A 144,179-nucleotide genomic window follows, 5' to 3' on the forward strand; every position below is an offset into this window, starting at 1 on the left:
TGAGTGATGTTACATAAAAAGTGAATTTAAAATGTAAAAAAATCTGGCAGAAATTTTTAGAACCAATCCAAGTGTTACCACTTTACTCCACAAACAACGATTATAAAATAATGCATCTATTATTTAAATTAGATAGAAAAAGATGTGCTGTGATGTTTTATATGTTTCGAAAATGTAGCTTTATATCAGACCGTACATTTTATCTAAAACAAATAACACATTTCACAGTGACCATATTTTAAATAACATAAACTACGACATTATAATATTGAATTAGAATATAGGCCACCTATAGGACATAGTAGTATTAGAAGACTCCCTATTCCACCATGGACGGGTGGCATCAGAAGAAGCTGGATGGTGAAAGCTCAGAAATGGATGTAATGTTATGTCCACAAACTGAAGAAAGAATAAACTGAAAAATAAACTAAGAAATAGTTATGTTTCTTCCACGAAACTAGATAGATAGTCTTTATTTCCTTCAAATATGTATTTTTGCAATCAGTCTATTGAAAAATTATGATAATTCAGTTTATGTTTAATTATTTTTATTTATGATTACAAAGATAGTATTATAAAAACAGTCAATAAAATTGATTTTTTTTTAATTAATTAAAATACTATAGCTAAATACATTGAAGCGGCTCATTAAAGTTTTTAATTACGATAATAGGTACACTTATAAACCTTGGATACTTACCTACTTATATAATATACACTTATAACCTTTAGATTGTTTACAATGTATATATGTACAGCGATCATTTTCTTTTATGGACGCATCACAAAAAAAATCTTTCCTCATTGGTATTCTGATAACACGTAACTCTGTTCGCTTCCTCTGCTCAAAGAACGCCCGCCCACCTTCACTGCCCGCGAACCCCAGCGAAAGGCGGGGAAATTTACAAAACAACCCTTATAATAAATATTTTCAAAAAATCATAACATATCTCTAAAGATAAAGAATTATAATTATTATTGTAGTGGAAATCTGTAATTCTTGTCACTTAAAACGTCTTGTAAAGTAAGTAACGATGCAAGACCTGATAAAAACTGTTTATATAAAAATGTGCATAGGCAAAAGTTTACAAACAAATATATAATATATATCGATCGTCCAGTTCATTGGTCAGACAACTCCGAAAAATGGAAATTTGAGTTAAATGTGCAATTTTATGTAAAATTCTACACTCTACCTGGTTCAGTAGACAGATTGCCACCAAAAATGCTAATGCTAATAAACTTCTAAAGAATTAAACGAAATGTCTGGTTGATTAAAAGAATATTTCTAAATATGATATTTACAAATGAACCAGACATTTTGTCATCTGGTGATATTTTGTGGAACTAATTCAAAATGTTGTCATCATCTCTCAGTGGTTGGCTGTTATGTTCAGAAGTGTTTTGTTGATTAAATCTGCGGAATGTTTTAAACATAGTACTATATAGGTTAGTTGAACGTAGAATAGTTGACAGAAAGTTGAGTAGAAACACAGATTTTTATAGATTTGTACTATGCTAAGGAAGAATTCGAAGTCAGAAGCAGTAATGGGGTGTTAGTTAGTTATTAGATCATGGGGTAGAAAATTTCTGCATTTCTTTTCTGACATTTACCGACGGGGAAAACATTGCATGTATCTGGGAGATGTATCACAGGAGACACTTTACAGCGAAAACTTGCTAACCGACTGGGAATGTGTAGCATCATTTAAGTAAATGTGAAATGTCTGGGATTCGCGATTGTATCTGGTAAAAGCCGAATGCCGCATCATTCACACATGTGTTCTGAAGGTGTTGCTTTATGGTAGTGAGTCATGGCATCTTATGAAAACTCAGAGCAACCATATGTTGAGTAGCGGATACTGATTGGTATGACTTTAGTAGTAACAAAACTATAAGAGAGCGAACAAACATTGACAACACAATCACTGCTGACCTTTTAATTACTTTTTAATTACCACATTTAAATAACACGTTAATTATATCTAATGGCCAAGTACTCCAAACGCGCCAGTCGCGGTGTTGGCACTAAGTGAATGAAGAAGCGACATTGGATCTGAAAAAGGGTATTTCAACCACCCCTGCATGTTATTCAAGCCAACCGAATTCCGGCGTCTTGAAGAACGCTAATCTACAATTAGTATACGGTGGAGCTACGGGATGCTGGCCTCGGAAGGCCCGATAAAACTAGTGAGCAACAGGGTTTCTTGGAAGCGCTTTATGGTTTCTATATACTCACTAAATAGCGGACATTGTCAAAGAAGAATAATAGAACCTCGATATGACACATAACATTATTGCATAATATATATATATATATTGCAGGGATATTTTCTTATGTCGATATGTTTTATCTATACTGGTATATGAGTATGAATATAAATTGAATAAAAGAGAAAGAGAAGTTGTGAATTTCGGAGATTTAAACTGATGCATATTTTTCCTTTACATTCGCCCAGTGATCTCTTTATAGAGTAAAAGAATAGTTTGACGATGAATTCAATGAAGACGACCAAAACTTGTAATTTGCATGACGTGTGGAAAATTGAGTTTCTTTTTGTAACGGTGAATGAAAAGTATTACTGTAACACCTCAGTATATTCAGATAAATATAATGCATTAATAATAATTGTTCATGAATGACAATGGGAGAATGTAGTAAATCACTGCCCGTTTTGATACTGGATATAAAGAAGTTTTACATGCCTGACCTATATTAACAAAAATATACGACATAAAAAATATCACCGTAATAGTCTAAAATGTATAATATTTCTTTATGCCTACTATATTATTGTATTGTTGATACTTGGTTTTATTTTAAGCATGACAGTGTAATTTAAAACAACTAAAACGCAAAAGTGACATTATAATCACATACTTTCAATATCAAGATATCAATTGCATTTCTCACGTCTAACACATCGACACATTTCGATTAGAATTGATTTCTCAAACAGTGGTGACGAGACATTTAGTTCACAAGCATCCGAAGAGAAATGCACAGCAGTTAATAAATACTTAACATTAATCGCGATGCATGCTGGCAAAAACAATTGCAGTGGAACAAACACCATCTGCAAGCGTGCACACATGCATCATTTGAATTTTTTTACACAATTTATACACTATTTTCTTTCTAGGGCAGCACACTTTGTTAAAGACTGACAAGGTAAGTAGACCAGAAATCTCTACTCATTTGAAGTAACATATGATATGCTTATAATGTTAGCATTTAATTAGATATTACGATCGAAACAATCGTGTTCCGGCTTTCGTTTAATTGTTCAACAAGTGAAACGTAATCGCTGCAATAGAGAAATCTTCTTATATCGAACAATGTCAATTGGATTTAGTATGAGATTTATGAAAAAGTGATACTTTTTATTAATGCATAATATAACGTCATCGATAAAATTTCCACGTGTATTTGACATGTTTATTTACATCATCATCTATATCAGTGCCCTAAAATCTAAGGCGGGTTCTAGCTTCCTCCTTTCTTCATCACCCCTATCCTGAGCCAGAGTCTTACAGATATATGCGCGGGCCGCTATATCATCTTTCTTTACATCGTCCAACCACCAAAGTTTGGGTCTGTTAGTTGACCTCCGACCATGGTCCCCACATGCTGAAGCGGGCCCTCAGGCTAGGATCTTTGGCGGGCCCCCCTATCTATCGCTAAGGATAAAGGCAGTGTGATACTCTACGGTAGCGTTTTCCAACTGGTGTACGCGGTAAAATTAATATGTAGGTACCTATGTTTTAATACATCCATTTAATTCGTGAAGTTGTTGAGTATTGATACGCAATTAAAAGTTGTATCGCACAACCACATAATTAATAATAATAATAGTATTGAAAGAAAATAGCGCCGCAGGCGACTTTTTTTTACTAGTGAAGCAAATTTGTGAACTGTGTTTATCTTATTTATCTGGTCGTCTCGCCTCGCCGGTCCCCTCCTGAGCCCAGGCACCCAGGCGAGTTCCCTGTTCCCTACCCCCCTTGTGGGGGCCATGCCTCTGACCATCCAGTCTGGTATCCAAGATTCCCATCCAATTATCCATTCATACTAGAAGATTAAATAATACTGAGATAAATAAAATTATTCTTGAAAGAGGTTATAGAGCTCCAGGTTATGTATAATACACCATACTTTATGGGCCTATATATAGGTAGGTACTACGCAGTACTTTTTTCTCGAATATATAGTGTGCACACTCATCGGCATTCGTGAGAGTCCAACCAATAGATCAGTATTACTCAGAACCTACGCGCACACTGAAACTGCATTCCCATTATTATATTACTATGACAACATATATTATTGCAGGAGCTAAATCTCGTGTCACCAGTGTTTATGATTGTAAGAATAAGGCTACATAATGTTCTAAATCTTTTCCCAATTTCATAACATCAACACTATTCAATACTGCTGTATCATCCAGTCTGAATGTTTCCACTTAATTTTATCAAATATAACTAATAATGTGTAGTTTATTGACTAATTCGATATACCTATCAATTAATGTATTATTAATTTAAGCTAAATCAGTAATTCATGCATTCATTTTATTATTAGATAATAACTAACATAAAAACTACTATGATTTGAATTGAAAATAGTTTACTACCATTTTCATTATATTATCTCTTTAGAAAGACATTGAAATAGTAGTGTAGTAGTAGTAGTAGTAGTAAAATGATCACAGAAATACACTTAATTCAATAAAATCACATATACGCTGACTTCACCGAGAATCAAACACGGCGTCTCCTGATTAGAAGCCAGTTCCTCACGTATTGATTTTATACCATACTTCACTCCATACTCCATTTTGTGACATAATTCTACCAAATAATCTATATAATATAATAATAAATGAGTTTCACAGCCTTATATGATAGTTTTCACGTTTTTTCGTGTTTCGGGTCAAACGCCACTGCGTGGTGTAGATAAAGCCCGGCAAAACGCTCGTCCAATACGTGAGCACGGCTTAGAAATGAAATTGATGAACTTTCCTCGCAGCAATAATGGGTTTGGCACGTACCAACATAATTCCCAGCAAAAGTTGTTGCCGGTAGATAGAGAAACGAGAAAAAATAAGGGAAGAATTTTCCGCGCTTGCAGCCTACCACTGCCACCCGAACACGAAACCATAAAATAATTTGCTACAGTATCAATAAAGTCATTTATTTTTTCGCCGGATTTTATCAGACATCTCTCTTTCTGTGCTATATAATAATTATTATTATGACTATAGTATAGTTTACTGAGGCTACAAATTTATTATAGTGGTTCAAAGTTGTAAAAATGTAATATATCTTAATTATAGTTTTAATTCTTAATTCTATATTATATTATAATAATTCAAATGCTTGAAGAGCTTTTCGATAACACTATTAATTAAATTTGATTAAATAATATAATTTAAATATACAAGTGCTTCTTTATATTGCAATGTGCATCTTTATATTTTCATAAAAATCATAGATTTTTAAATTAAATAAAATACAATTATAGCTATGTATGACTATCATAATTCTTCTCTATGCCTTATAGAAAACTTATCAATCTAGATTTCAATAAAACAAAATTTAAAATTGTAAGGTCTTTAAATTTAAAAATACATATTATTATTTGTTCATCTTATTATTTTGAGATACGTACTTAAAATAAATAAAACACTTTTTAATGTAAATTGTATTGAATTGCATGTTTCGTAATTCCGTCAGTACAAAGGAGAATATTTATTAAATGGTCGTAGTTATCTAATTCAATAAAATATAAATGTATATTATATATCCTCATACTTTTTCAAGATATTATTTACATTTAGAGCTGTATTTTCTCAGTTGGTTGTACATTTTACTCATCACATTTATTTATTGGTTAATAGCAACAAATAAATAGATGCAACCGTTTAATTATGTGATATCATTTCTCAAATGTGTAGTTTTCTAATGTCTTACGAGAAATCAGAGTATGAGTATCTAAATCTTTGTTTAAGTAACAATGTATGTAATATATTTATGCTATGTCTAAAGATGGGACGTTCAAAATTCATAAGATATCCTCGCACACGCTGTAATTTATGTATATTAAATTGCCTCCAGGAAGCGGAGAAACGATCTTTTTTATCAGCGGTCAAGGCGAGAAACATACAGAGAAAATTATACTTGTTCAAGACAACGAGTACCCATTCCGCAGCTTAATCCCCTGTATAATAAGATAGCCTTCCTTTTCTTCAGATATTATCATCAGAATCCGCAAGTATCGAAGCGGAAACATTCGGAAAGACAGAGTGGGTAGTTTTGGCCCAAGATCCTGCTATACTGGCAGGCGGAGGGTGGCCGGGTTCGTTAGTTAGAAATGACCCCAACAGTCCGGTCATTATTACAGATGGGTTTCCATTTCAGGCTGCGGAAAAGGCTTTTCCACGTTGCGAAGGCTCTCTCGCTCCGACGTCCCGGGGCACCGGGCGTCCATTTCACTCGGCGGCGAGAGAAAAGTTATAACTATATCGCAGAGAAGAGGGGGGTCTTATAATGTAATGTGCTAGCCCCCATCTGTCTGAGAAACTTCTTTAACTCGATATGCCTGCCTGGCTATGGTAAATTGTAGCATAACGTTTATTTTACAAATGAAATACAACAATGCTCTACTTCGTACCTACGTTTATACAAAATAGTCAGTTGTTTTATTAAATCTTTTGTTCACCTTATCATACGAATAATATATTGTGTAAAGTGCCTAAAGGATACTACTCTATCATATACCCACTTATTTTTATTATATTTATAATTTTATGAATATTTCATTACAAATTATCATCGATCGTTAACAACAGGTTAAACTTACTATAAAATTGGGAAAACAAGCATTACATTTTTAGCTATTAATTGTACCAATTTAAATATTATTAATGTGTTATTATACGCAGCCTATATTATAAATTATTTAATAACAATGAGAAAAATAGTGACATTTAATAAATGTAATTTGATTATCATTTTAATTTTAAGCTCCACCAACAAGACTATTCACAGTGATTTAACATTCATGCACATATATATTTCAAAATATTACTTAAATAAAATCATATAATTAAGAGGAAACGTACGCAATGCTACTAGCCGTGTCTAACGACAGAATACGAATGATGCAGTTTATTAATCGAAATGGATCTAAAAAGGTTATATTTGATAGAAAATCAATATTTTTTATTTCAAAATTTTAGTTATAATTTTTAAAATGATCGTTTAAAGTGTGCGTTCATTTAATTGCCTCCCATTTGTATTTTTATTTGTATTTTTCAATAATAAGATGGACATTATTTTTTTAAAAATACAGTTTTACGAATTACCAGTTGTTATTTTAATGTGTTAATGGACACAAAATATTATTTAAATAAAAAATCTATTACAGTAGCAGTATTATAAACTATAGAGAAATAATAAAAGAAAAGTATACGTACCTAAGTACTTCTAAAATGAAAATCTGAAATTCCAACACTCACGAATTTTGAATCCAAATAATATAACATGGCCGCAGGTGTTTGTACACATCGCCTGTTCATTTATGAACTCTATTTCGACAAAAGGGCTAATACACGATCGTTCTTTCCCGTTATTGCTATAGTTGGAGCCACGTCGGCTATTTATCTCACGAAGATTTTCCCTCGCACCATCTTCTTGTTAGGGAATCATTTTCTCCCAAGTTATAGCAATACCGGGTATATAAATAAGAATTAAGGATGCCATTAGATAGTAAAGAAAATTAGTTTGTATTAAAAAATGTTTATATATATGGCAATGTTTTCATTAAAGAATTCGTATTTATATATTTTAGTCGTATATTTATTTGTGTGCATATAATATCTATGATGTCCGAAGTTCAATAATTCAAGTATTATTCATTTTCTTTTCCGTAACCGTTCAAACTAACGTTCAAAGTGTACTTATGCCTCTTCAAGCAAACTCCTCACTTTTTCTTATACAATCGACCACTTTTAGCGCTTGCAAGTTTTTTCCTAGCCCATTAAGCTACCAAATTTGTGGTTTCTCGCACTCTATTTTCCCTGAAAACCATTAAACGTGAGATACGTTGTTGGTGCATGTTCATGCATAAATGTCACGGTGGTTTTGATAATATTGACGACGTCAGGATCTTCACATACTCGTAAACCTCAAGACTAAAGCAACGTTAAAAATTCCATCCTCGCAGATAGGGCGAAAAACCTTTCACAAGATACCTTACTTCCACACGTTACATCCTACCCTAATTACGACGACTGGCTTTTGCGATTCAAATCAAATACCAATAGTAATATACTTACCTTGATTCCTAGTCAGCGTCAGGTAAACCACACTGGTCGAAATCCGATGGATGTTGATTCGCGTTCTGCCTGGTACCATATTTTTTTCAATATTTTTCTAATATTATGTATGTTTAATAAAGAATGTCACATCTTTAGAAGTATCGAGTGATTTTTTTAATGAAAAATTTATTTAATAAGCTATTGTCGATTTGGTTAGAATTTAGTTGACATAATAATTTTATTAAATTGTACACATTTTTATACCATGTCCTAAGAAGATCATATGGGCATCCACGATATGGAGGCTGTAACAATTTTTTTTGTATTTACGAGAATTGGATGTTGGCCATTTTCACAACCTATTAGATCTATACTATGAGTCCAACACATACATTGAAAAACAACATGTGAATTACAGGCCGACACGTTTCCCGCTCGACTATCGTGGCTTAAATAGTATATGACTAAAGACCGATAATAGTAAAAACAGCAAGACAAAGACTTCATCTAGCAGTAGATCGAGAGTGACAGATGCTGATGATGGCTAGTGTTTTATAGTAAAATTCTACTCTAAGTATTTATTATATAGTATAGAAAAAATATGATATTAATAAAATCATTATTTTTAGTGAGAAATTCCATTCAAGAATCTAATCCTTACAAGTTTAGTGTTGACCGCCGATCATATGAAAATTTAATTCAAGAAAGTATTGCGCGCTACAAAGTTTGGTTTGTATTACACCTCGAATTCTTAGCAAGCTTCTGAAAATATAAAATGATTTCCACTCAATAGGGCAAAAATGTAAAAGCAGCTTGCTTATGCTTTGACCATTTAGTGTAAGTCATGCGTGTTAACCTAGCCTTACCTTTGACACGCGTGGCCTGAAAGTTTTCTTACAAGATCGAAAAGGTTTTGTAAATTTAGACACTCCAGCAATGGTTCATCTGTGATGTGAGCCAAAGTCTCTAATATAATATAATATATATATATATATATATATATATATATATATATATATATATATATATATATATATTATAATATGATAATCATATTTTATGGTTTTTATATATCTATATTAACAAAGCATATAATAATCAAACTGGTCTTTAAAAACTAACGTAGAATTATTTAAAAAAAAAACTTCAAAAACTGTCAAGTATATAAATATTTTCTACCATTTCATTTATTCAAGTTACATATTATTATACTAACTGTTTATAAAAATAGTGGTAATTATTATTGAGCATGTATATTTTTGTGTACAGAAGATTTTTGACATATTAAGGATCGTATCGCGAGCCACATTAATTTATGCAACATACTTAATCCTTTATTTAACAATTATTATGAAAATTATTTTACGCTACATATTAAACTGTATCAAAATCTTTCTAATAAATTAATACAATATAATACATGTATATAAGGCTTTGTCCAGATGGCGCGATTTGACTCATTCCGTGCGCATGGTACATGTGACCTCATTGAGCCGTCCACAATATTTACTCACCGCGTGACATCTCTCGCGTGCAGTCGAGGTACATGTGACCCCATTGAGCTAACCACATGCACTCGTGGCGTATCTCGAGCTCCAATGAACACCACGTGATAGGTATATTTGACAAACTAGTTAATAAAGTAAATCACTTTGTTCGCTTCTAAGCAAATCAGATGGGATCCAAAGAGTGAGGATTATATGAATATACTTTTTACCAGAAATAGTTGTTATTCACCCAATACATTGGGTGGAGATTATATTATTACTAAGTGTAATAATGTCATGGCACTGGATCAAATATACATTGAAAAAACAGCATATTTTTTTTTCCAGCCGTAGGATTGAACCCACGGTTTCGTATCTATACAACGACGGTCGATCTACCAACGTGGATAAAATATTCTAATTAAGCCATCTATTTATCTATATATATGTCTCAGAATAATACATTTTACTGCCATAAATAAATTGATATTTTTTTTAATTTGAATTAAACTTATTCCACATGTACTTATATGTAGATATTATGGTTTTATTCAGATGATTTTCCAGCAATGTTTTGTATGTGTGCTAAAAACCACTTATCCACTATAATTATTCTTTCACTATTTTGTACCGATTTTTTTAAACTTTTGCTTTTTCAAGTCTCATATTATTACCATATTAAATGTACATGTTTTTTGTTTCTTTTAATGTTACTATTGTAATAAAAATGTTTAGCTTTCGTTTTAAATATACTTCGAGACGAATAGAACGTGTGAAAGCGCTACATAAAAAGAGAAATTTATTTGAATGCGTATAAAATTATCCAAGTTAACAATACTATTACGACCACACTCATATTATGATCGAAGTACGTCGTTAATACATGTACGTGATGATGAGTGACGATGAGAGAAAACCGTTTTATTGTAACACATCCGCATAATATAAATATCTATAATCTATTAACTAGTTGTATGCAGAAAATTGCAATAGGTTTTTTCTTTCTTTCAGTGAGTCATTAAGGTCATTACAATATAAATGTATCATTTACAATATACCTACTTTCAGTGATAGCCAATGGCAAGAATTATATTAATTACATATTAAATGTATTATATTATTTTTAATTGGAATGAAATCTACGTGTTAATATTATGTTGATAGATAGTTTTGTTTTTAAACAAAACATTCTTTAAGCTAGCATGATATACAACAGTCGCCGGTAACACTCCGAGAAAAGTGGTGTCGTATGCCGCTGTCGTATGTCACGGTCACCGACTTCGAAAAGCTAGCTTTAGGATCCATTTTTTAATGATTACACTGATGACAGTATTTACATACTTTAACCAAGAGCTGTTCTGTATAATATAATAGTTATTATCTATACTTTCTTGCATGTTAATATAATAATCAAGAATAATTATATACATGTTAAAATACTACTACTTCGCCCTGTCACATTCCCAGTTTCGGAGTGTGAGGCAAGCACAATGTCATGCCGTTTCCGATCCAGCATCACTCGCACTTTCGAGAACATTTAAAATATTAATCTCAGGCGTAGTTTCGTGATCATCTCCGTCACCAAGGCTTGAGGCGTCTGCTAATGAACTCGCGTTTGTGGTACGATAGTACAAGTGTACTCCAATGATTCAGCTGAGACAGCAATTTTCGAATGTCGAGACCCTTGGTTATAATATGCTAAGTAAAATACCACAAAACAACATTATCCTAGACACGTAGGTATAAGTAACCTGTATAAGTGATAAAAGCTTAAGAAACACTTTCATTATTTTTGAGTATTATGTCAAATATATTGTTTATTCTTCAAAAACTTAAAGCTTTCAAAATGTGCATAGTTACGAACATCAAGGTGGTGACGAGGATGAAAAAGTTCAAAGAAAATCTTAAGTCGCATGATACGATATCACGAGAAGTATCATCTTCTTGATGATATCGTCGAAGAAAAGATTTTCAATAAGCACGGCCCTAGCTGAAAAAGAAATACTTGGCTTAAAAATCTCATAAACTGGTTTGAACTCAGTACTCCATCATTCAGAATAGCAACAAATAGGGAAAAAATGCTAAAATCATCACGATTAAAATCGTCCGATAAAGAACATGACAAAAAAGAAGAAGATATTCAATTGGAAAATCATCATTCATTTTGCATGCCTCCACAGAGTGCAGGTTTGTATTAACAGAAATGGATGGAAATTTTTACGAGATATTGATGTTAGTCACTTGCTCAACTTATTAGGTCCATACTCTGACTCCAAACAAAAATTGAAAAACAGTATTCGAACCTGGGACCCACAACATTATAAGCTGATGCGTAAACTGTTCAGCCATCGTTGGCGTATTGCATGCGTAGGCGTGGGCAATTGGAAAATAGTATATTTTTTCATTGAAATATTTAGTCAACCAACTTCTATATAAACAGCATTAAAAACACGATCAACATTAACTCTCTATAAATAAACGAAACATAATCATTAGCCCAACTGCATCCAAATTCTTGACAATAATAAGTATGTTATTATAGCATATCACGGATAATTCATATCACAACTAAGAGGAAAATTCGTCATTCGAATCAAACCTTAGGGGTTCTGGCTTCATTGTCTTCTTGCCCAGACGTAAATCTCCTGCCCCACTCCTACCCGTCTACCACCCTCCAACTCACACCTCCGTCACTAATTTGTTAAAGTTAAACGGACACGAACGGCGGACCGTGGAAATTGGTCATTTCACTTTGGATGTTTGACATGACGTCGATTAAAAGGGGTGATTTAAGCCATCTCATACTGACAATCTTAATTTGATATTTATAATTACCTATGAAAAATTTACTTTCCAAAAATAATGACAATGGTAAATGTAGCGTAGTTTAATCACCAAAAATATTTTTATATTTATGTATCCTCTACATAGATAGGTACTTATTTATACGTACATGAAAACAATCGTATTAATATTATGTTAATCATTAAAAAAAATTAAAAAATAAGTTTGTAATAAAAATTGTAATGATTCGGTATAATTTGTGTTTAATGTTGTGCTACTCGAGATATCTAGTGACGAAAATACAATGTTTTAAATTACATACAATCTCTTTAAATTTGACCTCTAAGACAGTAATTGCAACAGTATGAGCCATTATTTTTAACTTAGGTATTTCAGTTCATCAACAAAAAAATTATACTATTTTATCTATCCTTTATAAACAGTGCTTTATGTTACTTAAATTTTCAACAAATCTATCGTGCCTCAATAGGTAAAATATATCGAAAACTAAATTACATTTGTACCTATAGTATAATTATTCAGAATTCCACGTTAAATGGGTGTACATGGCAGCAAAAAACTAAGGACCGAGAAGAGTAGAGGTTGTTTAGTTGAACGATTGTAGTTTATATCTTTTTTTTTCATAAAAAAAATAGAAATGCAGTTTAATAATTTGTTTTGAAAATCTCAAAAGTAAATTTTGAATTTTAATTTGTGAATAAACAATTTTTATTTAGAAAATATGAATGTGTTTAACTTGAAATCCTTTTTATGTATATCTAATTGAACTATCATAATATAAAAACAATAACACAGTGCAAATGTAGATTTTAGAATGTAGAATACTGTTTCACGTTATCACTATTTTTTTAAATAGAATATGCAATATGTATACAATATTATTTACAATAATACTGACTACCTAAATATAGGATTATAAATATTAATTTTAGTCTATTCATCTAAAGACATAATTACATATTGCTGAAATATTTTGCATTCCATATAATATCTACATTAATACAATTAATTCATCGTAGTACTGTTAAGTCTGAATGTTTATTAAAGTGGTGCTATTAATAGGTACATATTCCAAAACAAGTAAAAGTTTCAAAATGTAGAATATTTTTAATTAAAAGCTCTGTGATGCGTTGAAAGCTTCTTGCGCCAGGAACATAACCCTAACCAATAATGTATAAATTGAATACAAAGCCAGCGACTAACATAGCAGTGAAATAATCACTGTAATCTGCATCGTTCCGTACATCAAAGGCTCTCTCTCGAGTCTCGGTTATATTATCAAATGTTCACCTCAAATGATTCCTCATTGAGAATGCAGAATAATGGCAATAATGATGCGCATCCCTCATGATAAACCGTTATATATTATTGCTACTCGGTGCATTGGAAATGTGCTCTATGTCCCTTTAATATTATATACGAATTGTATTGGAATGTTCTTACCTACACCTATTTGAATTAATATTCCAGATTTTTTTTCATGTATAAAAAATTTATCGCGTTTGAAACTAATAGATATAGTGCTCACGAAATATGTTATAAGTTAGTGGATCGTGGAAACGAATAAATAATTCATTCTAAACCTATTTACTCTTGTCAGGATCATAGACTGAGAGCCTATCTGAAAAGATTCAACCTAGACTGTTATTCATGTGATGGCAATACCTCTGAAACACCGTGACATATCATTAACGACTGTCCAACACTAAAAAAGAAGCGATGGGCTCTCAGAGCTTTGTATATAAAACACAAACTAAATTTACCCCTATAAACCTGACGAAATACTAAATAACAAAATAACAAAAAAACACCACACAAAATATATAATTCTGGCCATTGAAAAAATTAAAGAAATAAATGGAAGAACATAATAATGACATGGTACTCACTACAGATTCTAAATCTAAAATTCGTAAGGTAAATATACTACCTACTCTAAATGTTTAATATCTTCCACTTACCAAACATTATAACTATTTTTCCATCTCTCAAAAATGTAATTATGTAATTAACTTATCTGTGGGTAATAAATAACAGAAACACATTTTATGAAAAAGTAAGGGTATTCATAGTACATTTTTTCAAATCACATTGTTTTCTTATTTAGTTTATGGATATTAAGTACTAAAAATAAATTGATACTTGAGCACAGATATCATACATTGGTTGAACACTTTACTGGTATATTTCCCTGCCTATCTATGTCCATTATTTACGTGTGCGGTGTGGTTTCCTTTACAGGCTATAGCTGCATTTGTATAAAAATGTGAACGCTTTGGTTCCAGTGTAATTAAAAAATGGATCGTATTTGTAATGATTAATGTATGTACTAATCAATGACATTATTAATGGACAACGCACTCAATACAGTAGCTAGCAAGTAAATTCGCGCATAGCTACATTTGCACATGTATAGGTAGACGTCACGCAATTTCCACTATGCGATATCACGCATCGGGAATTTATAGCAATATCACCTTTATTGTAATGGCGTTAGAACAATGTTTCTAGTATCAATGTCCATTTGAGCGAACTCGTTCGAACCGAACCATTCGGCAGACCCGACAAAAAGCATCGGGAATTTATAGCAATATCACCTTTATTGTAATGGCGTTAGAACAGATTATGGCATTCGGCAGACCCGACAAAAAAGTGAGTGTCATTTTTTTTCCAGATGCTTCGTCCATATTAATGTCATTGGTACTAATTAATAAAACCATACCATAATAAAATCAAATTGTAGGGTTTATCTTGTCAATATTATTTATACATTTAATAGTTTATGGAATTGGCAACACTAAAATTTTACAGATTTATTTTCGATCTTTTAAAAGACGTAGGTAATAACAATGTGTATTATATGACTACAAATAAATCTGTAAGTTGAAATTTTTCACAATTAAATCAATACAATAGTCTTAGTATCCTTTTTAAGATTTACGTACATATGTATCAGAGAAGGTTTTATCCAACGTATTTATAAATTACCAATATAATATTATGCATTTTTTTATTTAACGGTCTTGCGTTGATATAACCTGTGGAAATGTTTTATTCAAAGGGCTGGAGCCAGGTGAGGCAGGCGGCATGACTATAGTTGAAGGGTGGGCAGGAGAAAACTAATAAAGCCTCCTGTGGGCGGCCTACAAGCACCAACTACTATCTCTGCTTTCAATATGCATATTGATAGAAAACACAATACCGATACAAGCATTATACATTCTCTTGTTTTGATCCGTCGTTCCAATATCGAAGCAAAGCCCCCAAAGGCAATTATATATAACAACACCACAGTGTGGAAAGATTTGTTCTTATGCTTAACCCTAAACGATTTTATTATTGAGAAGAAAAAATATTAAATACAGCTAAAATGCACATTCTCTTATTTATTTATTTTTGCAACAATGTTAAAAATAATATGAAAATCCAGGACGATGAAGACAGGCTCGCAGATAACCTCTAATAAACAACTGAAAACATTGAATGTTTTTATTAATATTAAATCTAGCTTCGGCATTACAGAAAGACAAGCTATGTAATGTGTTCAATAACGAATATTAGATTCTCGAATCGTGTGAATTATTAATAATTAGCACGTGCAAATACGTTAATATTAAACTTTTGAGAGATCTTTACATCAGCTAGGAATCAAGATAAGTACCTATTATTGGTACCTTTATTCAAACCACAAAAGCCGATTGCCAACATCAACCAATTTGTGATGCGGGATGTAAGAATACTAGTAATTTCGTCGTTATTAGGTAGAACGCAGATGGTTCAATTAATAATTCACGATGGTTGGAATCCGATGGATGCTTGTTCGAGTCCCGCCCGGTATTTTTTTTTACAATTTTTGGTAGTGTATTTTTTTTCAATTTTTTAGATTTGTGTTGATTAATTAAAATATTGTTTAATGTAGAGTATAAGTAAATTTATTGATTTGCATGTTTCCTAATTCACATTTAAATAAATATTTACAACAAACCGATCACTTAAATGACAACTTCAGTAATAAAATATCGGTACTGTTCGGTTAAAGCGGATACAGCGGAAAACGCATTTTGAAAATAGCCGATAAACTAGATTATTTGTTAGGTTAACCTAATCAAACCTAACCTAACCTAACCCAACCTAAACTAACCCGAACTAACAAATAATCCAGTTTATCGGCTATTTTCAAAATGCGTTTTCCGCTGTATCCGCTTTAACCGAACAGTACCAAAATATCTAATTATTTTGTTTGTACCAGACTTACCTAAGCAACATAACAATATAAATAGATAACACATTGTCCCGCAAATGTAAATTCTAAAGAGTTTGTATTAATGTTTACATTATTTTTTCTTAATATGACGCGAGAATATTGCCGGTTAATATGCAAAACTGTTTGGTGTCTATCAAAAATGTTTTTAACATATAAAACTAAGGTGGTAATAATGATTTTATCTTGTAACTAGATACCTGTTGACAGATTGAATCTATTCGAGTGTCAACTATCATTTTCCCGTGGTCCGTCTCTGCCTTCAGTGTATAGCCTGTATTCGCACATATATCGTCATTCTGTGATAAGCTCCGCACAGGAAATTACAGCGCCAGCGCTAAGCCATAGTGCTGCGCACACATTTTAATGAAATTTGCCCCAGATCAAGTTTGCTGAAACGTGAACGGCCATACTCTGCCAGTATGCCGTGGTTATGGATGAAAATCTGCTTAAAAGTCGCCAAAAACAATTAATGTAGAATATGTAGGGGGCCAACCCCACTACAGTAAACTGAATTGCATGTAAATGCGTTGGTATCAAAAGCTACGTAAATTGTAAAGTAAAAAATACGATAAAATAGGAAACCTCTTGACAGCTTAATATTATCACATATAAAATTAATGCCATCTAATGGTACTTGAATTTGATGGAATTTGAATTTAAATTCTAATTGATTTTTTCTTTTCCATTTGAGTCATATTTTGTGGCCCGGAATTCGCCGTTTGGTATTTTCCTCTACGTAAACTCACCAATGGAAAATGCACACTTACAACGTATACAGTTGATTTTTGGGTACTGTTCGGTTATCAGGAATACAGCGGAAAACACATTTTGAAAATAGCCGATAAACTCGATTATTTGTTAGGTTAACCTAACCTAACCTAACCTAACCTAACCTTGCCTAACCTAAACTAACCCAAACTAACAAATAATCCAGTATATCGGGTATTTTCAAAATGTGTTTTTCGCTGTATTCCTGATAACCGAACCCTTGCATTACTACTAATTTAGTGGTGTAGCAACCTCAACGCAAGAATATGCAGAGTATTGGAGCCCTGGAGTGTGATAGTGTTTGGATAAGTCTGATTTATTTTATATAATTATTTAGATTAAAAATAAATTCACGGATATCTGATAAAAACTGGAAGGAGAGTCAAAAAAGCTTTTAACATTGATTTTGTGCGGATTTTTTTAAAATACTAAAGAAGGCATTTAATGATTTTTTGATAAGGGCCCTTAATTCCCACTGCTATTATGCTACACCACTGCTTCTTTTAATCAGAATCGAACAATACCCTTATTAGCATTGGCTCAAAATAACAAAATAACATTATATGTACCTACCTATAACAGGGGATATAAAAACACGTAATATATATTATATATAAAAAAATATGTATTTGCCGAATATTATATTCCATTTTAGTAAAACTGTTGCTTTTCGATCTGTGTCTACGATCCGTAGAGCCGTAGACCCGTGTGATATTTATTATTTTGTTGCGTGTACATAATATATGTGTCATGATTTCTCTGTCTGTAACGCAGTGCAACACACCACATACACATTGAGCGCATCGACAAGAATGTTGAGGTAGCACTGCCACCTGGTAGTTTTTCTAGTATCTTATATACCTATTAAGTTGCCTAAAAGTTAAATAAATATATTTATAAATAATTCTTTTGATAAATAATTGTACCAAAATTGAATAACACCTGGCAATACAAAAATAATAATCTATTTTTTTATGTACTATATTATACACTCACTACAGTACAATGTAAAAGTGTTATAGTACCTACCCACTAATCAATACTTTTGATAATGGGTCAAAGAGTATGAATATCGAAGAGCACGATATGAGTTCACTGAAAATACTTGATATGAATTATTTTTTATTTCTTTGAAGAGAGTTCTTTGTTGTTTCTAAAATTGTACTTAATTTAGTATTTTAATCGATTAATGATCATTTTGGCGTTAGTTCAATATGAGGGTAATGAATGAATGCGATATTATCAAGGCCCGTGTGGTAGAGGTGACCACTCATTATGTTTGCATTCTGTCTGCCTCCATTCAGGTGATTACTGATTATCATCCAGCATGATACAACACCGCCGCCCCCGTCCACCACGGTCAGGAGCAAAGCGCCCTGTCCAATACACCTCCCCCATCGGTAACACCGCAACCTGTATTACCGGCTGAGAGCTACGTATATTTGTCTATGCAAAGAGGGAGGCGTCCTCGCAGCTGGGACCCTATATTAGCAATGGCATATAGCCACCAGAGCATGGTTCGAACTTAACTTGTACCCACATATATCCGCATTATAAACACAAACTACGAGCAATCAAACGCCAATACTTTACGACGGCGACTCTCAAAGCGTTTCAAATGAACCATGGAAGTTTGATCAGTATACACCCATTATAACACATCTAATAACAAATACATGAATACCTACCAAATATGTTGAATAAAAGCTTTTTTATGCAGATAGAACTTTCATGTATAATAATTATAGAGATACCATTTTTTTTTTATTTTATTGTCTATACTGTGTGCTCTAAATTTGTGTCACCAGGACTCCAAAATAATATAATCTATTAGACAAAGCTAGTGATGCAGTCTCAAACTTTCAATATATGGAGCTTATGCTCAATATTTTCATATATTTATATATATGAAAATATTGAGAATTTTGCACTTCATTCCACAAATCAAATAATTTCAGTGGAAATATAATGTACTTATTGAAAAATCCAAAATTTATAAAATGAACTGTTTCTTTACAATGAGTGTAATTTTCTCTTCTTCCGAACTTCCGAAACGCTAAGTCAAGAATATTATGTTTGACAATTCTCCCAATTACCACAATAGTATTCAATTAAGGCTCTACGATACTTGGATCTGCAGTTTCTTGTAACCGAAATTATTAGCCGGAAATGATGAATACATGTATTGCTGTTAACTCTTTACGACAGGTTGAGCATCCCGTTTAAATATTCTTGCATCGATATAGTAATATGTTGGTACCCATGGTCTCAGAGGGTTCACCTCGATGCATAATATTGAGAATCGTTTATAGTGATACAGCCTTATTAGTCACGCGTTCGAGAATTACCCAAACATTTGCACGTAATTCATGCTCGAATTGTTTATATTATAATTGATGAATACTAAAAACTAAATTTATATTCCAAGTTCTAATGTCATAAGTTATCAAATCAGTGATCTTTATAGATAATTTTTTGTTGATTTTTAATAGTCACATACAGGACTTATTGGTATTATTCTATTTCATGAATAATAAATATTATTTCTTTTTTTAAACGAATATAATAAACTGTAACAAAAATTCTCACGGTATTACACTAAACATTCTAAAATGGTTATATATTAATTTAGCAAATGCTAAATTATTAAATATAATCATTAAAATTATTCAATATACTTTGAAAACACTTCAGACACACTCAGACTCGCCAACTAGAAAAGATTTAAAAAATATACGACGCCTGACGAGAGTTGAACCAGTAACCAGTGCTTTACCAATTAAGCTATACGCGTCCTATCTTATTACGACGAAATTAACTAGAAGTTACTAAGTGAAATGATTATCAAATTACGTAATCTTTCTTTATCGGTTTTTGTGTTTTAAATCAAGGGTATCAATTAAGTGCCCTAATTACTAATCGACTACTGGATCACTTCAAATTTAGTTATAACGTACTTGTACTTGCTTATAATTGAATAAACTATTTATTTTATCTGTAAACTGTAATATAAATCCGTTAGCATATTATAATAATTATGTAATTTTGAATATTTGCACAGATGTTTTGAATTAACAAGGAAACGAATTTTCCCACCTACCCCATTAAATCGACAGTAGTCAACTGTATATCTGAAATAATTGCCACAGCGTTTCACTAACATGCAACACTACCAACTACAAACTGTCAATAACTTATTATATTAGTTTTATTACCATCCCGAAAAAAACTAATTCAAACGAAATAAGTACCTACTTATAACATCTTATTTGGTACCTACGTATAAAAAAATAGACTAAACTGATGCTGCAGTCATTTTATGGATGGCTTATTAAATGTGCCATATCTATAAGGCATCACAAATTAATGCCTGTACTTACATCTTAAGTCTGATATTCATTTTATCTATATCAATTAAAACTGACCAAATAGATATTATATTATGTTATTTCACAAACACTCTTTCTAGTTGTTGATTATTAATGTCAGGCGTGTTTTACTACGAGATAAGTAATTTATTAGAATCTGATAGAATAGTGTAGTATTGCGTTATTGTAAAGTAACTAAGTAAATCAAATTCAAGACTTACATACTATCGACGAGTAAACTATAGGGATATTTATATATTTAACTATATTGCCTACCAAAGTAATAAATTTATTCTAATATCGTAAATAATATCGTATCAAATAGATACAATATAGGTAGGATTATTAGCCTAGCCATTATCAATAGTGCCGGAAGCCATGAAGCTTTTAACCGTAACCCATCATCCCTATTAATATTTTCTCTTGATAATGGCCTCTGCAACGAGCCCTAAACGTCGAGGAAAGATGGATGAAGTACACACGGTGGAAACCCAAAAATCTATTACGATAAAAAAAAACAACCGTGAAGCCCCAAACATAATAATGTAGAAGATTTGGAGTAGATAGTTTAAGGCTATACCGCAGTTGTGGCATGGTCTAAAAAGATTGTGGCTAGGCGATGCGCGGATTGCGGGTCGCGGGTGCAAATGACGCATGCCGAACGAAATATAATTTGTCATGTAAATCCAACATGCGTCCATTTAATGTTCTGTTTGTTGTTCTATTAGTAACAATAATAAAATAATCATTGACATGTTTTCTTTTTCAAGTAAATGGGTAACGTTTTTAGTCATCTTTACACGATTTAAGAATTAATACCCCCGTCGCCATCACGAAACAAATTGACGTATTGACACCTCGACGTTCGCTCTCCGAATGCCAGTGAGTCCAAAATTTCGTCGCGCCTATAGTTGAAAATTATTTACCGTTTCGCTGATGTATCGTCTTACCATTCGCATATAGAGTTGGTTAAAACTGAATTATTGATAACTATGTAGGTACTTGATACTAAATTTCACCAATTCCATTCATTGAAGGTTTTAATTTGGTTTTAGATCTTTTCCATAATTCAATTTCAATAATTTCCATTATTCTGCATATAAATTAATTATGTAATATCTCTAGCTTTTAATCTACTACTGTGATATGAAACTAGACAGTTCTTTATTTGAAAATACTAGACAGCAGTGTTTCCATGTCGAACGAAATCCAATTCTTTTTGTTTTTCGCAAGCAGGAGGTTTCCCAAGTTGCAATGTGCCTTCGGCTTTATCATTCATTCGTTCGCATTTTCTGTGGAAATTAAATCGCGCAAGAAGAGTGTACGTGATTCGAATGAATCGCTCCGCCCTCCGTGGCTTTCAGCCCTGCACAATTTCAGCACTAACTACATTATCTCTCTTATATCCTACAATACGGATGAGCGTATTTTATCTCGCAATGGCAACCCTTTCTATCGTTTCTCATACTCAAACTCCGGCATTGTTCGTGTCAGAGCTGGATTGAAAAAGCACTTGAGAGCCATAAATAAAATTCCGAGCACACATCAAAACTTTCTCAATAAATCAGCTGCCTACTGAATCTGCCATAAATCGTCGACCTATTCAAAGTTTACATGTTATCATAAATGGAATTTTCTTTCTCTTTTTGCTTTCTGTATCAAATTCATATTATGAAACAAACGCATACGTTTTTCCTAACATTTAATCTAGGTACCTATTTATAACACAACAACGTGTTATTGTATTAACATATATTATAATATCTATAAGAATATTATTTTTTGTTTGTTTTAAGTTAATTATTACAGACGGAGTATTTCAACCACATATTCTTGTCCGATACGTACCTACATACATATAAAAAAACAAAAATAATTATTATTAACAATACTATTCATATAAGTGTGTACCTAATTGGTACATACTTTAATATGTATCCAATACCAATTTCTACAAAGCTGTTCTAAACACAAGGCGGCTATCGACGATAGTTTATCATATTTATGCATTGACGCGCTTAATTTTTACAATAATCTAACCGTGTAAAACTCTAAAAGTACTATATTTTAACAGTTCTTCTCTCTTGTTAACTATTAGAGTAAGATAAACAGCTTTGGCAGTTTATACGGTTAACTGATTTTAACAATATTATGCGCCTCAATACATAAATATGATAAAGTGATAATATGTATCACTTTAGCCATCGATAGCCGCCTTGTGTATAGAATAAACCCACTAGGCAGCTAGTATGCTACAATATAATACATAGGTTCGTGGAAATTTTAGGTGCTGACTTGTTTGACGTCTATTTACGAAATCGCATCATAAGTATTTGAGATTGAAGATATAAATTAATTAAGATTATCTGTCTTATTTTATATAATATATATTTGTTAAAGTGACTACACTATGTTCATCATTTGTTTATATCCATCTACCGATACGCCCCTTTAGAAATGTAGTTTATGGAAATAAATCGGTTATGTTAGGTAAGCGCGTAGATTTCCACAAATTTTCTTATGCAGTGCCGCCGCGTGGTAGATTTGTACACACAAATGCGAAATTCCTAAAGCAAAGCACGTATCCACCAAAATAACACACAGTTATTCGTCAAATTAAGCTTGTTAGTTTCCACCCCGAGCTCATTCGCGCACGCCTTTCCCTCCCGCAAACGAGAAATGCGAGACTTTACTGATAATATGCAAATACTTGTTTTGAATAGGAAACAAAAAGTTTATGCATTGATTTCGACGGTTTTACCATACCACCATTACCATAAAGCTAAATTGAAGGCGTTTATCAACCTTATCACGTTAATATTACGTATATAGGTATATTATAATATATAAGACACTATAGGTACTGCAAAACCATGGCTAATCAATAGGCATGTTATACCTATTATAAAACAACGTGTTCCAAAGAAGCTTGTAAGATATAACTATCAAAATAATATATTTTTAATAAGAAACATATTATATTTTAATATAAATTGAAATTAAACACGAAATCGTCATTTCTTCATGTTTATTTTTTTCTTTTTTTTAAAGATACATATTATTTTAAAACCTACTATTTTGACAGTGGCATCGGATACCTATATTATTTACCTACAATATTTTCAATAAAAGACAATTTCTACTTTTGTAACGATTGTAATCGTTTTGTGAAAGGTATACGTCATACGTATATCATTAAATTATAAATTTGGCACATGTTTTGAAGTGTAATGTAACTTTTGGACAATTAAATATTCCCAAACAGCATGATCTCGCAGTTTTCGTATAAATTCGATTGTATTATGTACTATTGATTCAATTAGATACTTTAACTAGATCTATACATTTAGTTTTCGTCCTTTAATGATACATCATCTTGATTCTTTTTCTTTCTTTCTTTTTAGTAGAAGTTAACAGGATTACAGCCAGTGTTAGCTGAAATTAATAATGATTTGACTGTAGCATCTAGTTAATTTGTAAGCAGTGATTGGTTACTTAAGTACATATATAGCAATGTACCTATCTGTTTTGTTATTTATAAAGGAATTATCTGAGATTATAAAATAAATACTTCATAGAATTATTTCTTTTTATTTTTATATACTTACAGACATAAATAATAATATACAACAGAAATAAATAAATTAATTAATCTAGGTTACAGCAATTGAGTAGGAAGCAGTCGAGAGTATCGATTTTCAAAATCGATAGCACCAAAATCGATCAATACGACGTAGAGCTCTTCAATCATAACCAATCAAAGTCCATAGGGCTCATTCATCACGCAGGCTGAGAACGATCCGTCTCCTGGATGCGGGGTGCTTATTATTCGGCGGTGGTGGACATGGACTGGTCGTAGTAATATCTGTAGGGATCCACTGTCGATTGCCTGGCGGGACGGACGACATAGTAGTTTCGTCTGGAAAAAAAACAAATAATTTTATTAATCGAAAGAATTAACGAAATGCCGGCATAAATGTATGACTGTGTTATACAAATACACATTTCTAATCGGTAATTATTGTGCATCTTCTTGTTTCACAACGGATAATGATGTCGTGTGACATATTGTGTAGACTTTTTTAGACACCTCAGAGGAAACTCAAAAACCTGATAAAGAGCCGTTATTATACTCGTAAATCCCACACGTCTTCAAATATCTAATAGAGCGGAAGGTGCTCGATATTACAAGTAATTGAAGAGTGACGAATATGTAGCACATTGGTTCGGCTCATCTTCACACCTTGCTTAATGCAATTAACAAACCATCCAGATATAAAACGCTTTTATAGTTTTATTTTCGATTAACGGTATCTGCCATGATAATCATTATGCTTTTATCCAAACAATAATGTTTATAAATAGATTTATTTTACATCTAGATTTTTTTCAATTTGAAAAACACTAGATATCCATTATAGACAAGAATTTAGTATTTTCGATATTAAAAAATGACAAATTAGCAATCAAATTATACAACGAATTCAAATTAACCAAATTTTGTTTGTAAAATGTATCGAAGATTTTTTTCTGAACGATTGGCCATACTTTCTTTAATATAATAATTTTCACCTGTTGTGACCATCAGCATGAACTTGGAAAGTGGTCTCCCCGTGTCCACCGTCGTGACTGAAGAGTTTCTTCAGAGCAATGATACCAGCAATTGTCAGGGCTACTTTACTGGCGATGAGGGCCTTTCCGGCAATGGCAGCCAAGGTCTTCAGAGCAATACCTCCAACAACGCTCACAGTGGTGAAGACTCCAAGGAGCAAGTATGGGAGGACTTTCTTTCCTATTAAAACAAAAATTTAATTATTAATTATTTGCCTAAAACCTGATTATAAATTCAATAATTTAACAGAACTGTTACCGAATAGCCTAACTATTGTATTAGCGTTCACTTGAGAACTTAAAATTAATATATTTATAATAAACCTAATTCATGTTTAACACTCGAACAATAAAACGTTATATTTTTTTATGAAAATAGCTGCCTATACTCATGTTATAGTATAACACATTTAAAAAGATTGAGAGTATTTAAATATAAAAATAGACAAATCCGTCGATAATTATATTTTACATGGAAAATAATATGAACTCAACAAATAATATTATTGTGTTCAAAAATATCTTTTGCTTCAGCAAAAACTTTTCCCTCGATAACTGATTTATTTCGTTTTTTCTACCTTTTCCTCGTCCTTCGCTGGCAAGGTCCATGGTAAGAGTGTGCGTGTCAAAGAGCTGCTGGAACTTATTCTTCAGCTGAAAGTCCATTTTTTCTTCTGAAGACATTCCGGCGAATCCACGAGACTGCTCGGCAGGAACCGCATGAGAACCGTTTTGTTTCACCAGAATCAGGCCATCGGCAAGCTGGATCGATTCCTACATTTCAAAAGAAAAAATCAAAACTTTTATTAATGAAAATAACAATCATTCTATGTTAATAATGAATGAAGTCAAATTGTTTATCTGAAGAAGAAAAATCAGAATCGAAAATAACCGTTAATATGATTTTTCAAATCGTTTTAAATATTTATTAGTAAAGAATAAATTAATCAAAGTTTAAAATTTTTAATTCACAAATTATACATTTTTAATTCATAGATAAATTATTGCTACTGACTGTACTTAAGGGAATTAAAATACTAAAATAAATGCTTAAATTTATTATTTTAATTGCATACATACAACGAACTTTTTAATTCTTATGAAAATGGAATACTTTTTGTGAATGTTCAACGGTTACAATACATCCGATTTCTTAATAATACAGCTTTAGCACGATTATCGTTGCAAACAATCACCTGATCGACAGCCCTGCTGAGAGCATTGAGGGCTTTAGACTTCAGGCAAGTGGTGATCTCGCGATGCGAACTGCAGTCGTCGTAGACCTTTTGCAAGACGGCGAACTCTGCGGATGGCCACCACGAATCTTCGTCACCTCTTGCACTCTCTACTTCATTTGAAAAAATGTTATCACTATCCATTTTGCGGGATCTCCTCGCCGCGTTCACAGAATTCGCGGCATTTTCTCCTAGTTGGTTCTTCTTGGGATGTCCTTGAACTTGATGGGCATCCACAAGCACCAAGACGCAGAGCACTGAAGCGACAGTAATCCGAACTAAAGAGCACATTGTTAGATATTCTTATTGACACCACTCTTTAATAACTAATAAGTGTTTATGATCGAAGCTAAACTGCAACTGATCTTAGAATCGAGGCGAAGCGGTATATAAGCGAAGTCACAGCGGCTAGGTGAGGATGTACGATCGCGGTTTACATCCGGTATTCCGCACCAATTGTTTCATATTTACTCTTACATAACTGAACTTGAATTCATTAACGAGCAGATACGATTTTCTATCGTGGTTTTCTCTTATAGAATGCATAGGAAAAATGCGCCTTCGTGTATGCAATTAATTTATTAATAACAGAATATACGCGCGTGTTTATGCCTTCATGTGTGAAAAAGTGCAATTATTTTATTTTTATCGCGTGTAAATGATGGGTCGAAATAAATATTGCGTTTAAATGCATTTCGTGATAGGCCAACATAGTCAAGAATAATGGTGGTCACGGTTAATTGTAATTTGGCTTAATGAAACATAATGACTTTTTGGTGTCAGGTGCTTGAGAAAATATCATTATTTTCATAACAAAACTAGAGCCGGTGAGTAACGCAGACGTAACGACTGCGATAATATGTCCCAAGTACCTATGTACCTACCACACGTTCAAATTATTAGCGCGCCGTTTGGATTTTGAGTGTTCACGTTTTTTCGGTAAAATCGTTTTCTACTTTATCCCTACCCTACTGTCGTATTTGATATTTTGACAACCGTACGCGAAAGTCGAATAAAATATTGTGTTTATGTTTTTGACATTGGCTGTTTTTTTGTTAACCATTGATTTTACTGAACATTCACTGAAAGCAAGAGGTAAGTTAATAATTTAATCGATAATATTACATGTTTAGTTTATTATTATTTACCTAAAACCAATAATGTATTAACTTGTAAGACAAGTACCTAACCTTAAATTTTAAAATTATCAAAACTTTTGTATCAAATAATATGTAATGTATCTTCCAAGTATACAAATTTATTCAAAATTCTTCTGGTTTATATACTCGGATCGTTAGTTTCATGACGTGATTAAAATCAAGATCCTGAACTGTCTTATAATTTATTTGCAAGTAGGAACATAATAATGATTAGAAAAATGCTTGTTCCTGTCAGTCTACTTTTTTCTATATACCAGAGATCAGCTATAAATTTTCATCATCAAACTTACAATATCAGTGCTACAGCCATTATAATGCTATGCCTCATCACCATCTGCCAGGTCAATCCGCTGCTGGATGACAAACTCCCCTAGCCCTTTCCACTCTTCTGCACCTTTCCATGCCACATTGCACTACTAATAAGTTTTAGATTTCTCTTACATTAAGTTTCCATTTTCACACTCATATGTGAGCACTGGTAGCACACATTAGTTGAATTCTTTATGCTAGACACAATGGGAGGTCACTTTTTTATTTTTAAAGTAAAAATCGAGGATTCCAGTAATTTGTAGTGAAGGTCACCCCACATACCATGCACTCTCAATTTTATTTCTCTCAAAGCTTTTAAAATTAGCATGAAAATAGTAATAGCACAGAAATGATTTATTACTATACTATTTATTGTCTACTGTGTGTTTATTGGCCTGCCCGATAGCTTTGGACAAGGATATTATGTTAAAATAGTAATCCCATCGAAATTTGCGACACTAATACACCGTGTCTGGAAATTTGTTTGTATGCAGTTCGCCGTATCACACTACAACGTTTTACAGTGAAGTATATGGTCGTATATTAAAGACCGTCCAACTTCTTTGAGTTGTATTAATACTGAGATAAAATTCATGTCTAAATAAAACATGGTCTGCAAAACTGTGTGCCACAAAAAGTCTCAGGGTGTGCCGCGAAGGAAGAAGCCTCAAAACTATTTTTTTTTAAATAATGCATATTAATTTAAATTTTCTTCAATTTTAAATAAATTCAACATCTACACAGGTATTCAAATAAATATTCGTCACGTTTGTACATAGTGGTCGACGCGTCATAGGGATACAGTGACGCTGGTATATACACAGCGTAGTGAGTGTGAGAGTGTCACATTTTCTGAGCTAGAGTTGTCAGCATTTTGGATATCGCTTTGGAGTCAATATCCTCGATTGACTACAACAGCAATTAAATCTCTGTTGCCGTTGGGATCGTCGTATCTTTGTGAATTTGGTTTTCAGCGCCTGTGGAAATGAAATCAAAAAAAACGAGAGCGCTTACAAATAATGGTAGATGAGGAGTTACGTATTTGTTTATCTAATTAAGAGCCGCGTTTTGACAAAATTCTTTCTAAAAATCAATTGCATCCTTCTTACTAATAAAATTATTACCACCTATGTACATATAATATGTTGATACAATATTAAAACATTGAAAAAATTTGTTACCTACACTATGATTTCCTTTATTCATATTAACAAAGCCGCGTTGACACGGTCCAAGTACGATCCAAGTACACTTGGATCGAGTGCCATCCAAGTGACAGCTTCATACAATTTTTTCCTATCCAAGTTAACTTGGATGAGTAGAACGCGGTCGAAGTAGCTTGGATAGGAATAATCAATATGAAGATGTCTCATGCGAGTGCACTTGGATGCACCTACATTTCCTTTTTAAGGCATTTTTATTTGGTGCAAACAAAATTTGAAAATAGCCAATATACTGGATTATTTGTTAGGTTAGGTTTCCGTTCTTGAATTCATGAATTTTGCCAAAATCAGAGATGACCATCATAGTATACGGTCATTTCTTTCCGGTATGAAACCTCAAGGCGAACTGTGCTACGGTGAAATGTAATACATAAAATTTCTATTTAACTCTAATACACTGTTTGTTTTGAGACTAAATTAAAAAAACAATGCGTTTCAAAAATTAAAAAGTACGATAGAACATTCAACATAAAACAATATGAACAAAATTCATGGCTATGTGGATGTGACAAATTAAATGCACTTTTCCATGTCTCGTTTTTAGTGGCAGTGACGAGTGGACTATTAAAGGGGTGGTATTCCGTACTATTCCGATGACATCAGTGGAAAGTGAAAGATGTTTTTCCACACTCAAACGGATCAAGTGTTTTAGCAGAAACACCATCATGCAACCAAGATTGAACGCATTATGTATGCTCAGTATCGAAAAAAGAATGATACAAGAGATTCCTGACTTCAACAAACATGTAATTGAAAAATTTGTGTTGATGAAAAGCAGAAAAATGGATTTCTCACACAAGTGAACAATAACATAGGTACTTTAAAAAAAAAGTGAACTCCCAGTAAAATAACTCACCGGTCGCCACTGTGTCGTTTTTTTTACTCAAAGGTCTATCAAGCGGTACTTTGCTTGGTATATCACTGCATACTGCTTTACATTTATGTTTTATAATTTTCCTATCCTGATCTTAATATTCGTAGCCTGGTAGGGGTTCCTTGGGTTGCTAGAAAATTTCCATAGGTTTCCACCAAGCAATAAGAAGTTGGGAATCACTGGTCTATAACCTATTTATAGTATAACCCTATTATCTGACTAGGTAAAAGATTTATCTTCATCTTTAGTATTCTATTTACCTAATATTGTTGATGATATATTTGTTGTTCACAACACTAGATACATATTGTTCTATATAAACTTGTGATATACTTTAGTCACCAAATTTTTCATGTCACGTCTTGCTTTAGTTAGTCACTTACCTACTGTTATTTGTGTTTTGTGTGAATATTCTTCCAAGTTTTCGAAATAATAAGGCTAACAACACTAATAGAAAACTTTTATGTAATTGCATTCAAAATCTTAAATCGCAATCGTGTATCTTGCTAAGTATGAATCTGCAATGTGAAATGACTTGCACCTAATTATGTAGGTAATCCGTTAGCTTTAGTAATGTTTTCTACACCTTCAACTTCATTTATTTAGGCATAATCTTTAAAGGAAGTTATCTGTAATCTTTTTGATTTTGGTACAATTCTACTTCACTTTTCTTATAGTGATCAATATCTAATTATTAATTAATATATTTTAAGTAGATGATGTATAACTTTAATTAAAATAAAACAGAATATAAATTATAATACTAGTTCTACTTTTTTAATATAAAATATTTTCTTATGTTAATTTATGCACCAATCAAATATTGCTTTCATTTTCAGAATGGATAACAAATTATCATTTAAAGGAAACGACCCGGGTGCTGTGCAATTTGGGAACTTCATCAACTATTATCAATTTCATCCTCCATCCACCAGGATAACCACGCTGCCTTGTAACTTATGGAACTCGGAAAACTTGAAAACTGAAAATTGTGTAGCACTCGATATTGGCTGCAACAGTGGAGATTTAACAGTAGAACTGCAGAAATTTCTATCAAAAAACTCAGATTGTTCGCAAGTATCCATGTTAGGAATAGATATTGATCCCATTCTAATTGCCAGAGCAACTGAGGTCCAGACAGAAGGATTAACATTTAAATGTTTGGATATAATGAATGAGACCTCGGATAATCTTCTCAGAGGATATTTAAAGCAATTCGGCAAAGACAAATTTGATGTGATATTCTGCTTCTCTGTTACCATGTGGATTCATTTAAACTTTGGAGACGATGGTCTAAAAACATTTCTTAATTCTTTAATGGGCATTGGCAAACTTTTAGTAATTGAACCACAGCCGTGGAAATGTTATAAAACAGCCGTAAAGAGAATGAAAAAATCTTCAGAATTCTTCCCATTATTTCCAACCCTAAAAATTACTGACAAAATTGAAAGTGAAATCGAAAACTATATAATGGACAGTGGCATATTTTCAAAAACGTTTGAAACATTCTCATCTGAATGGAATAGAAAACTTCTTTTCTTTCAAACAAATAAATAATTCCAACAAATATCTAATTAGGAACTTCAGTTGCAGGAAACTATAATTTAGGAATGTGCCTCATTTAAAATAACAAAAAAAGATTGCCTAAAGTCCACCAATAAAGTTGATCACTAGAGTCTGACTAGTGCGCACGGAAGTTGTATTGATCGTAGAAAGAAAAATCGTAAAAATGATAAGTAAGAAGCCACTGTATTACTTACCAACATCTAAAAAAATTTATGCTTTTGGGGGAAAAATATTAACCGAGATTTTAATGCTAAACAAATTTATAGTTATTGAATTGTAAGTGAAACAATTTTATGCACATTTTGTATAACAATAACTTTTAGTAAGATAGATGACAACTTATCTTTTAATATAAACGAACAAATTTGCAAAAATATCCTTTCCAAAATGGCTCTTTCATGTTAATTCATTTTTGTTTGTTTATAGATGCAAGTGTTAGAACTCTCCAACATAATATACAAAATAAGAAAAATACTGGAGATGAAATAATTAAAACAAACACCTACAAAGCCCAGAGACGCAATTGATATGTGTGCAATTAGGCAAATGGTGCAATTGTTAAGGGTTTTAAAAAATTATATGGATTATGAAAGAGGACGACAGCATTTACGAGAAGTGTTGCATAGCATAATATGGGGTTTGAATTTAAAAAATCACATTCAAACCGAACTTATTCAGTGGAGAATTACAATATTGTTGAATGGCATAATAAGTAAACTCAAGTTATTGAAAAATAATCAGAAAAATGAGAAATGTCTCATTATTTACGTAGGTTGTGGATGAAACATTTATTAATCCTTCGTATGTCATGAAATAATGTTGATAAGACAATAAAGAATCGGAAGGCGTAATGACGTCGGATTCTGCATGACGGAGATATATTACCATTTATGCTGGCGGAGAAACTGGTTTTATAAACAAAACTTCTAAGCTAAGGACTCGCCGGCGGGTCGGAAGGTGACGCACCCGCTAAGCTAGAGATTCGCCGCCGAGTCGCTACGTTTTCTCCACAGAAAACACTGTTTTATTTAAATCTGAATAATAATATTTTTGCGACATCTCTCTATGAATTGATATACTACCATAAAGTTCACAAAATCTGCACAACTTTGGAGTATTTTCAGTAAAACCCAACAGATGGTGACAGGGTCATCAAAAACGAAAAAGTGACATGTGTTCTTGTATTATTTTTAATTTCATAATATATTTGACATTCAAATTTATTGACAAAATGGCGACAAATGAGTTTAATGGTTTTATTTGCGTGTGTGTGTGAACTTTATTTCGATTGCACATGTATTTCTCCCCATACATATAGCACTTTGTGTGTATGAACTATAAAGATAGGTGTTAATGAGTAGGGTTTTCAGAGCTGTATATTGTGAAGGGTATTATACATATTTTTTATTACGATTTCATTCCCATCTCTTCCCTATGTGTAGATATCTTTGGAAATTATAAAATTTCTACCAATTTTATGTATACCAGATGTTAAGAAATCAGATTTTATTTTATATAATATTCAGTGTTTCAGTCCCTCCTCGAATTTGTTTGTGAAACGACAACATTTATTGCGCGCGAGTTTCGTATTTTTGTTTGTAATATAATCATAGTTAACACATTTTTGTGATATCTATAATATCAAGTTTCTATATTTTTATTATTCTTTTACACTAAGATGGATAGTGACAGTGAATACTCAGAAGTCGAATATTTGGACGAAGATGTTTTGATGTTCGATTCAGACGACGATGTGTTTGGTTCGGAAGAAAGTGATACTGAAATTGAACAATCCACTTTTGAACAATCCACTGGCGACGTTTTTACTTGGGAAGATGGAGACTTCAGCCCGAAAATACATCCGTTTGATGATTTCCCATCTGGATCGAAATTGGACCTGACTGATGAAAATGATGAATCGGAACATTTAAAATTTTTTGTTGATGAAGAAATTATGTCATACGTGGTATCAAAAACAAATATGCAATACTTAGTAATTGTGGAGAAACAACCCAATTTATCAGAGCGGTTAAAACATTGGGTTGATACTAATGTTGATGAGTTGTATGTTTTTTTGGCAGTTTTTTTATTGTTTCCCCTAAATTCGAGGAAGAATATAGACTCTCACTGGTCAACCAACCCGCTTCTACATTCGCCCATTTACTCAGACACCATATCACGAGACCTTTTTCAATTAATTTTACGTATGCTACATTTTTCTGATAATGATGGAACCACTGTCGATCGCCTTGCCAAAATAAAACCCGTTTTAGAGATGTTCAGAAATAAATTTTCAACTAGCTTTTATCCATATCAGAATATTTGTATTGATGAGAGCCTCTTATTATTCAAGGGACGTCTTATTTTCCGACAATTCATTCCCTCCAAAGCGAGCCGTTTTGGGATAAAATTATTTGTCATGTGTGACTGTAAAACTGGCTTTGTTTTAAATTTCATAGTATACACTGGAGCCACCACAGAGTATTGCACCCTAACAGACATGGGAGTCGGCGCAAATGTTGTCATGTCACTTCTTTCACCATATTTAGAGGCTGGCCACACATTGTATGTAGATAACTGGTACACCAGTCCCAAGTTATTCCAAGCTCTGCACGAAAAGCGTACAAATGCAGTTGGAACTGTTCGCAAAAATCGAATTGGGATGCCCAAGTTTGACAAAAAATTGAAGCAAGGTGAAATGACTGCTTTTCATACGACAACCATGGTGGCACAAACTTGGAAGGATTAAAGAGATGTGACCATGTTATCTACAATCCACACTCCATAGTTTGTCGAAACCGGAAAAAAAAACTACCGAACAGGCCAGCCTAACGACAAGAAAAACTATGAAATGGTATAAAAAATTATTTATGCATTTAATCGACCTTTCCATGTTTAATGCCCATGCTATGTATATGGTAACAACCGGAAAACGAATGTCATTAGGAGACTTTGCTTTGAAAGTTGTCAAGCAATTGCTTGACAAGCACAAGAAATCAAAATCCCGTAAACGAAAATCGGTGGCATTACCATCTCGGATAGGGGAAAATACACATTTTATCGACACATTGCCACTCACTACACCCACCAACCCAAATAGTACACCCGAAATTAGTAGATGACGATGTGTTGTGTGTTCTGCTTCAAAGAAAAGACAAAATACAAAATTTATTTGTAAGCAATTTAATGTACCTTTGTGTGTAGTGCCGTGTTTTGAAGTATATCACAAAAAAATCAATTTCTAAATATTTGTATAAAAACTGTTTATGTATAATTAATAATCTATTTTTGAACATCTGGTACATTACGAAAGTGATATTTGTGCATATTATTTAATTTTTTGTAAATAAAATATCAATATTTTATCGTGGTAAAACCTTTGTGACACCCCCTATTCACGACAAACTTAAATGCATTTATAGGGCCTGTGACATGGTATATGTGTATGTATGTGTGTGATTAGGATTAAGGATGCTTTTAATTATTCAAAATTTGCTAGCGTAGCGTGTATCGCCTAAGATTTTTTACTTAGCTAGTAAGTGGTTAAGGAGCAAATCAGGTGACTATCGCAGAAAATTCTACACACTGGATTATTAATTGTTGCCGAATTTACCAGAAAACTCCATTGTTATGGACAACGCTCCCTACCACTGCAAACAATGAAATAAAACATCAACTATGCCAAATCAGAAGCAGGATATGCAAAAATGGCTCAGGGGATAAAAATCCGGAATACAGCCCTAGAATGGTGAAGGCAGAATTACAATTTATTAATTTATGGCCCAAAACAAATATGAGAGAGATAAATAATTACTAGCTCAATGTAACTATACATTTGACAGCATAAACAAATCTGACTGGACAAAAGAATACCATCAAGTTATGCGAATGGAAGAACAATGAATTCTTTAATTTGTTGTGTATTTACTGTAAGTAGAGACTAAAATCAAACTGACGACAGTCTGAATTAAATATTTCAATGTAGAGGACATCAAAATTTTAATGTTCATTTACGAGCTACATAATTGATTTTTATATTGTGAATTAATAATAATTATGTTGATATAAAAATATTGAAACTTTTTATTTACCATGTCCGATCCTAATAGGATCACATAACCTGCACAGAGTGGAGGTTTGTATTAACAGATTTTTGTTTTTAGGAGAAATGGGTGTCAGCCACTTGCTCGACCTGTTGGCTCCATTCTATCAGCCGTATTCATACACTTTTGAACCGCATTCAACGCAGTAAGCGGTTTATCGGCCAAATAAGAAAACTATAAAAAAAGCATACAGGAATGCACACCAAACTTAAAATGGCGGCGATCTGCGTGTCACTTTAATATACGTCTAAAATGAGTTCATCACAACAAGCATTTAGTAGGAGACTTGAAACCTTCGTAGGTTTTATAGATTATTGTGAAAAGATGTGTGTAGATAATATACGTAAGTCTGACACATGACAGGAGCATACTTATATACATACGTAAAGAGTCAAAATGAATTCATTACAAGTTTTTTTGTTGGTTAGAATTGTCATTATACTATAATATATGTAATACATACAATTATAATTGAGAACCCATCAATTTTGTAGATTCGGTAGAGCATTTGCGAACTTTAAACAGTAGTTGTGCCGTTTAAAAAACACATCATGAATTTTAATCCATAGTCTAGAAACAATGCTCCTGTGGTTCGATTACTCACTACAGACGTCATAAAAAACGCAGTATTTTCCATGGATAAGATGGATTTACGTAACATTACGATAAAATAGGTACTACATAATAATATTAGCCTACTAGTTACTGCTTTATTTAAGATATTATATATGCAATTGGAAGCAGTCTGCATTGTTTCAAAATATCACCTAAACTGAAATAAACAAGATTAAAATCTCAAACATACTGGTAAGACTGTCATAGGTTGATTGTATAAATTATAAATGATAATAATTAGATCCGTTTTCATTTCATTTCAGTACATTAGGAGGATGGAATTCTCGCAGTTAATCTCATAACATAAATGAAGTTAGCTGCGAGACAAAAGTGTGGCCACTCGATTCCTAAATAAATATTTTTATTAGAAGTATAAAATAAATATGATGTCATAACTAATAAATTATTTAAAGTACATGATAATTATTCATTTATAATTATTAAATTTATATGGTACCGTTTGGACATTTTTACACCAATTCACAATTTAAAAATTGGTAACATTAGTCTCGGCATGACGCGTATTATGTCAGAGACGTGACGTCACTATTCAACCGAGTCTATTTAGGTTTATGCATGCAAATTTGCATTAAATAGCTTGAATGCAGTTAGCTGTTATATGCATACGCCAGTATGACTCCAACACAAATTGAAAAACATGTGTATTTGTCAGACCCAGAATTCGAACCTGGGACCCACGACATTATAAACTGACGCGTAAGCCCCTCCGCCACCGTGGGCATTGAAACTTACTACTAATTATTATTTTAAAGACAAATTTAATGTTTCGTAAAACTGGCAATCTTTTTTTCATGACATATTCAAACAGGAAATACACACTGTATAAGCAAAGCGATTAGACTATTAATTAAGTCCATCAGTGGCGCACCCAGGATTTAACATTGGGGGGGGCCCAAGGAGGAGAATGTGAATTAGTCTATAGGATCTTTTTCTTCTTCACAGCCTAATTTCTCGTTTATCCGTCTTTTGTCTGTTGCAATCGGTGTACCTACACCATGGTCCCCACATCCTGAAACGGGCCCTCAGGCTACGATATTTGGCGGGCCCCCTACCTACCGCTAAGATTAAAGGTAGTGTGAAACACTACATTAACGTTCTTCAAATTGTGTTTTAGTTCAAATTAAGGGTACTTATACAGTGAATTATTGGCGATTTTTAATACATCTACTTTAATAATGGAGCTGTCGAGTATCGACACATAATAATCAAAAAATATATTGCACAATTATATAAGTAATTGAAAATGTTCAAGGCTATGAAGTATAATAGCGCCGCAGGTGACTTTTTTTACTATTAAAGCTAATTTATGATGTGTGTTTATCTCACTTATCTGGTCAAGCCGACACGCCGGGCCCCCCACAGCCCGGGCCCTCAGGCTAGAGCTCTGTCAACTCTCCCCAGCCATGACCTACACCACTCCGGAATTCGGGTGGACACCGAGAATTTTTTGACAGTTCCATTAGGGATTGTGTTTCTAAAAAAACCTGACATCAGTGTTTCGAAACTTTTGTATCAGAAATTAAAATCTAAGAAATTTTTCTAAAAAGGGTGCTGGAGAATTATTACAAATCATTTTTTTGCCGTGTCTTTATTTGTCTAAGCCCAAAGGTACCTATAGTTTATTGGCTTACAATTTCAATGTTTAAAATCATTCTGATAATTTTAATTTTTGGGAGGTGCCAGGGCCCCTTGCCCCCCCCCCTGGGTGCGCCACTGAAGTCCATCATCATTTTTTACCACTGCTAAGAAAAACGTCTTGCTCATGTAAAAGAATTATTTCCACAATTATGTATTAATTAAAGAAGTCAACTTCAGCTATTGTTGCCGTGGCCGACTGTCCCTCACCCTGCAGAGATACTATAAAAGCAACCTACGCGCTGGATGTCTGACATTGCGAGAGTTGGCGATGGACCGAGGGAAGTTGCGCGAACTTGTGTTTGCAATATGCCCCAACGCTGGCGCGTGACAGGGTGAAGTAGTAGTAGTAGTAATGAAGTCATCGAAATGGCAAAAATGTCTTCTAAAACCACCCAATAAATAAGTCTTTTTCATGTTTTGCAAAATTCCCCATTATTTCAAGGAACCACAATAATATAATAAAATTAATAACCATTTTTACAATGCTAAATACCAATGACAGCAATCATATTTTCATTTGTTTTGTTCATCTGTCATCAACTTTAAAATAATGTTTTTAAAATTGAAACTGCGCAGAAGACCCGTGCGCTTACAACTTAATTCTTTTGATAAAATATATAATTATATTACATAAGAGACCTCTCATATTAGATTTTGTTCTTTTGCAATACATACCTAATTCATTATCAGTTAAATTTAGTACATGTCTTGTAAAATAAAATACATACATGCAATCAATAGCTATATATTATCAATTTATAAAATTATCTAAATTTTGTGTTAATAGTGACAACGCTGTCATGGTCAATTTTAAACTAAAACAGAAGATTTTTGATTTCGCCATTTTAGTAAATTAAAATTACTCTTATTTTGTGATCTGGGATTCCTAACACTATGCCCATGGGCAAAATATTGATAAACAAAAAAATCATGTTAATGGTAAATAAACATTTAACAAATCTGTTAAAAATATAAACTTATAGCTATATTACGTAAGTATTTGATAATATATTAAGATTTTGGTGACCGAATTAATGTAGCTCAGTACAATTCTATCATTTTTTTTATGTTTTGGTCTCAGTGACCATGAGAAATTTTAAGAGACCAAATTATGGGAAAACAAATCTTCCTAATGGTTCACCTTATTTTCCTCATAAATATTGTAAATAAAATTATGATAGAAAGTATTTTCTTTTACATTTTCCAGCAAAATTCTACAATTTATAGTGTTCATCAAAATTTAAAAAAATATGGGTACCTGCATGGTGCAAAAAATCATGTAAATAGCTGAATCAATTCAAAAACTTGTTTAAGGCAATGATATAATAAAGAAATCATTTTGGGTGTTCCATTGTAAAAATTGTGCCTGCTCTCCTTTCTTAATCATAAGTAGACTCCTAATCAAAAACCAGTTGGGAACCCTGCCTTAAAGCTATGTATTCACATCACAAAAGAAAAATATACCACAAACCATACAATTAAAAGACAGGATATGTGACTTAATTTTTATTTTCCTATACTTAATTGAACATGCTGGTAAAAATGAAGTAAAATATCGTTAAAATTATCCTATACTACATAAATTTACAAATGTCAGCCGGTCACTTCTTCATTCCCAGCTTCAAATTCGAGTTTGACATCTGCTGACAGACCCTCTACATCTACTTCTGATTCAGGTGCATTTAACATATTGAGCGTTACCTGAAACAAATTTTAATATTCGTAGAATAATACTTAGGAGAATATGGAAACTCCCATTGATATATTAATAAATAACACTACAAATTCAAGTGTATATTATAGATTCATATGATCTGAGTAATATACCAGTGACTAAATTGTCCACTAGTCACGATTATTTTTAATCATTTAAAAAGAGAAATGAAAATAATGTCTCCTTTGTTATTAAAACTGAATACGGCTCTATGTTACGACCGTACTCCCTGGATAAACGTCAGATTTTTATGTTCAATACTTGAAAGCATCTAAGCGAGATTTTTTGAGCATAGACAATCATCGAAAAAATCGCTATTATATGGCGAAAACGCTATTATAAGCGTAGACAATAAGTAAAAATATAAAAATAATTTACAATGTAAGTATAAAATTCAAACATTTTAAATTAACAAAATTCGCCGTTTTCAAAAATCAGTATAGCATAATAGAGTTCGCCAATGCATTTCATAAAATTTAAATAATTATAAAGTAACCTAAAACATTCGTGCACACACCAAAGCGAATTATTCGCCAATCAAGCTCGTATTGGCTTACGGGAAAGAGCACGCGACGTTCAGATTTCGGAAGGGAATTAAGTTATTATCTTACAAAGTTCAATATGGAGCGCTGCGATTGTTTGACGTTTCGGTATCGAGCATTCAAATAATATATCAATAATTTTATATTATCATTGATACAATTATTTGCTCCAACACTGCCATCCATTCGCATTTACCACGTCAAAATAACCCGAAAAAAGCACCCGCATCGATATGGAAGGTCCGGTCAAAAGAGTCTCAAAAAATAGCCAAATATATGACAAATTGATGGCTTTCATTGTATCTTTTGATCCCCTGCGTGAATAAATGTCACGTTTGTTCATTAACAACAGGTAAGTAGAGAGCATTACAGCGGCATAGGCTTTTTTTGAGACTCTTTTGACCGGACCTTCCGTACCGATGGCGGGTGCTTTTTTTGGGATATTTTGACGGGGTACTTGGTGAATATTCGCGTTGGTTTGTGCGAGCCCCTTCACATAAAAACACTCTAAATAGATAAGTAGGTATGCGAAAATAAGGAACATTTTTCAAAATAACGTTATAGAAAACAATATTTGATATATAAAATTGAGCCGTGTTAACTAAACGACATTGTTATAATTTCTTCAATGGCTTTTATTTACTCTTTGATTAGTGATTGTTCTTATAAGATTGTAATATTTATATCCATAATCAGTATTCCGTATTAACGCATTACCGAGAAAATTAAGATTAAAAAAAATACGAGGTTAGTTTGGTATAATATTTAATATGAAAGATAACACGCTTCATGTATATTATGCCGAAAGGTAAGTTTTAAGTAGGAAAAGTGGCATTTTAATGAAAACCAGTGACGTTTAATTTCAATCAGTGTGAGCCGTTTTATCGAGGCTATTTGACCGGGCCATTTGTTTGTGGAAGCGAAATAATAAATATCATAAACTGGAGCCTGTTTTATTTATTATACATTTAATTAAATGAATATAAATTAAATACGGAATACTGACTATGGATAAATATTATTATCTTATAAAAACAATCACTAATCAAAGTGTAAATAAGAACAATTCAAGCCATTTTCACTCGTATTTCTTATTTTATTGATTAAATTTGAGTCGAAATTATCTGAAATAATAACAATATCGTTTAGTTATGTAACACGGAAATTTTTTATACAAAAAATATTGTTATCTATAACGTTATTTTGAAAAATGTTCCTTATTTTCGCATACTTAAGCCTCAATTACATTGAGCTTCTTTACGAGTTGTTTGTTGGCGAATTTATAATATGCCTGTAAATTCGCCAATAAACAGCTCGTAAAGAAGCTCAATGTAATTGAGGCTTTACCTACCTTTTCAGAGCGTTTTTAGACGAAGGTTTAAGCACGAGTGTCTATGTGTCAAAGATTACTTTATAATTATTAAATTTTTATGAAATGCATTGGCGAACTCTAATATACTATACTGATTTTTGAAAACGGCGAATTTTATTAGGTAATTGAAAATGTTTGAATTTTATTCGTTGTAAAAGATTTTTATATTTGTTCTTATTGTCTACGCTTATAATAGCGCCTAAGCCATATAATAGCAATTTTTTCCGATGATTGTCTATGCTCAAAAAGTGACGCTTAGATGCTTTCAAGTATTGAATATAGAAATCTGACGTTTATCCAGGGAGTACGGTCGTAACATAGAGCCCTGAATACATTACACATAACATGGTAAAATATTGCCAACATAAAAATATTTAAACTCGGGAAATAACAGTATGTCACATGCTAATCATTGTAAATACACATAGGGTACTTATTATACAAAGTAAAAGGAAGGATTTTCATTCACAACTAAAAGAAATAAATTGAATAAAGCACATCGGTTCAAAAAACTCAAGTCATTGGACATTCAAGGCAATTTTCAACTATTGGTACACATTTAGTCATTATATTAATTTTAATAAATCACAATAAACAGTAGGTATGTACTTAATCCAAAAAAAAATATGATATTTAGGACTGGTTTTCACCATTCGTGTATTCTTTTTTTTAATCAGTTGAAGATTTTCCTGGCAGACAAAATGTTGTTAAATTATGTGCAGTATAATAGGTCATCCTATAAATAATGCAGTATTTTAATGTTTGAATTAATACAATAATTCATTTAATCCAAATTGTCCATTTTTTAGATATCCTCTCATATTGTGCTGAAATTTTCAATTCCTTGGCGTTTTGAGGTGAGGAATAAAATCAAGCTCCTCTTTGCACATTAGTCTCTGTACTAAACCATTTTCCATTAATATGGTTAGGTAGACTGCAGGAAAGATGACAATCTGATTGTGCGAAGTCAGGAGAATATGGCGGATATGCCGTACGAGGTCTGACTTTATCGTAATGTAAAATGACACCTATTGGCCAAAGTTGATACCGTATTATTTATGGGATGACCTAATATTTTTATGTCTTAACAGAAACCCAGAATAATGAAATAAATAACACATCATTCTTTTATTTTCCCCTTTTACATTTTAAATTTAATAGTTAACCCACATCGGCAACAACAATTGACATATCAACTAATCTCAGCTGAAAATATATTAACAAACGAAATGGGTAATTGTTAAAAATATAATGTAGAAAAAAGTACAATAAAAATCATTGTGTTATCTATGTAAGTTCTGTGTATTTTAATTAATACGCATTCAGTTTGATAATTGATTGTTGACCGCGGAGCATTTAATTACCACATTTAAATAACATGCTGGCCAATTAATGAGGGCACAAACGGGTGTGCCTTCCCGTGGAAAGGATTAATCGATATCAACTGCTTCAACACATTATAGTCATTATGATTTTACAAGTCATCTAGGTTCCTGTATCGAACATTCCTATGTAGACTGTTGCAATCATCTTCACATACTGTATGTGATTATTAGCAAAATAGCTATTGAAAATATACGCACCAATATATTGAATCAACGATTAATAGGGGATTAAGTTGTGGGTATAAAACCAATGTTAGCACATTAAAATCAGATAGTTAAATACATAGAGAAAAGGCAAATTTAAAACAGTTAGACAAGCATTATTTTTCAAACTCAGAATAATCATTTCCATAGGAGATTTCTAAGAACTTTCATAATTTATAGCTGATAGAACTACAAAAAAAATAGTTTTTAATGAATTTAAAGAAGTAACTCACAAGCCAATATAAAAAGAATATCGTCGTTTCCATTGCAAAATTGTATATCTGCAAAATCTCAAGTTTTCGGGGGAGCATAAAACAGTTTAAAAAATGTATGGCACTTGAATCAATTCAAAAAGATTTTCATAATTTCAACGAAAATGCAATTTTTGTAAATTGTGTTATTTTGCATGTGTGTAAAGGCGATTTTTGCGGTTTTAATTATACAAAAATGTAAAAAACTCATATTTTGCAGATATACAATTTTGCAACGGAAACGACGATATGGTGAACTTAGATATCTCCCATGTATTACATTAGTCAAATTATTGCCACAAGTGGTTTAGTATAGTAGTTACACATTTACAAAATTATCATGCTTAAAATAAATAATGTGAGTAAAAACAATACATTTGACCCGCTTGCTTTGTAATTATTCGCTACCTCATGTATACCTCAGCACTTTTTCCCATTAATGACTGTTGCTGCTGCGGACCTTGGTTCTGTGAGGCCATCTGAGTGACCGGTTGAGAAACTTGCTGCCCACCTTGTGATTGATTACTCACAGCAACAATCTGCCTTACAGGAATACCGGCATCCTCGAATGCCTTTTTCTTTAGAGTCGTTCGTATCTGAGACCTTAAAAAATGTTAAACCTTTAACTAATGTTTGTAGTGACGATGAAATTGAGATATTCAGCAGTAAGACTACTTCATAGTTAATGTCAAATTGATGTAAACTTACACTGTTCTATTTTTAATGTGTTGGCTGAGTTTATTCAGATCATCTGCAAAGTGATGAACACAAGTGCGGAGCATCTCAATTTCTTCGTCTGTCCATTTACTCCTAAGGATAAAAATAGTATAAATAAAATGGGTCTAGAACGATTGGACGTCGACGACTTGATGCCAGGATATGGATGAATGAAATGCGCAAATAAATACATGTCCATTATGACATGATTAGTATAAAGTACCAATCAATCTACCTATATTAAGGCAAGGTTTATGGTTATTGCAAAGACTCAATGGTGTGCTTTCACAATCCAATCTTCCACAATATTTACAAATTGGTTGATATTCTGCCCAATCCATTTCAACAAACTTTCTATTCGTAAGTTCGTTAAAATACAATCATTATGCAATATGTGGAATATTCATTCGTTTCCAACGACTATTGCACAACATCGAAATATAAAACAATAACCTCAACAAGTCAAGTTTTTGCAGCAACCAAAGATCTGACTTGTTATGGGTAGATAAAGTGCGAAAAACATCTTGGCTACATGTTAAAACTGTATACTAACATGCTCCTCTCATTTTTAACCGCACTTCCATTATAAACTAACAAGCTCCTCCCATTTAGTCGCCAACAGCGCTTCCTTACCAAAGAAGATGTTTTCGCACAGTACTTTATAATATCAGACTTGCTGGTTAATGTCGTAAAGTATGTTAATTTTTTCACACATTTCATTCATTTGTAAAAGCACCCAGATGTACATTATCCGGCTCTATTTACCGAGAGTACACCGCAGGGAAACGTCAGATTTTTTTATTCAATACTTGAAAGCATCTAAGCGGCACTTTTTGAGCATAGACAATAATTGAAAAATTGCTATTATATGGCTAAATCGCTATTATAAGCGTAGACAATAAGTGCAAATATAAAAATCTTTTACAATGAATAAAATTCAAACATTTTCAATTACCTAATAAAATTCGCCGTTTTCAAAAATCAGTATAGCATATTATTAGAGTTCGCCAATGCATTTCATAAAATTTAAATAATTATAAAGTAACCTTTGACACAAAGATACTCGTGCTTAAACCTTCGTATAAAAACGCTCTAAATAGGTAGGTAAGTATGCGAAAATAAGGAACATTTTTCAAAATAACGTTATAGATAACAATATTTTTTATATAAAATTTAGCCGTGTTAACTTAACGATATTGTTATTATTTCAGATAATTCCGACTCAAATTTAATCAATAAAATAAGAAATACGAGTGAAAATGTCTTGAATGGCTTTTATTTACTCTTTGATTAGTGATGAACAGTTAATGAACAAACGTAACATTTATTCACGCAGGGGATCAAAAGATACAATGAAAGCCATCAATTTGTCATATATTTGGCTATTTTTTGAGATTCTTTTGACCGGACCTTCCATATCGATGCGGGTGCTTTTTTTGGGTTATTTTGACGGGGTAAATGCGAATGGATGGCAGTGTCAGAGACAAATTGTATCAATGATAATATAAAATTATTGATATATTATTTGAATGCTCGATACCGAAACGTCAAACAATCACAGCGCTCCATATTGAACTTTGTTAGATAATAACTTAATTCCCTTCCGAAATCTGAACGTCGCGTGCTTTTTCCCGTAAGCCAATACGAGCTTGATTGGTGAATATTCGCTGCAAATAATTCGCTTTGGTGTGTGCACGAATGTCTTAGGTTACTTTATAATTATTTAAATTATATGAAATGCATTGGCGAACTCTATTATGCTATACTGATTTTTGAAAACGGCGAATTTTATTAATTTAAAATGATTGAATTTTATACATTGTAAATGATTTTTATATTTGTACTTATTGTCTACGCTTATAATAGCATTTTTGCCATATAATAGCGGTTTTTTTCCATGATTGTCTATGCTCAAAAAATCTCGCTTAGATGCTTTCAAGTATTGACACAAGAAATCTGACGTTTATCCAGGGTGTACGGTCGTAATATAGAGCCGTTCTATAACCCTTTTGATAAGTCTGATGTTAATTTTATCAAAACCTAACACCCATGATGGGCCGGTCACATCACATGTATGGATGACCAACCACCTCACTTTTAATGGTCCAGAATAAAAATGAGTGTGGGATGGCCATAAAGTAAGTGGCTTAATTGATGACTTGCGAGCATTAAAAGTTATTAACTGAAGAAGGAGAGCGGAGTAGTTTGCTTGAGCGACCAAGATCGACCCCTAGGAAAAAAAGGAGAAGCTTTACTCTCTACTACCATGAAGTGGTGATATCTCGAATTGAAATATACCTGAGGTAATTTAACAAAAATGGGTGTGAATTGAACGTAGTTATGCAGAATGTAGCCAGTCCACAATAATGTCGAGCTGAGATAATGGCACCTTAGCAACAACATGATATTAAAAATGTATGTAAAATTGTAAATAGTATTTTATTTCAAGAATAATTTTTTTGCGGCTTGGCTATTTTCAGCAGAACGTAGAGAAAACCTTCTCACATCTGATCTATGTCATATCTCATTTTTTTATTTTTTGTGGACTGGCTACTTTGGGAAAACTGGTTGATTTTGAAGACTACTTACTACCTGTATAAAAAATAATTAGTATCGAAACTTGTTCCAAAATACTTACTAGTATTTGGAATACTATATAGAGCGTTTGGCGTGCGTATGCGACATAATTCTCATACTCAACTGGAACTACAACCAACTCCATATTAGTATTTGAAATATCGGCTTCAATAGAATCGCTAAAAATACACTGAGCTCTGCTTTTCGAAATGTCCCATTTATTATAAAATTTTAAACACATTTTAAATTTACGAGTTTTTCTGTTTGGTTATAAATTATAATATTTTTGTTAACAAAAATGAATAAGTGATTTTTTTTTTTATTTTAAAAGCCTGTGCTTCATCTCACCACTGTGCTGGGACACAAAATTTATGACCTATTCATTGGAATGCAATAGACTAATAAATTAAAATATACCTATATTCAAGTGCTATCTCGCTCGCCAGCATTTAATGTCAATAGTGTTGAAAGTCTACCAACTGGCGAGCGACTCGCGATGAAATCATCACAAGTTTATTGGGCTACATATACTGAGTATGGGTAGTTTCATCCGAGACTTGAGTACACAAACTGGTGACAGTATTTCCAACTCACCTCTAGTGTCAACTACGAAAATAAAGGCATAACATGTGTAGTCAGATCACAATAATTAGATAAAATGTAGTCTTGCTCTCTCGCCATCACGCGGCTAGCCAGGTACCTCGTCTAAATGTTTAATACTTAATTATATAGCTCTATCTAAAACACTACGTTTATTGTACAAGAGCTTACCAGTCAGTCACATCACTCTGCCCAACAAAAACTATAAACCTCCACTTTTTGGCAGGACCAAACACAACTATATAGGAGTAGACAGCGGTGGAATATTTAATTGATATAAATAAAGTATATTATTGTTGTAATCATGTAATTAAAATAGAGGTGTGAGCAGTTTTATCAAGACCGTTTTGACTGAGTTAATTTGTCTTTGATTAATGACTAAAATTTTTTTACAATGTTATTTTCAACATTGTAATTTTTGCCCCTTTATGCACTACTATGCATATAGGCAAGTTTTATTTACATTTTTAAAACAGAGCTGAAATATGGAGAAATTGTACAAAGTAGCTAGGCAAAGATTATAGACGGTTTATGTAGGACGCATCCAAGCTGTTTTCACTTGCTTAACTTATTTATTGATTATAATAAGTATGTATTTTCAATTCTCTTTATAACAGGTATTTGGGGATCGATGACGTGAAGTTAGGTGAGTTGATTGAGGCAGCAGTAGTGGAGATGGATGTAGAGTCGGTGTAGAGTGATCACGGTGAGATCGTGCTCAGACCGAGCCGCGATCTGGTAGTGATGACTACCGATCTACTGCTAAGCCAAGTCAAAAGTGACGGACTCGAGTGGAGTAGTGAGTCGAGTGACGTACTCGAGATAAGTGGCGAGTTATGGATCGTCCTTACTATTTATAGAAATGAAATCAATACATTACAAGGGTCATTCTCGCAAATAAATGAATCATAATAGGCGCTGTTGATCTAGGTTATGATTGAGAAAATCTTAACAATCACTTCCGCCACTCTGTTTTTATTTTGACAACAAAACATGAATATCAAAGTGTGTCAACCTTGTAATGCTAAGTGGTATGATTGCTACAGGTACGTCAACACAGTTAGAAATATCTGAACACAACACTGTATCAAAGAGTGGAAGTTGAAAGTTTTTATTGAACGCAGCGACGGATAGTTCGATAGGTAAGTCGATGTACAATAGACTCAAACAACTTTATTACTTAAAAATCTAACACATATTAGCATACCCAGCTGGGGAATCAGCCATTGGATGTAGTTGCATCGTCATCTCTGCTAGTTTGTTAAATGCTGCGCCAGCTTCCGTAAATATTTCCCCTACCTACGAAATGAGAAGTAACTTTTAAAAATAAAGTGCGGTAAGTATAACAGCAAATTTAACGGAAATAAACTACAGACGACTGTACATGGTAAGTGTATAATAAATTATAGAATGTGTATATTTAATTGCATCCCAAAGCCGCTGCAGTGTTTCACCCGGTTTATATTATGACTGTCACAATAGGTTAAGTTTAGTGTCGTCGACTGCTGAGCGTATCTGTCAAATATACCGCCGGGAAAAAATATTTTAAATGGAAGAGGGTATCATATATTCCAAACCTTTGCTGCAGAGTTATTCATGGCATATATTATTTATACTGTCTCCAATTTATAAAACAAAACAATAATGACAAGCTAGGCCTTGACAGATTGATTTTCGACGCCGCTAAGTTGCCATAATTCGATAATTCATAATTAATTATTCCTCCGACCAGTGTAGCCATCTTTTCAAAATGGAATTATGGTACAGAGCCTCCAAAATTATAGTATTTTTTGGGGAATAAAATAAATATAGTACGCGTTGTCATCTATTGAAAATGTATAGGTTTTTTGTTTTTGAAATTGAGAAACTCGGAGATCCCTTTTTTTGGTACCTCTTCCGACCAAAAATGCTTACCGAAAAATTCAAGAAATTTCATTTCAAACCAAAGTCAAGGGATTTTTTTATAGTTTTCGAGAATTTTTTATTCCAAGTTCTCCAAGTCTTCTTATATTGCGAAATTATAGTACTTTGCACCAATTTATCGAACGGAAATATCGAAGTTTTTGTACTTTTTAGATATTTTTTCCAATATTCAAAATTATAGTATTTTGGGCATACTATATCTGTTTTAAATCGTACATAGTACGCGGACGTACCAAAATTAAAGTAAAAATACTATAATTATAGTACGGTTGGCAACACTGCCTCCGATTGAAAGCGTTCGACGAAATGCCTTTGATAGGTACTGCTTTTACCCGAACATTCAATTCAACTGCACTGCACATTAAATATAAATACCAACGATTTATTTTTAAATATTAGTTAGACCACGTTGATCTTAAAATGATATGGTTTTAAAATCCCAATTTGCCATAGCGTCAGAAGACGTATATTATAATATATGGTCAGAAAACATAAAAATACGACTGTCACAATGAGTAAATAAGCAGCCAATTGTATTTAGTTTTAAAATCCATAAACCATGTATGACTGCACTCGAGTAAGTAATCACAATAAACATAAAAATTACGCCATTGCGCGAGTAAGACAATCCGAATGGCAACTGAGCGATGTTAATATTTGTGGAGTTTACCAACTTAACCATGCTTTATGCATTTGCCAAATAATTCCAAATGTCAAAATAACATTATTATAAAGCTTCAATCAATAAATAGTACTTGTACCTAGCTATTTATTATAAATTATTACATCTATTTTGGTCTTGTATGACGTACCTATTATATTATGTTCTGTTTATAGTTTACGTTTATTATATTTATGGATGGTTTGTACTATAATTAATTATAGTATTTGTACTATAATTTTGGTCCGCGTACTATGTACGATATAAAACAGGTATAGTACGACCAAAATACTATAATTTTGAATATCGGAAAAAATTTGTAAAAAGTAGTAAAATTACGATATTTCCATTTGATAAATTGGTGCAAAGTACTATCATTTCGCGATATAAAGGAGATTTGGAGACATGGAAAAAATTGTTCGAAAAACATAAAAAAATCCCTTGACTATGGTAAAAAATTAAATTCTTTAGTAAGTATTTTTGGTCGGAAAAGGTACTTAAATAAAAAAGTGTCTCGGAGTTTCTCAAATTCTCCGTTATTTTTTTCTGAGAAACAAAAAACCTATACCTACATTTTCAACAGATGACAACGCATACTATATTTTTTCCCCAAATACTATAATTTATTTATATAGTACTAGTGTTGCCATCTTTTTTTACTTTGATTATAATACAAAGGGTGAAAATTATAGTATTTCTGAAAAAACTATAGTACAGGAACATTTTTCGTCTCGAATCCTTGAAAATTATAGTGTTGTACTATAATTATGTACGGTTGGCAACACTGCGTCGCTATAGGATTTGTTTCCCGAATATCCATTTTTGTCGAAATCGACATTTTAATGCAGTTCAATTTCTTTTATCGAACTCTACCGAAATCATTTATAAAAACAATATATTTTTATCTAGGAACAGAGATATTTTTTTAAAAAACCCGAATACGCCATGTTAAGTTACAATTACTCCGTGGTTTTCTCCCGAATGTCCAACTATTCGTACCTGAATATCCAAGTTAATTTCGGTCGAAATATATCTCTGGCTGAGTGTTTATTTCCCGAATATGACTTTAGCCAATCAAACCGCGCTCACGCCGTGCATCTCGCTCCGACATTCACGCTGTCTAGCTCTAAAACAATCACGCCCACTTTCATATTTTTCCGCCGTCTGGAGACTTCTTTCAAATTTCGTCTTATTGATATTGTTTTTAACGTTACTATTGTTTTAATAGTGAATTCATCAAATTTGAAGAGATCATTCATAGCTGATACATCACCAGTTCGCCCTGAACTTACAATAGAGTTGTGGAAGTGAGTATTTCAACCTAAATAACTGCATTTTGTTTTGATAAATGACACAAAATCCCAACGGTTATATGAATTCTACAGTATGACCCGGCAACTACTATGACGTAAAAAATAATTATTATTTCAAATTAATATTAATCAAACATTATTTGTCTTTATTTTACTTTTAATCTAGGTATTGCTATGAAAATAAAGGCGATGCTATTATTTATTTTTGAATGCGCTGATAATTAATATTTTAATTTAATATGTATGTTAGTAACTATTTATTTGGTGGATATTATATACTTAGGATATTGGTACCTACCTAATATTAGCAGCCAATGGTAATTAATTTATACATGCTATTATTTTGTGTTGTTGTTCCTTACAATAGTAGATAAATATAATATTTATTTGGTGGTTTGTAATAAGTTTAATTGTCAATTATAGAAATATATATATATATAATAATATACAGATATATATAAATAGATTTTTTTTTTTTTGGAAAAAGTATTAATATAAAATTGTTAGCAAGTACGAGTAAGTACCATCATAAAATATTAAAGAAATGACCGTGACGTCGGTTAGTAATTGAAGTAGAAGATACCTTATAATATATTTTCTCAGAAGTGATTTAAAAGTATGTTCAATTATTAGAATGGTACATTCTTAAATCTTGTGAAATATTCTTCCAATAAAAAAATAGTTAATTACTTAAAAACTATTTTATTACTTAATCCGAAAAAAAAACCGAAAAAAGCGATTGCCGCGTGTTATTATTACATACGAACTTGGATAATTACGATCATTAAGTATTTAAATAGTAGAGGTAATTATTATCAATTATCGTGTAAATAGATATAACATTTGAGGCGCGTACTTTTTGACCACTCAGTAATCTGTGGGCCGTGCAGCAATACGCTACGGTCTTAAATCCCGAACGTCCATGTTTTGTCCCGAATATCCATTATTCTGAGAGAGCGCTAAAAATTTCCCGAATATCCACAGTGAGTACTTGTAAATAAAACGCATTTTCTGTGCATTTAATGATTTATACCAGTATATTATTCTTGGAATCTATTCTTAGATAATGTTGCAATCATACAGTATAGAAAGAATGATTGTTACATCTACTGATATTAAAATATACGACAGTGAAATTTGTTTTTCGTCTCCTGTAAAATTGACATTTGGTCTATTCGGGAAACAAATCCTATAGCGACGACTGACTGAATTAGTCTGGTAACCAGTGCTGCCATTTCTACTGAAATGTCAGTAGATCTACTGATATTTTTTGATATTTTTTGCATTATACTGAATCTACTGATATTTTATGAAATCTACTGATATTTCTTCATTCCACAAAATTCCAACCATCCGGGGAAAAAAACGAGTTGTCTTTGAAAATTTTTGGGAACCTGCGGCCCGCGATGAAATTTTTCTCCTAAACAGAACGAGCCGACCATGAAAAATCGGGAACCTGCGGCCCGCGGCCAAATATTTTTTCTAAAACAGAAATCTACTGATATTTTGTTGAATCTACTCAGATTGGAATCTACTGAATTTTTTTTACACATTCTACTGAAATTTCAAATTTTGACTTGGCAGCACTGCTGGTAACCACTAACCCAGTGTTGCCATGTCTACTGAAATTTCAGTAGATCTAATGATATTTTTTAATATTTTTGGCAATATACTGAATCTACTGATATTTCTTCATTCCACAAAATTCCCATCATCCGGGAAAAAGACGAGTCGTCTTTGAAAATTTGTGAACCTGCGGCCTGCGGCGAAATTTTTCTCCTAAAAAAACGAGCTGATCATGAAAAATTGGGAATCTGCGGCCCGTGGCGAAATATTTCTCCTAAAAAAACGAGCCGATCATGAAAAAGTGGAACCTGCGGCCCGCGGCGAAACATTTTTCCTAAAACAGAAATCTACTGAAATTTTTTTACACATTCTACTGATATTTCAAATTTTGACTTGGCAACACTGCACTAACCACGACCATGCTTGAATTGAAATGACACTGACAGTTTGACAGATTTTTAAGTGATTACTGATTGGTCAGAACATTAAAGTAAAAGTGTTGGTTTCATTATTGCGTGACTAATATAATTTATATTCAAGATGAATAACCGTAATTTCTCATACAGTCCTCGAAATTTTAAACAACCGGGAAACCATTTTAATGGAGATCCAATGCGGAAGCCTAGAAATAAGTTTACCCAACGTTCTTATCCTCCTTATCTGAGGCCTCCTTTTGGAATGACTCCGGAAGGTCTTTGCTTACCATCACACATGCAAGCTCCACCTATGTTTGGTCCCCGAGGTGCGACAATACCGCCAAGAATGATGGGTGAATATAAAAGATATTCACATAATCACCAGCATACCGTAACCCCAAAAAATGATTTCAATAAGCAAAATGCATCCGCAGACAATTTTTGGTGCGAGACGTGCGATAGGGGATTCAAATCTGAAGACATTTTAGAGAAACATAAGTCGGAACATCAGGTAATCTCAAAATTATCTTCCATAAAATAGACATACTCAATGATCGTCAAGATTAAAGACAATCACTGTTCACACAGATATAAACCTCTCACTATTTGTTCAACCTAATATCCATGACAAACATTCTTTACATAATCGAAAATACCAAAGAGTTGTGGTCACAATCAAGACTTACTAAACATTTAAGTAGATGTACATTGTGTTTATTTTTTAATATTTATAATTCAATGGATCTAAATACATGTTCTATGACAATGCTGACTCAGTTATCTATTTTATATCCCTAATCCAGTATCTGTATAATATCTATAAATTGTCCGAGCAATACCCGAGTGGTGACATATCCGCTTGGTAAGTCAAAGGTCACATGGTCAAATCCTGGGTTATGACCAAATTCACATGTTCTTTTTGTTGACCCAGAACATGGACCCAATAAGTTGAACAAGTGTCAACATCATTTCTGATAAAAAAAAATGTTCTTCGTGAGGCTGCCTAGGCTTTGCACACCAGCTTGTATAGAGCCAAATAAAAAACAAATATATAATATATATCTACTAATTTACAGAAATGCGGGATTGATGGCTGCCTATTTATAGCTCATCCAAATGTTGTGACTAAGCACATACAAATGCAACACAGCTCCGGCTTATACAACAAAATTCGAAATATTAGTACTCCCGAGGACATTGCAAACTGGATACAGGAAAGGAAAAAGAATTATCCAAGTAAAGAGAATATAGAAAAGCGGAGAGCTCAGCAAAAGGAATGTCATGACCGAGGAGAAAAGCTGCAACCTAATAAAAGCCGATTTAACAACAGTAGAAAAAATAATGGTGCGTAGATTTCTTCCATAATCTCCCATAGCTTATAATATATACCTATGAGGGTTTGCATTCCCAAGATATCACTCAATTTCTTGATGTCAGGATTAAAATCGTTGCTTTCCATCCAGAACTGAGCACGAGACATTTTTTTGAAACTATCCTGACCAAAGTGGCCTGTCTTTTCCTCCAAATCAAAAAATTTCCATCAAGAATTAAAGTTTCTGGTTGGTTGCCTTCCAAAAATTCTAGGGAATCTCATTATTCATTTCTTGGTTAATGAGAATCTCGAAATTTGTAAGAAAAATACATACCTTGAAAAATGAAAATCAATATTTGTCATTATTTCTTGATGACAACCCCTAGTTTTAAATAATTTTTGATGTTTTTTTCGTGCAGTAATAAAGTATTACTTTTGTAATAACCATTTCATTTGTCATCAAAAAATATCATTAACCTAGTAATTATTGTCATGAAATTACAAAATCCTCAACATTTACACAATAGAGCACAATGCACAAAATGTGAAATTTCTTCTATGATTTGTTCTTAGCGTAAATTTAAATTATATCGGTACCAGATAAGAAAATCAAATATTTCACTTCCTTTTGTAGTCTCAAGATCCTGGCGATTGGAAAATACTAATTTTGTGATTGCATTCCGTACTATGTTTTGCCGTAGTAGACTTCACACACAAAGGATGTTTACATCAAATTATATCAATATTTATTTTCAGATCGACCATACAATAATAGGGAAAACAAAAGAAATAAACCCAATGATAAACCAACAATTCCTATCAATAAAAACAGTAATCCTCAGAAAGTGAGTACTCACAACATAAAATCTGTCAAAAATGAAGAACCTGAAGGTATTGAAGAATTATATTGTAATTTGAAAAAATTCAGAGGCACAAGCGAGCTAACTCGTCATGATTTAATATATGATGATGAGAGGCCTGTTGTTGATGATGGCATCGACATTGAAGATGATGAATGGCAACAAACATCAGTTGAACCAGATCAAATTAATGCTAACTTATCAGTATGTAGCGCATTAGGAAACTTGATCAGCGCTTATGATACTTCATCTGATGACGACGAATCATCATCCAAAAAGGCGAAGACTACAAAAATAGAAAAACCTATCACAGGATTAATCAATTCTAATACATGTGATGTTACTGGACCATCAAATATGCAGTTGCCGCATACCGAAACTGTGAGTGTAGATACAGAGAAATACAGTACACAAGAAAGCATGCATGTTGATAAAAATAATATTACTGATACAGTATCAAATGGGAATGACAGTGGACCGGAAGAAGCTAAAATTGAGAAGATTGATACTACACAAATTCCCGATGCAAATCATCCACAAAGACAAGGAAGAAAGAGAAAACATTCCCGAGGTACTTTGGATAAAAACAATGAACTCGTTGGAAATAATGTGCCAAAAAAAGATGTCAACTCTTCCAGGAAATATAATGGACCACAATATTTAACAAAACGACCACCAAATACATTATTAGAGAAGCTTTTGGAAAAGGATATCAGACATGAAAGAAATGTGGTTCTGCAATGCATTCATTATGTCATACAAAATAATTTTTTTATTAAGAAATAACTAATTGAACGGGTATTATACGGTGTCTATGATCTTGAAATTAATACTGTAATGTGTACCTGCCACTCACTTCAATCAGTAAACACAATACATAATATAATAACAAAAGTAAAAAAACCGTTTTTTTTTGTTATAATTATTTCTTTTATATCACATTCTTCTATATCGTACAAACATTACATAAGTATTATACATACATATATAGTAATTTAATACTAGAACCTTCACTTCACAGTATTATTTATAGCATTCATCTATCCCCATCTTCCTTCACCATTGATATTAATGTTATTCGCCCTGACAAAAGCCTGTACACGTGCATGGATTTACTGCATGCAGTGTGTGTCGTCACAACCATAACAAAAAAATGGAAATGTAAACTCTTGATATGCAGGTTGCAACACTGCATGCATGGATCTAAAAAGTTGAATGGCGTCTGAATTTTCATCTGATGGTTGTAACTTATATGCATGCGCGGTAGAACAATCATTGCGAGCCTGTCGAAAAAATACGAACTACACTGTGAACACACAAAACTTGCACGCAATAATAAATGCGTCTTGCTGACACTTGAAAAATGAGATAGGTATGACAATCAGCATATTTGTAGGTAAACAGTTATTGCCGCGATAGTTTAATTTACAAACTATTGCTGGCAGTAAATCCATGCACATGTACAGGCGCTATAAATTTACATGCATCAAATTGTCAACTTTAACCTCAATGCTATTCATAATGTGATATTAATCATTGTTTAAATTTTTTTCAACAAAGAAAGTGATGTTTTGCACAAATAAAAGATAAAACAGTTTTTCAATTGTAAATGTGCTGTTTTAATAATAATTGTCACTATCATTGTTTTTCAAAATTTAGAATTTTTAGCAACACATAAAGTTAAATAAAATGATTATGCAAATAAAACAAAAATATATTAAAAATACATATGTGAAAAAATCCTAGAAAAAAGGTTGAACAGAGTGTGACTTGAACTAGCATTTTTCACTGTACAGGGGAGTGCTCTGTCTTATCCTTTGAGCTATCAATCCGTCTATGATTCATGCAAATTATCACTAATGTATTTTCAATAATAAACAAATTATTATATCAGTATTGAATTAGATATGAAAGATATTTTAATACTGCTCTCACATACAGACTTATTTCCAATTTTAAAGACTCCTAATTCACTGTTGCTCCAATGCAAAGCACTTGGGCGTCCACTGAATGGTTATCTAAAGTTAGTTACCTTTTTTATGAAAACTGGTAAGTAACCATGCTCGAGATTGAAACGCACATTGGACAAAACATGTAAATTTGACTCGGCCGCGGTGCTATGAACCCAGGGCTTTTGACGCATACTTCTAAAAATATTTTCACACGTAAAAATAACTTAAGAACACAACTTTCATTGCACTATAAGTGAAAGTGACACTGAATCGATGTTAGTATTTACATAAATATAGATATCTCGTATTCATGTCTAGATCTCGTTAGTGGTCTATAGGTATGATAATTTATTTGTACGTAACCAAAAATTTACAGGAGACAGAAAACCAGTAAAAATATTGTTTTCAAGAGATCCACCTTACTGATCACCATACCTAGTGGTAATTCTTGTTACATAATTTCATAAAATTGGTATCGCTTGGAAAATACTTTTCGATCTATATATAAAAATCATTTGCAATTAAATAATACAACATAGTAAATTTTATAAAATACTTACTGGGGAAGGGAGGGAGGCATGATCCCCTGGGAGAATTGTTCACCCACCAAGATCTCGTAATCGTGTAAAAATATTCTTTCAATACTGGTAACACTGGCTGCCCGCCATATACCATAGACTTCAGAGTATATTCAGAGCTGTCGAAATCAATTGAGTGAAGAACACGTCTGACCGAACTCTTTTTGGCAATATAGACAAGTTTTTTTCTAAATCTTTTAGACTTTAATATCTGCTTTTCACATAATTGTCAGTGATTGCTGTATTTATTTGCTGTTAGTAGTTGTTTTATTTCGTTTGTAGTTACTGTTTTAAGTAAATAATTTTGATTTTACTAGTATTGGGGATACTTGATCACGTTTACTATGGGACACTAGATCCCTAGGGATCACATCTCCCATAGTTAGTTTCTATAGGCTATTGAGGCAGAATATATGACCAGGGAACAGAAAATAGAATGGAAATCAGAAAAGCAAAAATAAGTTTAAAAACTAAGAAAAATTTGAAACAAATTCAAAATTCTTTGAGTTCATCGGAAGATGATGTTCCCGTTAGTCCATCACCTGATTCTCTATACAACCTAAGTGACGACCTCGAAGCTGATTTTTCAACAGTATGCGAATCAGACGGCGATGATGACTAAGCTTATGGTAGGTGATTGGATAATTGTCAACTTTATTTCACACAAAAAGAAGCTACATCGTTATGTTGGGCAAATTCAGCAACAGACAGCAGAGAGATTTAAATTGAAATTTGCCAGAAAACGTGACCACAAGACATTTAAATGGCCTGCAGTCGAAGACATAGGTGATGTAGCGAGATATCAGATTGTAAAGAACCCACCTAAACCAATTTTTAAGTCTATGAGCAAGCAAATTAATTTTTCCGAAGTCTCTTCGCAATTTTAGTATTGAATGATGTGCCTTGATTTAATTATTAAAAGCATATACCTATTATTATGTAGAGTTTAAGGTCAATAAAATATTTTCTTTTTAAAATTAGAGGTATTATTTATGGTATTTAGGTATTATCATGCATAATATGTGGGATCCCCCTAATCAAATCTCCCATATGTAGTGATCAATCACCCTCATTTAAGAGGACGTTCTACAGAATTGGCCTTGAGAATTGAAAATATGTTTTTTTAACATGTGGTCCATAATATCTGGTCTACTAGTTAATATAAAAAGGTCATGTCAAAGTTGTTTGTGTTAATAAATTTGCTCTGTGACTGATCCGACTCATATTTCACATTTATTTCATCAGGGCTGTCGAAGACATAAATCATAATATATATTTATAATTTTAAATTTTTATTTATAATATATATTATTTAAGTTTTGTGCACCTAATGCCGGGTCCACACTGGCAACAAGTTAATTTGCTGGCAACCTCGTTAGATTTTACGATAATTATTGTAAAATTTCTTAAGCAATTATGGTAAGTATCGTAAAATTTAATGAGGTTGCCAGCAACTTGTTGCCAGTGTGGAAATGGCTTAATATCCACTGTGGTTCACGTAGTGGCATGGACCTGGGGTTAGCTAATTCAGGAAGTCAACACCCATGATAGAATTTTTTCCAGTTTTGGTTGCATTATATTCCAAAACTCTTCTGTAAAAATCGTTTCCGAGTTTATAAATGGAAATTTCTCGGTGTACATAGTAAACAAACCTACGAATAAAAAAAGACAAAAAGGAACATACTGATTCATCGCAGTAAAATCTGGTAATCAAATTCGCCATTTTGAAAAGCGACGATTTTGCGTAAACAAATATCACGTGGTCTGTACGTGTGCGGCAAACTTCGAATGTGTTTGTAATTTTGTGCAAAGTGCGAATGTAATGTTCAAATAATTGATATGGATTAATTATACCATCGTATTATTTTCTCGAAATCATAAACATACTATAATAGTATTTGAGTATCAACCTATGTTCAATTTGAATTGGGTTATAATAATAATATACCCGTATATATATCAATAGTATGTTTGCTACAAAATCCACCCAAGTTATCAGTACGTACTTGCACAGGTTTGATTAAAAACCATGATGAAATTAACATTTAAAAAATATGAATGCTTAATATTATTTTGACAGCCCTGTTTTCTGATCGGCTTCATCTCGCAGGTGTTCATAAAATAATAATAATTCTCTGCGCAGCAGAAATTATCAGTAATAATAATATTTCTTGAAATAAAATCTCCGATGATTAGTGATTTTTGCGAAAAGATCGATTTTAAATTGACGTAGTTACGACGCCGAGGTCCTTTTTATACTGAATTATATTTGAACGGCGGGCTCTTCAGCGGGCCCTTAACTTGATCACTCTTCCCTTGCCTGACATTTTGTTAAATATATATTTTTTTTAAATCAGTTATCCTTATTTTGTGAATTATAAATGAATACATAGATAAATTTTGCAACTATTAGGTTATAAAGAATTACTACAATCACAGTAGGAGAAAAGTTATAACAACAAAAATAAAACAGGGATCAAGTTCCCCACTATTCACATTCAGTTGTTTTACAAAAAATAATATGTCAAATTAAAGGTCTTTTACCAATGAATGAATATGGTTTGATTTACAAGGTAGGAAGTATAGCTACTAATTAAATAATATAAATAAATGAATCACTCTTCGATGATAAAAAAAAAAAAAAGTCAATGTCACTATCTACCATAATGCATGTTAGAACTAATCATTTTGATAAAGTCATCCGGTTCCCGTGGAAGCAGTCGACGTGGTCACACCTGTAGTTCCATTGACCTTGGTTCCGTTAGCAGCCCTATTGGCAATTGCTAGGTGGGTGGTCTTCAGCCTGTCTAGTTCGTTGACCCAAGACCGGACATGCTCTAACCGGTGCCACGCCATTTGAAGAACTTTCTGCGATGCATAACCGGATCCTTCATGAGGCTGTCCCGTCGACACCTGGGTGAGGTAATTTATTTGCTCATTCAATTTAGACTCCACTTGACTGAGGGTTTTCAAAAACTGGTGTGTGTTACTTTCGGCTTGTTTTTGACTAGATTTCTCTTTACTCAGCTCAAGTAGCGCCTGGCCTGGAAATAATAAAAATTTACAATGATTATGTACTACTAAATATTTTATTACAAATACAAGAAATTTATTGTATTTTTCAAGCTAGTGGTAATGTTCGAAACATGAAATCCCCTGCTCATGTCTATACAAAAGACATCCAACATAGACAACATTAATCATTCTACACATCCCCTATCCGTGAAACTATACAAAAAAAAAAAAAACTATGTTTATGTACTATACTATGCTATAATTCCTCCGCATCTCAGACCCTGCCCACACCCTCTGGATGCTGATGACCCACTGTGCCATCACAGGGTGCTTTTTTCAATATGAATATTATTAGAGCGAGGGGTCTTATGTAATCGGTGTTCCAGTGTTGTTCCTTAGCCAATGAACGTCAACTATTTCGCATGAAGACTTCACAAATCATTCATCTGGCTAGTCTTAGCACGAAATAGCTATGGTTGAAAAAGTTGAAGAAATAATTATATTGTAATCATGAATAAATTAAGTATAACAAAATGATAATAAATATTTTTCATTGACCATATTCGCTACTCAGAGCATATGGATATCGCATGGCACCTTCAAGAATCTATGTCCGCATTGGGTTGAACGTTGCTCCTACCAATCTCATTCGGATAGCGAGCTCGCTTTTGAAAGTGTTATCACCTGTGACGTGCATTACCAGGTATTTAAACTGTTGACACTCAATGTTTTGCTTGTCAGCAATCGGGAAAATCTGGCAGGTAACATTTCACAAGTTGGTTTTTAAACTGACACGAAACGAATTGTTATGTAGATTGTCTGTCGAGTATAGTATAATAGCGCCTGTACACAAATAACTATTTACACGTAATAGTATTGACTGTCTCACAAACTTCAATCTTGAAGCGTAAGCGAAACGCATTGTTACCATTGTATGGTACTATTAATTACTTAATACGTTCGACACTATCGTTCTATAGCGCTAACGTCATGCAAGTTCTAACTGTCACGTGAAAATGCGGAAGCTTTTGAACTTTTTTGATCCATGCATGCAAACTTGCACGATAATACGTGTTTACACGTTCATTCTCTTGTTATGGCCGCGATAATACAAAATGTGAGCAGTAAATCCATGCACGTGTATAACGGGGTATAAAAGATAAAATTATTCATGTGATATATGACTGAATAGAAGAGTGAATGAAATCCTTTCCATAATTTATGATCTTTATCAATTTGCATACCATCAATTCTGTATTTTGATCTGCCAACACTGTAAAAGGTAAAACGGTGTAATCATGAATCAAATAACAAGTTTACCAACAGCGTAGAGCTATGGTTGCTTTTTTGTTTCATGTTATATAACCCATCAGCTCTGTACTAGAATTTAAATCATAAGCTGTTGTGTACAACACGATTTATTCAAATAAATAATATACTTTTTGCATGCAATACCATTTTAAATTAAGTACATTCGAGCAATTTATAGATAATCTTATGAAAGTAGATGAACGCAAAGTAATTACCGGCGCTTTGAAGACATGTCATAATATCCTTCTCTATCGAGTCTAAAACTTGGATACGTTCCATAGGAGCAGTCATTTTTCTGTTGAAGGTGTTGGCCTGGTAAATTCAGAAAAAAATATTTATCTTTCCGCAGAAATTACCTATATCTTGCTTCCAAAATAAAAATCCAGCAGATAAATCCAAGACGGTTGAATATTGTTTTAACAAAGTTTCAATAACCTCGTTGCAATTAGGTTTTAGCTAGATTTCTTGTAGTTGACTGAAATCACCGATATTTAAAAGTATATTTATTAGTTTGCCGATATTGTATTTTGTCGGTACTGTCATGTCATAGATAATATTGGTCAAATATGTCTAGAATAATATTGGTTTATGGTCTCATTGGTCTCTCATAGAGCCGATTTGGAGAACTTGGAAAAAAAATTCTCGAAAAACGTAAAAAACCCCTTGACTTTGGTTTAAAATAGTAAATTAGTAGATTACATAAAATATCAGTAGATTCAGTATATTGCCGAAAATATCAAAAAATATCAGTAGATTTACTGAATTTTTTTTTCCACATTCTACTGAAATTTCAAATTTTGACTTGGCAACACTGTTTCCACGGTTTCGTCGGTTTCCCGCTAAATGTAATTGAGGTGTCATCCTGCAGTCATGTTTTTGTTTTATTTTGGGTTTCTCTTTATCTAGTTTGGCAACTGTTTTCAACCCCATAGATAAGATACTTATTCAACCCCCAAAACATTCACTATAATGAATGAATACTGTCAACGCTCATGTACTACGAATCTATTTATGTCCTGACGCCTCCTTGGTAATAGTGGTGGCCGACGCTTATGATGGCGTGACAAACAAGTTACCTACCAAACTATCTTTCAATTGAAGATATCCTCGCTACAAATGAACGCGTGCCGTGTAAATTTCTAAATGAACTTCCTAGAATGGGTAAGTGCTCGAGACAAGAACTTATGCATTACATATTTCTAGGTTAGATTGAAGTTTTTGCGGATTCTTTAGCGTCCCGCATTATTAGCGGCCTTTAGTGCTCAGCCGTAGTGGTTTGGCGGGCGCGGCGCGGCGGCATCTTGCGAAACGGTTATACATATAAATATACTCAAACGTATAACCGTTTCGCAAGACGCCGCCGCGCCGCGCTCGCCAAACCACTACGGCCGAGCACTTCCACGCACATTCTTTACCGTATGCTCAGGAGCTTACGCGCCAGAACCCGGTATTGAGCGCGTGATATCACACGTGTCTAATGTCTGCTGTTAAAATTTACATGTCAACTATATCCTGCGCGATAGCACAACGTTTTGAGGATCGCGTGCCGGGATTGAGCGTCTAAAGGCATATCGCGTGATCCTGGAAGTCGTTGGAGCGTACAACAATTCAGCGGTTTTAGCAGGAGTGTGATTTTATTGTCTCGTGAACTAGGCTTCTGTACAGTCTAGATTTGTACATTATAATGGATATAATATATTATATTAACAGTTATCTATAAAATTCTCAGAATCAGTCACAACATTTCAGAACTTAATAATGCATCTGGCGCGTTCGCTCCTGAGCATGCGGTAAAGATTGGACGCGACTAACCGCTCTCATTCCGCTGTTCGCTACAATACTTTAAGGCTCGATGACATTGAGCTACTTTAGAAGCTACTTTTTTGGTGAATTTACAATCTGCTTGTAAACTCGCCCAGTGTCATCATCGAACAAGCAGATTGTAAACAATCTATCCAGAAAAGTTGAAAGCCGGGCTACTTTAAACGCTACTCGCTGGCGTGTGGGCCAATCTGCGTCTGCGCAGTAGCTTAGAGTTTTATGGCGTGTTACCCCATCATGTTGGTCCTGCATGTTTTCCAAAACGAAATCTTTCAATTCCTGCCGCAAAGCCAGTTATCATTAAAATCACAAATTTTCTCTATAGTTTCGAAGTACGGCTGATGACGCCCCCAGCCTAAAAACCGCACCAAACGGTAACTTTCGCGGCATGTATTGCCTCTTGGGAAATGCGCGGTTGTCCATTCTTCCAAGACCAAATTGGCGAATCTGCGATGCTGCCAGTCGTCCGTTGGCTTTAGTTCTTACGTGAGCTGGATTTTATCGTGGTGTAGGTCTTTATGCGAAATTCGCCTTGAGCCATATGAGAAGCCAAGTTGCTACGATCCTCTTGGAATCGACATTTCTGGCTCTCCACACTGTCTCGCATACAGCAGCAATGTTTTTGCGTGAATGGGCTGGACGAACATGTACAAGTGTCAGGCGATCCAAAACACCACCTACCAGTTTTCATTTTTTTTAATCAGCTTGCAAATAGTCTTCAGTTGCGCGATGATTTCTACCGAAGTCTGACCTTAATTTTTGTAGTATGACCGTCAAAGATTTGCTATTTTCGTAGTATTAAAAAAACATTGCAGATCATAGCATATCTTTAAAGGTATATTACACTATTACAGAGATGTACCTAGTTATACTACTTAACTAACCAGATATATCTGCATCCACAGGCTTTTCTGCCAATCATATACTCACATAAGAGTAGGGTGGTCAGATTTAAGATTGTAAATATGGGACATTTTCAGTGTAAATTTCTTTTTATGAAAAAATTATCAATAGATTCAAGTCCAAGTACCTAGGTAGTTATAGAAAGCAAATGTTTATGCAAACTTTTTTTGCGTAGGCTTTTTAGATAGTCATCGGACTACGAGAATCTGAAGGCGGGAACTTCCATTGAGCTGCCACTGTGGCTGGCAGAGGCTCTACTGCTGAAGAGGCCACCTATGGTGGGCGTGGACTTGACAAAAGTTTACAAGGAAGCATATCGGGAGATTCTCAAAGCTGATGCGTTAGCTGTCGATCTACACAAACTAGGAATGTTCTACTATGAGTTTGGTAGTCACTGTGCATCGTTCGATCCCCGTGGAGGTGTAGCCAGCTCGCTGGAATCGGTTTGTTCATTTATTATTGTTACCAGGGACTGGCTCTTTAGGGACCCCCATCAGTACGTCAACAAAGTGAAAACAATTAAGTAATTAAATTACAAATCTAATGCATATTGGTTTCGAAAGTTTTATTAATTTTATGATTTTTAGTAGTTTATGCTGACAGCTGTTTCGGGCTATAAATCCATCGTTGGAACGATTCAATCGTAATTAAAGCTAAATAATTTAAACAGCTAGCGTTTTCGAGATGCATATGTCAGGGATATTTCTTTTAAAACATATCTGCCACACTAGGGCATCCAAGCATTATTAACCGGGGAACTGCATCTTTTACAAATGACCGAAAAGTCGTTGATTTGTGAATATCATCCATTTCTGACATGACGAACATCTTTTTAAATGTTGTCAGCGCTTTGTGAAAACAATCTATTGAATTGTACGAATTTATCGTCGCCGTAGATGTCAAGGGAGCCAGTCCACAAAATCATAAAGCTGAGAAATCGGCGCGCAAAGATTTTGTGTGACAAAAAAGAAACATTTCTTGATTGAATTTTTTTGTTTTTAAAGATAGAACAGTGAAACTTTGAACATAAAAGATACTTTGCGATGGTTATCGTTTTATTATTTTGAATGAATAACTAAAATAAATAGTATTTTAGAAGTTATTTGTGTTATATCTCTTAACCACTGAATATTGAAATGTACATTTGGCACACTTGTGAGGTAGTCAAAAGAGTGTTGTGGCTCAAATCTATTGACCACGGCATCTTTGATGGTTTTAAAATGCTTTTGTGTACTTGACACAATCGCGGACACATGTTGGCTTAGTGATAAAATATGACACATATTATTAAAATTTAAATTTAGATACGACACTATCTAATGGAAATATCGCACCGTGAGTAAAACCAAGGCATCTGCAAATTTTTCAATTTCGAGATTAAATGCAAAAGAACTGCAAAAGTCGTGAACTTGATAATATAAAAATGAAGTAACTGAATGAACCTGCAATATAATGTAGATATAAACAAAATATTATGGTTTTTTTTAGAAACTCTATTTCTCCTAACAAAACGAAGACTTCAACCCTAATATATCCAAAATATATATTTTTTGCAGATGTCTTGGTTTTACACTCACGGTGCGATATGTTTGCACTGTGATACAAGTAAATAGGAAACATATTGTACGACTTATATATGTCGTGTCGTATTATGTTGTACAGTACAGGACGTCTATAGACGTTCTGTCATATCACACTTTAAGAAAAAACGACGTCTATAGACGTCGTGTCCGTGAATGTGTTAACTCATTTTCGCCAAATTTGTGTCTCGACTCCTTTGACATCTATGGCGACGATATATTTCCAATTTAGAAATAGTTATTACCCGTTCGCCCGACCCATTGCATCCTTAGATGGAATCATATACGCATTGAAAAATAACATGCATTTTTTTGACCAGCTGAGGATCGTGATTCACGTCATATATGTAAACAAAGATGGTTGCTCTGTAGTCCATGTAGTTAGACAATGTGAGTGCAAATTAATACTTATCAGTAAGTGGCTGACTTCTTTCATTAGGATTCATCATTCTCCTTCAATTATGGCAACACTGATAATATTTTATAGTTGACTATAGCGACTTCCGGAAAAAGATATGAAATAATACAGTGAAATAGCGACCTTGTGCTTGTTTGATTTCCAGACATTCCGCAGCCGCTTCCGTTATATAATGGACCTGTGTCAGAACTCAGAACCGTACCCTATGGCCAGCGCCAAGCTGGACCGTCCGGAGTTGGGTCTCCTGGCGGCGGGGCAGCGCGCCGGGACTGCTCTCACCGCATGGTGCAGCGAGGCCACGACACCTCTCAAGACTGCGCCCATGGTCCGCACACATCTCAAGAGGAAACGCGCCCAGATAGAAGAGACCTGACCGCGGCTCGCATCAAGTTTTCAATTTTTTGTATTAATTATTATACTTTAAGTCTTTCTTAAGCCAATTATTGGGCCTCAGGTAAAATAGTGTCTGTTCTATCGCAAATTTATGGTGGCTGGTGAAATGCCAATCATTGACAACATGTGCAATCAAATTTTGATATCTAATAGTAATTCAGGATTCCAATGACTCATCTTACATTAAACTAACTTTGAATTTTGATTGATTTAGAGCTTTACACTAGTTTACCAGGCCCTTTCGATTCTATTATGTAAAGCAGGGGTGTCCAACCTTCAGTAATCTGGGGGCCACATTAAAATAGAAAGATACAATCCAAATACAGCACAGTAAAACCGTATTAATTCGGAATTGACAGGACTGAAAAAAAATCGAATTGCAAGATGAAAATGTAAACTTGAAAAAAATTTTTTTTTGGAATTTAGTAACTTTGGTTCCCTTCAGATTAATATCAGTTGTGACTATTATGGTCCAATCATTGAATTAGTGGAAATCTCACTCTAAATAGATTTTATGAATTTCAGCGAATATTTCGATTTACGGTGAATTTAAAAACCATGTTCATATTAACAGGGTTTTACTGTACATATTAAAAATATTTGATATCTCTTACAGCTTGGCTTCGCAGATTCTTTTAAAATTTTGTAATAAAGAAAAGTCATGCTGATTAATAAAGTTTTTATTGAAACACTGGATACAATCATGGAAGTCGATGAACATCTTGTATTTGGAAATTCAATTTATTGGTGTTTTGGATAGACCTCATGTTAAATAATGTAATACAAATCATACAGACTCTGCTCACCAACCGATGATGAAAATATTGCGTGTTTGATATTACACTATGACTAATGCATCATTTTCGCAGCCCTAGACTAGATACCATATATAGTCACCGTTCAGGCAAAAGTCACCAACCCTAAAAACATTGTTTTGCGGTATCAGGAGGAAAAATCAGATTTTAATGTTTTTAAGGTTTTATCTACATTACATTATTTTCTCATGTCTTCTTAATAATTTCTTTAAGGTACTTTTACTTTTTGATGCTAATTAACTCTTTTACTCCCAGCTGATTTAGCCTAGCATATGCGAAAACTCCCAAGCGTTTTTTGACAACAAATCGTCGATTTAGTTTTTTTTAAATAACTAATTCTACACATGTTTTAAAAATTTGAAACTTTTTTTGTGTGTTCTCAATGGTGTATAAAGCAATAATAAGTAATAATATTGATAGTTTACATCAATAAAACAAAAGAAAAAAATAATGTATCAATATTTATTTAGAAATGAACGGATAAAACTATGTTTGAACAACAAAACAAGTGTGGCAACATTTTTTTATTTATAATTGATATATCAAATTTTATAATATAATCTATCCTTATGTAGTAACAGAAAAAAAAATAAACATATTATTATTTCTCAATGAAATAGAATTTTTATAAAGTAATCAAAAAAAATCGTATAGTGTCAAGGTATTCAAGAATATTATTCAATTCACGAAATCGCAAGAGAATTCGATACAGTATCGACGACTAACTGATATGGAATGAAGTAATTTCAAAAAATAAGTCTCAAAGCACTAAATCATTTATAATAATATTTATATTCATGTATTTTTTCACCATCTTACCAAAAATACAGTGGCATCCATTGTTAGTTCAAAAATTACAAATTTCATTTTGTAATGTGATATATGAATCATAAAACAACTAAAAGAAATATCAGAATTTAAAATGTGTCATAAAAATAATGTTTTATTATTTTTATGACCCTCTTTGGTCTCAAGTAGCAATTATGACTTGTGAGTTATTAGGGTATGGCATAATTATAAACAATGCCGACACTAAAATAAATGTTACTCACCACCCAACACACAGTGAATATAATGCTTCGTCTACATGAACGAAATATGACGGGAAAAAATTTGGAATAAATCGTAAATTTGGTTCCAAACTTTCGGCCGATGGATCGGCCCAGATGGAGTTTTCGCATAGGTATGGTCGGCCGAAATATCGGCCCCGTGGGAGTAAAAGGGTTAAAACATCTGTAAGGTTTTGTAGGAGGCAAGGTAGCTCAATTTTGGTTTGCTGACTTTTGCTTGTTAATAATCTGAACAATGTTAGCCAAAAGAAGGATAGTGAAAGGTAGTGATATAAGTAATAATAAAGATAATGTGGTAAATAATAAGTTTTATTGAATGAAATAGTCTCTTAACATGTTTATTTTTTATGTTTTAAGATATAAATACCTAAAGTAAATTGCCGGCCACAGACGGACAGTTCTCGTAACAGGTTGAACATGCCAGTTAATAACTATACAGTTATCTTTGGTAGATAATCTGCGGCGCCCATAGACGGACACTTTTCGACCTTTCAGATATGTGCCATGTTCAAACTGCCAGCGACCCCCCACTCCCGTGTTTTTGTAAAACTGTTGGAATTTCAACTAGCCGAAAGTTCTTGTTTGACGTTAGATGCTGGTAACGTAAAGTAGGAGTAGCTGGCGCGATTTGGCGGCAAATTTTGACAGTTCTGTCATAGTTCGTTCGTAAGAAGTATATTATTTTTGTTGCGTGTTAGTTCTTTTGCGAGATACTCATATTATATAATTACGAATATTGTGGTGTCAACTAGGTACCGCAAACAATATTTTCCACTACTTAAATACAAAAATATGTCTAGGTATCATGGAAACAGACGCCAACTTGCAATTGCATGTTGTGCATATGTCCATGACAGGGCTACTTATGGAGAAGGAACATTTTAGCCATATTGCTTTGTTAAAAGTCATGCGGGAGAGTGATCCTGAGGATTTTAAAAATTACTTACGAATGAATGGAGAATTGTACGATCACCTGCTATCAAAGTTATGTGATCGGTTAACAAAGCAAAATACTGTGATGAGACAGTCGATCAGTCCACACGAGAGACTTACGGCTACATTACGATTCCTCGCGACGGGTAGAAGCTATGAAGACCTGAAGTTTTCAGTTGGAATTGCCGCTCAAACATTGGGCCAAATCATCCCAGAGACATGCCAGGCTATATATGATGTCTTAAGAGAGGAATATATGAAGGTGAGTAATTTTTGGTTGCAGTACACTCAGTGTTTCCGAAAGTGTGGTACGCGTACCCTCTGGGGGTACGGGAAGAGTTTGGTGGGGGTATGCGCTGCACCTGATGCGACAAGTATTAATACGTCATCAATCCGCATCTGTCAACTGGCTTCGATATTTGTTTTTTATGAAGTGTATTACACTGAACGATCTTTCACAGTATATATTAATAGGAAAAATCGACAATATTATAAAGAAATTGTTGCAAATTCTTTAAATTGACTTCATTCTCAGAAACAGACTATTTCACACATGATCTCGTCAAAAAAATTCATGGATAATTTGAGCGTGGAAAGAAATTTAAGACAAGTCATGTGTACTCCAACTAATTTTATAAATGAATTTTTGAAATATTCTGTAAAGCGCTGATGGCCACACATGAGAACCACTATTCTAGATTAAGATTTTTTTTTTTATTAATATTATAATATTTCCATTGACTTAATAATTAAGCCAAGACAAATCTTCAAAGGCTAATTATACCAATATTGCATAAATATCGCTTAATAAATAAATGTTGTAATACTCCAATAAAACACCAATTTCAGCACAAAATTTTTATTTATGTCAAACAAAAAGTATAAATGTATACATATGATGTTGTACAATATTTACTACAATATCTTTTATTATAGTATCTAATACGACATATTTAATTCGTTAAAACAAAGTAGGTATCATAATACCGCCGTCGAATTACATTAGTTATACACAAAGTTACACAAGTTATACACACCCTATGGCTTTCAGGTTTCGATTAATATAATCTGCCGACTTTATCTTCCACAGGGCAGGATGCGCCTTGTATATATCGATGAAGTCCGCCAGGAAAACGTTCGACGCGAAACGATCGGACATCTTAATAGTTTGTTTCAGTTCACGTTGTTGTATTGTGGGCCAGTGCAATATGGCGTCAGTTAGTAATTCAGTGTTGCCAGTTTTTTTTTATAGTTGCCCTTACGATGAAAAATGGCAATAATAAAAATAAATAAATTTTGGATGTAACAAAATATGATGTTCTTGTTGATGTAAAATAAATCTAGACAAAAGAAATATGTACTTACGTAAATTTAGTATTAAGTTAATGTTATAATATGTACCAAATTAATAGATATTATTCAAAACCAATAAGTAAATTGTTTTGGTGATTGAATAAAACATATTACACAAATTTAATGTATATAACCCTGATTTAAATAAAACAATACGTATGTATTTTATCTTAATTAAATTTTATTAAAACAACAATAAGTATACTATGAATAATTTATTCAAAATAAAAGAATCTGGACATATATTTACACAAACAATAAATTGTAATCATAATAAATCTAACAAAGTAAAAATATTCGTAGATCAATCGTTCGTTCAAGTATACCCTACTTAAAACTAATTTAACACATGGTACCCCTGTGTATGATCTCGGCGAACATAACCTCCATAGTTTTTGACACTTGATCTGCCACAGACAATAACTGTACGTATATGGGCACGTCTGTTGACAGTTCGACAGATTTAAATGGGGTAGTTAAACTGATCTGTGGTGTGTCCACTAACGTACAGTTATTGAACAGTTATTGTCTGTGCCATGTTCAAACTGCTACGAGAACTGTCCGTCTATGGGGGCCTAATGAATTAAGAGTTTTTTTGAATTAAATCTATTGCTAATAACAAACCAATGAAAATTAAGTAATAACATAATGAAAGTAAAGAAAGATTAACAAATAATAATTATTAAAAACTACTCCTCCTCTGTATCAATTCCGACATCGGGTTCGGCATTCCTATCAATAACGCTGGTTGAGCTCGGCAGAGATTGGTACCAGTGGTGGAATTCTTGTGGTATCACACCTTTTTCACATAATACCATTAAATCTTTAACGCCTTATAAGCCTTTGACAATTCGGAAAGGTTGGAGCACAATTCCGAAGGGCAATATTAATTTGTAAATATTCGCCGGAATGGCCATATTGATATTTTATAATTGAACGACTATTTTTTTCAAATCTGAAGCAGTACACCTTTAACCAGTTAACTTTTTTTCCAGCTGTGTTCCCGGTTTTCTTTTTTAATATTTGTTTGGACAGGAGACCCAAATCATAAAAATCGCTGTATTTTAGTTCTTTTGTGGTATACAGTGTCGCAGTTTTCTTATTACGATTAAATTGACCAGCTGAAAAAATGTTTATCCAGTCATGCATTCATGAATCTCTTCTATTTCGCAATGGCACTGTGCATACTGTCACATTCTATCATTGAATGTCCGGATTCTAAAAACTTTTGCTCCAATACTTCACTGAGTTCTGCACCACCTACATCAAAAGGGTCAAAATATTTTGACTGAGGTTCTGGCCACCGCACATGTCACTAAAAATTGACACTTCTTTTATATTGCTTGGCAAGTTAGTTTGATAACTATACAAGCATGTACCAATCTCTATGCTACCACGCTTGCCATTTACGTCATGCCAAGCATAACAGAAAGCATTATTAGGCGGAGCTCCTTCATAAATTGTCAAATTGTAGCAACAAGATTTTTCTGCTGTAATACAGAGATGAGACATCGCTACTTGGAATCTGTAAAACATCTGCAAGTCAAAGGTTACTGTTGTAAAAATGTTTTCTCGAGTTGCCCTTTCTTTGTCCATAGCTTTGTCGGTGTTGGCTTCTCAATCCCTGTTTTATGTTTGGTGTAGTTTTGCTCCAACTGTTTCTTCTCGTCCCCGTCCTTCATTGCGTTATATTTTGTGCAGAGAGCACACTGGTCTTTTCTCTCTAAATATCGCCGGCTCGATGATTGTCTACGTAATGTGACTCCGTAACAGGAAATTTTTCGATGTGTTGTTTGATAAGTTTTACCATACTGTTGGGCATCTTGTTTCCTGAAACATGCTTACCCCACTGATCGTCGGTGTTAAATACATTAAATTCATTGGCTTTTTCATAAGCTTTGTTAACAGGGCCATTACTGAGACATAATGTTTTTAAAAAGAAGTCTCGGCAAACCCTTTCTTCTCTGCCATCCTTAAAAAAATAGTATTGCTTCGCATTCGATCGTTTCTTGAGAGGTGGCTTTACCATTCTGCATTTAATTTCAACAGTCTTTGTGTTCTTCAGTATAAAATCCTTTTGACGACAATAGTCACCCAGACTCCAGTATTCAGAGCATATTAATACTCTTTGTTCTTCAGTACACTTCGTGGAGCAATTGAATATGCATTTAGTGCAGGTGGCTGTTTTGGGAGTTTTGGCAAAAACAATATGTGTACTTGCCAGACCCAGGATTCGAACCTGAGACCCGCGGCGTGATAGTCCAGCGCTTAAGCCACGCGGCCACCGTGGGTGGTATTTAGTTCCATATTATTATTATAGTTTGTTTATTTAACTTTCTTCTTTAATAAAAAAAAAAATCCCACGCCGTGCATAGTGTAAAATAATTAAAAAATTAAAATTGGTCACGGAGTTACAATATTTTGCCATGGAAATGAATAGCAATTTTCCCTTTCATGAGTTCTTAAACATTCTTCTTTGTCTTATTTCTCCTTTCTTAGAAAAAATTGATATCTTCAACTTGGGGGTTATCAATTTTGATATACATATTATATATATCTTCAACATTATTTGTTTGGTTTGAATGCCTTCTAGATAAGGTCGTTACTTAAAGCTTCACAGATATTTTCATGTTTGCAGATATTTGTCATATGTCACAAATACATGCACGTCTATTAGGAGATGGTGTGTATTTAGAAATACAATAAAACACATTTAAAAAAAGAACACCCCTCACTATGGTTTAAATTTGGACAGCCGCACGGGTAGTTTCATTGAGAGCCCACAATTTGCGCAAATAAAATGATTGCGAATTTGTTAAATTTGGACACGGAAGACATTTTTGCATGTCTATCATCAATATGACTTCTGACGTGCTATATTTGCCCCTTACTTTATCCTCAGCTTTCAAGTCATAACGCATTTTTGATTCTGCAATATGATTATCTTTATCTTGCATGATTTTGTTTTTTTCTGTCTCATCTTCATTCTCAGCATTTTTAATTTTTATTATATAACAATCGCAAGTATCACACGTGTCATTAGCTGGTGGATGAAAACCGATATTGTATACTATCGTATTTTAAAAATTGAACGAATATATATCTTACTGTCATTACAATACGGACTAAATTTATAAATCACAATTTTGTGCGTTGAGCCCTTATAGGAATGGAGAAATCATCGTCGTGTCGCAACGTGACGGACGCGAACGGCAACTAGTCCGATATTTTGTATGGGCAGACCCAGCGGTGCCGCCAGACCGCTCGCAAGCGGAATGTTCATTTGAGCGAAGGACACCGATATTAAAATATGAATTTCGCCATCCAGCAGACCCGACACAGAGTGAGCGTCATTTTATTTTCCAGATGATTCGTCCATATTAATGTCATTGCTTATAGTCTTCTAAAAATTAGGTAGTATGAAAAAGTAAAAAGCAAATTTTATCTTTAGTAATGCATAACGCCACATTACATTTATAACATACCAAATGTGTATGTCCTTTGCATAGTGGCAATTTACACCTTTGCCTTGTTTCCACATAAATAACGTAATGCGCGATGGTATCCAACCGCACATCAACCGGTGGAACCTTCGTCGCATTCACTTTCATTTTTTTAATATAAAATTGTGTCTCAATTTCATTGCTTGGACGACCCCGTTTCAGTGATTTTCCCGCCCCAGCACCGAGCCCAACATGACAAAGACACTGTGGTAAATTGGTTTTGAACTTTGAAAGACACAGTATATTATTTGCCTCAATATTCTTTTCAGCTTGTGCACGACGATACAGTAACCATGAGTTGACAACTGTCATATCTAAGAGGTAGTAAAAAATCCTCATACCACCTTTTGCTCCGCGTTAATATTTTATATCTCCCCATCACACTGTCCAGCAAATCTACACCTCCCATATGACGATTATATTCGTTTATAATGTAAGGACGATTGATTTTAATTTTTTGTTTCGATTTTTTGTCGAATCGTTCGACAGTGCTCACTGGAAATTCACCAGCGAACGTGGATAACAGGGTTACAATTTTATTGTCTTTCCATAGTGTATTTGACAATTCAATGCCGTCAAGTGAGCCTACAAACTCGTGGCATGCTCCACGCATCTCCTTTAGCGAAACTTCATCGGGGAGTTTGCAGCCTGGAATTCGATTCCGGCGAACAGTCCCCAGGGAATGAATCCCATTCTTAGCTAAATAGATAAGGTGTTGAAAGGAGGTATAATAATTATCAAAATAGATTCTATGGTTTAAGTGCCGCTCGACAACCCGACACAGGCGTACGACAATATTGCCACAAGCACCTAAGTCAGGTTCACCGAGCAGCCTTGGGATTGAATTTTCCTGCCCCGAGTATATTTCGAAGTTGTATGCAAACCCTGTTACACCGCTGATCACAAATAATTTGAATCCCCACTTATGGGTTTTCATCGGCACGTACTGTTTGGCGTAGTGTCGGGCTTTTGTGGAGTACATTTGTTCATCCACTGATAAATATTTTTCTCTGGGTACCGAACTAAAACTATTATTGAGTTCCGTTATCAGTGGCCTTATTTTAAACAGTCTGTCGTGATCTGGGTGGTCACGTGTCACATGCATTTCGTTGTCGTTGAAATGTTTCATATATATTCACACTCATTACGGAACTAATTTTATCAAACCGTAGCTCATCCGTCCAGTACGATCGAGTGTTTGGTGCTTTCATAAGTGACATATATAGTGTCATCATCATCATCAGCCGGGGTCAATCCACTGCTGGATGAAGGCCTCCCCAAGCTTTCTCCAACTCTCTCGGTCCTGTGTCGTTCGCTGCCACGTATTTCCGCCGAACTTTACCAGTTCGTCAATCCAGCGACTTTTAGGGCGACCCTGTGGCCTTTTCGTACCCCTTGGGTACCATTGGATGACGGCATTTGTCCAGCGGCCGTCCTTTCGGCGAGCAATGTGCCCCGCCCATCTCCATTTCAGCTGTTTGGCAACGTCTATTACATCGCGTACTCTTGTCTGCTTCCTAACCCATTCGTTTCTCTTACGGTCCTTTCGCGTGATGCCCAACATGCACCTCTCCATGCCTCGCTGTGTGACTCTTAGCCTTTGGACATCTCTCATGTTGAGGGTCCACGTCTCGCAGCCATACGTGAGCACGGGTAGCACACATTGGTTGAACACCCTACGCTTAAGACATAATGGTAGGTCACTCTTGAAGATACTATTCAGACGTCCGAAAGCACTCCATCCCAGCTTTGTTCTTCGAGCAATTTCATCGTGCATGCTTCCGTCTATGGACACCTGCTGTCCGAGATAGACGTAGCTGCTGACTTGCTCGAGTTGGGTTCCAGAAATACAGATAACCGCAGGGTCCGAAAAACAGTTCCTCATTACTTTTGTCTTTGAGACATTTATCTTTAGACCGACCGTTTGACTGACATCCGCGAGTTCTTGCATTCTGCCTTGGAGGTCTTTCGGGTCTTGTGAGAGTATAACAATATCATCTGCAAAGCGCAGGTGACTGAGGTGCTCTCCATTAATTGGAACACCTTTTTCCTCCCAATCAAGTTTCCTAAATAAGTCCTCAAGAGTAGCGGTGAATAGTTTAGGTGAAATGGTATCACCTTGCCGGACACCTTTGTTAATGGGGAATTTACACGACCGTTTGTGGAGTTTCACGCATGCTGTGGCATCACTGTATATACTGTTCAATATGTTTATGTAGCGTCTGGAAATTCCTTGGTTGCTAAGGGCGTCTATAATTGAGAATTTTTTGATGGAATCAAACGCCTTTTCATAGTCTATAAAACCAAGATATAATGGCAGTTTGTATTCCTGGTAGCGATCTATGATTTCCCTGACGACCTGTATATGATCCATAGTACTGTAGCCTCTTCTGAATCCGGCTTGCTCTCTTGGTTGGTTCTCGTCTAGAACTGTTTCGAGACGGTTTGAGAGTATTTTCGTGAAAACCTTATACAGAATTGGCAGTAGACTAATTGGTCGATAGTTTTTCAGATCTTCAGTGTCTCCTTTCTTATGGAGAATAATAATGGAGGCATTTTTCCATGACTCTGGGATGTTCTCTTCGTGCAGACAAGACGTGAACAGACGTGCGAGCACTTCGCTCACCGTCCTCCCGGCCCGTTTGAGAACATCGATAGTCAGCCCATCTTCTCCCGGGGCTTTCCCACTCTTCATGCACATTATAGCATATTCCACCTCTGTGGTAGTAACCTCGGGAAGTGGATCTCCATATTCTCCGTTCACCGGAAGATCTGAATTGATGTCAGTGTCATCTTTGTATAGAGCGCTGTAAAACTCTACAACAGTGTCCAGTAGATGATCCCAGTTACGCACGATACTTCCATCTTGCGCTTTTAGTGTCGTGATCTGCCGTCTCCCTATCGACAGATGCTGCTTGTTCTTATGTAAGCTCCTTCCTGACGCAACAATTGATTCTACAAGGTTCATATTGAACTTACGAAGATCTTCTCGTATGTTTTTACGTAGAGTTTTGCACAGCGTGGAGTACTCGAGATCATTTGCAACTTGTTGCTCGCTTTTCGTACTCCTACGCAGCTTCATAAGATCCAACGTTTCCTTTGAAAGTTTGCTTACTCGTTCAACCACAGCAGCGTCTGTCTTTTCCGAAGATTCTACAATGATTTTTGTTATTGTCTCGGTGTTTTGTAAGGAGATGGGGTCATTTTCAGCCTGGAAAGCCGCTAGTCTGTTCTCCAGCTCTTGTTGGAATTCGACTCTGCTTCTCAAGCCTCTGCGGACTCTGGGCTTTTGCATCAGTTTGGATCTCTCACGTTTGATGTTAAATCGTACTTTACACCTCACCATTCGGTGATCGCTGCCAGTATTAAATCTGTTAATGACTGTGCAGTCTAGAAAAATATCCTTCTTGTCGGTGAGGATGTAGTCGATTTCGCTGGTTCGTTTTGCTGGGCTTCGCCATGTCCATTTTCGGGAAGGCTTTTTTTTGAAGAATGAGTTCATGATGTAGAGATTGTGGTTTTCCGCAAACTCCACTAACATGTCTCCTCGGCCATCCCTGGTGCCATGTCCGAAGTGCCCGACCGCTACATCATCCTGGTGTTGAGATCCGATTCGTGCATTAAAGTCCCCCATGATGATAGTGAAGTGACATTTCCGTTTATTTTTCAACGTACTGATTTCTTCATATACCTCCTCCACTTCTTCATCAGGTGAGTTTTGAGTGGGCGCATAAACTTGCAAAAGCAGAATCTGGTATCTTTTGCTGAGCTGAAGTGTTAAACTTGCTACTCTATCTGAGGAGAAATCAAATTCAACTATGCGATCTTTCCAGAGTCTGTGGATTAAAAATCCGACACCGCTTGTGCGTCCGGTCTTAGTCCCATTATAACAGAGTACATGTCCGCTGTGGAGATTGACGATATCGTCTCCTTGTCGTCTTACCTCGCTGAGCCCGACCACATCCCAATGGATTTTTTCGAGTTCTTCTTCGAGCTCTAGAAGTTTGGCGTTGCTGGATAATGTTCTCGCGTTATAGGTGGCAATGGTCATCGGTAGGCAGCCGTTACCGTCTTTCCAGGGATTCTTAGCACCCTCTGCCTTCCCTTGCTGATTGCTGCCGTGATCAGTGTCAGGTTGGCCTCCGGAGAATAAGGGCCGAGATTTTTGTTCTTGTTCCATGGGGGTATTTGGACATAACACACCACGCTGTCCAAACGGGTTGGTGTGTGGTTTTCTGTCTGGGTTTTCCTTCCCGTAGCCAAGGGGTCTCTCGTTTTAAGGCGCCAGAGTTTCGCCTTTCACCCTTCTCTATTAGCTACAGATGAGTTATACTGTCAAAAGACACACCACATCTGCATTGCCCAGGGGACGCCGCGTGGAGGCTAGAGATAGGATTTGTTGGCCATCTGTAGAGTAGCATCTCAACACTTTATAGAAATGTACCTATTGGCATTAGTGCATTTCATTGAGGCCCTAGCCAACCATTTGCCCACCATATATAGTGTAATACCAATAAATTGTCTGACTTCAGTTTCTGTTACATTTATACATTTGGCAGGATTTTTCTGTGTTGAGTACAAATTTGACTCATTAATTATAATAAAAAATAACTCCAAAGAAAACAAATATAAATATAAAAATATGCGATAAAATTCTTGAACCTGATGAGGGTAGTTCAGATGAAACATCGGCGATGGCAGCTGTAATATCTAGCTCTAGAAGTTTGGCGTTGCTGGATAATGTTCTCGCGTTATAGGTGGCAATGGTCATCGGTAGGCAGCCGTTACCGTCTTTCCGGGGATTCTTAGCACCCTCTGCCTTCCCTTGCTGATTGCTGCCGTGATCAGTGTCAGGTTGGCCTCCGGAGAATAAGGGCCGAGATTTTTGTTCTTGTTCCATGGGGGTATTTGGACATAACACACCACGCTGTCCAAACGGGTTGGTATGTGGTTTTCTGTCTGGGTTTTCCTTCCCGTAGCCAAGGGGTCTCTCGTTTTAAGGCGCCAGAGTTTCGCCTTTCACCCTTCTCTATTAGCTACAGATGAGTAATACTGTCACAAGACACACCACATCTGCATTGCCCCGGGGACGCCGCGTGGAGGCTAGAGATAGGATTTGTTGGCCATCTGTAGAGTAGCATCTCAACACTTTATAGAAATGTACCTATTGGCATTAGTGCATTTCATTGAGGCCCTAGCCAACCATTTGCCCACCATATATAGTGTAATACCAATAAATTGTTTGACGTCAGTTTCTGTTACATTTATACATTTGGCAGGATTTTTCTGTGTTGAGTACAAATTTGACTCATTAATTATAATAAAAAATAACTCCAAAGAAAACAAATATAAATATAAAAATATGCGATAAAATTCTTGAACCTGATGAGGGTAGTTCAGATGAAACATCGGCGATGGCAGCTGTAATATCGGGAAACGGCCGCATTAAGGTGAGTTAGGGTAAGTGCGGCATATAAATTGACTAGATGAACTTTAAGCTGATGTTGAACTTACGACTTTTCGAAAATTTTATGGACTGTTCACCAATAATCTCTTTTTCGACTACCATATTCATTAGATGTAGATGTTGCATGATTAATTATAATAAAAACGTTTTAAGGAAACAAGGCGAGTAGACGCTCTTACCCCTGCATTTGGGGTAAGAGCATCTAGTTAAATTATTTGTCATAATTATTACCAGTCAAAAAATATATCAACCTCAGGATAATATAATATTTTAAGTGCAATATTTTGATTGTTTATGGTGGTAAATTTCCTTAGGGAACAGAAGATATTAAATAAAATCAAAAAAGTTGGGTAAGTGCGGCATATGTAGCACTAGTGATGTGACTGTGAACCAGGGTGAACTCACGGTCCTCCAGGTAGGCCCTGTACCGTTTAAATATAATATATAATACCGCCCAAATGATCGCGAGAGCCTCCTGTTCGTTGCTGTGGTAATTGCGAGCCGCTGCGGATAGGCGGGCGCTGGCGTATAAGATGATGTCTCGTTCACCGTCGTCCCTTTCTTGGAAGAGGCCGGCCCCCATCCCATGTCCGCTGGCGTCTGTTTGCAAGGAGAACCTTCGGTTAAAGTCGGGGTGGGCTAATTTTGGGGGTTTCCGCCCTTTTTCTTTTATGCTTCGCATAGAGGCTGTTGCGGCTTCCGTCCACCGGAGCTTCTGTGATGTCTTCAGCAGGTCTGTCATGGGTGCCGCAAGGCTGGCGAAATTGGGCACATACTCGCGTAACCAGCCGCAGAGGTCCAGAAACTCGCGCACCTCACGTCGAGTCTGCGGGATCCGAGCTTCTTCCACTCCTCGGAGATGTATTGGTAAAAGGTGGTTCCCTGTGCTGGTCACGACATGGCCAAGGTATTCCACGCTACGTCTCCCTATCTGGCACTTCGGCGCAGATGCACGCAGGTTGTGCAGTTGGAAACGTTCCAGCACTAACCTCAGGTGGCGAACGTGGCCTCCCCAACTTGATGAATAGATGATGATGTCATTGAGATATACCAGGCAGAACTTCTAGATGTATCCCACGAGTACTTCCTGGGTCATAAGCCTTTGAAAAGCAAAGCTCGATCCCTTCATTCCAAAAGGTAACCTTCGGAATTGGTAGCATCCTCCTTCTGAGGTGTTGAATGTTGTCAGTGGTCTGGTCTCCGGATGCAGTGGAAACTGCCAGTAGCCATATTTATTTCCAATGAGCTGAAGACGGATGCGGTCCCCAGATCTTTGAGGGTCTCTTGTATTCGCGGCAAGTGTGTAGCCTCATCTTTTGAAAATTGATTGAGGCGCCGGTATTCTACGAAGAAGCGAAGGTTCCCGTCCTTCTTTTTGACGATCTTGAGGTCGATGACCGCCTCTTCTTCTAGCCAGTCCAGTCCTAAGAGGATGTCGAACTGAAACCCCTTCGCGACCAGGGCGTTCAGGATGATTGGTTCATCGCGGAGGGTCCCGCGTAGTTCTACTACTCCGCTCGTCTGTAGCGTATGTCCCCCAGCGAGATTCAATTGCGTTGGGTAGGTTGTCCTCTCTGTCTTCATACGCCCGAGCCCCTGTCTGACAACTGAGTGTGTCGTGGCACTGTCGCGGCGCTGCGACCACTATGCCGCGTGCCTACTGCCTTGGTGAGTGCGGGTGCGTATTGTTCGTCTCGACCCTTGGCAGGTTGTGTTCGGACTGTGAGAGAGCAAGCCACATCATGTTGTTCCGCTGCCACTTCAGGCCAAGGAGTGCATGACGTCGTTTCGGGTGTTGGCACTCTTTGGCTGTCGGCGGCTACCTCACTACGTGGCACTTGTGTCGGTAACTGTGGGGTGACCCCTTGTCTAGGCACTCGTGTTTTATTGTTTATTTCTGGCACTGTGTCTCTAGCACTGGTCTGTCTAGACAATATGCACGCTGGGGGTTTGGATGTCATCCCCATGGTATTGAGCGCCCCCTGGTAGTGGGGTGCCTCGCCGTTGATCATCATCAGGGTGGTGTTTATGCTTGTCCGTAATTGTCGGGAGGTGTCCGTGGGACATAAGGTCCGGCTGACACCGGCGCATCTTCATTGTTGGTTAGTCCTGTCCCGTTTCGTAGGGCAGTCGATGTTGAAGTGCCGTCCTGGGCAATGCCAACAACGTGGTAGCTGATTCTCCTACCTTTGGCGCGTTGGCGGAGGAGGCCTCTCTTTCGGGGGCGGTTGGTTCTCGGCAGGACGACCCTGGTGGTTTGCTCGGGTATTTTCGTCCCGCCGAGGTTGTTGATGTTCTTCATTGCGCCTAGGGACGGCAGGCCTTTAGCGTTCTGCGGCCCACGTTTGCGGGTTCTCCCGCTTCGTCCGCCATGATTGTTGGGGTGCGGGGTGGCGTTCATCCCTCCATGCTCTGGCCGAGGGTTCGTCGTCCCCTTGGGGTGGGTCGAGGTTTTTCGCTACCTCGATCAGCTCCTGGAGTGTCTTCCATGGGTGACGGTCAACCCTCGCTCGGTCCTTCTCTGTCAGGAGTAGGGCGAGGTCTTTCTGTATCGCTTCGGGCATCACGAGGAGCGCCACGTCTCGCTTCTCTACCAGGAACGGGTACTCTTCCTGATATGGGGGTTGCCGCTGAAACTTTAGTTGCGACTCAACCTGGTCTCGCCGGCGCTGCGACGTGAACTCTCTCTTCAGCTCCCATGTGAAGACCTCCCATGTACGTGGTTCTTCACGCAGGTGTTTCCACCACTGTGCCGCTTCTCCTCGTAGGGTAGCGGCCGCCACTGTCGGTTGCTTCTGCGGATTTGTCTTCGCGGCTTTAAAGTACTCCTCGCAGTCTGTGATAAATTGAGCCACGTTGCTTCGTGGTTCGCCATCAAAGACTGCCTCTAACTCGGGCTTGTGCCGGCAAGACATGCCGCAGGTCTGTTTTTCTCCTTGTTCTCAGATATTTCTGTCGCCTTGTTTGCATACACGGTTCTCGGGTTCAGTCGTGGTTTCTGAAATCTCATTGACTTCGTTGGCCCACGAACGGACGACAAATTGTGAAGAGGGTGGAGAAATCAAACACTCGGTCTGTTCAAAAGGTAACACGTTTATTGCAATAGGCGGCCGAAATATAGGGTTAGGTTGTTTAAGTCGGTCGTTTTTAATTTGGCCTGGTATTCCAACGGGATTTTTAAACCAGCCAAAGGTATTCTGGGAGGTCTTCTGGGGCGTCGTCCACCTGATCCTTCTGGTTTTGGAGTTTATGGCGGTCGTCTCCCTTAGCATAGGTGCTGAGCATCTTGTCAGCTCGGCAGGCACCTAGCGTTGATGGCCGGGTTCGCCGCTATTCACCGCGAGGCGGCGCTAGGATGTCCGTTTTTGCTATCCGATGGCCGCGGCGGGAAAGTTTGATATTTGTACGATGCCGGCGTAATTATTATTGCCGGTCATCCAAAAATTAATCAGTGACAATATTAAGTCGATTGGGGTGGATATTCGAGCGGTAATGTCTAGTTCATTGGATCTGGGAGCGTCAGGTTATCCCGCTGATATGTGCGTCTTTTCCGCAGCAGGTGCTTTTTTTTATTTCAACTTGCATAACATAGCAGGACCCTCGGGCCGGGTTGCTTCGACCTTGAGACGCTTCCGTTGCGCCACTCCCTCAAAACAACCGTTAGAGCCGTACTTTGCTAGCGCAGGGGTAAAAAATCGTACCGCGATGGGGATCGCACGTATTGATTTGGTAATACTACCTATTCTATTCGAAAATGCCGTCGAAAATTGTTGAACTGTCACTTCTGTCGGACGATGGGGAAAGTAGTTGCCCGGTTTCTTGATGAGAGGATAAGGAGGAAGTGGATGGAGTAGAGAAAACAGCCGTGTATTTAGACGTCGAAGGTACTGGGTTATTGTAGAGATTTTTACGGTTATCGAGACATCTATAAAATGAATGGTTATTTTCAGAGCGTGTCAGTGCGTTGTATTTTTTCAGCACCTCGATAATTTCTGCTTTTACATCCAGTTCGTATTTATTCGATATACTATCAAAATCTTCTCGTAGCGAGAAGAAAAAATGCTGTAAAGGTTTTCATTTTGATTAGTCGATTGTTCTTTGTCCATCTTCACTTCAAATCGTTTTACTAAACAATCGATGACTTTGTCATGGGGTGATATTATATATCTCCTCTTTTTTGGTCTTCCAGGAGTAATCTCATGAATTTTAAATCTCATTTTAAATACTGTGAGCCAAAAGCACAAATCGAGCTGTCTTTTTTTATAAATCGGAGATATCCGATTTGCTCTCATACGAGGAAATACTAATAATTATTCTTTTAGTTTAGGATCAATTTTTTAATTTCTGATTGAAACATTTTTATCCCCGGCCTTTAAGGTGAAAAGCTGTTCAATTGTGACATTTGCCCATTTAAATGCTCGCTATGGGCACCTTTCAATTCGTCGACATTCTCAAAGATATCCGCAATTCGCAGCTGTACTCTATGTCGTTCGTATTTAGGGCACTACTGGCTAAATGTACAATGTCCTCCAAAACATCGCAGAGCTACGAATCGCGTTTTCCCATGAGGACATCAAATCTTTTACCCATTGTGTGACCTGTTCTTAGCCTCAGTATCAGCTTAAGCTCATTTCTCTTCAACGGAGACTATAAACCAGGGCACCAAACGTGGGGATGGTAGAATGGACTTGCTCCATTTCACCTTTTCTAGGAATGCCCTGTGGTGAAAATCTATCCACATGCTTTGGCTCATTTTCTTTATGGCCTCATTCCAGTCCACAGATTACAGTTATATAAGCGAGTAGCTGCGGCAAGGTGTTGTAAAGCGCTTTTGAAGTCTGTTAATACGACAGTGGGTTGCGCAGAGAAACCGTCGATTAATGTATATTTTATTGCCTCGTTTATCGCGATGAGCTCCGCAGTAATTATCGCTATTGCTGGGTTTAGCTTCCAGCTCTTGTTTATACCTACTTCTGGTATCACGAGAGCTGCTCCTGCTCTATTTCTCATCTTTGGACCCATCTGTATAGAGGTGGATCCATCCTGCGTACCTCTATCGACATTTTTTTTAATGAGCTCTTTTGATTTAGCGGATACTATGCTCCGTTTTGGTTTGTCTATTCCTTTGACATCCAGTTTTATAACAGAGCTGAGGCCAACCGGCCTCTTCAGCGAATACATACCTAGGCATTTTGTATTTAAGACGTCTCAACTTTCTGTGGCTTGACGGATTCCTACCAGTAATAGCTTTCGTTTCTCATAGTATGTATTGCTTTCAACGAGCTCGTATAGGAGTTTCACCTTTGCCAGTATGGGGTTATCCATTATAGATTTCCACATCATCCATGTTTTTGTAGCCAGTGCTCATCTCCTGACATTTAGTGGAGGTACACTGAGTTCCAGAAGATCGTAGAGGATTTTGAGGACAGGTCCACGCGTAATAAAATTTGCGAGGACATGACCCAAATCCTCACTGGGAAACGCGACGAGATTATACAAGCTCGGCGCCAGGTGATTTTGTCCTCGGTGAAGGAAACCTTCACTCGGGAGGCACTGTCGAAGATTCCTCCGAGCTCAGAGTCTCTATTTAATAAGGACCAGTCATCCAGGCGTGCATCCCATTCATATGATTAGATTACGGGAGCTTTTACCACTCCGCTGCCGAAACTAATTCGGTGAGGCTAGACCGCATCCACTCCAAAGCATTAAGAATATGTGGAGGTTTTATCAGAACACCCTTTCTTGTAGCATGTAGCTTAACTGCACATTCCGAACCATCAGTTGTAGGTAGCTGTTAGGCATACACTCTTGATCTAAGCGCACTTCAAAGATATATGTAACCTTACCTTGTGAGATTCAAACCCTTAATCTCTACTTCATTGCGGAGTTAAATACAACTGTAGTGTCTATTATATATATTTTCAACTTTGCAATAATAACAAGACATACTTCAGACTTGTATAGTGTTTATTACATATTATTTTCAATATCAGAATTGCCATTTTCCGGAACTCTTCAAATGTAGTCCATAACATCTCGGTAACACCAGAAATCTCTTCTGATAACGCCTGTGTCGCTCCAGCTGATGGACAGAAATACTGGACAATATCCTGCGATGAAGATTTTATTGTGACTCTAATGTCCGATTTTGCCCATTGGTATGCGTCCGTCCAGTGTTTTAGCCCAATTGTACTGGAGTGGAATATTTTTGTTCCCAGAAAATAGTCTTTCGACCATTTCTCGGTTGTCTGAAGGCTCAATTCAAGAATCGCGCTACAGGCAACCTTTCTCGGAAAGTTTCTTCTCGTTTGATATTTAAATTGAATGCCTCCAGTGCATTGTTGGTGGATGGAGTTCGCTCAGCAATGCTTTCGTACCAATTCTGGTGCGTTGTCAGCCATTGTGAATTAATATAGGTAACAAAATTTATTTGACCCATATCATTCCACTTCTTTGTGAAGAGCGGCACTGCAATTTCAAATACTTTCTTCGAAGGCGCCAACTGCAGCGTGTCTATATCTGCCATCACCTCCACCCTATATCGTGTATCAACCAAGGACTCAACTCAACTATTTCGGCGCATGTGGGCCAAACACATTATCTGCGATTTATTAGAACCAAAAATGTCTCTAAACGCATTGCGTATAGCACTCGACGCATCTGACACGAGATATTCCAGGTCAATCACTTCATTAACATTACCCACACCAGTGACCAGGGCTTGGAAAATAAATTTAAAATCCGCCGTTTGTTCATGAGAGCAGACTGCCATACCAGTGACATTAAAGTGCCGATCGGAATCCGTGCACCCTACTATCAAGACATGCATGCCTTCCTACACTAATTTATACGTGGCATCCGCATGGATATTTTTTGATAGAATCGCATTTTTCAAAAGGCGATTCGTCGATATGTGTATACCAAATTCAGATGAATCATCTGCACCGGCATATTTTATCCGGTGTGCAACAACGTACGCCGAATCCTTGCATTCCGGTATTGTTGCATGGTCCAAACACCACTGCTCTAGTTCTCCAAGACTGATTTGACTTGATCCATACACATCCTTTTTTAATCGTACCAGGTAATTTGCTAATATTGTGTTTTCTTTAGATGGAATCCTTTTTCCATAAGTATCTGCATCATTCATTTCGGCTTTACTTTTAAATCAAATAGCGCTTTGACTTCTAATTTAACGTCATTCGACAACTTTACAGGGGTCAACTCTTCTGCATTACCTTGTGAATGGGGATCAGTTGCTTTAAATAGAAAGACATCATCAGTCTTGCAGTCAAAAAATAAATAAATTCCAGCATCACATTGCTGAGCCCTTTTTAAACTGCATTACAACGGTAATATATTTTAGTGCCTTGGTTCGTTTTATTCCTGTAGTGGAAGCTCCAAATACTCTCTTCTTTTACTGCGTTCTCTGCATCTTCCTTTGATTTGTATACCATCGTCATCTCCCAAGTTCTCTCCCTTTTCGTTCTTCGATTGACATTGTTGAATGCCGGATTCAGGGCGACATCTTCCAACGAGTCATTAGACACATACATCTCCAAGTACGCTTCCATTCTTGAAGGTGTACAAACTAAAAATAAAAGAAAAAAAATAATATTAGGTATGTCTCAATGTATCAAATTTTGATGAAAATGTCAGAAACTTACATAAATTTAAAAAAACAATACTATCATACGTGAAAAAGGTGATGTGGCGATAGTTTGGTTCTGAAACTTTTAAATACCCACTAAGTAAAGCAACACTGTACATTTTTTTTACCAAATGTCATGCATGAGCTTTCCTTGCATCGCTTGGGCTCATGTGATATGAAAAAAGTATGTTTCTGGCGTATTAACATGTAAACATGGCAGGTATTTACATGGCTAAAATTACCATATAGGTGTGCATTGTAATGTTTGTATCATTACGAAAACAGTTTACTATAAGAAATTCTATACATCAAGTAGTAGATGTGTGATTTTAACACATTTTAGGGGTAGGGGCCACCACTAAAAAAAAATAACATTCATACACAGAGCAGAATGGTGTAAATTAAATAATAATGATAGCTGCGCTGCAGTCAGATAATCAGTAGATATCTACCTACTTCATTAGTGCGACGGTAGTTTACGATTGGAATTTTTGATATATTGTGTCTAGGGCAGCGGTTTCCAACCTGGGAGGCGCGCCTCCCAGGGGAGGCGCGATCTATTGCCAGGGGAGGCGCCAAAATTTTTGAATAAATTATTTTTTATACCATAATATCTACAAATAAATAAAAGTTCATATCTTAACGTAACAGTGAAAATTCAGTGCATGAATGTTTATTTTAATATATAATACATATATTTAAATCATATTAAAAAAATATTTGGAGCGGAGAAATTTAAAAATGGCGCTTTTGCAAACGCTCTGTTTCGGTAATGCACAAAACGACCGCTGGTTGCATGAAAACAATAACCTCAAATTTAAATGTCACTCGTAGCTAAAGTATCAACTGAAGCGTATAGGCAGGGTGTGATATTTTTTTTTTAAATTGTTTTTGACGTGATTTCTTTAATATAATATAACAATAATATGTGTCTCCACTTTTAAATGATTTCTACGCCAGATATATTGAAGCAAACAAAAATCTATTTCCTGAGTTCTTGGTTAGTTTGCTAATGCATTTTTCATATAATTTTATTAATAGTAAAAAAAGTCGCCTGCGGCGCTGCTTTGTTTCAGGGCTATTAAATATTTTTAATATATGGGTGAAAGATCCTGGCCTGTGGGCCCTATTCACTATGTGGAGCTCATGATAGAATCCATTAATTTTTGTCAATGAACGATGATGAATTTGGTTGACTTCTTTTAAAATTGATTGTGGTAATAAACAAGCTCATTCGTCGCATGAAAAAAAAAATAATTAAAAAATGAATTTGATATAAGTAAGTAGTAAAAACTTGTGTGTTAAAAAAGTGTCTGTATTATTTAATGAAATAAAGGGGGGGAGGCGCCAAGATTAGATTTTTTTTAAAGGGAGGCGTAGTAACATAAAGGTTGGAGACCACTGGTCTAGGGCAATATCAAAATATTTACCTATTTGAGAACTTTCCTCCGTCATTCGGATGGTTGAAATTTTACAAAGCACTTGAATCACTTATAATATTATGTGTATCCAGTCGATTTGATTGAGAATAGTTTGTCACAAAATATGTTTTAATAGACTTGTAAAAATAGGTGCGTTTTAAAATATAAACACAGATGAGCCGGTGTATCCAGTCAATTAGATTGAGACAAATGTTTTAATATTAGAAAAAATACACTTTAAAATATAACACAGATGAGCCGATCAGGTGGTAGAAACTTAACTTAAAACAAAATAAATCGCTTCTAATAATAATATGTTTATCGGTTGTGAAAATGTAACTATGCAGCGGCCATTTTTAAAAAATTCTTTGTGTAGTGTTGCAAACATGCCAAAGAAAATTTTTCCGGAATCATATTTGTTGTAAATAAAGTCGTGTATAGTTCGAAAATGTATTGGGAAATAATCAAATATCACCGAATTCGTATGGAAATTAATAATATTCCTAACTAATTTACTTGAATAAAGAACGTTTCGGTAATGCATGTTTTTTTAAACCTATCGGACATGACGAATAAGGCGCGCTGGTTTCTCATTCGGCCGTCTTCCTCGTCGCTGTCAGTGTTTGGCGGTGGTTTGATCGTCTTTTTCTTCGATTTTTTCGTCTTTTTGGATTTTGGTTGGTCTGGTTCCGGTGTTGTTGGGTCTGGGTGATTATTGGCTACCTCCTGTATTATTGCCAATTGACTCTGTATATCATCCAGGAGTTGTGGGTTGTCGAGAGGTACGAGGTCGAAGATATGATCAGCGCTTGTTAGTAGCTGGGTAGAGATACTTTGTCTGCCTCTGATTCTAGAAGACTGGAATTCAGGAGTTCCATCAAGAAGGTTTTCATTTCGGTCTTTCTTGTCTGTGGTTCCATGAGGTGCGTGTGGTCAGGTTGCTGATCGGTTAGATTGTCATCTTCGTAGGCGTCGTCAGTGCTGTGATGATTTTTGTCTTGAGTTTTCAAATTTTCTAGTGATGTGATCGTGGTGCTTTCAGGCGGAAACTCTTCCATCTGAGTTTCGTTGTCGGCATGCTGCTGGGTTGTAGAAGGCGTCGGGATGTTGGCGCCTTCTACTTCCTGGGACTCGTTGGCTTTGGATGGCCTGGTCGGTGTTGTGGGAGTAGATGGTGTTTCGGTCGGTGTGTGTGTCTGCGGCGTCTGGAGTGCTCCGTACATCGTCATGTGTTGTGTTGCTTGTTGATTGGTGGTGTTGGTGTCTTGATCTGTAGTAGTGGGTGAGCTCCTCGGCTTTATCTTGGCGGTTGTAAACTCTAGTGTGTTGTGGCTGGCTTTTGTTGAGGTTTCGCCTCGGAAGCTCTGTCTATGTCCTGTGGTAGAGAGCGTATCGTAGATTAAATATCTGCCTCCCTCTGTCGTTGTCCAGAAGCCTGACCAGGACAAGAGGCATAGGATGCTGGCTCCTGCCCCGGGTCATTCTCTGGACGCTGATGATCGGGAAGCCTTTGCGAAGTAGGTCGTTGGTTATATCTTCTTGATGGATGCCAATTAGGAAGCCCCTTATTACGACGTTCAGGCATTGGGTGTCGTTCCTTGAGGGTGCGGGCGGGTCTGCTTCCTTTGCTGGCATCGTGTGTGTTGTTGGTCGGTGATTGTAGTGATTTTGGTTTGTCCATGTGTGTGTTTTGTTTCCTGTCGCAGTTGTTCTTGTGATGCTCCTATTAGATCGGGTGGGTGGTTTGGCGTGGCGAGCGGCTTCGGCTTCTTCCTGGTATGCCGTCAAGAGCAGGAAGTGGAGCGTCAGGAAGTCTCGTAGCCTGGTCGATCTGTTTTTTGCGAGTCTGGTAATTTCATTTTTGATCTGTTCCATGATGGAGTCGGTGATATGATCGTCTGGTTCACTTGCGCTGGTTGAAGTTAAGTAGGTATCTCAGGTATTGGCGACCTTCGAGTATCTGTAGTAGGTATCCAATTCGGAAGTTGGAGTTGAGTTGATATCGGCGGGTATCAGAGCGCTTACAATGCGACTGCTCGCGACGGGCGCCAGTCCGCAAGTGATGCTGATCCTACTTGACTTTGGATATTCCTATGTTATGGGGCTCCCTGCCGTAACGCGCTGATCCCCTTCATCTCTGGGACTTAATCTCTAGTATAGGTTTTCGCTGAATTTACGTGTCCGGATCTTGAGGAGATCCATCTGAGGTATTTTTGTCCTCTTCAATGCAGAAATTCTTAATATTTCCCTCCGTCATTCGAACTCGAGCCACCGCCCGGGCAACCGCAATCATCGTCCGTATCGCTCACCCACAAGCCGATCACTCGCCGCCACAGACCCTCCGGCACCCTGACATCAGATCCGACGACTTCATGGGAGGAGGAGTTTTGAGTTTGGCTTCAGGGCGTTGTTCCGGACATCGCGAATCAGAGCACGAGGCGAAGTTCGTCTTTTGGGTCAAGCCAGTCCAGTCTTCGGCCGGGCCCATTCCACGCCAGCCCGCCAGTCAGCCGGTTTCAAAGGCGATCACCACATCAGCTCCAAGCGAAGTAGCTCCAAGTGAAGTCGAAGAAAGAAAAGAAAAACCTCGATATCTTATTGAACCCATTCGGGACTTTACGCCCCGCCCCTTGTTTGCTCATCAAAATTTGAGCCGCGGTGGGGTGAAAAACTCCGAGAGTGTGTGTGAGACATTCCCGGAAAAAAACCCTGCTGCTGTGAGTATGATCTGAAATGGAAGTAACAGTTATAGTCCGAGTCTTGGATTCCTTGATGAATCTTTGTTTGCTCCGCTCTAGTCTTCTGGTCGCTGAAGAGGCCCTTGCACGCTCGACTCTGGTTTTGAAGGCGGCTTTTGGTCTGGGTTGGTCGGGTGTCTCTTGGCAGCTTGGGACTGAAAATAGAGAGGCTGCTTTGGATCTGGAATCAAAAGAGTCGCCGTGTCTGTTTCTTCTTGGTGGTTTTATCCTCGTATCTCCTGAGAATTGTTCTGGGTCTGTCGTGTACCATGACGGTATTTTCATCGTAGTCTTTTAGATTTCTAATCGTTGGATTTGAATGGTTGTCCATCGATGCAAAGAATTTCGTAGCTAGTTTTTTAATGTACTCTTCTAGCGTGTCTACTTCGAGGTCTCTGTGCAGGACTGTGCCTCGGACGAAGGTCGGGGCGCCTGTGATTGTTCTTAAAACTACGTTTTGTACTCTTTGCAGTTTCTCAGTGAGATTTGGACTACCGTGTGCCCATATGGAGCGCGCGTACGTCATTATCGGTCTAATTATTGCTGAGTATAGAAGCAGTTTGCCTCTCGTTGAGACTTTGCTACGGCTTCCTAACATTGGGAGTAATCTGGCTCTGACTATTCTAGCTTCTCTATCTTTTTCGTTGATATGTTTGAAGAATGAAAGATTTTTATCTAAATGTAGTCCTAGGTATTTAACTGACTTTGACCATGGTATTGTCTTCTTATTCATGACGATGCTTTCGCTGCTTTTGCAGAGTCTATCGTGTCTATGGCAGAATATGATTGCTGCGCTTTTGTCGGTATTTATTTTGATGCGCCACTTGTTGCACCATTTGGCTATTTCGTTGGCGGCTAACTGAACTAGTTTCGTGGTATGGTTATGTTGGATCGATCTAGCTAATACCGCGGTATCGTCTGCTTACTGTGCGACTATGCAGGATCTTGCGGAAGTGTTTGTTGGGATGGGTTGTGGAACATCCGATTTTTTCTCCCCTGAGCCGGTGGGGAAGAATAGGACGCTAGGCCTCGGGGCGAGAGGAAGGAGGGACGGAGTATGCCAAACGAGGCGGACGCTTCCATCAAGGCAGCGTCCCCTAAGCAAAGCCTCGACATGCCGGTCATTCGGGAAGGAGGCGTACCTACTAAAAGGAACACCCTCCCACCGACAATAGAACAAAAAGACTGAATAAGAATAATCTGCCACCATATAGAACTTAGAAATCAATAATATTTAAATTCTTCAACATAGAGCGTCATAATTATGGCCACATTATGAAAAATGTTCCTAGGCAAAAATGAAATATATTTCAGTTGTTTCTGTTTCCATGATATAATATCTTTCAAAAATAAATCAGAGGTGACTACGTACCATACTCCGATTTTAAGTGTAGTAGGTGCCAATATACATTTGTCTTTTGGGTATTTACCAACTTCCCGGTATTAAAATTGTGAAAATAATTAAACCAAAGAGATTTACTGTAAGGAAAGTGTTTAATTTTTAACTGAAATAACTTACACCTACATCACTCAATTTAAAAAAAAATGTGCCAACTGCAAAAGCAGTACTTGATTATGAACCTACCAAGTTACCCACAATGAAAATCAATATGGAAGTGTTTCAATTTTTATATACAGTCGAGTTCGGTTATTACGATCACGGATGTAGTCCCTGTCAGACAAATCATTAAGGATTGGATAATTGTGGACCAACTCGATCCATTTCTCAATCTTCGACATTTTGATTTCCCTAATTCCCTTCCAAAATATGTGCATCTACGAAAAATACGCAGTCGACTGCGTTATCAAAACTCGCACACTAGGCGCAAGGCGGTCTCGCAACTGTGCTCTTTCCCGTAAGCCGATACGAGCATCATAGGGCTTAGCGATGCGAATATTCACACCGGTTAGGGGACACCTTAACACGATAACTCCTTTTTTCCAATTCGTAGCCTGTCTGCTTTCTGCATAACTACACTCATTAGAGTACCTATATCAATCCTCATACTCCCTCCCTCCACATACGAAAACAAAATTTTATTATTATCCTGCAGTTGCCATGAGCGAGTTAACTTGCAAACTTTGTATAGCGAGGTAACTCACATTTTCTTTTCAATGTTATGTCTATTTTCTCTCTTCCCGTGTAATTTTCAAATACATATTTTATCATTTTAATGTGAAAATATCAATTTATTTTATTCAAAGCAGAGCTGACCTACATCCACCTAATAAATTGACAGGCAATGAAAAGGTTGATTGAATCACTGATTATTATAAGATACTTAAGTCCAAAAAAGCATATTCCGAGATAATCAAAGAAAACTGTTTATTTCACTAAAAAAAATGTAAAAACATTTAAAAAAATTGTGAACTAATGCTATAAATGAAACACATTAGATTGTGTAAAAAATCTTTATTTAAAAAGAAATATCAACCAGAGAGAGCTGTTTAAAAATGCTGGACTGGACATAGGTGTTTTTATTATCAAGCATAAAATATATACTAAAATAATAACATTAATTTTACCTACATATCTTGAAAAACTACTTTTATTATCATTTTTAATAAATTTGGTAACACATTTAATCTAAAACTTCGATTTTGTGTCTTTCTTCACTTTCTGTCGTTTTCCAGTTGATTATTTCATTGTAAAAATCAAGTGCTGTTGGATCAATATATTTTATCAAGCTTTTTATATTATTAATTTTTTTCTTGTTTATTGATACATCACCTTGGGGATAGGCCTTAGAAGTAGGCATTGTTACTGAAATTCTGCCATCCCGCAAACAAAATGTATGTTCTACAGGACTTACAATGAATGGTCGAGTAATCACCGATCCAAGCATATTCTTACGATATTCAAATTCCATGTAAAATGTGATATTAAAATTTATCTTACGATGCCTTGGAGTAGAACTTTACTATTCATCGTTTCAACTGAGGCAACATTCTTTTTATAATATGCAAGTCACCATGAATTCACATTAAAAATGTCATACGATTTAACCATTTTGATGGTGAAACTTTTTTTTATTGTCGAATTTGTTATGATTTCCACATTCTTTTGGCAAATAAATCTGATCCGCTTTTTTTACCTTACATTTGATTAAACCAAAATTGCGACAAGGCAGAAATGAGTGACCTCTAATAGAAAAATGATGAAAATTTTTAATAAACAATAAATCTTGTTCATCTTTTGATGGGTGATTATTATAATGATTATAGAAACGTTAGTCCAGGATACCAAAGATATGTTTGGCTGAAGTTGTTTTGATGTAGAATATTGGTTATATGGTAGATATTTATTGAAAATATTTTTTTAGAATATAATCCAAAATTTGAATTTTGTGACTCATGTTCTTTTAATAATTATTACTTATAAGTAACTCGATTATATAAAAGCTTGTGAGTTGTGTAACCCATTACAATATTTATTCATTCATTGTCATTTGTCTTAAAATAATATTATGTATGTATATTGTTAATTGAAGAATTGTACCACCTTCAAATAAATAAAATGTCATGTTATTGTTACAAAATGTCTTTTTACTGTGTGTATTCTTGAAGATATCATTAAAACTCCTCTAATTCCATACCCTAAGGGCTTGTTTACACAGACTCAGTGCTAATCGTCATTACTCAAGACATACAGAAGCTTGGTATGACACGACTGCTGTAGTCACAGTCACCAGTAATGCAGCTGGTAAGAATGGTTTGCAGTTTGAAAATTGCAGTCACCCTACCCCGTAGATTTTTATTTTGAAACTAGAAATAGTTACCAGGTGGCAGTACTATCATTCTGTCAACATTCTTGGATGTGATTTAGCTCTGCAACATATTTTGATTAACCATCACCATACGCCATACTTCTTTATACCTTTCCTCTTCTCACAAATTAATTGTAATGTCGTTTAATACTTTCTATATACCTACCCACGATAACAGAGCGACTTCCGCGTCGGTTTATAATGTCGTAGGTCCCAGGTTAGAATCCTGGGTCTGGCAAATACACATTTTTAATTTATATTTGGAGTATGGACCTAACAGGTTGAGCAAGTGGCTAACATCCATTTCTCGGAAGAAAAAAAATCTAATACAAACCCCCACTTTGTGGAGGCCCATATGATCCCATTAGGATCGGATGTGGTCAAAAAATATAAACCTACTCGATATGCTAGTACTACACCGTAAACATAATATCAAATTATTATAAGAGTATCCTATCATTTGTTTTCCTTCACGGCGGAATAAATGATTCCTTTATTAACATCAGTTTATTTTTCAAATTCGTAATTTGCGTTTACATGTATGTTTTCTTTCACCTTACCCCTTTTAATGTTCTCTCCCTATCTCACTCTCAACTACACATTTACATATCTTTTCTCTCGTGCGATACAGATAGAATCACGACAAATTTATACTTACGATAATATTCAGTTTCTTAAATCAAAGAGATATTGAAAAAACCTTCTATAGAGTTAGCGTAGATGAATGAAATTTAAGCAAAAAAACCACTGGACGGCTGATTTTTGCAGGTTCATTTGTGTAGAACTTCACACTACTCCTGTGACATTATTTGGCATGCTGCATAAAAAGACAATCCGTTACAATGAGTATATAAGCAGCTAATAAAACTACACTTTGGCATTACTATGTAAATGAAAAATCCAGTAAAATTTCTGAAAAACTGTTATATCACTGCAGTTAAGTAATCACACTGAACATAAAAAAAATGACAGCCTTTGCGTGTGTCAGAAAATCGGAATATCAATTGAGCGATTTTAATATTTGTGGAGTTTACCTACTTAACTATGCTTCATGAGTTTGCTAAATAATTCCAAATGTCAAAACAGCACACATATCCTATTAGACTCCTCGCGAGTGGAGAACTACAAGGTTCTAAGTGTTTGTCCTTGGAGAAACAAAAGTAACAATGAGGCAGCTTAGAATACTACTTCTTTGTTGGGTTTGTTTTTTCAAGGACGAACACTTAGAACCTTGTAGTATTAGACTCACGTCCTGTTAAATTTATAGTACAAATTATTAGGATCGGACTAAGAATTACAAACATATTTTTTGCTTAGATGAATATTGACATGTTAATTTGTAAACCCATTGGAGACAATTGGCATCAATTTGTCGCTGCTTGTATATAATAAAAAAAAATATTTTTAGATATTTCTTAAAACCCTACATAAAGATATCATAAATTGAAATCTGTATAAGTTTTTAAAATATATTGAAGTAAAACATAATAAAAAAAGAAGTAACAGTTTTAGTAAACTTTTTTCAAATTTACTAATAAAAATTATCTTACTGTTTTTCCACTATTTTCTCTCTTTTCGTCTGTATTCAATGGGTTAAAAGAAATGAATAGCAAAATAAAGTAACCTAAACCGCATTCAAATTATTAGGAACCTGTGTTTTGCTTGGGGTCAAATAATTATTTAACAATACAAATTTTACAACTTGCTGTAGTCAGAAATTTTGAACTAGGTATTAGCGTGGCGGAACTCAGCGGGCCACAAATTTCTGTGAAAAAATGGCAGTATATGTATAATATATTAAATTATTTAAAACGATCGACCTGGGCTAGTATAATGAGTGTAAAGTACAGCATGTATACACGCTTATTTTCTATGGCCGGCCCTGCGCGCACAGTATTGTAAACGTGCTTATGGCATACATCTACACAGGACACTACATCTACAAGGACATCACAAGAGCATGAGATTAGTGGTTTTAGCTAGAAATATGACGCGCGAGAGGGGCGGAGAGTGCTGAGAGGAGCTAAGAGAAAGTTCTGCCATTGGCATGGTATATGGCTGTAAGTTTCACTTTTTTTTCTATTTATACTTTCATGTACCATAAATAATATTGAAAAATAACATTAAACTAAAGATGCCAAGTATTGTTGCAAGCCAAAATGAGTTGTGATAGTAATTTTAAATTTGTCTAATATCGTCGCTTAAGAAACAACACCGCGGAAGTCAAATTAATTAAAATTTTCAGGGGAAACAAAAAATTGAAAATTGATACCTTTTAACTTAGTTTTTTTGTGTTTAGTTAAAAAAAAACATTTTTTCATTCAAAATGAATTTTTCCATAGAAGGAACACGGTGTAGGATTTTTTTACGTACCGAATATTATTCAAAATCGCCAAATGGGGACTTACGCGGTGTTGTTTCTTAAAAGACGATATATTGCTTAGGCAAATTTCTTTAAATCCTCCGCAATGAATTATTTTAGTTTCTTTATTAAAAAAAATTGAATAATATTTATGATTCATAATGAATCCTCTGCAAATTTCCGGTCTGCATCGATATGTTGATAACTCGATAGTTTGTAACCAAGTTTAAATACTTGGATGCTACGGTTGCCGATGATGGCAGTCTTTCCATGAACTTGAAATCCACATGGGCATGGCAGGCTGCATTCAGTCAACTTAGAGCCACGTGGAGAAACTATTGAGGACCAATATTTGTTCATTTACCGCGTACATGCTAGTAGTGTGCTCCTGTATGGCTGTGAGATACATCTCACTTACCAAGACTAAAAGGTCTCAACTTTTGAGTTTTGAAAATCAATGTCTCCACAGAATCTTATGGGTACATTGGTACGACTGCATAGTCACGAAGAGGTGCTTGACGTGCCTTGCACATGTATTCCGGATACTGCCCAGAGAGTTCCAACATTCCGTATCCTTGAGGATTTCGTTGCTGGCTCTCCTTTACCCTACAGTGCTGTAAAGCATGTGCCGCAGGTCTCACATCGTCGCTATAGGATTTGTTTCCCGAATAGACCAAATGTCAATTTTTCAGGAGACGAAAAACAAATTTCATTGTCGTATTATGAAATATCAGTAAATGTATCAATCATTTTTTCTACACTGTATGATTGCAACATTATCTAAGAATAGATTCCAAGAATAATATACTGGTATAAATCAGTAAATGCACAGAAAATGCGTTTTATTTACAAGTACTCGTTGTGGATATTCGGGAAATTTTTAGCGCTCTCTCAGAATAATGGATATTCGGGACAAAACAAGGACGTTCGGGACTTAAGACCGTAGCGTATTGCTGCACGGCCCACGGATTACTGAGTGGTCAAAAAGTACGCACCTCAAATGTTATATTTATTTACACGATAATTGTTAATGATTACTTTTACTATTTAAATACCTAATGATCGTAATAACCCAAGTTCGTAGGTAATAATAACATGCGGCATTCGCTTTTTTCGGTTTTTTTCGTAATAAGTAATAAAATAGTTTTTAATAATCTTTTTTTTTTATTCAACGAATAATTCACAAGATTTAAGAATGTACCATTCTAATTATTGAACATACATAATTTTTAAAATCACTTCTGAGAAAATATATTATAAGTAACCAATAGAAAAAATCTTTTTGAAAAAAGTAAGACACCGAATAATTCACAAGATTTAAGAATGTACCATTCTAATTATTGAACATACATAATTTTTAAAATCACTTCTGAGAAAATATATTATAACCAATAGAAAAAATCTTTTTGAAAAAAGTAAGACACCCGGCAGGATCGTCCCTGCATCTCCTGGGTTTACGACCCAGTCCACAAATTATCCACTATGCTACGAGGTGACGTACTTATGACGACAAACTTTAACTATTGGCCTTTTAATACCTGCTCATCAGTATTCTTCAAAATCAAGCGACTATCGGCGATCGGTTTTGGTTTATTAAATAAAAGTAGGTATCTACTACTTCAATTACTAACCGACGTCACGGATTTCTCCAATATTTCATGATGGTACTTACTCGTACTTGCTAACAATTTTATATTAATACTTTTTCAAAAAAAAAAAAAACTATGTATATTATTATATCTATATATTTCTATAATTAACAATTAAACTTATTACAAACCACCAAATAAATATTATATATTTACTATTGGAATGACAATACAAAATATTAGCATCTATAAATTAATTACCATTGGCTGCTAATATTAGGTAGGTACCAATATCCTAAGTATATAATATTTACCAAACAAATAGTTACTAACATACATATTAAATTAAATTAACTATCAGCGCATTCAAAAATAAATAATAGCATCGCCTTTATTTTCATAGAAATACCTAGATTAATAGTAAAATAAAGACAAACAATGTTTAATTAATAATAATTTGAAATAATAATTATTTTTTACTTCATAGTAGTTGCCGGGTCACACTGTAGAATTCATATAACCGTTGGGATTTTGTGTCATTTATCAAAACAAAATGCAGTTATTTAGGTTAAAATACTCACTTCCAAAACTTTACTATAAGTTCAGGGCGAACTGGTGATGTATCAGCTATAAATGATCTCTTCAAATTTGATGAATTCACTATTAAAACAATAGTAACTTTAAAATTTGAAAGAGCATTCCGGACGGCCGAAAAATATGAAAGTGGGCGTGATTGTTTTAGAGCTGGACAGCGTGAATGTGGGAGCGAGATGCACTGCGTCAGCGCGGTTTGATTGGCTAAAAGTCATATTCGGGAAATAAAAACTGAGCCAGAGATTTATTTCGACCGAAATTAACTTGGATATTCAGGTACGAATAGTTGGACATTCGGGAGAACAACACGGAGTAATTGTAACTTAACATGGCGTATTCGGGTTTTTCAAAAAAATATCTCTGTTCCTAGATAAAAATTTATTGTTTTTATAAATGATTTCGGTAGAGTTCGATAAAAGAAATTGAACTGTATTAAAATGTCGATTTCGACAAAAATGGATATTCGGGAAACAAATCCTATAGCGACGACATGTTGGGAGGTGCAAAATGTGGTGATGGACTGAGGAAAGTGGTGCGACCTTGTGCTTGTTCTATGCTCTGATGCTGGAGCGCTACCGGGTACAGAGACATAGTAGTAGTTTCCATAATGAAGAATTGCTCTGCAGCATTGTTATTTTAACAATAAAATGATTATTCAACGAATAATTCACAAGATTTTAAGAATGTACCATTCTAATTAAGCATGGCAGTCATAGCAAAGTGGTAGTGCACAGGGTGCGATACCCAAGAGACGCAGGTTTGATCCTGCCAGGTGTCTTACTTTTTTCAAATAGGATTTTTCTATTGGCTATATTTTCTCATGAGTGTTTTCAGAACTATGTATGTTCAATAATTATTAGAAAGGTACCTACATTCTTAAAATCTTGTGAATGAAAGGAATAGATAATTAAAATTATTAGCAAGTTCAAGTAACTTACATCAGAAAAATTGGAGTGATCCGTGACGTCGGTTAGTAATTAAAGTAATAAATACTTTAATTTAGAATACAAAAACCGATCGCCTACCGTAACTCAATTTAATAACTCAAGCGCTAATAAAATGATTATTTCTTAAAACATAATGTTTCACTAATGAAATAAAAGAATCATAGCAGCAAATGGTTGCTATGTAGGGCATGGCCCCCACATCCTTAAGTGGGCCCCAGGGCCAGGATGTTTGGCTGACCTGACCCCCTACATATTTCTAAGGTTGGGCAGTGTGATTGGTGTTCTACAATAATGTTCTTAAAATGGTATTCCGTGGTAAAATTAAGGGTATTCCGAGTATTTTTAACGATTTTTGTATTTTTACATAAATATATTATTATGGATCGTGGCAATTTTGCTTTCGCTAGATGCCGCCACGCCGCGCCCGCCAAACCACTACGGCCGAGCACTAACAATTATTTTACCATAGAGATAGCGGGTCATGGTAGACAAAAGACGGTACAATATTTCGCAGCCTGATTTCCAGGTTGTTTATGCCACTTTCAGTAAAATTCTCGGGAGATCAATTTGAAAGTTCACATTGAAATAATAAATTATTCTTCTTCTTCCACGGCGCTTTATCCCGGGGTGGGATTTGACCTCCTCCACAACCGCTCTTCACTCACTCCGGTCTCTCGCCACACTTCTCCAGTTACCGGGTCTTCCTAAATGAAACCAGTCCACTTCTACGGCGTCAGCCCATCTCCTTCTTGGACGGCCTCTGGGTCTCTTCCGTTGGGGTAGCCACTTCGTCATGATCCTTGGCGCTCTAACTTCAGGCATTCTCTCCACATGTCTTGCCCATCGTAGTCTTTGGGACTTACAATACCTTATGATTGTTTGCTGTTCAATCAGCTCTTCCAATTCGTGGTTCATTTTTATTCTATAGTTCCCATTTTCCAACGTGGGTCCAAAGGTTTTGCGGAGTATTTTGCGCTCGAAGACAGCTAATTTGTTTTCCTCGTTTTGAGTTAAGTACCAAGTCTCACAGCCGTAAGTGACCACTGGCCTTATAATTGTTTTATATATTAGAAGTTTACTTCTTCGGCCTAGAATTTTCGACCCCACCAGTCGCTTGCAGGCATACCAGCATTTATTCCCGGAGATAAGGCGGATTTTTATCTCCTCTGCTGTCTTATTTTGGGTATTTAGGCTGGATCTGAGAAACGTGAACTTGTCCACCCCTTCATATGCATGCTGTCCTATATGTCTATATTCTGCAGCTGTACCTGATCCCGTGTGCTGACCATATACTTAGTTTTTGACTGGTTTATATGCAGCCCAGCGTTTTCTACTTTTATTTTCATAGTGCCACCGTGTTCGATCATCCTCTGTTTGGATCTGTTTGTAATTACTATGTCGTCAGCATAAGCGCACATCTGCGTTGTATTGTTATCTACCCATCCTCTTATCTTGGTTTCACGAGCTATGGATTCCACCACAAGGTTAAATACCATAGTGGATAGCGCATCCCCATGTCTCACACCTGATTCGATTTTGAAGCTTTCAGTATGCTCATTTTGCACACTGACAACTGCTTGAGTATCCGTCAGTGTGGTCTTTATCAGCCTTACTAATTTTAAGGGAATTCCCAGTATTTTTAGGCTTTGCAGCATCTTATCCCTATTCACGCTGTCGAAAGCTTGTTTAAAATCAATAAACAGGTGGTGGAGTGTCAGGTTGTATTCGTGCGCTTTCTCCATAGTTTGCCTCATGAGATGGATGTGATCTATGGTGGATCTATTTGGTCGGAAGCCGTATTGGTATTCTCACAGGATTTCCTCACCATAGATGATTAACTTAGCTGTTCTTTTATATTCTAATTGATTATTAGATATGGAAAAGAACACATCTTTTATCCTGAAATAATATAAGTAATATTTATATATCTAATATACAAAAATTAATATTTGTTTGTTTGTTTGTGTGTTTGTTTGTTTGTTTGTTCGTATTGAATGCACTGCCATACCGTTCATCCGATTGCGATAAAACTTTGTTAACTTATTGCTTGCACTTCCGTGAAGAGTATAGGCTATATCTTATATATAAAAATGAATGTCTGTCTGTCTGTATGCCTGTTTGTCTGTCTGTCTTTCTGTCTGTCCCGTATGCGTTCCTATACCATTCATCCGATTGCGATGAAATTTTGGTAAGTGGTTGTATGCACACCCGCAAAGGTTTCTGAATTAGAAAAATCATCATCTTCTTCTTCTTCTTCTTCGTCATTCTATTTTCTTTTATTCGCATGGTTCCTATACCATTCATCCGATTGCAACGAAACTTTCGTCAGTTATTGTACACACACCCGCAAAGGTTTCTTAATTAGAAAAACCATCTTCTTCTACTTCTTCTTCATTATATCTTCTTTTATTCATATGGTTCCTGTACCATTCATCCGATTGCGATGAAACCTTCGTCAGTTGTTGTGGTAACATCCGCAAAGGTTTCTGAATAAGTACAACCATCTTCTTCTTCTTCTTCTTCTTTATCATTCTATCTTCATTTATTTGTATGGTCCCTATTCCATTCATCCGATTGCGATGAAACTTTCGTTAGTGGTTGTGCCAACACCTGCGAAGGTTTCTGAATTAGTACAACCATCTTCTTCTTCTTCTTCATTATATCTTCTTTTATTCGTATGGTTCCTATACCATTCATCCGATTGCGATGAAACCTTCGTCAGTTGTAGTGGTAACACCCGCAAAGGTTTCTGAATAAGTACAACCATCTTCTTCTTCTTCTTCTTCTTCATCATTCTATCTTCTTTTATTTGTATGGTCCCTATACCATTCATCCGATTGCGATGAAACCAGCGCTCGGAATGGAGCGGAACGCCCCGGAGCGCCGTTCCTGTTCGTGGGATTCTTAAGGATGGCGTTCCTGTTCGTTAAAACCTCGAAAATGGCGTACCGGTTCGTAAAATATCCGACGGACAGCGAGTCGTCTAGTAAAATCCTCAAGCGTCATACTTAATATTATTACGTTCCGGGTTAGATTTAAAATTAACGAAAATGAATTGATAGGTACAAAGGTACAAAAACATAAATATTTTTTTTTATTAAAAAATAATTTTACTGGTTTAAAACCACTGGATTTTCTATGACCCGTACATAATTTACTTAAGTTTTTTTGAAATAGTGATAGAGTAAGTGTAAGACAGCGTATTTGATAAATAACCTTTTTTCAAGACAATACTTTTTTCAACGAATTTGGCCTTGAATGCACCAATAGACAGACTCTTTTGCGTCAATGGTGATAAAACAATAAAATTGTATACAAAGAAATGCACTGGGGTAAGTAAGATTTATTGCATTGTCGTATGGGATAACAATGTATTTTGAAAAAAAAGGTTTTTATGATTGTAAGGAAAGGTTGGAAGCTATTTTACATTGGAATGAGATTTACTGTAGTATTAATTTATAAAACGAGACACTTACTTTTTTGCAAGTTCATACTATTTTATTTTAATACAGTTAAGGTTAAGGTACATGCCTAAATATAGTGAGTTAATAACGTAATAGTTATAATGCACACTGGAACTTTTAAATTTTTAAATAAAACACATTAAAAACATATATTATCTTTACTGTATAAATGACTTAATTAATTTGTTAAATATTGCACAAAAATAACATAGTAAAAATAGTGTGAATAAAACTACGTGCCCTACCTAAATATCTACCGAGATAGGTATACTATATCTGTCCTACCGAGGATTGAAATTCTTGAGTACGTTTATGATCAATACGGCAGTGGTAGGCTATTGTTTTTTGTAATGAAACCTTAAATTTTGTATCGAGACAACCATAATTGACTGAATTGTCCATTTATCATATTATTATGTTAGCGAAATTTACATGGGTTTGACGCGTTCATAGTTTTTGTATTTCATAATGCAATCGGGGCCGTTCATTGGTCGTTTATCAATATTAAGTTGTATGCAGCCAATGATAAGCGTTTTCATCAGAGGAAGCGACAAAATTAGACTCCTTATTTTTCCAAATTTTATAATTTTAAGTTGTGTTTTTTATCTTCTATCATATATTTTTATTGTTTTAATTTTATATGGATATTTTTCGGGTTGAATGAACAGTGTTTTTGATGGTTAAACTAATATAATAATAGATTTAATAACTTAAATCAAATAATTCCATAATTAATATAGATACATATTCGTGAACATCGTATGCATGTTAAAAAAATTGTATTGTTTAAGGTACAATACGAAATAAAAATTTTAAATTAATCAATCAGAATCCAATGGGATAAATATATGAAAAATTTCCCTATATATAACAATTTCTAAAACATTGGAAACCTATTAGAATAAATTATCCTACATGTCCACATGATGTAAATATTTTTTTTTTAAATATGTACCTACACTTCTGAGGTTGTTTAAAATGATTCATATTTAATAAATAATGCTACATTTGTAAATCTTGCGTATTACATACTTTTTTAACTAATTTATTAAAAACCATGCCCTTTCTTTTTCGTATACGATGGATTTTGATTTGATTAAAAAATAGTTTACCATAATCAAAATATTTCGAATTTACGAAAAATCAGAGCTTTGAAAAAAGCGGCATGTATTTTGTTTAAACCGAAGTATCTTCATTCATATTTCTATCCACTCTTAGTTGCATATTTTTATTCAAACTACTAAACCAATGGGAAATTGTGATTCGTTTGTCTATTGTTTCATGTATTTTAATAATGTTTCCCACTCCAATTAGATTCATATACGTTTAGTTATTTATATTTGTATAATTATTAATGTATTTTTTAGAAAACGATTTCGTAAACTAAAATGACTCTATATTTGTATGTTACCACTAATTGTTATAGCCGATAGCGTATTGGGCGAAGATGATGATAAAAAAAGGTACATCATGTAAAAGTAAAAGATATTTTTATATTACAGATATTACTACATCTAATATCACACATTTTTGAAAAATTGTCGAGCGTTCCTGTTCGTGAAATTTTCCATTTCGAGCACTGGATGAAACTGTCGTAAGTGGTTGTGCCAACACCTGCGAAGGTTTCTGAATTAGTACAACCATCTTCTCCTTCTTCATCATTATATCTTATGGTTCCTACACTTTATACATTATTATTTATACTTTATAGGTACATTATTCGTATGGTTCCTATACCATTCATCCGATTGCGATGAAACCTTCGTCAGCTGTTGTTGTGGTAAAAAGTTACGATTCTCGTAATGTCTTCCGATAATCCTATAATTTTGTGTTATTTATATGTAGACTTGCATAAAATAGTATAGCAGTGAAAACAATACAAGTTTTACGATTTCTTTTATGAATTTCATAAATACAAATAAAAAAATAATTGGTAAATCTCTCATTTTCTAATGTGTAAATTAACAAAGTAATCAATGAAAATGTTTAAACAATTACAGATTTTTTTTTCGGTCCTTATGATTGCGTATTAATTTCTAATTGAATTTTCATAGTGATCGACTGACGAAGTCTGGCAAAAATATCAAACATGTTTGAAATCCAACGAGCCTGGTCTGCGGATAAAAAGTCCGCAGGTGCTCCACGCCAAAAAAAAGTCCGAAGACTGTAAATCGTCTGACTTGCGTGCCAATGGAGCGCCGGCTTTATATGTGTAAACAATCATTATTTTTTTCTCATTAATATTTCATTCCTTCAATTTCAATATTGAATTATAAAATTATAAATTCGTACGTTGTTGTTTATTCGTAGTTTTCTATTCTTCACAAATAGGGAAAATATAATCCATCTCCTGGTATCCAGCCGGCAAGTTGATGTCTATGGTTCCTTGACAAAATTCTTTCATTTCAACGTCAAAGCCGAAATGGTGAGTTTGTTTTTCATCCACTATAATCTGTGAAATCCCTTGTTAAATTTTAAATATTAATCGTTCGATTTTATATTTGAAGATGAGCAATTATTGTTTTATATTAATTGGTGCATATATTCTAGTATTTTGCAGTTTTTCTTGATCCACGAAATCCGTTTTCAAATGGTTCCACATGGACGTCGAAAGATTTTTGATTAACGTGTTTTATCCATTGATTTCTAGTCTCATCGTAAGTTTTCGGCGCCCCGTCATGGATCGATGGGATTCTACCCCAAGAAGCGCTCCCGTCGTCATCGTGGTAAGGTGAAGGCATTCCCTAAGGATGATCCCTCCAAACCTGTTCATCTGACAGCTTTCATCGGCTACAAGGCCGGTATGACCCACGTGGTCAGAGAGGCTGACAGACCTGGTTCAAGTGAGTTCTTGACTTTTATTATTAACGTATTTCGACAGATTTGCGCAGATGTTAAGGGAAACCTGGACGTCTGTCGCTGTAGTGTTGCAAAGCTGCCTTCAATGCAGTGACTAGCACACAATGTCGTAGATTATATTCGCCGCTCTTTTGAGCTGGCGTAAGTCTGGCATATTCCATTTTCGTCCTATAGTCCATTGGACAGTTACTAGGGGGAACGGCCATGTTGTGCACATTTCAACATAAACTTTCATCAAAGTATTTTGTACCCAATTTCTTGATTATGACTATTTTCTGCACTCTTTTTTAGAGATTAACAAGAAGGAAATCGTAGAGGCTGTGACAATTTTGGAGACTCCTCCCATGGTAGTTGTCGGTGTAACTGGTTACATAGAAACTCCCCATGGTTTGAGGTCTCTCTGCACCGTCTGGGCTGAGCACATGTCTGAAGATTGCCGTCGCCGATTCTACAAGAACTGGTAATTTGCACTATATTACAAAAAAGTAACTTTAGTCACTCAAGTGGAGCATAATAATGGTTTTTACAAGTAATTGTCAGTTTTTTGGCCCACTCGGGTTTTGATTTTTGTTAGACAGTGTTATGGTTTATGCCCACATCTTGGGGTTAGTTTCATTATATGCAAATTGTTTTTATTTGCGTGTTGATATAATATGATCAATTTGTTTAAGCCATTCAGTATGTATGCTGTAAAAATTATGCGTTATCTGTTATTTAACATTGTACTAATAATGTAAATCATAGCTCTCCAATGGCTGCATGAGAGACTATAGTCGGTGATGCAAATTACCGAAAGGGGACAAGAGTCTCCGCTCAACGATGAGACTCCCCCCTGTTTGATTTTGCAGCAATTTTTCATGAAATACTTCAAATCAGGTACAAGTCAAAGAAGAAGGCTTTCACAAAGTCCTGCAAGAAGTGGCAAGATGACCTCGGTCGTAAATCCATCGACAAGGATTTAAAGAAGATCATTCGTTATTGCACTGTCGTCCGTGTTATCGCCCACACCCAGATGAAGCTGTTGAAGCAGCGTCAGAAGAAAGCCCACGTCATGGAAATTCAACTCAATGGTGGTAACATTGAAGATAAAATCAAATGGGCCAAGGAACACTTCGAAAAACCTATTCCAGTTGAGAGTGTATTTGCCCCTGATGAGATGATTGACTGCATTGGTGTCACCAAGGGAAAGGGATACAAAGGTATTTTTAGTTAATTTGCTTTCTGTGTCTTCTGATGAAGTTTTGTATGAATGTCTTATGATTTCAAGTAATTCTTATTGTCAGCCCATTGCGTAATTTGGGAGGCATTATCCAATATTTTTTTTTATAAATTGAGCCGCTTTATCCATCATTTACTCGCATTTGAAATATTTTACAGAAGTAGTGTTCCTTGAATTATCCGATTTTAAGTTATTTATTATTTATGTAGACACATTATGCATCATTATTTTCATCAATAATCCTGCTGAAATAAAATATGATGTACCTATACAAATTAAATAATTTAAGTAGGTTGTTTCGAGGAACTCCTTTCTGAAATATGAGTTGGAATAGTTTGCATTCAGCTGCCTACGAGTTTTCAAAGAACGAACTTTCATTATTAATTTTTTGAAACTGCATACTTGTTATTTATTTATATAGATAGGTGTATGCTCAGTTTTTTACATCAATCCTACTAAAATATTTTAATTTATAAATTTATCCGTAAAAAAAATAAATAATTTTAGTACGTTTCAATGAACTCAATAAAAAAATCAAATGTAAGTTAGAATAGTTCTGTATTCAGCTGATAGAAGTTTTTTTTCTTTACAGGTGTGACTTCACGTTGGCACACAAAGAAACTGCCCCGCAAAACACACAAAGGTCTGCGCAAAGTTGCTTGCATCGGTGCATGGCATCCTTCCAGAGTGTCATTCACTGTAGCGAGAGCTGGTCAGAAAGGATACCACCATCGCACAGAGATGAACAAGAAGATCTACCGCATTGGTCAAGGTAAGACTTTCATTTTAATCTACATTTACCATCATGAAAATATTATAGCATTAGTAGTTTCTAAATCTGCGATGGCTGCGTTCCACTAACTTGGAGTCGCATGGAGGTAAAGGCTGTTGACCGAATGTTTGTTTAATGCATGCATGCTCCTGTATGGCTGTGGGACATAGCACCAGCTCACTAAAGCGTCAATTACATTGAGCTTTTTTACGAGCTGCTTATTGGCGAATTTATAATCTGCCTGTAAATTCGCCCAGGGAGATCATCGAATAAGCTAATAAGCAGGTTGTAAACACTCCACCGAAAAAAGTTGAAAGCCGGTCAACTTTATACGCTGTACGCGGCGTGTGGGCCAACTGCGTCAGCGCAGTACCAACCTTCCGGTAAAAAAACGAACTACGTTCCGTCAAAATAGTGGCTAGCTTGTGGATTTCCAGCGAATGGAAAGTTTTGTGTGTAATCATCAAATCGCAGAAGCTGAACCGCCCGCTTTTAAATTCGTCAATAAGCAGCTCGTAAAAAAGCTCAATGTAATTGACGCTTAAGCTTCAAGAGTCAGCTTTAGAGCTTTGAGAATCGATGTCTCCGCCGAATCTTAGGGGCACATTGGTACGACCGCGTTACAACACAGCAGCCTTTGGCAGTTGAGGTTATCACGAAGAGACGCTTTACTTGGCTGCGACACGTATTCCGGATGCCGCCAAAGAGTGTGACACTTTGTACCCTTATAGCACAGCCTCAAGGGTTCTGTCGCCGTGGCCGACCCTCCCTCACCCTGCAGTTCTGACATGGCGGGAGGCGCAAGAGTTGGCGATGGACTGAGGGAAAGGGCGCGAACTTGTGCTTGCCCTATGCCCCAATGTTCGGACGTGACAGGGTGGAAAAGAAGGGAAGAGTTTCTAGGTGTGGAGTGTTCTGATCATAAAATATTTATTTTAATTTTAAAGGTATCCACACCAAGGATGGAAAGGTCGTTAAGAATAATGCATCCACCGAATACGATCTATCTGAAAAGTCAATCACGCCAATGGGAGGTTTCCCCCACTATGGAGAAGTCAACAACGATTTCCTCATGATCAAGGGTTGCTGCATGGGACCAAAGAAGCGTGTGATTACTTTGAGAAAGGTACGCATTCATCTGATGTTTTTAAGCCTCCTGCATGAAGCTGACGGATGTGACTGTTGTTTTTCATACAATGAGTTATTTGTCGTTTCGCTGTGAAGCTTGTATACATTTATTGTTTAGCTATTTGAGGAGCAAACATTCAAAAAGTGATTTGTCACACATTTTGAAAAATGTCGTTTATTGTCAATTCTGATAGTCCATATTTAAATCTATGAAAGAAAACCAGAATCAGTGTTCAAAAAACCTTTTATCCTATAAAAAATATAATGCCTTGATTTTCATTCAAATAGTGTTTTGCCCACAAGTTTCATGCAAATCGTGTTTTGTCCAAATTTCAAATCAAAAAATGAACCACTTCCGCGAATTTTGGATTATACAAAATACCTGGATTAAAATTCTTTCCTTGAACAGTTTTATAATAAAAAAAAAACCATTTTGAGTACAATATGTTTTTCTTGATTATCTCAGCTCAACATCTGTGTGACAAATCACTTTTTGAATGTTTGCTCCTCATTTATAGTGTTCGTCCACTACTGCATTGTTTTCACATATCGACATTAAAGATTTATTAGGAATAAACCACCTTGGTTTTTATATTCATCTGCACTAACAGCACTGGGTTTATACATTCACTGCTGACCAGTTAATTACTTTTTAATTACCACATTTAAATATGTTAATTATATCTAATGGCCAACTAATGCAGTCGCGTTGTCAGCACAACATAAGTCAACCACCAGCTCTTCTGGAATAACATTTACTATTTTTCATTTTGGCTTATTTATATTTGATAAATTGACAAATCTCAATGGAACATTGACTTGTATATCTGTAAATGCATCTGATAGGTTTTTTTTGTCTTATCATCATCGAAGAGATTTTTGATTAGCTTGTTAATGTATTATTTTCTTATAAATTGCAGTCTTTAAGGATTCACACCAAGAAAGCGGCTTTGGAAAAGATAAACCTGAAGTTCATTGATACTTCATCCAAGTTTGGCCATGGTCGTTTCCAGACCCCGGCTGACAAAGCTGCTTTCATGGGAAGTTTCAAGAAAGATAGACTCAAGGAGGAATCAGCTGCCGCTGCATCAGCACCTGCTCCAACTCCAGCATAAATTTGTTCTTGTATTCTATTGACTACTGAATAAAAATGTGACACTTGGATCTTGTTTTAACTATTATTATAATTACCTTCATTAATCCTTATCCTTAGAATTTTTTTTTTTCGACCATGTCCGATCCTAATGGGTCATAGGACCTCCACAGAGTAGAGGTTTGTATTAACAGGTTTTTGTTTTTTTACGAAAAATGGATGTCTGCCACTTGCTCTACCTATTAGGTCCATACCCTGACTCACAAATTGAAAAACAATATGTGGACTTGCCAGGCCCAGGATTTGAACCTGAGACCCGTAGAAATACATATTTGAAAAAATTTATTGCTTTTTGTCAGGAATTATTTTTGATATCTAGGGCTAGGTAAATAACTATCTGCCATTTGCTTTCATGATTTTTGAAAGACAATATGAAAAGAATTTTAACAAAAAAATTAACTCTTCAACCAGCTCACATCTACACATGGGAAATGAGTCACTTGACAGATTAGGGCAGCGACACTCAACCTGTGGCCCTTTAAACTTTTATGTACGTCAAGTTGGACTGCCCACTTTTGAAATTCAAAATTTTGAAATAGCCAGTCGTTAGTGCTGCAATATCATCGTTAGTGCTGTTGTATTAAAAAAGTTATAGGCAATTCAATGTGGACAGTCCAACTTGACGTCAATGTGGACAGTCCAACTTGACGTCAAGTTGGACTGCCCACTTTGTAAAAACAAATAAAATTCAAAATAGCCAATCGTTAGTGCTGCAAAAGTTATCTTTATTGCCATTAAATTGCAAAAGTTATGGGCAAATCAAATTATAAAAAACGTCAAGTTGGACTGCCCACTTTTTAAAAACGCATAAAATTCCAAATCCAAAATAGCCAATCGTTAGTGCTACGTTAGTGTTGGTTAGTGCTGTAAAAATTATCGTAATTGCCATTAAATTAAAAAAGTTATGGGCAAATCAAATTATGACAAGCGTCTAGTTGGAGTACCCACTTTTGAAAAACAAATAAAATCCAAAATAACCAATCGTTAGTGCTACATTAGTATTGTTAGTGCTGCAAAAATTACCGTTATTTCCATTAAATTACAAAAGTTATGAGCAAATCATTTAGGTACTAATTGTGCAGTTGAAGTTTTTATGTACTTACAGGTAAGTACCTAGCGCAATTGTTAGAGTGAAAGAAAAAAGAGATTAGAATGGATAGGTACACATTTTTTGCCTGATTTCCCAAGGTAAACTCAATGATTTTAGTTCATAATTGAAGCCTGAAAATAATACAAGATAATGTTTGATAAGTTTTATGAGCGAATACAAGTAGGTGTGCACGGGCAACAGTGGATTGTATGAGGCGAAGGGATGGTGTTTTGTTTGAAGCCAGCGAAGGCAGGTAGCAAAGTATTGTGTCCATGGCAGTGTTGCCAACCGTACTATAATTATAGTATTTGTACTATAATTTTGGCCCGCGTACTATGTACGATATAAAACAGGTATAGTACGTCCAAAATACTATAATTTTTAATATCGGAAAAAATATGTAAAAAGTACTAAAATTTCGATATTTTCATTCGATAAATTGGTGCATAGTACTATAATTTCGCAATATAAGAAGATTTTGAGTACTTGGAAAAAAATTGCTCGAAAAACGTAAAAAAACCCTTGACTGGTTTAAAATGAAATTTCTTGAATTCTTCGGTAAGCATTTTTGGTCGTAAGAGGTACCTAAATAAAAAGGGGTCTCGGAGTTTCTCAAATTCTCCGTTATATTTTTCTGAGAAACTAAAAACCTATACATTTTCAACACTATGACAACGCGTACTATATTAGTTCTCTGAACTATAATTCCACTTTGAAAAGATGGCAACACTGACGGTTGGTAACACTGGACTAGGTATAAAATTTAACCCGGCCAAAGCTGAACTTCGTCATACAAAATTGAAACTATGCGGTGTTATTTTTCGGCATATTTTTTGCCGTATATGAATGAATAGGCTAGGTAGTTAAAATATAAACTCTGTATTTATTGGAAGCCAAACTTATAAAGATTCCGTGAAAACATTAAAATATGCAGTTATATATCAAGTGCTGTCATAATATCCTAAGTGACAGTATTTAACCGCTTGTAGGTAGTTAAGTTAAGTAAAAGTATCTATGTTATAATATTATGATTCGTTTTATTTAGGCACAAATTTGCATACCTACCTACAACAGTTGTAGGTAGGTATATGAAGTACCATCAGCGCTCGAAATGGAAAATATTACGAACCGGAGCGCTCGAAAATTAACACGGTTATCAAATTTTATGTGTATTTTATAAACATAAGGTTGCTAGATTTTTTATTATATGGCATATCTAGCTCAGACGGTCAAATTATTTTGTCCACGAGACGGAGCGATAACTTTACAGATTTCACGAACCGGAACGGCGCTCCGGTACGTTCCGGTCCATTTCGAGCCCTGAGTACCATGTAATATGTTTGGTTAATGCAACGGGCGCTAAAAAATCTTAAACTCCTGTGAAAACATTATTTCAAATTACCTATTTTAGAATGTCATTACGGAGAAACTTGATTGTAACATTTAACACACGAAAGTAGGTAAGTACACAAAATATAAATACTTACACTATTACCATTTAGTGCTGCCGATTATTAATTGTATAATCGGCAATATATTCTGTATCTGAACATGTCTATCTTTGGCAACAGTGTCTGCAGTCTGCAATAACGGAAAAGGCCATGAACCAGTGTTGCCATCTTTTCAAAGTGGAATTATAGTACAGAGCCTCCAAAATAATAGTATTTGGGGAAAAAATATAGTACGCGTTGTCATCTGTTGAAAATGTATAGGTTTTTTGTTTCTCAGAAAAAAAAATAACGGAGATATTGAGAAACTCGGAGACCCCTTTTTATTTTGGTACCTCTTCCGACCAAAAATGCTTGCCGAACTATTCAAGAAATTTCATTTTAAACCAAAGTTAAGGGATTTTTTTACGTTTTTCGAGCATTTTTTTTCCATGTGCTGCAAATCATCTTATATTGCGAAATTATAGTACTTTGCACCAATTTATCCAACGAAAATATAGAAATTTTAGTACTTTTTATATATTTTTTATATATTTTTTCCGATATTCAAAAGTATAGTATTTTGGGCGTACTATACATGTTTTATATCGTACATAGTTCGCGGGCCAAAATTATAGTACAAATACTATAATTATAGTACGGTTGGCAACACTGCCATGGACACAATACTTTGCTACCTGCCTTCGCTGGCTTCAAGCAAAACACCATCCCTTCGCCTCATACAATCCACTGTTGCCCGTGCACACCTACTTGTATTCGCTCATAAAACTTATCAAACATTATCTTGTATTATTTTCAGGCTTCAATTATGAACTAAAATCATTGAGTTTACCTTGGGAAATCAGGCAAAAAATGTGTACCTATCCATTCTAATCTCTTTTTTCTTTCACTATAACAATTGCGCTAGGTACTTACCTGTAAGTACATAAAAACTTCAACTGCACAATTAGTAAGTACCTAAATGATTTGCTCATAACTTTTGTAATTTAATGGAAATAACAATAATTTTTGCAGCACTAACAATACTAATGTAGCACTAACGATTGGCTATTTTGGATTTTGATTTTTTTTTGTTTTTCAAAAGTGGGCACTCCAACTAGATGCTTGTCATAATTTGATTTGCCCATAACTTTTTTAATTTAATGGAAATAACGGTAATTTTTACAGCACTAACCAATACTAATGTAGCACTAACGATTGGCTATTTTGGATTTGGAATTGTATGCGTTTTTAAAAAGTGGGCAGTCCAACTTGACGTTTTTTATAATTTGATTTGCCCATAACTTTTGCAATTTAATGGCAATAACGATAAATTTTGCAGCACTAACCAATACTAATGTAGCACTAACGATTGGTTATTTTGGATTTTGAATTTTATTTGTTTTTCAAAAGTGGGTACTCCAACTAGACGCTTGTCATAATTTGATTTGCCCATAACTTTTTTAATTTAATGGCAATTACAATAATTTTTACAGCACTAACCAACACTAACGTAGCACTAACGATTGGCTATTTTGGATTTGGAATTTTATTCGTTTTTAAAAAGTGGGCAGTCCAACTTGACGTTTTTTATAATTTGATTTGCCCATAACTTTTGCAATTTAATGGCAATAACGATAAATTTTTCAGCACTAACCAATACTAATGTAGCACTAACGATTGGTTATTTTGGATTTTGAATTTTATTTGTTTTTCAAAAGTGGGTACTCCAACTAGACGCTTGTCATAATTTGATTTGCCCATAACTTTTTTAATTTAATGGCAATTACAATAATTTTTACAGCACTAACCAACACTAACGTAGCACTAACGATTGGCTATTTTGGATTTGGAATTTTATTCGTTTTTAAAAAGTGGGCAGTCCAACTTGACGTTTTTTATAATTTGATTTGCCCATAACTTTTGCAATTTAATGGCAATAAAGATAATTTTTGCAGCACTAACCATTACTAATGTAGCACTAACGATTGGCTATTTTGAATTTTGAATTTTATTTGTTTTTACAAAGTGGGCAGTCCAACTTGACGTCAAGTTGGACTGCCCACATTGAATTGCCTATAACTTTTTTAATACAACAGCACTAACGATGATATTGCAGCACTAACCAGCACTAACGCAGCACTAACGACTGGCTATTTCAAAATTTTGAATTTCAAAAGTGGGCAGTCCAACTTGACGTACATTAAACTTTTATGTGCGGCCTGAAACACATTTATTATCAAGAACATGATTTTTAATTTTGAAATAAATGCTTGGATGCGCATTACTTTTGTTTATAATTTTTAAAATCTCAAAAATGTTTTGTAAAAGGGGGGTTTCATGATTTTTTCATCACACCAGTAGTGATACGGCCCGCCTTACTTTACAAAATATCGAGGGTATACTTGCAGAACGCATTAAGTGAGTTTTTCTGTTTTAAACAATGACATTAAATGGACAACTCACTTTATACCCGGCGCGCACGAGAAATTGTGCATGAAAGTCATTCACAGATGTATATGTAGATGTCACGTGACTATATGACGTATCCGTTTCCATTATGCGATACAAGCTTCAAGAATTTATAGTAATATAACCTTTATTGTAATGGCGTATTAGTGTCATGACTCATTGCGTTAGAAACAGATTCTCGGTTACTTACGACTTCTCGGAAATTAGACGCAAGTGAGCCCAGCGCATCACAGGCGACTGTCCAATGGTTTCTGTCATTCAATTGCATCGAATAAACATTCATTAATATCTTAAAATGGCATTTAATAAATAATAAATACATGAAAAGTGATATCTCATCTTTCTTGGAGTGTTTAGTAGATTTTTTTTACAATTTTTAACTAGGCACATTGGCATTTTGTAACACAATAATAACGGTGGAGTCGAAACCTGACAGTCAGAAATTTTGTATGGGCAGACCCAGCGGTGCCGCCAGACCGCTTGCAAGCAGAATGTTCATTTGAGCGTAGGATACCGATATTAAAATATGAATTTCGCCATCCGGCAGACCCGACACAAAGTGAGTGTCATTTTATTTTCTAGATGCTTCGTCCATATTAATGTCATTGGTTTTAAATGCAAAAATTCTTAGAATTTTACGCTCTACGTTCTGGTAAAACGCACTTAGTCATAGGATATACTGGTAAGAAAATAGAAACTGCATTAAGTCATATTGTTATTTTTTTATACTGACAAAGCATTATAATGCGTTCTGTGTGTACAAGATACAGGACTTGTAACATGGCAATGCATTATGTCAGTACAATATTTGCCAATAGATGTCACCATAGGGCATAGGCCATACCTTTGCAATTTTAATTCATCTGTCTTTAGTAATTAGTGAAACAATACATTGAACCATTTGAAGAATTTATTAGAATGGCTTCGTCTCAAAGAGCAAAACATAATATATTAAAGATGTGTTGGAGTTGTTCTTATGATAGCAAAAAAGATTACATTCTAAAAAATGTTGAGATTAAAATTCCCGTTGATAGAAAACCAAGGAATGAAAAAAGGAAATTCAGACAAAACTAAAGAGTTATTTCTTTTTCAAGAGTGGACAAAAAGTCAGAGTCTGAATTTTACACATTTCAAATAGATCAGTAATTCACGTATTTAAAGGACAAAAAGACGTGGGAGTACAGTTTACGTTACACAATCGTAGAGGTAAACATCCCCCTATTCACGAAACAAGCAATGAGAATTTAATCCATGTAAAGTCTCACATAGAATCCTTTCCGTTTATGGAGTCACTACACGAGAAAGGACTCGAAAAGGAAATATTAAGACAGTTAACTAACAATTTGCAAGATGTATAGCCTGTATAAAGCTATTGCATAGAAAAAGGTGTATCACCAGTGACACAGATAACCTATCGCAGAGTGTTCTGCAAAAATTATAATTTATCCTTTTTCAAACCAAAAAAGGACTAGTGCACATTTTGTAATAAATACAAAGTAAGTTGCTCCGAAGACAAAATCATAATGGAAAAGGAAAAATGAATGTCATTCTGAAAAAGATAAGGATAGGTCCAATAATGATTCCTCATTCATGACTGTAACATACGATCTTCAGAGTGTGTTACATATTATACCATCCACAGAGGTTTCACTGCTCTATTATAAATGAAAATGAAATACCTATGTTTAACTTAACTATTTACGAAGGCCCAAAGCCGAATAAAGGATCTTGTTTGGCTTGGACCGAAATAAATGGAAAGCGAGGGAGTTGCGAAATAGGAAGTTGTCTCATGTGGTATCTCAAGCATCTTCCATCGAGTGTAACTGAAATATCTCTCTTTTCCGATACATGCGGAGACCAGAATAGAAATTTGCAAGTATCTGCTCTTTTCCTGAATCTTGTTCAAATGACACATTTAATAGTGATGAAGCAAAAATTTTTGGAAAGTGGGCATTCCTGTATGGAATGCGATTCTATGCATAGTGCCATAGAAAATAGGCAAAAGTATGCGTCAATTTATTGTGCCAATGAATGGTTAAATGTTTTTAGAATGTCTCGTTTCATTTCGAAAAAGAAACCATACGAAGCAAACAAGCTAAAATATACTGACTTTTATGACCTCAAATTTTTATCGAATCAGTTAATAAAAAATAAAAACTTAAACATTCGTGGAGAAAAGGTAACTTGGCTAAAAATTAAATGTCTTAAATATGAAAAGGAAAAACCATTTACCATTCAATATAAATATAATTTTAGTGATGCGTACGAAACAATAAACGTTTTAAAAATTAGAAATGCCTCGCGTATCAACCAAATTTGTTATGTAGAAATCGAAAACATTCCACAATTATATAAAAATTAATACTGATACTAATCTAATTGTTTTCATGTTTTGGTGTAAAGTGCAAGGAAATGCAAAGAATGTCAATCAGAATTTATTAAGACTAGTCGTAATATGTGGCATACTATCCAATCTGCATACCCTTCAGTGAAATATTACTGTAGTTTACGGTGATTAGTTTAATTAAAAAAAATCAGTTTTAAAATTATTGTGATTTATTATTATTTTCTTTGTATTTTTTCTATATTTTTCTAATTTGAAATAAACAATGTTTAACATAAATGATATTATTTTCATTCAAAATATTATTTTAATTTATATTATACCAATCTAATCATTAACATAAAAATTATAACAATATTGCATTGTTATCATTTATCTAATAATACGTCGAAGTTAGCGAATAGTTACTGACAGAATGCATTATGTCAGCGGTCACATTACAATTACATTTTTTTTTAAATATCCATACAACTTATCAACATCAAATCTTATGTTTTGTATGCCTAAAAGGTTATTCTTTACAATGTAGAAAAAAAATATACAAATCATAAAACATTCTAGGTGGGAGAAAGCTTTGAAAAAAAAATTAAGCTCTTAACGCGATTATCTCAGAACTTGTTTTAATGACTTAATGCCTTCTGTCAGTATACCCTCGATATATAATAATATGTATTTGGCCTGAAGAAAAAAAAGGTTGGGTATCAAGTCGAAACGAATCGCAAGATACGAGGGTGGGTCAATAATTCCTTAGAAAAAAGCATTAAAACAGTTTTTATTTTTGTATTTTTTTTTTATTTCTTAACATAATCTCCTTGGAGCTCAATACACTTGGTTAGACGTTTCTCAATTTTTTTTAAACCGTCAGAAAAATAAGTTTTCGGAAGGTCCTCAAAATAAGCATTTGTCCGATCGATGACTTCTTCATTTGAAAAAAAACGTTGTCCACTTAGCCATTTTTTTAAGTTTGGGAAAAGGAAAAAGTCACTGGGGGCTAAATCTGGCGAATACGGTGGGTGGTCGACCATTTCGAACTTCAATTCTTCAATTTTAGCCATTGATCGTAAACATGTGTGAACACGGGCATTGTCCTGATGAAAGAGGATTTTTTTCCTGTTCAAATGAGGCCGTTTTTCTTCAATTTTGTTTTTTAGCTGGTCCAGTAAAGATGCATAATAATCCCCTGTTACTGTTTTTCCTTTTTCCAAATAGTCAACGAAAATAATTTCACGTGCATCCCAAAATACAGTAGCCATAACCTTACCAGCTGATTTTACGGTTTTCGCCTTCTTTGGACATGGTTTGCCTTCGCAATCCACTGCTTTGACTGTTCTTTCGTCTCGGGAGTATAGTGGTGTATCCATGTTTCATCTACAGTCACAAAGCGACGAAAAAATTCATCCGGATTGCGTTGCATGAGCGACAACAGGGCTTTAGAGGCCACCACCCTATTGCGTTTATTGTCGACTGTGAGCAAACGCGGCACCCATCTTGCAGAAATATTTTTCATGCCCAATTTGTCATGTAAAATAGAAATGACGCTACCTTTTGAGATCCCTGTAACCTCAATTATCTCACTCAACTTTAATCTTCGGTCACTTAACACCATATCGTGGATTTTATTGATCATTTCTGGTGTAGTCACCTCTACAGGGCGTCCTGAGCGTGGTTCATCCTTTGTTGATGTACGACCACGTTTAAATTCATTTAACCAGTTATAAATAGTTGCAAGTGAAGGAGCAGATATGCCGTGAACTAAATCCAACTCATTTCTTATTTCCTTTGCTGTTAACCCTTTTATATTAAAATGTTTAATAACAGCTCTAAACTCAATTTTCTCCATTTTCCATTTTTCCATTTTCCACAAGCAAATTTTTTTTTAAATGTACGAGAAACACACAACAACCCGACCAATCTGATTGAAACTTCGCAGCATACTGAATCGGTAGTGCCGCTGCATGAAAACAAACCGCTTACAGTACTAGTCGCGCCACCTGTCGGCTTTTCTAAGGACTTATTGACCCACCCTCGTATACGAAATTCCAGATAATAAATGTGTTTCGGGCCGCACATAAAAGCTTAAAGGGCCGCAGGTTGAGTATCTTTGGATTAGGTCAATTGTGTCTTGTGTTTCGCGTCCTCATACCCTCGTTTCTTCCTGTACTGCACTCTCGCAGATCTAGTTCGCCTGGCAACGTGTCCTCACACCCTCGTTTTTTCCTATACTGCGCGAACTAGACGAACTGCATAAGCACCAGATGACACGGGACCGATTCATTCGTTTAAAAAGATTCGTACGTTCGCGAACGACGCATGTCTACTCGCATCGTCTGTCACACAGCCATAAATCAAATTTAGGAACATCACTCCAATGTTACACATGAAGACAACGCACATCTACCTAGCGACAGTCGTGTGTAACTTCAAAATGTATATATATTTGGATGCAGCGACCAATTATAGGCCAGGGATGACCAATAATTCGTAGTGTGCGTATGCCTGCGTTCCGGCGCCTTCAACTCAGCCCGTCTGCATGCAATAATTTGCTGATAGCAGCACAAGATGTTTTTTTTCAAACTAAAGGCATTCCACGACTGGTACCCGCCGCGAACAGTCACACTTACACGTCCCGATACTAGTACTAACTTCGGTACGAATCCGCCACTATTCTATACCGCTATATTTCGCCACCTTACTCCGCCACCTTCGCCGATTCGATTTCAATACGACCCTACAACATTCGTTGAAACGATTCCGCCACCTTTGCCGATTCATTCCGCCACCTTTTGAATCAGCTCCACCGCCACCACCGCCCACCCAGTTGACACCCAACTGACCTATTCCGACAGAATCAGTCTTTCTTAAGATAGATTCGACGGCCGTTTGACTGGAAACTTCTCTGCAAAACCACCACAGCACATAGTAGACCAACACCTGATCTCCAAAAATTTTTTTTTTCTTTACTCTCAAGATTCACCCACAAACCGCTACAACAACACAAAATGGAGAAAATTCTACAAGAAATTGAACCAGATATCATCTCCCTAATGGAAACAACCCCATCGTCCGCTTCCAGCATCCACCAGCCACCACAAGCCAACGATGAACTGGGAACCACCTTTAAAAAAATAACAGAACTAATTACAAATAAGGAGCCAAAAGACATCCAGACCACGCTCAGAACCATTCTCACCATACTTACGACATGCAGAATCCTGAACCCCCCATCCACATACCAGAAGATTCCTTCATCCCAACCGAACTCCGTCAGCTTCAAGATCAAACGCCCCAGATTCACCAAAACTGCAAAAGTGCACAAGAAACCCGAATCTGAAGAATCCCTCACAAACTCCATGACCATAACCTCCGCATCTCAAAACCGCCTTACAGAAAACGTCGACTCTGACGCCTCTTCCTCCTCATACGCCACGATCACAAAAAAAAAAAGATGTACCGAAAATTCGCCAAAATTTCCCACCCCTTCCACCCCAAATCCGACCCGCAAAAGGACAGCCTCCGATGAAACACAACCAAACCAGCGACAACAAAAACCCACAAACCCGAACAAGGACACCACCAGCCAGAAAACCAGGATCCCCCCCATCATTCTTCATTCAAAAGCCGATTACCGCACCCTTATCAAGGACATGACTCTAGCCGGCATCCAACCCGGCATCGCCACCAACACCAAGGAAGGAATCAAAATCGATCATACTGATTCTACCTCCTACCGGAAGTCAGTTGCCTTCCTTGAAGACCGAAGCATCCCTTTCCATTCTTTCACGATGCACGAAAACAAGACATACAAAGTAGTAATCCGCGGCCTCACTCCCGATTTCGACGAAGAAGATATCAAAGAGGAACTAATCAGACTGGACTTCCCGGTGATATCGGTCCAGAGAATGAGGCGCGGCCCCAGTCGGGAGCCTCTTTCTCTGGTTCTGGTTGACCTCGAAAAAACCGACGCCGCCAAAGACATCTACAGCCTTGAAAACCTATACTACATGAGAATCCAAATTGAGTCCCTCAAAAAAAAACAAACAACAGGACAATGCCACCGATGCCAAGGCTTCGCCCACTCCAGCAACAACTGCCGTGCCCCCCCGAAATGCGTGAAATGTGGACAATCCCACTTCACTCATGAATGCACTCACACCCCCCAAATGGGCCCAGCCACCTGTGCAAACTGCTCAGGACCTCACCCCGCCAACTTCCGTGGATGCCCCAGCTTCCCACATCAACGTCAGCAACGAAGCAATAGTTCACACAGACAGTCCTGGCCAACCCCCTCATGGCAGAGGCAACAACAACACCAGCGCTGGCAACCCCGACAGCCCAGCCCCTACAAGGACGCCCGCTCCAACCAACAACCGGATCTACCCGATGCCCCAGACAATGAGTCGTACTTCAACAAGACCTCGACTCACACCTCCAGCAACCACAACAACAACAGGTTAGTCGCTCAACCCAACCAATCCCCCAATACCCACTCCACACCATCCAACTCCCACCCAGATTTCAACAACCTAGCTCGCGCTATCTCCCAAATGCAAAAAACTATGTTGGAGGCGACAGCAATGCTAGCTCAAGCCACAAAAGTTGTTCAAAATGGCTACTAAGACCCAACCGGTTTCCTTACAGACGGCCATCTGGAACGCACACGGCACGATGATCAAAGATAAGGGGGAAATCTTAAATTTCCTTACCCTACATGACATCGATATTTTCCTTGTCAACGAAACCCACCTCAAACCCACCTCCCGTATCAACTTCCCGAATTACACAACTCACCGATCAGACAGACTCAACAATAAAGGCGGCGGTACCGCCATCTTCATAAAAACTCATATAGATCACTGTGCGGTGCCCGTGCCCCCTTCACAGTCAATCTTAGAATCATGTTCCGTAGTAGTCTCAACACGCACCTCTGGTCCCGTTAAATTCACCGCAGTATATGTACCTCCGTACTCATCTGAAAACCGCAACCTAATATCTTACACAGATTTCAACAGCCTCCTGGACGCTAAAACCCCCTCAACATTTATCGCGGGCGACTTTAATGCCAAACACCCTGAATGGCACAGCCGCGTACCGAACACCAGAGGGAGACTACTACACAAATTCATCTGCGATAAAAATGCCAGCATAGCTGCACCCTCAGAACCAACTTACTACCCCACCAATAATAGCCACAAACCGTCACTCTTAGATTTTGCTATTCTTATACAAACAGAGTTCATACACGAAACAAGGGTAGTAAGCGAACTTAACTCAGATCACAAGCCGGTATTAATCCATCTAGGTGACCCATCAGATGCGGTCTTAGCTCTTAATAGATATACCTCTTCCCAAATCTCATGGGAGGACTTTCAAAAAGCTTTAGAGGAAAAGCTCACCCAACCAACCCTTCTTAACACTGAAGAATGCATAGATTCAGCAGTCGCGACGTTCACGGGCGAAATCCTTGAAGCCGTAAACTCAGCCACCACAGTTAACCAATCAAATTCAACACACCGCCCAGACATCCCACATCACATTAAAGATAAAATTAGAGAGAAAAACATAGCCAGAAAGGAGTGGCAGGATCTCAAGCTCCGCACCTCCAAAACCAAATACAATAGGTTACACGACGAAGTCAGAAACGAACTCGCTGAATTTCATAGCAATAAATGGCACGATAAAATCAGTAGATTAATCAAGGGCAGTCCTTCATACTGGTCCCTAACAAAAACTTTAAGACAAGATAAACCAAAAATAACCCACCTTCAAGGGCCGAATGGCCCCGTGTATTCATCCTTAGACAAAGCCGAAGCATTCGCCTTGAGCATAGCTAAACAATTCTCTCCGAACACATACGATAGGTCCAACAAGGAACTAGCAGAACACGTACGGCTTGTCACTAGGAAAGCCAGGGCTATTTACAAAGAGAGGTCAGACCCTCCAGAAAATCCTCTAAAGCCGACCACGATTGATGAAATCGAACACTTTATCAAGCGGCTTAACAACCGCAAAGCCCATGGTAATGACGGACTATCAAACCAAGCCGTCAAGAACCTCCCAGACAGAGGATTCGAAATCCTAACGCAGATAATCAACGCATGCTTAGAACTCCAATACTTTCCAGCAGCCTGGAAAGCAGCGGACATTGTACTGATCCCAAAACCCGGCAAAGATTTAACCAAACCAGAAAATCACAGACCTATCAGCCTACTGCCTGTACTCAGTAAAATCTTTGAAAGAGTCATAAAATCCAGACTTCAAATCATGATCGATGAATTAAGCCTCATCCCGGACATCCAACACGGATTCAGAGCAAGGCATTCAACCAACCATCAATTACTTAGGGTTATAGAATACATAACCAAATCCTACAACAAAAAAGTCTTCACAACAGGACTCTTTTTAGACATCGCAAAAGCCTTTGACAAGGTCTGGATCAAAGGTCTCATTGTTAAATTATCAGAATCAGGACTCAATAAAGCAATGATCAACATGATAAGCTCTTTTCTTCGGAATAGAACTTTCAATGTTAAATTAAACGGTATCAGATCCACAACAAAAACACCCACAGCCGGAGTCCCACAAGGATCCGTGCTAGGTCCCACCCTGTACAACCTGTACACGCGGGACATAACGATTCCCATAGACAGCACCGGTAGCTCTACCATCTTAGCACAATACGCGGATGATACAGCTATCATAGCAAGATCGCACAACCTCAATCACGCCACCAAATTAGTCCAGACCTCGGCAAACCAAATTTCCAATTGGTGCGACAAATGGCGTATTCAAATCAACCCTTCAAAAAGCTCAGCCGTCATATTTTCCAAACGCGTAAACAGAAGACACTCACATAACGTTAAAAAAATTGTAATGAATTCACACCCCATCCCTTGGGACAAATCAGTTAAATATTTAGGCCTCACCATCGACAAAAGACTCACTTTTAACCCACACATTAATATCAAAAAACGCCAAGCCAAGGTAATAAACTCACGACTTCAACCCATGATGGGTAACAAATTAAAGTAGACTGTCTACGCGAGCAAAACTTCTGCTATACACTGCAATCACTAGACCCATAATGACATACGCATGCCCCATCTGGGCATATTCAAACCCAAAACACCTGAAAACTCTACAGATAATACAAAACAAAACACTGCGTAGAATCACAAACGCACCCTGGTTCGTGCGCGGTTCTACGCTGCACAGAGATCTCAACTTAGAATCCATCCACGACCACGTCATGAAATTGTCAGAAAATTTTTACAAATCCTTGACAGGCCACCCTAACCCGACTATCCTAAACCTATCAACCTACGAAAAAAGCGACACAGATAACGTCTATAGGAGACCGAGGGCGATCCTTGACGACAAGCCACCATAGTTCCCCTCACATCCCTACCACAGACTCCCTCAGCCCGAGCGACTTAAACCACTGTTTAAAAACCAACCTTTAAAAAGACAATTACTGATGTTCGACCCCTCCCCGAGGATAAAAAAAAGATGAAGGGCAACCTGCCGCCCGTCGCTATTGCGCGGACGGAAGGAACTTTCCTCCCCTGACTTTTTAGGGGGATATCATGTATAAAAGATAAAATACTGCTCGGGTGATACAATCGGACATCGGAGGAAGATAATATTTTTGTTATCATCATGTACATCTGTTCTTCCACTTGTTAACTAATACTACTAACAGCCAAAGCTTTCATATCAACGACCAAGAGATGAAGGAGATAGGGGGCCCAGCCCCGGAGCTCCATCCAAATGTAAAAAGCTATACACCAATAATAATAAAATTTTCAAACTAAAGGCCATAACCCACTGATGCGACACGACCCATCCCATACAAGCCCGTGTTAGGCGCGGCGAGCATGTCGCCCCTTGCAGCTATCCCCAAGTACAGCCATTTGCGGCAGAGCGGCATTTCCGCGTCAGTGGATTTTGGCACTAAAAAGTCACATCGACCAACCTACAGAACTCCATTTGGGAATGTGTGTTTCGTGAATAATGATGATGTATTCGACACGTTGGAGATGAGATGAGTTTTGATGTGTGAGCCAGCTAATAGCCAACAATTTAATGACAAGAATGAGAGTGATTTTTTAATTTCAGGTGTTAATTTTGTAGTTGAGATTCTTAACTGCTTGTAAATGTTCATCGGTGATCGTAGAGTTTTTATTGATATTCATAATTGAAAATGTTTGTTCATGTATGTAGGTTGATCAAAGAATAACCAACATTTTTCGAGCAGAATCTTTAAGTTCGAATTTGTCTGAACTAAGAGTTGTAAAATTTGCAGATTTCTTCTCGACGGTGCAATAATTCATGTATATTTTATTTTTAAAAAGGGGTAAATATCTAGAAAAGAGAACTTTTTTCAGAAATACGATTAAAGCTCGTGGGCCCCACAGATATACTTGGCGGGCCGTAGTTTGCCCACAGCGGGTCTATTCTATACACAAGGATGCTTTTGGCCGCTATGACGGCTAACTAGGTAGGTTTGTATCAAAATGTTAGCACAGTAATTAGAATAAGTTGGTTGTAATTGGTGCAATAAGTGCTATATTTTAATAGCACTTCTCTTGGCTGTAATAAAATGTAGAGCGAAATAGACAGTTTTGACTGTTTAGACGGCTAACTTTTTGTAACAATTATAATACCTCAATACATAAATATGATAAAGTGATAATATTTATCACTTTAGCGGTCGATTATAAATAAATTAAATTGACCGTGAGGTAGATAAGCCTTATAATAAAGAATCTAACATATGTAGGTACTTATTTTTATAAAATACACATAAAATTAACAAACTATGTGTCTATTTTATCTATGTAAATACGTAAAATTATCGAGAGCTCCGGTTGGTAAAATTTTCCATTTCGAGTGCTGGACCAAATTTAATCAGGTACATGATGCCATATTTTGTTATCATAAATTCCGTGTGAATTTTATCAGCAATTTGAAGTCAACGTTTATTGAAATACTTGCAAAATTGTTCTAAAGCTCTAAAGAGACTTATTTAAATAAACCAGGGTTTTTTATTTTCATTATAGGGAAATGTTAAAAAGTAGTCTAGCAACCTCGTGAATAAATGATTTTCTCATTTCTGTCTTTCTTGGAATGTAAAATTTCGCGGAAGGTGTCAATTATTGCATATACCAATGCTACATTGGTTTTTTTGTTAATAAACTTATGTGGACAGCCCGCCAAAATGCGGATTTGGACTTCTGAACATACCTTCAAGTAAGATATTTCGTTATTATTGAGCGATATACAAAATTGTCATTCTGACAGATGATTTCGAGGGTCACACTATAACCAGGATGTCCTGACTCAAATGACGTTTCTTCATATTCTAGCCATCCTTGGGAAACCGTGGCTCAGGCGGCATGGAGGAAGTACCCCAATCCGATGAACCCTGCTGTCATCGGCACCGATGTAGTGGAACGAACCGTCGTGAATGGAGTATTGCATACCCACAGATTAGTCTGTTCGAAGTGGTATTTCCCCAGATGGGCGCAGGCAGTGAGTAAACATCATTTTTTTTTTAAATTTTTATATATATATATTCGTACTTAAACATACTACTAATTTCTTTATTAATTAGACATTAATGACTAATATACTTATCATAAGTCTTTATAATGGTTAATAACATAATATGCCAATGTATATTAATAAAATTTGCCATCATAAAATAACTTATGATACCCAAGGGCTCATAGTCTGCTTCTGAAAAGATTATTATAAAGTTAATTTTGGGAATACAAGTAGAAGAATTTCCAATGTATCATATTGGACTTTGGACACTTTGATTAAACTCCAAATGGAGCAATTGTTTGTAATTACATTATTAATTGTAATTATGTGTGACAATTCAACATCTCTCTCTGAATAATTACATTTACGCATTAAATTCTCATCATATACTTACAAAATGAAATGAATTTTTTTGTAAATTTCATAAACATTACAAATCTGTATATTCTTTGATTATTAATTTGTGAAACATATACCAAACAATAATTGTGCAAATATTATTTATGACAATTTTGTTTGAAGAGTAGTCTGCTTAATGTCGCCTAGGTCTATCCTGACTATAGCGCCAGAGAAGATTTTTGTTTATAAGGTTTTTTTTTAAATTATAATCCACAGGTCAATTATTGTAATTAGTACAAAATAATCAATATTATATTTTCTTGTACTTTGTTATTTTAATATTAATTTAATAATGTCAGTAACTTATCAATCCGCCCGTGCCCACGATGGCGAAGCTGTTTAAGCGTCAGCTTATATTGTCGTGGGTCCTAGGTTGGAATTCTGGGGTTGGCAAATACACATATTGTTTTTCAATTTGTGTTTGGAGTCAGAGTATGATCTAATAGGTTGAGCAAGTGGCTAACATCCATTTCTCGTAAGAACAGAATCTTTTAATACAACCTCCACTTAGGATCGAACATGGTGAAGTAGTAGTACCTAGTTGATATTCTGCATAATGCATTTTAACAAACTTTCTATTGGTACACTAAATTGCACTTATCACACACTAAGATATCGATCAACATGATGGCACAATACTGTCAGCAGCCAATGTAAAATATAATTTGTTAATACAGCCTATATGATTCTTTAAGGTTCGAACATGGTGAAGTGGTAATAGTAGTAACTTATCAGTCATTTCTGTCTAAGTTGTTGTAAGAAAGTTTTAATAACGCGTCACGTCATGAAACTTTCTATTGTGACATACTACATCATTCTATACTCGTCATTTTCCTCAGAATATTTAAAAAAAAATTGAATCCATAATAGTGAAATGCATCCCTTCAATGTATTTTGATTGAAATGCATTATGCAAAATCCCACAGGAGAAATTCTTTATGTCATGTGCAGTGCAGTTGTGCATGCCAGTAAAATATGTTGAATGTGTGCCACAGAGCAACATCTGCCACATGGGAAGTTCATTCCTTTATTCCGGTGGAAATTTGGCATTGATTCAATGCTTTTTATGTCACTGTTGCGTTTTATCTCAATTCATTATTGATAGCAATACATGTGTACTAATTTGCCATATTATATACCTACTTAAAATGTATTTACTTACGTCTAATTTTTACATCGTAGTATTATTATCTTTTAGATATTGATGTAGATATACTTTGTACTTTTTTCTGTCAGAAACATTATTTATTATTATATTATATTGTATCTATTCTTATCAGCTAAAATTTAAGTGCGTGCTTAGGTAATAAGTCTGTATAAATAAATGTCTATACATTAAATACTCACAGTTACTATAACAATGATTTTTTAATCCCTTTACTCACTGTCAGTAAAGATTTGGTGGTTAAGAAGGTATTCTCAATAATTTCTATTGGATACCAGGAAAAGATCATTCTAAAACTACATAATATAGATACAAAATACTTTCTCACTATCTTCACAAATTTAAAGTGTGTCATTTAAAGCTTTCTAAAAGAAGACAGAAGAAATGAAAATTAATTTTGATAAATAGCTGATTTGCATGTTATTATTATTCTTGACAAATCTCTCTATTTTATTAAAATTATATTACTAAATTATATTATATAATAAATTAAATTATATTAAAATTATATAACTATACGTATACATAATTGAGATTTGTTGTACAGCTCAAGTATTTATTACTTTTGGCATACACCTTTATCTTTTTTCAAATGGGTGTTCCTACTCTCTTTTAAGGGTCATATGCATGAGATTCCCAAATACTTTATAGGCTATATACTACTCATTTGTATGCAGTATGAGTGTAAATGTAATCCGTTGTTTAGCGACGTCATAATGTGTCATGGCGTCCAAATAATGGCAAACTTATAAAATTTCATTCCCCGGCCATTAATTTAAAATTTTGAAATTGTAAATGTGTCTGAAAGTGTGCGAACGGTACCATATAAATTTGATAATTATACATGAATAATTATTTTGAACTTTAAATAATTTATCAGTTATTTTATCACATTTATTTTATAATTCTACTGTACGAAAGTATAGAGTATTGCCAGTAAACATTTCCATTTGGTGGCAATACATACATATTATGACTAACTTCACTTCAATCACTTTTGTTATGAGATGTCAAAACAGAATAAATGACAGAAATGCAAATGGATTTAGATAATGATATGTAATGATCTCTGTATAATATTATCATTTATACCAATCACCTTATGACACTATTGATGTTACCAGTCTATTTGAGAGTGCCTTGTTTATTACAATTATCTTACAATAATTAACTAGGTAGGTAGGTAGGTACCATAATATTTTGAAGAATGCAGAATGCTTCCAATTGCATATTTTAATGCCAGATACAGCAGTAGGTACCTATCTTTGCGGTCGCTTAGCGGAAGTATTTTATCGTAATCTTACGTAAATCCATCTCATCTCTCCATGAGAAATACTGCGTTTTGTAAGCGAAATACGAGGCATTGTATCAGTTACCTACTATCTAGATTATAGACTATGGATCAAAATTATACGTATTTTGTAAACAGCACGACTAGGAACTATTTTTAAAGTTCGCAAATGTTTTACAGAGTCTACAAAATGAACGAGGGCGTCAAGCAAACGTTTATTGTAATGAAAGCATTATTAAAATAACATTTGAAAGTGACAGATGAAGCAGCCATTTTGAATGACGTGTGACGTCAGATTGCTTACATCACAAACAGTGCTATACGCCAGTGGTTCCCAAAGTTGACTGGGCTCCGACATATCTAACAAAAATTTCCAATCTTGGGACCCACCTCTTAGCTGTCTTAGAGAAAAGAGGGCATAAATATTGGTAATGCTCAGATTCTCTAGTGGCGAGTCGTGGAACTACTTAATGCTGTCTTATTTGTTCTAATTGAAATAAAAAAAATATTTTTTATAAGTGTTACCAATATGAATGAAAGACTTTTGAAATAAGAAACACACTAGTTTTGTTGACATACTAGTTGGTAAGTCGTCTTGAAATGGGTTACAAATCCAATGCAACGAATCAAATTTTTTCATCTCTTCCCCAAAATAGTCGTCTAAGTTATTTATTAACAGTGATAAATGACTGGAAATTTCAGACAGTACGTTCATCTTAGGCTGAACTTGGTTTTCAATAATAAAAGTTTCAAGTGTTTCAAAACAATCATACTTGCCATTCTCAATACAACTTTTCCACAACATAAGCTTTTTCATGAACGCTCGAATTTTATTGTGAACTGCAAAAATGTCTGATCCTTTCGATCCTTGCAAATAGCTTCAGCGCTAGCTGGCGATATTCCGCGACTGTGCTGCCATCTGTTTATTTCAATTTTTAGGAATTATAAATAGCTGAATGAAATATCAAATTTATCACTTCCTTTTTTCTTAATTCATGTATACAGTGTTGAGGGCCCACTCAATATTCGCTCGCGACCCACTAGTGGGTCGCGACCCATAGTTTGGGAAACCACGCTATATGGTGGAAAATCGGTTAAATAGCTTATAAAGAATTTGGTAATCTCATACATACGGCCCCAAGTCTCTAACTCTTGGTAGTTACAAAAATAATTACCTAATACAAAAATATTGTTTTCATTGATGGTATTTATGTAACCATAATATGTAGGGATGTCAAGAAAAGTTTCAATATTGTATCGAAAGAATAGTATGATGTTGGTGTTGGTCAAAAAGTATCGTTGGTATTGTGTACCTTTTAACATAGAATATGTATTATAATGCAATTATCGTAACGTGACGATGTTATGCTTTTTGTCCACATCTATTTTTACCAAAAAAAAACATTTATAGGCGATATGCGGATTCGAACATTGACCTTAAAGATTAGAAATCGTGTACACTGTACTATATGAAGTGTAGAATTTTTATATTTTACAAACGATTTTTTTATGCAGAGTTAGTTACTAGTTACATACACTACAAATACGCAATGTACATTGCGTTAAATGATAATTTTATATGTAATCTGCTGAATTATATTTTAAATATTAATTAATAAAGTACTTAATAGGTATATTATATTATAAATTTACTAGACCAAAATATTTCTTTTACGAATTCCTTAAAATAATAATTGGAATTATTTTTTTCATTTTTCGGTCGATGTAAGTAAATAAATGCTCTATAAAAAAATATTTTTCATTTGCATTTCTGTCTCACTTAATTATTTAAAACAAAAAATGTATTGTAAGCACGATATTTTCATGAAAACTGAATATTTTATTTGATTAACGGACAGTACGAGAAGAATGTTTATACCGTACAACCTAACCTAAACCCCTTTTACTACATTTAATACTAAATTATCTACAATAATACAAACTATTTATAGTTACCATTAATGTAATTATCATTAAAACTAAAAAAGTAAATGATATATTTATTATCTTAACGGAATATCATTTATATTTGTGGCTAAATATTGTATACCACAAATTGATCCAATTTTAAATAATGCATTACTGTAGTTTTCATCCAGATCTTGTATCCTCATGTCCTAATATAATTGTTTATTTATGAATATCCATTTTCAGTTGATCGGTTCAGCCAAAGTTTGCTATGCAAGTGAGCGGTCCGTTGTTAACCCATCAATACGAGAGATGACCCTCAAGACAATTAATTTGACATTTTGCCGTTACATTGCTGTGGATGAAACATTACGGTATATCCCTCACCCCACAGATGGATCCAAGACTCTACTTAAACAAGAAGCAACCGTCACAGTCAAGGTAAATAAATCTATACAAAATATACTTAATATTTAAAAAAAATAATATGTAATGCATTTCATTATACTGAAGTAGTGTAATTAATATCAGGTGGGAATCTAATTAATGTTATTCAACGTAGTGATAATATTAAGTAATGGATAACTTCTTTGCTTTGTTTAGAATACTTAGAAAATATTCAAAGGTCAGAATTTCAGAAGTTGAATCAATGCCAAGAACATATTTAGAATCTTAAACGTTTTCTTTCTATTCTTGTTTCGGTTACATAATTTTTTTTTCTTTAAGATCATTAACAGATAAGGAAATCTATCAGCTGTAGTTTAAAAAATATTTTTTGACCATGTCCGAACCTAAGAATATCATATGGGCCTCCACCGAGTGGAGGTTTGTGTTAACAGATTTTTGTTTTTACGAGAAATGGATGTTGGCAACTTGCTCAACCTAATAGGTCCATACTCTGACTGCAAACACATGTGTTTATTTGCCAGACCCAAGACCTGGGATTTACGACATTGGCCAACGCGAATATCTACTTTATTAATTTCATAATATCAATGTTTCTAAGCCAAAAAAGGGTGTTACAATTTGTAACTTTACATGAGAGCATATAAATTAGTAGTGATTACTATATTTTCTAAATAAACATTCAAACTGGATTATGTGCAAAAGTACAAAAGTTTTTAATTAATATTTCGTTCATCATAATTAATGAAATTTCGGTTCAGCATGGTCACAAATAATTAATCATAATGATTTAAAAATGCTGCTGACAAAAATGGAACCTGAACTTTAATAAATTGGAAGCTGCACTCCAGGTTCATTCTTCTCATTAGGATTATTTTTAATGTAATTCGTAATTTTAATGCGAATGTTATTATAGTTGATTTTAATAAATAATATTAGCACCAGGGCATCTTATTTACAGTAACATCTTTTTTCTGTAGGTAGAAATATACAATAAAAGAATGCAATATGTCACTGAAACTTTCCTGATAATTATAATAATACGTCAATGGTAGTTCACTAATCACTTCAGTTACGGGATTCACAAATTTGTGTTTTTGTTAATCGCTTTTCAAACGCAAATAACACGTTAATTACAAAATCAATTATTAAAACTCTCCGTAGCCATTGTGTTAAAGAAGGTACATTTCCAGGGGTGCATTAAGTATTCTTCTTCTGAAAAGGGGGCAGTGGGCCAAATAAGTTTGGAATCTCTGTTCTAAATAATCTAATCCCATAAATAATCCTTTTTCGCCACAACGTCCCTAAAATCTTTTCGGCATTGTACCCTGTACTGGTTTTACCAAAGGTAATTTTTGAAGTCATTTTAGAAATATTCACATTGTCAGGGCAGATGGAGGCAAAATAGAAAATTTACTATGTCCAGAATCTAAGCAACTAATTGAAGACTCATTTTTATTGCTCTGTTGTATGGTGGTCTAATTTGTCCATTAGTATTCATTATTAGTCACTGTTCTGTATTAGTCACATTTATGGTTCAAAGGATATCAATAATGAAGTATCTCAAATATATATATGCATGAAAATTCAGAAGCCACTAAACTTTTTTGATCAGCGTATGCAGTGTTGCAACTTGCACGACAATAAGTGTTTACATTTTCATTTTATTCTTATGCCAGCAGTAAATCGATGCATGTGTAAACAGGCTATGCTACTTGAATTATTGTGTACTTAACATATTTTTTTGTGCAAATTCCAGGGCGTACCGCTGACCGACTATATGGAAGATGTTCTCACAAATAAAATATCTTTAAACGCGGGGAAAGGACGGCAAGCTATCGAATGGGTCATAGACAAAATTGATACCGAAGTAAAGGAAATCGCTTCATCTGCATGCAAAAGCACTGATGAGATTTTAACACACACAAAAAAATCTCTAGACGACATCACGACCACGGCACGTAAATCCATGGATGATATATCAACCAAGGCGAAGAAATCTCTCGATGATATTCATAGCCTGACATCGTCGACCAACGGAAGACAAACAAATTTACCTGATTTTTAGCCGGACTTTTGTGATTAGCTCAATTTTATCATTGTGTGTCAAGAATGCAGTGTCAGCTGTTCAAATTTATGTTATACCTTCAATAATAATCATATCATAATGACTTGAAATTGATTTTGAATTTGATATTATTCATGGCCCTTTAGACACTATATTAGGTAAGGTATAAACCGATTCAAAAATAACTAAAGAATTATTGGTAGGAAATGTAAAAGATATTTTGATCATTTGCAATAATTGTAATGAAGTTATCTAGTATTTTGAAAAAAAAGTAATTCATGCGTATAAAAAAATTTCAATTACGTAGTAAGCTTTTAGGGGATTTTTCCGTTTTTTCCCCTACAGTTGTAAAATTTATCAATTTTTCTCATGTAATTATAGAGTACGCTAATATTTGAATTCAAATTCAATCATTTAACCGGAAAGAACGTTATGGTAACAAAATTTTCTGTAGTGTTATTATTTTTATTAAAGTGCAACATTTTGGTCAAGCGAGAATATAATTATGAATATTGGCCTGACCACGGTCGACCTGCTACACAGTGAAAATTTAATAATAAACGGTTTATTAACAAACTAGTGATCAAGTGTGTTTGACTCATTTGTGATTTTATATGTGCTATAAACCTTATTCTGTATATTACGTTGTTGTTTTTTTAATTTATTGAGAAGTTATTAGTAATTAAATTAATGATCTTGTGAGAATACTATAATTTTAACGAGAAATGTGTCGGATGTATTATGCGGTTATAAGATTTTGTAAAATCTTGCCAATTACATTAACTGTTCTAATATATTATCTATGTATGACTAAGAAAGGTGTTGTATTATGATATTACATACTTTGCATTCCGAATTTTTAAAAAACAGCGGAAGAAATATGTTTTTGTGTTGAAAGTTCCGCTAATCTATTCCAAAAACTAATTACGTTTCGAATTATTTGTTAACTCTATTAATTTTCATTTAATTGGAATCTTTTAATTTGCCAATATGTACGTATTTCGTAAACACCATTGAGATACCATTGATTATTATAATTATTACTATCATTATTGAGATCTTTTAAAATTACTATTCCATGTGGGAATACTAATATTAATTATTAAAAATGTAACATGACTTAACTTTTGATGAATACATACTATGTTATAACTAAGTCCTTTTTAAACAATTTATCGCTATAATAGACATGCACAGATTTCAATTTTTTGCACAGTTTAATTCACCAATTGGCATTAGGCAGAACCTACCCTTTTCAAATTCAGTGCTTTTTAAAACACAGTTTATTTTTGTTATAAAATACAGCTATAAATAAATATCTATAAAGCAAATGAACACACGAGTTGTTTTAATATTAATTTTTGTAAAAATAATCATTTTCAACTGGGTATCAAGAAGATGTATTTTCAACATATTATATAGATAAAAGGTTGCCAACAGCATGTACCTGAGAGTATAGGTCTTATATATTTTTCTATCCCTCTGTAAAAACAGATGGCTTCGGTACTTACGTAGGTACATTACAGATATTATATTTCAATTTCAAAACTATTCTTTCAAGAAAGAAAAGAGCACATGGACTCCATAATTTATCGGCCTAAACTTTTGTAAAATATTAGTAAATTATCATTACGTTGGAATGTATAATAATATATATAACAATGGAACCTCTGGAACTTGGGGTTATTTTTAAAGGATTCCGGTTACGTTTCAAGATTTAGACACGAAGGCTTCGGTTCCAAAATAAGTAAAACCTCGTTAGTAAGAACACTGATAATTCGAAATTCGCCGTAATTCGAAATTTTCCCGAAAAAAAAGTCCCTTGAACATTATTTTCATATAAAACTATGTCTTTAATACTAATTTCAAAATTCAAAATGATTTCAGAGTCCCTGGCATATAAAAATATTCAATAAATCGTAATAAAGTACACTATTTCATGAGCCAGTCATTGAAAATTGTGACAGACTTTTCTTAAAACATCAAAAATTACTTATTTTATGATGGTAATAAAAACAATCCTGACATTTTATGACCCAATTCGGTAAGCACATCTATGATCAGAAACGAAATTAATGAAAATCAAAAAAATTTTTTTTTTTCAAAACTTTTGTATTTTCTCCCCATACATTTCGTAATTCGATTTTTTTTCGATTTTCGGTCCCATGGAATTCGTATTAACGAGGTTTTACTGTAAATTCAAATCGAATTCGAATTTATTTTTATATACAGTTAACTTTACAAATTATGAATCTAAGAGATCCTCAGCGTTCCAGGGTTCGTTCGGCAACACTGCCTAGGTATGTACAGGGTGTTTGCCGGAAAGCTTTACTACTTTGTTTGGTCGCCATTTTGGTAAAAATGAATTTTGACAATTCATATTTGGAAATCATGAAAATATAGACGTGGCAAATTTATTATGGTTTTAATCGTAAAAAACATTTTATCAAAATCAATCATCAATAATTATTGTGACGACTAGAAAATTATTTGGGTAGAAATAATGTGCCACCAAAACCCACTATTTATCGATTAGTGAATGATTTTGAAGAAAGAGGCTATATAGCAGATAATTAGAGGCCAAATTATTCATCAGTCACCTTTGCATCCATTAAAAGTGACTGAATGGTGCTCTGTGTGGTCTGGAGGAATCATTGGCTCTTACTTTTTTAAAGATGAACGTGGCATTAGGTAACTGTTAATGGAGAACGTTATCGTAACATGATTGACAACTTTTTGACACCAGAATTGAATGCTTTGGGCTTGGTCGACATTTGGTTCCAACAAGATGGTACCACTTCACATACAGCCAATGTTACAATGGCCTTACTGAGAGATCTGTTTCCACAACAAATTGTCTCAAGAAATGGTGATGTCGATTGGCCTCCATGGTGGCCGGATTTAACAGCCCTGAACTTCTTTTTGTGGGGATATCTAAAGAGCAAGGTTTATGCCAATAAACCAGAAACACTTCAGCAACTTAAACAAAACATTTGTGACTAAATTAATGAAATAGCGGTTGAAACATGTGAAAATGTTGTAAAAAGAGCCCGCATTTGTAAAGTTAACAGAGGCGGACATTTAGCTGACATTGTCTTCCATACGTAATTCCCAACATTTAATAAAATATTTATCAGCATTAAACCATTTTGTTTTCATTTTTCATAAGGTTATACAAAATTAAAGTAGTAAACCTTCCCGGCGAACACCTGTATGTTAGTAGTCCTGGGAAATGAGTCACTTAACCGGATGTATGCTACAATTTCGTACTGCAAAGCCGGCCATAGAATATGAGTATGTATACGCGCTGTGCTTTCCACTCATTATAATATTATTAGACCCAGTGAATTATTTTAAATAATTTAATATATTGTACACACCAGTGGCGGCTAATACTATACAAGTGCAACGCACTACTTGCATTTTTTAAACATCACTCAAATTGTCATTGTAATTCATGTGTATCCACTCACTTTGTGGAGTAGAACATTGTAGCATAATTATGAATTATACTAATTGGTGTCCCCACGTACATCATACGTGCGCAGAGCGATTCCGACCAAAGAACTATTTTTAGCCATTAAAAAACCACTTAAACAGTGGTGTATGTTCCTTTATTGGTGTTTTGTGTAGCAGCGACCGAACTAGCTATAAGAAATACATCTTGAGGGCTCTAGAAACAAAAACGCCAGTTCCTATTTTTGTCAATAAATATGTCTTAATTCTCTTTTATAGGTATTATTTCTAAAAAAAATATTATAAAATGTCATATATAATTGGTACACAAACAATATTTACAAATACTTTTATCAGAAATTGCACATATAAGAAAGATAAGATATTTTTAATGACTCGCCAACATTTTACAGAAATGGAAACTGCCTTTTGTGTTTTAAACCTTTCATATACATTTGACATAGTAAAAAACACAATGCAGGAGTAGCAGGCCGTAGCTGAAAATGAAATAAGAACAAAAATATAATAACAGAAAAAAATACTTATAAATTCGTTAGAGATAGAGTTTGAATAAAGTTTGACTTAAATATAAATATTACCCACGTGATGCTAATTCATTTTATACATAGATTAATAAAACGAGAAAGATGTTTAAAAATGACCGCTTTGCACTTTTAATATAGTGATTTCATATTAATTGCAATTATGAAGTGGAAAGACTATAATGCATGATTCACGTTTTTCTCTTCACTCTTTACACAATCATCATTATCCTTTACTATCAGAAACAGCAATCTCATATAGGTAATATGGCAGGCCCCCCAACCTATCGCTAAGGTTAAGGGGAGTGTAATGTTCTACAACATGAACTCCAGGGTTCCATGTAAAATAAAGGGTATTCTGTGTTTTTTCCGAGATTTTTGGCATTTTTAAATAAATACACTTGAATTGTTGGCATATTATGAAGCACTGATCGCAACCCCCTTTAGTGATATGTAGCCAAGTACCATGCGACCCTTTGCCATATTGGATAAATAGCCATTTTCATTAGTCAGGAAACACGAAAAATAATTATAAAATAAAATTCTACTTGTGAAATAGCACTGCAGGTGACTTTTTTTACTATTAGCGAATTTGTGGTGTGTGTTAAATCTCACTTAAGTAGTCGACCCGCTCCGCTGGGCCCCTCCTAGGGCCTCCAGGCTAGAGCTCTGTCAGCCCCCCGCTATTACGCGAACGCTGTGAAGGAAGGAACAAGTCAAATGGTACAGACCTATAACCTTATCTGGAGAATGGCCAAAAATGGAACTACCATAGGACATCATATTGAAAAACGTAATTCGAATGTCAGATTTTGCCAGTTACGAGTCGCGATTGAGTAGTCTTCGACAGTGGCTCCCCCATCTCATTCTCCAGATAAGTTTGTAGGTCTGTACGACTGTTTCAATAGCAGCCTCTGACTCGCATGTTTCAAGTCAGTCGTATATGAACGACGCATGTTTTCTGTAGAGCAAGGGTACAAAAGAGTGGAAGGAGGCCTTTATCATGCAAAGATTCGACCTCGGGTGATGGTGATGGTCAAACAGAAGTAGGAAAAGTAATGGGCAAGTATAATCTACTGCAATATTTTTTATACATAATTCATTATGATATAGGGGTCGCCCAGTGGCGCACCCAGGGGGAGGGGGCAGGGGGCCCTGGCACCCCCCAAAATATGAAAATCATCGGAATGATTTTACCCATTGAAATTTAAAGCCAATAAACTATACCTTGGGCTTAGACAAATGACGCGGCAAAAAAATGATTTGTAATTCTCCAGCACCCTTTTTAGAAAAATTTCTTGGATTTTAATTTCTAACACAAAAATTTCGAAACACTAATGTCTGGTTTTTTCAGAAACCCGTTCCCTAATGAACTGTCAAAAAATTCTCGGTATCCACCCGAATTCCAGAGTGGTGTAGGTCATGGCTGGGGAGGGCTGACAGGGCTCTAGCCTGGGAGCCCGGGCTGTGGGGGGCCCGGCGTGTCGCGTTGACCAGATAAGTGAGATAAACACACAACATAAAATTAATAGTAAAAAAAAGCAAGTAAAGTAAAGTAAGCGCTATTATACTCCATGACCATGAACATTTTAAATTATATAATTGTCCAATACATTTTCTGATTATTATGTCGATACTCGATAACTCCAGTAGATGCTTAAAGTAGATGTATTGAAAATCGCCAATAATTCACTGTATAAGTACCCTCAATTTGAACTAAAACACAATTTGAAAAACGTTATTGTAGTGTTTCACACTGCCTTTAATCTAAGCGGTGGATAGGGGGCCCGTCAAATACCCTAGCCTGAGGGCCCGTTTCAGGATGTGGGGGCCATGGTGTAGGTACACCGAGTGCAATAGACAAAAGACCGATAAACGAGAGGCTGTGTTGTGTTGAGTAGGTTGTGTATAAGTTAAATCCAATAATACTTTTTTTTGTCCATTTTCAATTAATATTTTGGAACCTCAATATTACAAAACCAAAAATCTACGATAAACATTCGGCGAAAAGAACGACTACACCCACTACAGTCAGTGGTGCGGTTCCACACCATGAAGTTGGAAAAGGCAAGATGTATTTCAGGAATTTCTCTGTTAAAACTGGATACGCATGTTGTATTTGCAACCTAAATGATGCTTAAGTACACTCCTTATATTTATTTTGCAAGAATCCGTCTGAAGATAATAATTCCAACAATTGCTCTTCTTCCGCATGCGATAAACCTTCTAACATGGATGTTGTATTAATTCTTGTTGCACCAGGCGCAGCCATAGCCCGGTGCAGCGCGTACCCCCACCAAACTCTTCCCGTACCCCACTTTGGGAAACACTGCTCTAGACCAAGCGGGTAGCACAGCCGATATTATTTGAGTAATGTTTTAGCATACTAGGCGCACATGTCCAGCATGGTTGCTGTTAGTCACTTTCAATCCGCCAGTCTCTGATGACGCGCTCAACGGTTACCGCCACTATGTCTCCAATTTAAAAAAAACTACGAGAAACTGTACAAATATATCGCCATGTATTGTGAAAATATGTCAAAATAGTTATATTATGAAGAAGAAAAAGAGCCTATGGGACTGATTTACATTCTCCTCCTTGCCCCCCCCCCAATATTAAATCCTGGGTGCGCCACTGGGGTCGCCATATATTTTGGTTCAATAATAATAATATTGTGAATAAAAAAAATGTCAATTAAAATTGTCACTCTTCAGTAATTGCCAACCTGAGTTCTGGGAGAATTTACAAAAGCTTGCAAAAAAAGGTATCCGAAGTGAAGTGAATACTAATAATTAATAGTCATTAAATAAATTTGAAAAAAAATGGTGACATTTCAATTTGTTAACAATAGGCAGATATTATATAATTATAATATAAGCTGAATTACCCGGCTTCGCACAGGGTCGCTCCGTGGATACATTTATCTTAGATATTTAAAAAATAATAATAAGTAATTATCTTTTTAATATTAAAATATCTGTGTAATACAATATGGCAATATGAAAATAATTCTAATAGGAGTAAAGATCAAACAAAAGAACACTAAATAAAATCGAATCCAAAATATGCAAACGTTATTAATAGTATTAATATGTAGTAAAAAATTCAAAATTGGATGGAACAAACAAACAACAAACTTTGTATTTTATATAATACTATTTTAGAAACCTTCGCAGGTGTGCCCACAACAACTGAAAAAAGCTTCGTCGCAATCGGATTAATGGTATAGGAACGCATACGAGTAGAAGAAGAAGATTGTTTTCTAATTCAGAAATCTTCGCGGGCGTGCGCACAACAACTTATCAAAATTTCATCGCAATCGGATGAATGGTATAGGAACCATATGAATAAAAGAAGATATAATGAAGAAGAAGAAGATGGTTGTACTAATTCAGAAACCTTTGTGGGTGTGCGTACAAAAACTGACGAAAGTTTGTTCGCAATCGGATGAATGGTATAGGAACCATACGAATAAAAGAAAATAGAATGAAGAAGTAGAAGATGATGAT

At 35.3% G+C, this 144,179-nt stretch overlaps 8 protein-coding genes and 1 pseudogene across 15 annotated transcripts; 5 read left to right on the top strand and 4 right to left on the bottom strand.

The window, feature by feature from the left end:
- Positions 1–24,589: 24,589 nt before the first annotated feature.
- On the bottom strand, positions 24,590–36,719 carry Osi21 (Osiris 21). Of its 2 annotated transcripts, XM_085955396.1 has the most exons (5): positions 36,558–36,719; positions 26,821–27,116; positions 26,203–26,398; positions 25,586–25,805; positions 24,612–24,932 (listed from the first exon to the last, which is right to left on the bottom strand). In XM_085955396.1, the coding sequence occupies exons 2-5, from the start codon at positions 27,001–27,003 to the stop codon at positions 24,839–24,841; spliced, it is 693 nt and encodes a 230-aa protein (XP_085811522.1). In that variant the 5' UTR covers positions 27,004–27,116; positions 36,558–36,719; the 3' UTR covers positions 24,612–24,838. The 2 variants fall into 2 exon arrangements, with proteins under 2 accessions (XP_085811521.1, XP_085811522.1); XM_085955395.1 differs by lacking the exon at positions 36,558–36,719 and having other exon boundaries at positions 24,590–24,932; positions 26,821–27,479.
- LOC147066110 (putative RNA methyltransferase CG11342) lies at positions 27,830–34,821 on the top strand. Of its 3 annotated transcripts, none has more exons than XM_085955397.1 (2): positions 27,830–27,954; positions 31,265–34,821. In XM_085955397.1, the coding sequence occupies exon 2, from the start codon at positions 31,266–31,268 to the stop codon at positions 31,980–31,982; it is 717 nt and encodes a 238-aa protein (XP_085811523.1). In that variant the 5' UTR covers positions 27,830–27,954; position 31,265; the 3' UTR covers positions 31,983–34,821. The 3 variants fall into 3 exon arrangements, with proteins under 3 accessions (XP_085811523.1, XP_085811525.1, XP_085811524.1); XM_085955399.1 differs by lacking the exon at positions 27,830–27,954 and adding an exon at positions 30,279–30,297; XM_085955398.1 differs by lacking the exon at positions 27,830–27,954 and adding an exon at positions 30,301–30,366.
- A 2,958-nt stretch (positions 36,720–39,677) lies between the features above and the next one.
- Positions 39,678–49,420, bottom strand: LOC147066111 (BPTF-associated chromatin complex component 1). Of its 3 annotated transcripts, none has more exons than XM_085955200.1 (5): positions 49,308–49,420; positions 48,938–49,029; positions 44,545–44,646; positions 44,256–44,439; positions 39,678–40,069 (listed from the first exon to the last, which is right to left on the bottom strand). In XM_085955200.1, the coding sequence occupies exons 1-5, from the start codon at positions 49,326–49,328 to the stop codon at positions 39,962–39,964; spliced, it is 507 nt and encodes a 168-aa protein (XP_085811326.1). In that variant the 5' UTR covers positions 49,329–49,420; the 3' UTR covers positions 39,678–39,961. The 3 variants fall into 3 exon arrangements, with proteins under 3 accessions (XP_085811326.1, XP_085811327.1, XP_085811328.1); XM_085955201.1 differs by having other exon boundaries at positions 39,861–40,069; positions 44,245–44,439; XM_085955202.1 differs by lacking the exon at positions 44,545–44,646 and having other exon boundaries at positions 39,861–40,069.
- A 4,177-nt stretch (positions 49,421–53,597) lies between these two features.
- On the top strand, positions 53,598–57,680 carry Nufip (nuclear FMR1 interacting protein 1). Its single transcript, XM_085956128.1, has 3 exons — positions 53,598–54,120; positions 54,686–54,953; positions 55,678–57,680. The coding sequence occupies exons 1-3, from the start codon at positions 53,734–53,736 to the stop codon at positions 56,565–56,567; spliced, it is 1,545 nt and encodes a 514-aa protein (XP_085812254.1). The 5' UTR covers positions 53,598–53,733; the 3' UTR covers positions 56,568–57,680.
- On the bottom strand, positions 57,179–63,208 carry MED11 (mediator complex subunit 11). Of its 2 annotated transcripts, XR_015071662.1 has the most exons (3): positions 62,853–63,208; positions 60,613–61,355; positions 57,179–59,397 (listed from the first exon to the last, which is right to left on the bottom strand). XR_015071662.1 is itself a non-coding variant. In XM_085956129.1 (2 exons), exons 1-2 carry the CDS (start codon positions 62,926–62,928, stop codon positions 61,009–61,011), a joined length of 423 nt encoding a protein of 140 aa, XP_085812255.1. In that variant the 5' UTR covers positions 62,929–63,185; the 3' UTR covers positions 59,879–61,008. The 2 variants fall into 2 exon arrangements, 1 of the variants encoding a protein (XP_085812255.1); XM_085956129.1 differs by lacking the exon at positions 57,179–59,397 and having other exon boundaries at positions 59,879–61,355; positions 62,853–63,185.
- A 421-nt stretch (positions 63,209–63,629) lies between these two features.
- On the top strand, positions 63,630–68,995 carry LOC147066114 (DNA replication complex GINS protein PSF3-like; annotated as a pseudogene). The gene is made up of 4 exons (XR_015071629.1): positions 63,630–63,667; positions 63,710–63,798; positions 65,537–65,804; positions 67,505–68,995. The product of XR_015071629.1 is annotated as a DNA replication complex GINS protein PSF3-like (transcript).
- A 7,575-nt stretch (positions 68,996–76,570) lies between these two features.
- Positions 76,571–81,635, bottom strand: LOC147066115 (uncharacterized). Its single transcript, XM_085955726.1, has 4 exons — positions 81,299–81,635; positions 80,089–80,286; positions 78,158–79,566; positions 76,571–76,630 (listed from the first exon to the last, which is right to left on the bottom strand). The coding sequence occupies exons 1-4, from the start codon at positions 81,633–81,635 to the stop codon at positions 76,571–76,573; spliced, it is 2,004 nt and encodes a 667-aa protein (XP_085811852.1).
- Positions 81,636–107,823: 26,188 nt separating this feature from the next.
- RpL3 (ribosomal protein L3) lies at positions 107,824–112,566 on the top strand. Its single transcript, XM_085956112.1, has 7 exons — positions 107,824–107,851; positions 108,077–108,269; positions 108,577–108,745; positions 109,162–109,484; positions 110,097–110,276; positions 111,224–111,402; positions 112,325–112,566. The coding sequence occupies exons 1-7, from the start codon at positions 107,849–107,851 to the stop codon at positions 112,517–112,519; spliced, it is 1,242 nt and encodes a 413-aa protein (XP_085812238.1). The 5' UTR covers positions 107,824–107,848; the 3' UTR covers positions 112,520–112,566.
- Positions 112,567–129,006: 16,440 nt separating this feature from the next.
- slmo (PRELI domain containing slowmo) lies at positions 129,007–139,816 on the top strand. Its single transcript, XM_085956104.1, has 4 exons — positions 129,007–129,139; positions 129,256–129,421; positions 134,446–134,640; positions 136,364–139,816. The coding sequence occupies exons 1-4, from the start codon at positions 129,108–129,110 to the stop codon at positions 136,670–136,672; spliced, it is 702 nt and encodes a 233-aa protein (XP_085812230.1). The 5' UTR covers positions 129,007–129,107; the 3' UTR covers positions 136,673–139,816.
- Positions 139,817–144,179: the final 4,363 nt, after the last annotated feature.

Source organism: Rhyacophila brunnea, unplaced genomic scaffold, assembly GCF_057557595.1.
Source record: "Rhyacophila brunnea isolate RB1 unplaced genomic scaffold, BYU_Rbru_1.0 scaffold_5, whole genome shotgun sequence".
NCBI lineage: Eukaryota > Metazoa > Arthropoda > Insecta > Trichoptera > Rhyacophilidae > Rhyacophila > Rhyacophila brunnea.

Bases quoted from the DNA above. Each gene is read 5' to 3' on its own strand.
- Osi21 (XM_085955395.1), bottom strand. From the start codon at position 27,150: ATGTGCTCTTTAGTTCGGATTACTGTCGCTTCAGTGCTCTGCGTCTTG. The intron at 26,399-26,820 runs GTGATTGTTTGC...TTTGAAATGTAG, and splicing joins TCAGCAGGGCTGTCGATCAG to GAATCGATCCAGCTTGCCGA. The intron at 24,933-25,585 runs GTGAAAATTATT...TTTTTTTTCCAG, and splicing joins CATGCTGATGGTCACAACAG to ACGAAACTACTATGTCGTCC.
- LOC147066110 (XM_085955397.1), top strand. From the start codon at position 31,266: ATGGATAACAAATTATCATTTAAAGGAAACGACCCGGGTGCTGTGCAA.
- LOC147066111 (XM_085955200.1), bottom strand. From the start codon at position 49,328: ATGAATAACTCTGCAGCAAAG. The intron at 44,647-48,937 runs GTATGCTAATAT...TTTTATCCTTAG, and splicing joins ATGGCTGATTCCCCAGCTGG to GAGTAAATGGACAGACGAAG. The intron at 40,070-44,255 runs GTATACATGAGG...AATTTGTTTCAG, and splicing joins TAATGGGAAAAAGTGCTGAG to GTAACGCTCAATATGTTAAA.
- Nufip (XM_085956128.1), top strand. From the start codon at position 53,734: ATGAATAACCGTAATTTCTCATACAGTCCTCGAAATTTTAAACAACCG. The intron at 54,121-54,685 runs GTAATCTCAAAA...ACTAATTTACAG, and splicing joins AACATAAGTCGGAACATCAG to AAATGCGGGATTGATGGCTG. The intron at 54,954-55,677 runs GTGCGTAGATTT...ATTTATTTTCAG, and splicing joins CAACAGTAGAAAAAATAATG to ATCGACCATACAATAATAGG.
- MED11 (XM_085956129.1), bottom strand. From the start codon at position 62,928: ATGACTGCTCCTATGGAACGTATCCAAGTTTTAGACTCGATAGAGAAG. The intron at 61,356-62,852 runs GTAATTACTTTG...TATTATTTCCAG, and splicing joins GACATGTCTTCAAAGCGCCG to GCCAGGCGCTACTTGAGCTG.
- LOC147066115 (XM_085955726.1), bottom strand. From the start codon at position 81,635: ATGACAGACCTGCTGAAGACATCACAGAAGCTCCGGTGGACGGAAGCC. The intron at 80,287-81,298 runs GTGAGTTCACCC...TATTCTCCGGAG, and splicing joins CAGGGCCTACCTGGAGGACC to GCCAACCTGACACTGATCAC. The intron at 79,567-80,088 runs GTTCAAGAATTT...TATTCTCCGGAG, and splicing joins ATCTGAACTACCCTCATCAG to GCCAACCTGACACTGATCAC.
- RpL3 (XM_085956112.1), top strand. The intron at 108,270-108,576 runs GTGAGTTCTTGA...ACTCTTTTTTAG, and splicing joins GGCTGACAGACCTGGTTCAA to AGATTAACAAGAAGGAAATC. The intron at 110,277-111,223 runs GTAAGACTTTCA...TTAATTTTAAAG, and splicing joins GATCTACCGCATTGGTCAAG to GTATCCACACCAAGGATGGA.
- slmo (XM_085956104.1), top strand. From the start codon at position 129,108: ATGCGGATTTGGACTTCTGAACATACCTTCAA. The intron at 129,140-129,255 runs GTAAGATATTTC...TTCATATTCTAG, and splicing joins ACTTCTGAACATACCTTCAA to CCATCCTTGGGAAACCGTGG. The intron at 129,422-134,445 runs GTGAGTAAACAT...ATCCATTTTCAG, and splicing joins TCCCCAGATGGGCGCAGGCA to TTGATCGGTTCAGCCAAAGT.